Source organism: Vipera berus, assembly GCF_964194415.1.
Source record: "Vipera berus genome assembly, chromosome: 1".
NCBI lineage: Eukaryota > Metazoa > Chordata > Lepidosauria > Squamata > Viperidae > Vipera > Vipera berus.
In genome coordinates, this window is record NC_138202.1 from 161,465,097 (window position 1) to 161,597,596 (window position 132,500).

Below are 132,500 nucleotides of genomic sequence, written 5' to 3' on the forward strand. Positions count from 1 at the left end.
CAAAAGAATCCAAATTTAGACACTGACATTTGGAAAAACTGACTTCAGCTGAAATGCCAAGTGTCAAGGAATAACAAACATTTCTCTTTCTCTTTGAATTTCAATTTTCATAAACCATCAAGCTGGCAAACTACAGCTACTTACTGCTGTGACAGATTAGCGCTCTCTCTCTCTCTCTCTCTCTCTCTCTCTCTCTCTCTCTCTCTCTCTCTCTCTCTCTCTCTCTCTCTCTCTCTCTCTCTCTCTCTCTCTCTCTCTCATCAAAACCCAAAGTTCTGAACTACCAATATGGAAAAAGGAAATAGACCCCAAAGAGGGCACATTTTCAGATTTAAATGTGGTGTTTTTGCATTTAGGCCAACCCTTGAAAATTCTTCACCACATGATGTGTTCACTTAATGCTTGGGGACCAAGCTGGGCAGGAAGGGGAATAGATTTTCAAAGCAAAATGGCACTTAACTATTTCTCATTGTAAAATCAATGGATGAGTGGCACTTAAGTACCATTATTTTCTTTGAAGGTCTGCCCTAGAGTACACACATTGCTTGATACTTTTCAAACTAGAGTGGTCAAAGCATTGAAAGTATACCATGGGGAGCAGTCTTAGGGTTGGATAAATCTTTCAATCTCCATTTGTGGACTTTTTGAGACAGAAACCCCATCATGACCTTTCTTCCCAATCTGACGTACCTCCCCACACACACTTTTTTTTCTTTGGGGCGGAAGGGGGAGGCAGTCTGTTGAGTTAAGGGAGAAAGCATTCACCCACCATGACATAAAAGCAAATCATTTAGGGCTAGCAATTAAATGGTGGGGAATTTGGGGACTTCTCCATGCTTTTGGTTGGCCCCTGTGAGAATGAGAATGCTGGCCTAGATGGATCTTTGACATATTCTAATCAAGTTCTTCTTAAAGATGTGCTATAATATGTTAACAGGATCACTATAGTACAATAGATGTACAGATAGTCCTCAATTTACAAACATTTGTTTAGCAACTGTTCGATGCTACAACAGCACTCAAAAAAGTGACTGGCAACTGTTCTTTGCGCTTACGATCATGATAGCATTCCCCACAATCATGTGATCAAAATTTGGGTCTTTGGCAATCAATGTGTATTTATAACAGTTGTGGCATCCTGGAGTCATATAATGGATATTTGTAACCTTCTCAGGTGACTTCCAAGAAGCAAAGTCAATGGTGGAAGCCAGATTCACTTAACAACAACATGATTCACTTAAGTGCAATGATTCACTTAACAACCACGGCAAAAAAGGCCATAAAATTGGGTGTGACTCATCAACCGCCTTGCTTAGCTGAAATTCTAGTCTCCATTGTGGTCATACGTTGAGGACTACCTGTAAATTGAACATGGGAGATGTCAGTTCACATCCCCGTTTACCCAGTTCTTTCATTTTTACTAGTCTTGTTGGATTGCCTTGAAAATAAGATGGTCAGATTGAATAGATAAATCTCTTCTCTTAAAAAGTCTATGGAGATTCTCAGCCATCCAGGTCATCGTTGTCCCAAAGGTGCTTTTTTCAGGAGGCAACTGGACTTTCTTGTTTTTCTTCTTTGAAGATGTTTCGCTTCTCATCCAAGAAGCTTCTTCAGCTCTGACTAGATGGTGCGGAGTGGAAGGATTTATATTGCTTGCAGGCAGCTGGTCATTTGCATTCTTTTAGAGAGTCGTTGGGGCCATTTGGAGGTTTACCTGTGTCCTCAGGGTCACCAGAGTAGTGCAAATGCGTGTGGAGCCTTCTTAGCTGTGCAGGATGATTCTGCCTGGTGTCCCTTCACTGTTGAAGACAGGCTCTCAAACTGAAGCCCAAATGGTTCCTGTAGTCTGCAATGTTTTCTGGAAATCTGTTCTTACTCTCATATCATTCGAAGGGTATTCATCCCAAAGCACATATCTCTTAAAAAGTAAAGGGCGGAACTTTCAAATATCTCTCTAACATTTCCAGCACTGTCTTGTGCCTGATTAATCTGTGAGCTAGATGTCAATGTCTGGAATAACGTTTTTTTGGGTAGCGTTGATGGTGGTAGATAATGCAAGCTCCTTCCTGCAAAAGGCAGGACTAGGCTAGAATGTACGGAAACCATAGGCAGATGCAGATTCAACTGCTTCAAGAGAGATGAGACATGATAAAGAAAGGTGCAGCTTTTGCACTTTTCCTCAAACTGCACACAGCCCTGACTCACACATTACACAATAGACTCACAGGACACAGACAAACATCCAAGTGGCCTCAATGACTCTCTGAAAGAATGCAAATGACCAGCTGTCTGCTAGGAATATAAATCCTTCCTTTCCTTGCCATCCAGTGTAGAACTGAAGAAGCTTCTTGGATGAGAAGATAAAGGTCTTCAAATAAAAAGGAAAACAAGAAAGTCCGGTTGCTGGACTTTCCTGAGAAAAAAAGGACATTTTGGACTCACAGAATATTGTTTCTCTTTTTCCTTTCCCCACTTTTGTTCACCTAAAATGACTAGGCAGGCAGAAGAGTGGATGGGACCATGACAGCAGCCTGCCAATCACATTTGCCAGAGAAGATTGATTGAGGTTGCCTTTCCAGGTACCAACACCTTGATTATTCTCAAATAGTTAAGCAGTTCTGATTAGTGCTTGGAAGGGAGAGAGCATAGCAATCCTCAGGGCTGTATGCTAAACCAGAAAATCTAAAAACAACCCAGAACCACTTCAATATTGACAATCTACTTCCATATTGTTGTCCACAAATTGCATGGGCATGTCATTAAGATTGTGCTTATTGTATGATAACACCATGATTTTAAACTGCACGTGTTAATTGTGCATGCAGTACGCCAAGTATAGAATATGGTCATAGAGTTCAGGTGGAGAAATGTCCATTGTGGCATTCCATTTACCTAGCAAGCTTGGGCCATTTCAGATGGTATTTGGAAGATTAGCCCATCATTTTCACTCTGCAAAAAGGCAATCTTTTATTTTTATGGAAAGGAGCAAAACACTCTTAGGTATACAACTGTGGTAAGGCTAATCAGGTACCTCGAACCTTGAATAACTTATTCCTTACTTCTAGGGATCCTTCGGGATGTGCATCCACTTCTATTTTGTCCATTTTTCATCCTATTCTATATAGGGCCAGAATGGTCATTTTGGACACTAGCAAAATATTTGTATTTGGGTAACATTTAAAAATATTGAAAGTCAGTAATCAACGGAACAATTTCAGCTTGCTTCAATTGCCTTAATGTTGCTATATATCTCTGTCCCATTTGTACATCTGGGTGGGGATGGGGGTATTGAATTTACAAAATATAAGTACTATCTTGGCAACACTGAGATTTGAACCAGAGGCTTTGCAGATCCCTGGTCAGTTATTTTAACTGGTACCCAAAGTGTCTTGGCTGCCATTCTCAAAATGGCTGCCATGCAGAAGCCTTCTCATTAATATGGAGGTGTAGCCAAAGGAACTCTCCAGAAAAATTCTCCAGAAGGCTGAGAACTGCTGAGAATGCTTTCGATACCTCCCATTAGTTTTCCAAGATGCTCTTTTCCAACTCCACCTACATTTTGCCCTACCAGATGGATATACTTTATAACCAAGGAGGAATCATCTGACTTGATTGGATCTGTCATTCCAAACCTGTCATTCTTCATTGCACCGTGGCTTCCAAGCATTGCTTTTCATTCCATTGTATTCAAGGACAAAACAGTAGTAACAAAGATGTATTGTTAAAAATTCATCCAAAATTTCTGGATAAGTGTCCAGAATGTAACCCCCCACTCTATTTATTAAGCCAGGATATCAGGTAACGAGGACCAGAATTCTACTGTGAAGAACCTGGCTGGAGAAAGTTTCCAGAAAAACAAGTGAGATGTTCTAGTACAAAAAAACAGAAAAGTAAGAGAGATTGAGGTTCAATGATCCTACTAGATAATGGAAATTACCGAGATTAGATGAGACCACTATTAAAACCTCATGTATTGTTTGTCCCAGTAATCTATTCAGCTTCTTCCTGGTTTAATGCTAATTTTACTTACCTAGCCTTTTTTAAAATTCCAGCAAATATAATTAGTATTATAAAATGCATCAGCAATTCCATGCCTCTCTTAAGTCTTTGTTCCTGCTGTTCTTCCTTCCCATTGACTTACCATTTAGGCACATTGTGTAAATCAGCTTTAAAAATGCAAGAAGTTGAATCAGCCAGCCCTCCTGGAATCAATTCTCTTATTACTTTCCCAGATTCTTTGCACTTTTCACTCTTTTCACAGCTGGAGGATTACTCTTGATCTGAATCTTAGAACCTTTAGCTATAGATTCCATTTAACCTACATACACTGTGATAAGAGACAGAGAGCTTTGGAAAACATAAAATGAGAGAGGGAACAATTAGTCATGGAATTATGCATGACCTTAGTTAACAAGAAATGTCAAGCCTCTTGATGATTTCATGAATACTTCCATACTCAATTTGCAACAATTGAGAAGCGTGTTGCCCTTGCCTTCTTCTAGCATGTTCTTTTTACTTCACGCCTTCACCTAATACCACTGCAAAAGTTTGCTATTATTGTTGAAGTCAGAGCGGTTCAGTGATTGTTAAGGATCAGAAAGAAAATCTCCTTTTTTAAGCCCTAAAATCATTCTTATACTTGAAAGCGCAGAAGTTGAAACACCGTTTCTTGCTCATTTATGGTAAGAAATCTAGCAAAACCAGAGCAAAAAGTAGTTTTAATCCACTTTTATAGAAATGGATTTCCTTTTTTTAAAAGTGCACAAAGTAAAACAACACTCTAATCAAAATGCCTGCTCTGCTCATCTTGCCCTGCTCTCTTTGAATCAACATTTTATCCACTACTGCTCCACTACTCTCCAGAAATGTTTAGTGCACGCTCCAGCCTTTAAGAAGATGCTCGTTCATATTTAAATTCCTATTGAATGAGCTTGATACTTTAACCTATTCTATTTTAAAGGAGACTTTGTCCTTATTTATCCAGGACTCTTGCGGGAAGGAGAGAACAGCCAAGAAATCATATAAACATTTATTACAAAGTAAATTCTATTTTGTTCAATGGATCTTGTTTTATGTGAACTAGCCTAGGACTGAGACAGAATTTTGCTTCAAATTATTATTTTTATGGAAGATGGTTTAAAAGTGTGCATTTTTAAAGCAAAATGGTTTCATAGCAGCTGCAAGGAATACAAATTAGTTCATATATAACTAAGATTAAGTTTCTCAACTTCCCCAGTAGCCTGATGTTTCTGATTTTGTAAAGCAATGTTGTTGGTTCTGAATCTGAAATATCAACATGTATCTATCTTCAGTCCAACTCACAGCAATAAATAATGTGCTTCAATGAACATCAAACCGTTCTCTACAGAGAATCACCATTTTTCCCTCTTGATTTCTCACTCTTGACCTTTACAGAGACTTCTATTATTTCCATTCAATAGTCTTATAAGAATCAGAGAGACATTTATTATAACGTTGATAGATACACCAACAGATCATTCCACTCAACACTGCCTCTTATAAATACAATGGGCTGATTTTATTACTGAAAATGTATCAGGCCTATAGTCAATGAATAAAGAAAACAGGAAAAAGAACCTTTTACACAATTGTGCTAACTACCAGTACCCAAAACTAAGAATTGATACCATCATCCTGTCAGGCAGTTTCCAACAGTCTGGGGTCAGGAGAAGCTCACTATTGATTTAAAGCCAAAGGAGTCCATGGGGGGGTGGGGTGTCAGAAAAGGAAAGATGGCAGACACAGCTGGACCAATGAAGTCATGCTCCATTTTGCATATGACAAATATAAAAAGGGGTGTGCTTAAGATTGCACAATTTTGGCCACCATCTTTACTCTTTTGACATCCTTCTTGTGCCTATCTAACAGCAAATTTGACAATTTGTTCTGGCTAACTCTAGATTTTCTTTTGTCCAGAAAAACCCACAGTAATTCTGGAGCCGGTAGGTAGCAACACTTTGTATTGCTTGTATATTATATGTAATAAGTGTGATGGAGGAATTTTAAAAGCATTCTTATTTTGCAAGACAAAAAAAATCAGAACAAAAATCAAGAACAAAATTAAGTCAGTAACAATACAGATTTTCTTAAAGCAGTAAAACCAAAGAGTATATTTGAGGGGAAATGTTATTTATATGTACTCTTAAGCATCCATGTGCAATACTTCTGAGGAACATGTTTGAACAGACAAGAGACTTTTTAAGGACAAAGCATCTAGGCAGAAGACTGTGAAAAATCACTTCTATGCCATTGCCATGAAAGCACCAGGCATGTATCACCAGATCAAATTGAAGAAGTCTTTCTCTTTACCACGGTCAACAACTGACAGGCAGTGCCAGACCTAAAATGTGGCTCTCCACAGCAGAATGCAAATGGTTGATTCCCACCCCCATCCCCCACCCCGCATCCCAGGGAGAATTTGGAAGGCTTTAGACATCACTTTCCACTGCCATTTGTACCCATTGACATCCCTGCCTCAAACCTCCACCCACCTGGTTAAAAAGCCATAGGCCAGCCCTGCAAATTCAAAGCAAACAATGCAGCCAATTCGTTCAGAGTATTGCCTCAGCCATCTGGGCCCTCTAACCACCCATTTAATTATTATACACCCAGCACTTAGAACTGCCCCCTCCAATCAGTGCACCTTCTCGATCAGTATTCTCTGAACTGGGCCAATCCCAGATGTGTGGACTTCAAATCCCAAAATTCCACAGTCAGGATGGTTATTAATGAGAATGCTGGGAACTGATGTCAACATACCTGGAAGCCACCAAGACTGGGAAGTTATCTGAACTTCCAAACTCAGAATTCTCCAGTCACTATAGCCATCACTAAGAATTCTGGGAATTGATGTCTGCATATCTGAAAAGCATTGTTTTCATCTATATTGGAAGACTACCAATTGAAGGATATTTAAATTGCCCATCATAAATATGTACCTGTCAAGAGCTGGACTAGCTTCAAGGTCAAATGGCTGTGTCCTCCCTTATTAGAGGAAGATATATTTCTATTAAAATTATAGTAACATTTGTGTATTACATATGAATTAGCATATGCAGTTTTTTATGCCAATTTCTCTTTTTTGGCAATGGCTAAGTAGCAATTCAACCAATACATCCCACACTGGGATGGGGAGAACAATGGACAGTGTATTCCAGTGAGGGGTGCCTCATCTGCCCACTAAGAACTCTTGCATGAAGTCATTATAGAATATACTTTGAAAACCTACTGAATTAGATCATGATAACAACAATAACTTTATTTCTCTGGCACTTATAATTAAGAGTGTTACGTGAACTGAATCATCCATTTCTGTTCGATCTACTTATCGTTTAAAAATTCTGCAAGTTTAATAAGGCAGTTTGCCGAGCTTCTTTCTCTAAAAAGCAACAAAACTACAACCTGAATCTAATTTGACAAAAAGAGAAAAAATACCCTCAGCTGAGTTAGTTTGCAGATGTTATTTGCAGCATTTATTTATGAAAAATAACTAGAACATCTTTTTAAAACTTCATTCTGGCTGGGACCAATAGAAATGTGACATGCTTGGCAAAGCTGTCTATTTTACTTACAGTGCCTCACTGTTTCATATTCTGAGCAAGCGGAGAGGCTATTTTCCCACCAGAGTTCAGAAGGGCATATTGTTTCATTTCTTCAGAAAATTGTTTCTCAGGATTTCAATCTTTTAGCCAGATATGGCAAAATATAATATCAAGAACACTTATGCTTCTTATCAGTTCTGTTTTCAAACATAAATCATCAATCAGTATATATTTAAGTCAGGTGGCCAAGAGGCCTCAATGAAAGCAAATAAATTGTTTCCAGGTATTTTAACAAAACTGCACCACTTCCCATTCTATCCCAAGTGAAAGGATTCAACAACAATAACTTACAAAAGTTGCAGACATCACGCTGGTCTTGATGGCTTCATTTGGAAGGTCCTGAATTGTATACGTACATTTCTCAGTTTATAGGTTGATCTAGGGCACATAGCCTGTGGACCCACTTAGTGTGCAATAGCAACGATCATACTTCGCAAAATTAATTGCATGTGAGCAGTTTGCAAATCCTGCGTAGAAAAATGCTAGGAAAACCAGGTATAATTTCACAGATATGAATACCTTTCACTATAGTATAGTAGTAGTAGAGTGTTGGTCACGCAAAGCCCGGCCACATCGCATACATTCAATATGCATTATTTAGATGACTAGCAATCATTTCAGGAATCAGCAAAATGTATAGGTGGGCATACCGAGAGTAAGATCCATAGTAGTCTGATAATTAATGCAGGTGCCGTTGACAGAGCTGTATCTGTTAAATAGCGGGTTCTTTGGCGCAGGAATGAAGACGTGGAACGAAGTACAGGGTAACTCATCGTTTATTTCGTTCAGGAACTGTACTGGGGAAATGGCTGCAACTAGCCACAATATATAGTCTAGCCCCTAGGCGGCAGCCAATAGGTTTGAATCAACCATTGCCGCCTGGAGATAGCCAATTGCAGCACAGGAGACTTGTAGTCTGGGTTGCTGGAGAGCCGTTAGCTGCTCCAGCAACCCACATGGTATTCCTCAAGAGCCCAGAACATAACAGTATCTATGACTCATTTGCAACTTGAGGAAATGAAGTGCTAAGACATGTTACCTTGCGTCTCCTTTTTTATGCGAAAAGTGACCATCCACAGTTGTCCATTTCTCCAAGTTCTTCATAAGAAAGGGTCTCTTATCTGTCTTCTACGAAAGTTCAACAAATGGTACATAGAGCAAACACCAGAATAAATAAAAGTTCACCAACTTTTGCACAATCATCACAAAATATGAAACGTTGCAAGAGTTCATATTGGGACACATATCCCCTCCTTATTTAGAGCAACGGTGGTATTCTATTACCAGCCTATGCCTCCAATTTGTTTGTTTTTCTTTTTTCCATCTCCAAGGAACAGATGGGTAACAGTAATAATGTGCTGACATCACAGAAAGAGCTGAGACAGAAAATGGATCCTGTTTTAAAGATTTACCTCCCAAAGTCACCTTCAAGTGATATAATTATGTGTTATCACACCAAGATAAGAATATCTCTCATAAAATCACAAAGACTGTTTCAGCCATTTTGCTTTTCTGTTTCTGTACAGTACAGCTGAATCTTTATTAATTGGGGACTGGCAATTTGTTTGAGTTCCTTTAAATTCTTGAAGAAGCATGGAGGAGTTAGGCTGTGTTTTCCTGGCACTTCCTGATCTCTGTCATCAGAATCACAGAGGCTGGCTATGCTATTGCCTGCTTTCTGATTATTGTGAAAACTTGACCTTGGGGGGGATACCAACTTAGGAAAGATGAGACTAATGGCTTTGGAAGCAGTTTCTGCCTTGTGGAGGTCAGTCTTCAGCTGGCATCAATAATTTACTATATCTTGACATTTGACGTCTGACTCTGGAACAGCTGGTCAGATGGAAAGATGGCTATTTATCCAGCAAAATAGACGCCTACTTTCCACCTGATGGCTTGGGAAAGCTGTGGAGGTGCCAATAAGTAACTTTGTGGAAGTCATCAACAAGAAGCTCAATGGTGACCTTAGCACAAAACTTGGTAAAAAACTGTAGTGTATGCTGCTAAGCATACACAGGAAATACCAGCGCAGCAGGGGGCTGGACAGCTCCAGGCAATAACTGCTTAGGCGGGAAAGCCTGAACAGAGTGAGTCATTGACAGCCCAGGCAATGGTCAGCTCTGGCGGGAAGCCAGGGTTCAAACCTATTGGCCACCTGCACTGGCGGGAAGCCCAGGTTCAAATCTATTGGTCACCATTCACCTGGACAGGTATAAAACGCCAGGTAAACCCCTTTGTCTCCAGCTTCATTCCTGAACCAAAATAAAGAAGTAATACCCAGCTCAAGTGTCCGTCTCTCTGTGTGACCACACGACTTTGCAAAAACAAAAAAAATGATGGCTTTGACATGAAATTAATCTATTTTTTTAAGTCACTGATCTCACGGGCAGACATAAAATTACCCTTCTCGAGATGATTTAGACAGAGTCCCCCAACCTTTTGGGCACCAGGAACTGATGCCGTGGAGAAATGGTTTTCCACAGACCAGAGGGGCCGTGGTTTTGCATACTGTCTCCTCCCATAGATGGGGCTTCTCTTGTTTGTGCGGCCTGATTGCTTGCATGCTGCAGACCGGTGCCGGTCCACGGATGGGGGGTTGGGGACCCCTGGATTAAGGGACAACCTCACTGAGCTGAAGAAATATTTACTGACAGTAAGACTAGCCTGTGCTATCTACCTATTGGCTTGAGAGAACAATGATGATATAGCTAAGAAGCTTCAGAGAGTCTTCAAAGAGATCTCAGTCCAACTTTCTTCCTTAGCTTTATGCAGTCTTCAGTGGACAAACAGATAAATGGCAATGGCACAAAGCTAGTGATAGAACCTTTGCAATTATAACTCTTTTATTTCCCCACATCCCTTTGTTTTTGTTATCACATCCCAAGACCAACGCTTTGAGGGGAGCTACGGGAGAAACGTAATGGTCAAGAATGATTCCTAACTTCCTCCCTGGGTAAGTTCCTCAGCCAGAAGTCAACTGGATTTGTCTTCGCCTGAACCAACTATAGTTAACTGTCAGTGGTGGGACTATAGCTTGGTATGCTGAAAAGAAAATCCTTCATTCAATCCTGGCAGCTAGAAAAAATAGTGTTTGGAAAAATCTTTACACAAGATCCTGAAAAGATAAGGTAAAGGTAAAGGTTCCCCCGCACATGCGTGCTAGTCGTTTCCGACTCTAGGGGCTGGTGCTCATCTCCATTTCAAAGCCAAAGAGCTAGCGCTTGTCTGAGGACGTCTCCGTGGTCATGTGGCCGGCATGACTAGATGCCAAAGGTGCACAGAACGCTGTTACCTTCCCACCGTAGTGGTCCCTATTTTTCTACTTGCATTTTTACGTGCTTTCGAACTGCTAGGTTGGCAGAAGCTGGGACGAGTAACAGGCGCTCACTCTGCTACGTGGCACTTGGGATTCAACCTGCCAAACTGCCGACCTTCCGATCGACAAACTCAGCATCCTAACCCACTGAGCCACCGCGTCCCTTAACCTGAAAAGATAGTTCCAGTCAAACTATTTGACCTAGTGGGTAACATCAGAACAAGACTTTGGAGCTCAGTTTCACATGTAAACCAGTGTTTTTTCAAACTTGGCAACTTTAAAATGTACAGCCTTCAACTCCCACATTAGCTGGGGAATTTTGTGACTTGAAGCACAGACATCTCAAAATTGCCAAGTTTGAAAAACACTGGTCTAAACCGATTAGAATTGGCTTACTTTATGTTCAAGGAAGAGAATGAATATATTTATGGTCCAAAGAGGGGAAAGAAATTAGTAAGAGAAACTTGATGATAGAACCAGTAACACAGGAATTCACTGGTTGGGCTTATACAGAGGGCAGACAGTCATCTGGCAAAGATGCATATGCTTTCGTTTGGAAACCTGCACTAACCATGAGATAGGATTCAGTCAACCAATATAGACATGAACTCTCAAGATTAATCAGTCTAAAGCAGACATGTCAAACACAAGGCCCGGGGGCCAGATCCGGCCCGCGAAGTGGTTTCATGTGGCCCGCGAAGCCATCCTGGAAACAGTGAGGGAACTTGGCCCTGGCCCAGAGACCCTCCTTCTGCCAGAGACCCTCAGATCTGTCCCACTCCTGCCCAGGCCCCCATAGGCACCCTTGATGCGAACGATGCAGAGTTGGCCATGCCCCCCCAGTACGCCATACGCACTCTAGCCACGCCCTCCCAGTAGGCCACACCCACCCAGGCCGTACCCACCCGGCCCCCTGAGGGCAACCGCAATGCTGATGCGGCCCTCAATGAAATTGAGTTTGACACCCCTGGTCTAAAGCATGGGTGTCAAACTCACCACATCACGTGACGTGTCACGATGTATCGTGATTTTTTTTTTGCATTGCCGGAGGTAGGGTGAGCGTGGCCTTCATATGATGCAACCGGCCCATGGGCCAGCAGTTTGACACCCCTGATCTAAAGCCCGGGTGTCAAACTCAATCGCGTCACATGACATATCGTAATGTATCGCAATATTTTTTGCCTTTGCGGAGCTGGGATGGGTGTGGTCTGTGCATGACGCATCCGGCCCATGGGCCACCAGTTTGACACCCCTCATAAAGGATCTTCAATGTCTGCAAATGCTAGAAGATTTTCCTGAAGCCAGATTGAAGTCTCACTCTCCAGGCAGGCACTGTCTAAAGCAGTTGCCAAGCACAGGTTATTCCCTTATCCCATCACAGTTAATGCCAGGGTAAAGTCCGGTGTCAGCTGTTTACCAGCAGAAATTAAAACTATACCAAGTCACTGAAGAATTTATGTTCTTGTTGAGCTGGAAATTTCACAGAACAGAATTTCACAGAGGGGTTTTATGACAACAGTTGTTTGAACTAGATAGAATTTTTGCTGTTTTAAGTATTTGCAGGAATGGAGGATGATTTATTTCAAGTATCAAGGTACATTTTGTAGCCATGAAGATGTGCCCGAATTTTGCATTTTCATTACTTGTGAAACTGATAGATCCTTTTCTCTTGAGAGGATTCCACTGTGCCCACACATGCCCACACTCCTCTTTTTGGAAATAATTGCTTGCAAGATGAGAGCTAACACCCAATCTCAACATGTAGCAAAGGTAATTGCAGCACTTACAGCTCTTGTCATCTTGATGTATTACTGAGTATCAAAGGTCACTGTTTTGTAGTCATACGTTATCAAATTTGAAAGAGCAATATTTGATTCTGATCAGCTTTTAAACTGCCCACAACATACTGTACATGAAACAAATAGAGGGCTTTCTAATTTTAAGTCATGGGCCAGGATGGGGGAAGAGATAAACCAATGTGTCGGAAGTGGAGGGGTCAACCAGTCAACTCAGAGGGCTTAGATGTCAGTACTGGCCTCTAATTCAATGCACTGCAGTGATCACAAGCTAAAGTGGCTATACTAATGAAAATAAAAACACCTGAAAAATGACATGGGACTGTGCCTGGTGGACAATAATGCAGAAATAAGGACATAAATCACTATTTAGAGACAATAAGGCTATAATAGCTCACCTGAAATGTTTATATCTTCTACTGATATGCTATCTCAGGACAAAGGTCTACAGTTTTCCAATTTTGTAGTCTTCCCCAAAGATGTAATTTTGCACATAAAATGAAATAATCCTGACTATCAACCCACCCTCCCATTTACAACTTAATGGTCCTTTTCCATCTTGATCCAGAGAATAGCTCATTGCCCATGCCAGGATACAACAGGCTTGCCTGTAGATAACTCAGGCTTATCAGAATTTATTGAAGATCAAAAAACTGTTTTCTATCTGAGGTTGCCCAACTGCAGAACACAATGGTGATCACAAAGATGCTTGGCGTTCTTCTTTCATTTGTCCATAATTTAAAGTGCTTATCTTCCAAATAAATAGTAAAGGTAAAGGTTCCCCTGCACATGCGTGCTAGTCGTTTCCGACTCTAGGGGAGGGTGCTCATCTCCGTTTCAAAGCTGAAGAGCCAACGTTTGTCTGAGGACATCTCCATGGTCATGTGGCCAGCATGACTAGACGCCAAAGGCCAAAGGAATGCTGTTACCTTCCCACCGTAGTGGTCCCTATTTTTCTACTTGCATTTTTATGTGCTTTTGAACTGCTAGGTTGGCAGAAGCTGGGACGAGTAACAGGCGCTCACTCTGCTACGTGGCACTTGGGATTTGACCCGCCAAACTGCCGATCTTCTGATCGACAAGCTCAGCGTTCTAACCCACTGAGCCACCGCGTCCCTTTCCAAATAAATACAATAGTCCTATTTTCAAGTTGGTATGTATATCAGTAATAACAGTAACAGTCTTCCAGATATTATACCAAATCCCATAATTCTCAGACACCATAATTATGTAAAGGAAAACAGGGGCATTACTGTTTAATGAATTTGCAGCAGATAGTGAATCCTAACTATATTAGAATGAGAATAAAAATCTAGTTCAAGTCAGAAGAACTTAACTTCTGTTGAATATAGGGCTGTACTCAGTGGTGGGATTCAAATATGTGAACAACCAATTCTCTGTGTGGATGCTGCTTCCAGAAGTCCATTCTGAGCCTGGGCAACAAAAAATCAGCTACCAGTACTGCCGAAGTGGTGCAAACCAGCTGAATCCCACCACTGGCTGTACTGGTTGAAAGGGACAAGAGGTAGTCATGTAGAAAAACAGAATTAGGGAGGCCAACTTTCGTTTTTATAACTGTGTGATTATAAACCTGTGGCCATATAGAACAGTTCATTCTACACCAATGAATTACAAGTACAAGACTATGTGTGTGATTTGGCTTTGCCTCAAATCATTCTCTTCCATGTTTTTTACTTTATTCTGTAGGCAAAACCCACATGAAATGTGTGGGCTTCAATTACACTATTGTCAGTCAGCTCTGTGAACCTTCCTCAATTTAAACAGCAGTTAGCAGTTAGATGTAACAACTCCTGGAAACAGAATGATTGGAAGCTAAGGTGAATCAGCTGGTCATTACTTGGTTGAGAGACCATCAGGAGATCCCGAAGATGTAGGATATATAAAGTAGTTAAAACAGTTTCTTAGAAAAAGACAATGGCAAGCTACTTATTGTTAGGCCCTCCTCAAAAACCCCCCCCAAAACCCCACATCCCTAGATTGCTGTTCCATGAAACGTCCTGGTATTGATTCAAGGGAATTTTTTTATCTTTTACCCTTCTTAAACTAAGAATCATTTGGTTGAAAGTGAAGTGCAAATGAATATTAAAAAGAAGCAAACATTGATACCAAAGTCTTTCTTTGACGGTCCCTCTGCAGTGTCAATTGAGAATAAAATTTCAAGCATTTAATGCAATGGACTGTTTCACAAAATCTTACACTGTAATAAAACTTAATTTTTAATGGGCAACAATAGTCATCACTAAATGTGTTACAGCAGGCTAAATGACTAGTCATTGCCGTCATTCAGCATTTATTCATGTGAACTGTAACAGTGCACACTTGCAACACAATTGAGTTAATATGACTTTTGTATTACTCTTTGGATATACTCCAACTTCTAATAAACCTACAAAAATCAAAGATGATTATTTTTGAGCCAAAATAACAGTGAAATACAGAAGTTTCTTTCTTTTTTTTTAATTGACAAAGTATGCATGACCTTTGGACATTCATCTTGGGGCAGAAACTGGAGATAGATGGGGTCATTATGAGCACACATTAATTGTGGGTATCCAGTTTCATTGCTATCATGCTTTTAATTAACTCTGCAGTTGGAAACTAAATGTGCTAATGGGCTAATGGTCATTATAACCCCTGAGCTGATTATATGGCAACTTTATATTTTAAGAGTGGGAATGATAAAACAAAACATTACTATAGATTAGTTTTTTAAATGGCTTAAGCTGCAGGGACCACACTACTATAGGTCAACATTCTCCAATCTGCTGCTTTTAGATTGTATGAGGACTGCAATTTCCAGACTTCCATCTTAGAATTTACTCCACACCAAACATGTTCAAAACTTCAGCATTAAAACCACAAGATCCTTTATTGTTATAAACAAAATTGTAATGGTTCTCCAGTACGAAAGGGAGGGTTGCACTGCCAAACTACCTAAGCATATATTCATCATTGTCATCCCAGACATAGTAGAAAATAAGAGCTGATAATAGAATTCAAAAATGTGGTAGAAAAGGAAATTTTCAAGACTTAGACAGAAATTATTATTGTTGGCCCGACAGCCAGCAAGATGCTTAAACTGGATCTGGCATTTTAATACAGCTATTGACTCCTCCCAAAGGGCCTGGGATAGGCAGATGTTGTTGTTTGATGGTGTTAAAAGTATCCTTGCAGATGTTCCTTTAAGGCTGCCTTTTGCAACTGCCTGATGGATATTTTATTTTGTCAGTGCTGATTCTGTTTAGGTTTGGATTCACACGTTGTCGTCATGTGGGTAATTGCCATTCTCATTGTCTGAAACTGATGGAAATGTAATAATTCAAGTCCTAACCATGAACCATGAATAATAATCTTATTATTAAGGCATTGCTTAAGAATATAGGCAGTTCCAAGCAGGGTGTGGGGTGTTGTGTTTTTTTTATATAAAACATTAGGTTTTTCAAGTCTGATAAATTCAATATTTCTAAATATCGAAGAATTCCTTTAGGTATTGCTCCACAGGCTCCAATCTGGAAGTCCCAGTATTCTCTAATTTTTCCCAATGGTTTTTCCTCAAACCTAGCATCACCCAGAATAGCGACAACAATGAAGCAGACTTTCTTCAACAACTGTTATATCAGGCATGTTATGAACAAGATGCCTGTCTGCTTGAATCTTACAGTTCTAGAAGATTTTAACCCACTCATTTTCCCCAGATCTTCTCAAGTTGAAGGTCCCAAAGTATTTAGTACACGGGTGTCAAACTCGCCGCATCACGTGACGCGACGCATCGTGACTTTTTTGGCATTGCTGGAGCTGGGGTGGGCGCAGCCTCCGTATGATGCAACTGCCCCCCCCCCCGATTTAGTACATTCAAATCCAAACATCAGGCAAAGTATCCAATGAATCATTTGGCAACTCAGTCATGATGCTGTTTGTAGTCAGGGTGTTGTTATTTCATTCCACTTTATATATATATATATATATAAATAATAATTTATATTTAAATAGTGTGATAACCCATATTCAGTTTTGGCTTGCCCATGTAATTGTAGGTGTGGCAGTCACCTAATGAGAAGGAAGGACTTACTGGAGAAGAGCCTAATGCTGGGAAAGATTGAGGGCAATAGAAGAAGGGGACGACAGAGAATGAGGTGGCTGGATGGAGTCACTGAAGCAGTAGGCGTGAGCTTAAATGGACTCCAGAAGATGGTAGAGGACAGGAAGGCCTGGAGGAACATTGTCCATAGGGTCGCGATGGGTCGGACACGACTTCGCAACTAACAACAACAACAACAGTCACAAAGATTTCTCGGTATGATAGGCTGTGTGAGTGGGGGAATCCATTATCGTGGAGTCTAATGTTCCAATGAGTTAAAAGAGTAAAGAAAGAAAGAGTAGAGTAGAAAGAGTAGAGCTGATTTGTGAGTGAGCATATACCAATCTGATGGATTTGAATAGAACTGACCTGTCCCTTCATTAGAAGGTGCTATATTGCACCTGCTAGCATTCCAAATGCAATAAGCGCCAACATATTTCAAGTGATAGCATGTGGGAATTAAAAGCAGGGAATCCTGCCAATTTACTAGCTCATCTATTGATGCTTACAAACCATCGCACAAAACCATGGAAGCACATTTGTTTATTCTGGCCCATGTGGTGTCTTTCAGGGACATTTACACTACAGCTACCCAAATTCCCAGCCAGCATGGAAATCTGAGAATTGTAACTGTAACATAGCCTAAAGCCAGCACATTGAAGTGGGGGGGGGAACAGGGGGGGAATTTATAGATAGTCACAAGGTAGGGAGAATAAAAAAAGAATCCTGTCTGGTTCAGACAACAGACTTAACTAGGTCAGTTACAGATCTGTATGTATGCTATGCTAAGCATGGTTTGTCCATATGCTCTGTGGCTGTGCTTGCTTCTGCATTGACTGGAGAAATTCCATCTTTCTGTACACCCAAAATACCCAGAAGCCATGGAAGCATTATTAAAGTGGTAGTGAGCATGACAGCAAGAAAGGCTCTGCGGGATCAAGTAGCATTAGATCTTTAACGTGAAATATCATCTCAGTGTTCTTCTACAGCTTGTCCAAAAATAAACCAGCATGGAACAGATAGAAACTTTGGCTTAGTATAAAGCTTTTATAATAGCCCCACATTGCACTGTAACAATAAAGGAAGTCTGCTTTCAAATATAATGATGTTCCACCTTAAAAATAAGCCATTTTAATGGGAATTAAATTTTAAGTAAAATTGATTTTAATGGGAGAAGCAGGAATATGACATTTTTTTAAAAAAAATGTAATTCATTTTTGTAAACTTTGGCTGGATGTTGTCCGTCTTCTTGAGGACAATCATGAGACAGACATGCAAATAAAGCTGTACATTATTAAAATGTTATTTATGTTGCAATATGACATGACTTAAAATACCTATTGACATTTATTTAAAAAGGAATCAATATGATTTATACTATTGAAGTAAGCAACTTGTTTCTTTCCCACATGTTCAGCTATCCAATATGATGCCTTTCTTGGGGTATTGCAAATATCATTCTGATTTTGCATGGCTGCATCTAGATTGGGAATGATGTTATTCCTTGTCAATGTAAAGTGTTGTACCGGAGTGGCTTGCTCAGAGCAATCATAAAAAGTGCTTTCAACGCAAATATAGGGAGTAGCTGCTCCTATCCTCTCTTTTACTCTCTCTTTTAATGCAAATTTGGGGAAGGCTATTCATAATACTGAAGGTAATATATGCTCCACTAGTTATAGAACAGGTATTGTGTTCATGTCAAATCTTAGAATACGCCGAGAAAAATGGGAATCCCAGAGTCACACACATTCTGGTGGGAGAAAAGTTCCCTGAGCATGGACTTGAGCATGAGTCCAAAGCTCAGCAGACTAAACCTCTGATCCCAGTTACCGACCCAAATTGGATCCTCCAATCCCAGAATATCCCATTGTCCTCATGCAAATTCTATACACAGGTCAGGAAGCCACAGTATGGACAGAACATGGTAATACCAACTGCCTTCAGATTGGCAAAGGAGTGAGACAAGGCTGTAGAATATATTTGCTAAACATAAACATATATTTATTTATCCAACCTATAAATAGGGAAGCTGGATTGGATGGGGATGATTATATTTTAAAAATCAGAAATTCCAATGACCTCTGCTGTGCTGGTGGTATTATTCTTGACAGCTGAAAGTGCGTATGACTTGCAAATTTTAGTAATGAAAGTTAAGGCACATAATGAAAAAAAATGGAACTAAGATTAAATGTACTACATTAATTACCACAGAGACAGAAACCAGCCTTAGAATTGACAATGAAGACATTAAAGGGTGGGTAACGTCTACCTTTAGGAACAACTACCAACAATAAAGGAACTAGCAGTCAAAAATGTTACAGAATAGCAGAGAAAGAGTTTTGACAATTTTAATTTTTGATATTGAAGGCGACTTCTAAGAAGACTGTGGATAAGCCAAGAAAACAAGTAAGGGGATTATCAAAGAAATCAACCCAGGGTTCTCACTCAAGACTCAATGATCATACCTTGGACATTATGCAAAAACCCAGCTCTTTTGAGAAATCTATAATTAGAGTGGTGGAAAGAAGGGAAAGAACAGGACAATCAGCAGCAAGGTGGATGGACAGCAGTGATGGTGCATTATTGCAGGGCTTTTCAACTGATGGTATGCGTACCACTGGTGGTACTTTAGCACCTGGCAGGTGATATGCGACCCCGAGCCAAATGTAGCGGGGGAGGGAATGAGCTAAAGGAGCGCCACACAGCCCTGGAGGAGATCAACTGGAGCTGCAAGGCTCGGCAGAAGCCCCAGGATCTGCGTGCGCAGCTACATGCTGATTAGAGCTTCCGGTGCACCCGGAAGAGAAAAGGATGAGGAGGAGGAGGGTGGAGAGGAGAAGTTATAAAAGGAGCAGGTTTTGGTGGGAGAGGGAGAGAGAGAGAGAGAGAGAGAAACAAAGGGAGAAAGAAGAGAAGAGGCTTTTGTTAGTGAAGCGGTGAGGAGAGACTGAACGGGGGTCTTTTGCGAGCAAATGTGAGTGAGTGAAAGAGCGAGCGGGGGGGGACTTTTGCGAGCAAAAAGCAAAAGGTGGGGGGGCTTTTGCAAGCGAAGGGTGAGAGAAAAAGGGAAAAGTGAGGGGGAGAAGGGAAAAGGAAAAGGCATTGACTTCTGACTTCCTCTGTTGCAGTAGAAGGAAGAATTAACACTGAACCTCAACTTTTTACTCTTCCATAATATTATAAACTAGCCATTTCTATAACAACAGATGAATCTAACCAGTAAAGCCCCCCCCCTTTTTTTTTTAGTCATCAAGTTTTTGACACCTTGCTAAGCACTGGTGGTACTCAAATATTATCATGTTCTAAAAGTGGTACAATTTCTGAAAAGGTTGAAAAGCCCTGCGTTATTGGAAGACCTGAAGGACCAGATTAGGGCCAGATCATCATGGGGAAAGTCTTATTTATGTAGCCTTTCAAGAGTTGATTTTGACTTGATTGGCACATAATTAATCAATTACAGTTTATATTTCTTGCATGGATCACTCTGGACTAGACTTTATGAATGGTTGGAATTATCTGTACCACTACATCAAAGATCCTTTGGTTTGCTTCTTCTCTTTTATCTTCCTTTGAGGGAGGAGGCATCAACTGATTTAAATTTTCAGCATTATTGTAGTTTGTTGCGCAGTCAGCCAAATGTTTAGACTGGATTTGGCATTTTTATCAACCTATCGAGTTTTTCCCAAGGAAGTACGTTGTTATTATTGTTATATTACATTATTTAACAGACAAAAACAAAATACAGCAAGGTGTCCTATGGATTAAAGGATTTAATTAACATTAATTAAATTGAATTTCAGTTGACAAAAGAAAATATAGGGGGGGAAATCCCATGGATTAAAATTTCTGACTCTTTGCTGCAAACAGAACAGGAAAGAATGGAAATGCAGACCTCATGCCACGTAGAGAGATTCTTTTGCTGCTTACAGAACTACTCCTTCTCTTGTTACTGGTACATATTTAGCTTGAACAGATGTACAGAATATTTAAGTGACCCAATCCCTCTTTAGAGATTATACAAGCTGAGAAAATCACTTTCTCTGCTTCATTTTATGGGGATATTTTTAAAAATCGTTTTTACTAAGCCAATTACACTGTGCTCTTTTTTCCATGCTGTGTACCGACCCAATGGGTTTGGGTGTGTGTGAATACATGAAACTTTTAAAACATCTGATGTGCCTTCTGGTGTTTTATGCTAAGCAGAGTTATCAAGCACGAAGTTTGATGCAGCTTGTTCTGAGCAGAAACATTCTAAATGATGTTCCAAACGGCACTAATATGGAACAAGGTTTAGTTTTACCCTAGTCATTTTTGAAGAGCAAAACACAGCAGTGAATTGGCCAAAAGTGACGGAATAAATGGCTGATAGAACGGGCAAGATGGAATAAACAAGCTCCAAAGGTATACCGTATAAGGCCACCTAGAATTTAATGAGCAGGCAAATAAATATTAGTTTCCCTAAAGTGGGCTTTAGAGGATTATGAAGTATTTGCCATTTCACCTTTTCTGAATGTTTGTGTAACTTTATCATGGAATTTTATCAGCACTTCATCTCAATTTTATTGATACAGAGTACAGGCAATCTTCCGATTTACAACCGTTTTTGTTTAGTGACCGCTTGAAGTTTCAACGCCACTGGAAAAAATTTACTTACAACCAGACTTCACACTTACGACCTCTGCAGCATCCCCGTCATGTGATCAAAATTCCAGTGCCTGGCAACTGACATGTACTTAAGATGGTTGCAGCGTTCTGGGGTCAAGTGATCACCTTCGCAGCCGTCTTCCGACAAGCAAAGTCAATGCAGGAAGGAGAAGCCGGATTCGCTTAACGGCCACCTGATTTACTTAAAAACTGCAGTGAGTTGTTTAACAACCGTGGCAGAAAAGATTGCAAAATCGGGTATGACCTACTTAACAACTGTCTTGCTTAGCAACAGAAATTCTGGTTTTAATTGAAATTGTTAAGTCGAGGACTACCTGTTCTATCACTAAATGCTTGTGAATTAGGAACCTGCGCTGATCCAGGGCAACGCACCCTGGAATCTGCCAGCAGATCCCAAACTATTTTCTGTCTAACTCTGGCCTAAATAGAGCAACATGCTAAAGAAAAACCTGACTTTTGTAATAAGAGCATTTGCTAATGGAGAAGCTACTAATTCAGAAGTATTCAAATTTATTGGGGGAGCGGGGAGGGAGAGTCAAATCTCCTGAATAAAGACATTGCAAGATACGACAGGCCTCTGTCCTGGACCAAGCTTGCTAAACTTTGAGAAGCCCTGGTCACCCAGCCCTCCTTGTAAACACTACCTTGTTATTGCACAATAAGCCATGTCTATCCATGACATGGTGATGAATGGGTGTGTGCACTTGGCATGTATTACTGAAACCTGGCAATAGGACATATGACTCTGTTGGAAAGATGCCTGCCTTGGTTTCAGATTCTACAACAGTGCAACATCAAGGTCAGGGAAAAGAAATCCCTGTGATTGTGTAGGAGACTCAGGAACACTGTTCTAACTACTTGCCTAGCAGTGCCCCCCCCCCAAAAAAAAACTCCTGGATTGGGGTTTGGAGTTCCTGAGGGTTTTAATCTTAGTTGACTTCAACTTTAATAACCTGGAGGAAGGAAGTCATTATCATCAGTCCTTTGCTAAATCAATCACAAGCTTATCAAACTAGGGTACACAGATGTTATAAACCTTTGCAGTAGCAAAGTACCAATTAGAATCATCTGCCCCAGAAATCTAATGGATTCAAATTTCCAGAGGGTGCTTGGGCATTTCCTTGACAATTTGGCAAGGAGTTCTAGCCTCTGCCTAGTTAATCTTTGGAAACATGGGAGGCGAACTAAGATTGTACCAGCAAGGCCTCCTCCCAGACACCAACCCCAAAGGTTTATTGAAGACCTAAGGGAGATTAAGTGACTGAAAATAGCCCCAGTGGACAGTAGGGAAAAACCAAAAATAGATGGGACTAAATACTGGCAAGAGCCTATACAGCGGTGAAACAAAGCCTTCACAGAGGTAGCGATGCAGCGGTTCTTCTCAGCACTTACATTGTTCACAGATTATTTCCTGCTGACCCTGATTTGAATAATTATCCAGTCCTTTTTAAAAATGTGGGTGGGGCAAACCGTGTGCAAAAATGGCAAATTAAATTGCGGGCATCTTCACAGATAATTGTTCATATTCATTCTGGTTTAGATGGTAACTGAGCATAACCTATGGGTGGCAAACAAGGGGGTATTGTGAGGTAATATGGAATTCTTTTGACCTTGAAGAAATTAAGTAAATAACATTTTCATATAGTAGTTTTACATTTAAGAATAAACGTGTGATAACATGATTGCATTAAGAGACCCAGTTTAAGTCAATTAGAAGAATACGCTTCCAAGGAGCCCTTGATGCTATATAGTCTTTATTTGCTCTTAACAAAATACACAAAATACACTTATCATCATTATTGTACAAGTATAAATAATGCTCGGTATTCAAGTACAATCAAGTGCTGAAATTCCTACACTTCATGTAAACACAAACTAGGCTTTCTATTTCACATGCTATCTTCAGCTCATCTGCTGTGCCCAGAGCCTCCCAACAGGGCACGCCATGTTCTAGTCTGCCCTCTTTAACTGCTTTCTTTCAAGGAAAAATTATGAAGAGCGGCAGCAAGGTTTTAAGTTTCAATGACACAAATGTACTGCTTTTGGTACAGTAATTATCCAAGCACCTTTTCTCCTGTAAACATCTGGATATTTAAATGGATCTAGTTCATTTTAAAAGATAAAATATTTTCAGGAAAAATATTCCTAATTTATTAAAGCAAAACTTACACATCCTTTTAGTCATTTACAGCACTCTTTGCTCAAAGGCCAAATAATACTATAGTTCAGATCACTTTATGGAAAATACCCATTTAAGCATGTTTACATTTCTTTGTAAGTGCCCAAAAAGAAAAGAAAAAAACAACAACTCATCAGTGTTTGAGTTAGACTTCAACTAACTAGCCCAGACCTAAATGCTTTAATTCACCCAGTCAACTCTCAAAACATATTATTGCAATATAATCTGCACAGCTTTTAACATTCATGGAGTGGCAGTCTAAGCTCACAATCAGTCCTTGAAAAAAGTAACATCTAAAAAAAAAATACACATAGTAGCTAAAACAATGAGGCACTTATTCTCCCTCGGAAGTTTCTTCTCTTTGGTCACTTGGAGGAGGGAGGGCAGTTGCAGGCGGTGTTTCCGTTTCCTTTGCCGGTTGCTCTCCCTCCGCAGATTCAACCATGTCATCATCACCTTGTTTGACTGTTAAAGCCTCCTTATTTTCCTGGTCTGTCTCTGTCAATGGGGGAGATTCTTCTGAAGGTCCTATGAGACACACATTTCAATTATACAAACTGTTTTTAGTGATATATTAATTGCAAGTGCCTCTCTATGCCACTTTTAATTATACAACTCCAAGCAGCTTACAGCATAATGGGCAATACCTATAATACACTACAGGAAGTCCTCAGGTTACAGCCATTCATTCAGCAATCATTTGAAGTTACAGCAGTGCTGAAAAAAATGGTACTTATCTTGGTCTCCAAAGTTGCAGCCATTGCAGAGCCCCCGCCCCCGTGGTCAAAATTTGGGCACTTGTCAGTCCTACCACACTTATGACCAGAACACAAGGGCACTTCAACTCCCCACCCACGCACCTATCTCCCCCATCCCTACCCTTTCAGCATTTCTGGTACTCCTTGATGGTGGTGCTGGGGCTGAGGTAAAATCCCAAGGCCTTCAGCAGTTTCAGCCAGTCATCATTGGCTAACAAGGCACGACCGGACAGGTGCTATGCAAAGCAGCTGCTGGCTGACCAGGCCTTCTTCTCAAGGCTGTTTGGGCTATCCTCCCAACGCTTTGGAAGACTTCTTAGGCCTTCAAAATCTTAAGAGAAGGCTATATCCATTGTTCTCCAAAGCACATAGGCCAGTTTCATGGTGCTTCAAAAGGGCTGAGAAGCTTTCAAAGGCACCACAAGAATGGCACATACTGTTTGGACAATGACAGGTATGAGCAGCCTTGGGAAGAAGACCAGCGCCGCATAGGGCCAGGCCAGGAGCTCATCAGTGAAGGCCAACAGTGAAGGCCAGCTGGGGCAGCAAGGCCAACAAAGGCAGCAGAATGCAAGAGGGCCAAAAGGGTAGAAATGAGAAGGGGTTGGTGGGAGAAAGAGGGAGGGGGAGTTGAAGAGAAAAAAATCCCTTCCCTTACAGAGACTTGGGCTTTGGAAGGGTGAAGCTGGGTGTGGCTTGGATCAAAGTGAGTCCTAACCTAACAATCACTTAGTGATGGACATTCTGGTCCTAATTACTGTCACAATTCAAGGACTACCTATACACAGTACTAAATGAAAAACATCAATAACAATCACACTATCAACCTAGACTGGACATCATCAGAACATAAAAACTGAATGTTAAAACCAAGCAGCCTGAATTACGTGACTATCAAGGGTCTTCTCCCCCCACACTGGGGAAGCAAACTTGGAAAAGTCTTTTTCAAAGCGGAGGGAAGTTTTAAGTGTCATTTCCGGCCCACAATATCATTGTGTTCGTGATACTGTAACAGGCTTAAGGGGGGGGACTGCAGGGGTGTTAAAAAAAGCTAAAATCAAAGGACAGAAATCTTTTTAGTGTCCTTAAATGTAATGACAACAGTCATTAAAAGAAAAGCAGCTGCCAAGCCGGCTGGCATACACTATTGCTGCTTTTAGCTGCCTATGGAGTATTTGTCTTCTCTTTAAGAGTCCTTCAGACTCCTCGTCTTCCTGAGCAGAGCTGGATAAATTATGCTGATTAGACAACAAAGGACAGTTTCAGCAAACTGAGGTTCCACTGTATTGAAATTCTCCCGGAATCATTAATACTCTGTAGGTGCTGTTCCCTGCACTGAACATACACAGGCCACATTCCTTCACGGGTTAGTAATTATAGTCACTGAAGAATTAGCAAGAGGAACTCAGAAAACGGGAAGGTTTATTAGTTTGGTGGGCAAAATAATGTCTGCACTAGTTCAGGAGGGCAGAGACCCATCCTAGCCCAACCGATGTGTTGGAGAAGCTTATCGGTAACGGAGGGTGGTGGTGGGGCAATAACCCCTTTCCCTGTTGCTTTCCATGAATCAGCATTATCAAGGCATGTTGCCTCTGATTCAACAGCCATCAATAGCAGTAGCCGGTCACAGCCTGCCTACAAATCCATCTAGCTCCTTTTCAAAACATCCAGACTGCAGTCTCTACAACTGGCAGGGAATTCCTGTTTAATAATATGTTGCATGGAAAAGTTTTGCCTTTGATTATTTAATGCCCGTCATTACTATAGGTAAACTTGAATTCCAATATTGTAAAGAGGGAGAAGCACATCCTATCCATGCCATGCAGGATTTTACATACAGAGTACAGAACCTCTGGCAGGCCTTCTCTTACCCTATTTCATTCCAAGCTGAAGACTCTAAACCAGGGATCCCCAACCCTCGGTCCATGGACCGGCACCCATCTGCAGCATGCCAGAAACTGGTCCACACAGACAAGCAAAGCCCCACCCACCGGATGCAGGCAGTATGTGAAACCAACCCTTCTCCGGTCCACTGAAAAACCTCTCTCCACAGAACCGGTCCCTGGTGCCCAAAAAGTTGGCGCTTCTGCTCTAAACTAGAGTATCTTATGAGGAATCATTCTGTTCAGTCTTTCTTGCACTTCTTCTAATTCTAAAATACCATTTTTAAAAAAGATGCTATCGCCAGAACTGTACCCAATACTCTAATTGTGGTCTCACCACAGATTTGGGCAAGGGCTTTAAGCCAGTACAATTCCCTCTCTAATGACACCCGGTGTGTAATTTGCCTTCTTTATAACATCTGCAATTTACAGCAGTTTAAAGCATTTTCATTGAGCTGCCCTCCAAAATACCACCCCTTCTTGGTTAGTGACTACCAGCTCCCACCCTAATAACATAGATCCGGACTCTAAATATCTTGTATCAATATGTGGTGTTTTACATGCACTTAAGTTAAACCACATTTGCCACTTTGGAAAAAAAATATGGAAAATTTCTTTTGGAGTTCTTCACAAACCCTTATTGATTTCACCATCCACCCTGAACAGCTTCAGATCATCACGAAACACAACCTCTTTTCAGGCTCAGACCAAACTCCAGATCATTTATGTACAAATACATTTCCTGGAGAACCCCACTTTGTTCAACTTGCCAGTGTGAGAAATGTCTATTTCTTTCTGCACTGTTTCCTATTTTCAATCCAACTGACAATCCACGAGAGCACAGTCCACGCATGCTTGATTTGCTGAAAAGTCTTTAGTGAGGGATTTGTTAAAAGCATTTTGAAAATTGAAATACAGAGTAACTTCGAGGGAAATCTTCTTTGCCTACTTTCTGACTCCCTTGAAAAAATATAGAATGTTCCCAAGATCTATGTTTGCAGAAGCCATGCTAGTTGCTTTTCGGCAAGGCTCATCTCATTCATGTATGTTTGCTCTCTAATAATGCTGTGATACTTTCAACTGTTTCGTCTACGACAATTGTTAAAGTAATTGCCCTCTGATTTCTCTTAACAATTCTTTTTTAAAAAATGGGATCACACTGGCATATTTCAGTATACTCTTTTCTACAGAAGATTTTAGGTACAAAAGAACAGTAAGAATGTTCTAGATGAGTGACTTAACATAAAAACATTTTTGTGTTTGCAGTGAACATGAGCAGAAGAACCCAAACAACTTGGAAAAGCCACCAAACAAAACTATGTATACGGTTATTGACCATTAGAGTTAAATATGAACTTTATTTTCAAAAGCAGTCTATGGCTGCTTTCATAGCTATCAAGCTAACCCAGGATTTGTTTTAATGATGGTTCCCCCAAGAAGTCAAAGACAAACTTGAAGAATAATCACTGGACTCTTTTGCCAATTCCTGGTTTCTTTTTCCTTCATCTCTTCTACTGACCCCCTACTCTGAGAAGAGCACAAAAACAAATGAGGATTACTTCTGAGCAGAAATATTGCAAGTCGGGATTCATAAACAAGAATTTGTAAATCACGTTTTCAAAGTATGCTTTCTTGCCCTGAAAGAAATCATTATGTTCTTTAGATTAGTTTCCTTATCAGACTAGGCTTTTTTTTAAAAAAAAAACCCAAATATGCCTCTTATAGCTTAGTATTATGGCCAAATTAAACCTGCTGCTGAACATTACTCACTGAAAAATTAACAGCAAGAAAGGAGTGTTTCCTTTATTCCATGCTTGTGTGTCATGTGCTCTTCAATTTCATCTAAAAGGGCTCTTCCTACTTGTTGTAAGTTATCTTACAAATTCGAAAAATTGCTTGTTTGTGCTATGTACAAAAATATCAACCAGCATTGTAAAAGGTTACAGAAGTATTTTTGGCCATCATCACTATTTCTTCCAATCACCACCAATTATGTTTTCCAGCATATTCTGAAGAGACCCTTCTGCCTAAAGCCTCACAACAGTGTTCTGCATATTACTTCCCTTCATCTCAGGTTGTGCTTTTCAAAGAAAAAATCAACAGTTAACACCCTAAGTTATGTTTTTATAATGCTTCCTTTTCCTGTTAGCTGAACACAAGAGCCCTACTACATTTCAAACTTATAAAAACTCTTTAAAGGAACTTTGGTAAATTAAGTTTGACAACCTCTCTCTGAATTCCCTATTTTTAAGCAAGTCTGTTTTACTAGATTTTCTATCCCCGGGGGAAATATCAAAACTAATATTTCAACCTTTCCATTTAGAATAAAAGCTCGACCTTCACCTCAACCTGATGATGTACCCAAAACTATGAGATTTAACCACATGATGACCCAAATCTCTTTAATTAGTGAATACAATTCTTAACATTGGTAACTAATTAACAGGAGAACCTAAGATTTATATTAAAAAACAAATTTCAGGATAAAATATCAGTTAGCAAAGAGAAACTATTCTGAAAATTTCGAAAAAGGCTTGGGATGTTCCTGTGGCTGCTCTTTGCTTTGTAACATCACCCACCCACCCCCAACCATGAACTCTAATTCTAAATTGTAAGGAATAAACAAGACTACATATATTATCCAATGATCCAAGATAGCATTCTTAAAAGAAATCAATATATAAACAGATTTCTCTGCAGTATCCACTTGGCCTGTCTATAGCTATATATATGTGTGTGTGTGTGTGTGTGTGTTATCATATATATTGGCAATCTTCCACTGTTATCTTTGCAAGAAAAACGCAAATCCCTCAAATCATTTGACCAAACTACACTGGTTTTATTTTCACTGAATAACTGAGATTTTCTATCCACGTACCTTCTTCCGTTTCAGTCTCTTGTAACTTTTCCTCCTCCAACTGCAGAGCTTCAGTCCTGCTCTCCATCGCAGCAGCTGGCTTCTTTTCAATGTTGAAATCCGGAAGCCGTGGAGCTTGTGGTCTGGTTTTTCTTGCAGGATTCAGGAAAAAACAGTAGGCACACCGAAAGGCTGCACAAAAGATAAATAAAGGCATCTCCAATGAACTCAGCGAACATCAGGGCTCTTGTTTACACTTGTTGTCATTTATTTTTATTCTTTGATGTTACTCTTGGGAACACGAGTTTTGGTTAGTGTACCGGTTAAAAGCCCTTCCTGGAGCATCATGACCCGTTATCAGTCATCTCTGGCCCCATTTACCTTTCCAACTGACTACTACAATGCATTTGGCTGTTTTTGAAGACTACCCAGAAAGTGCAGAATGGAGCACCTACTGGCAATGTCTACTGGCAATGAGCATCACCAATACCGATAGGAATGATTTTGCAGGCACTGGGTTAGTTGTCATTCAGCTTCCAAGTCCAATTCAGAGGGCCGGCTTTAGCATGTAAAACCTTTTCAGCTTGAGAATAGGGTATCTGCAGCTCCTCCCATTTCAGGCATATCAGCTTGTCTGTCTTGTTCAACCTAAATAGGGATGCCGAAAATGCTTTGAGATGTTCATACAGATTCCAACCTCTGGTACTACAAAGGTGAGTTCAGTATCTTTACTTTCTGTAAGTACTTCATGGTTGATTTAGAGCAGGGGTCTTCAAAATTGGCCCTTTTATGGCTTGTGGACTTCAACTCCCAGAATTCCTCAGCCAGTCATAAAAGGGCCAAGTCTGAAGACCCCTGATTTAGAGGTATGTTTTAGATTGCTATCTTGCTGAAACTTGTTTTCAGTTTAAATGTATCCACTAACTGTTAGCCAACTGTATGCCTAACAACTCAAGTATCTTTTTATTGTGCGGTATAATTCATTAATTAAAACTTAATCCATTTACAATTAATATAGTTACTATTTTCTTATTTTGACTCCGCAAACAACTGCAGGTAAATAGTTACTGTATGTATTCAAATTTATAAAAAGTTGTTGTATTTCACATCATACCATAGTTAGCTTCTATTCATATCAGGATTTGTTGTAACGAAGAGTTTGTGGAAGGACGCCTCTACTTTTGCCCGCAATTGCCTGGAACAGCTGACATCCCACAATCTAAATGGCACCTCACTAACATGTTTCTAGAGGACAGCTAAAACAGAACATTCCTGCAGAGTTTTTAATGTTTAATATCCAGAAAAAGAAGCTACTGGGCACTGGGTTTTGCTGAAGGTGAAAGTTTTTATAGTTCTGTATGCTAGGTCGGCAGTTTGGCAGGTTGAATCCCAAGTGCCGCGTAGCAGAGTGAGCGCCTGTTACTCGTCCCAGCTTCTGCCAACCTAGCAGTTCGAAAGCACGTAAAAATGCAAGTAGAAAAATAGGGACCACTACGGTGGGAAAGTAACAGCGTTCCGTGTGCCTTTGGCGTCTAGTCATGCCGGCCATATGACCACGGAGACGTCCTCGGACAAGCGCTGGCTCTTTGGCTTTGAAACGGAGATGAGCACCGGCCCCTAGAGTTGGAAACGACTAGCACGCATGTGCGGGGGAACCTTTACCTTTTACTAGAAATAGTTATAGGAGATGACCAGGCTGAGCCCGAGTGAAGGGTCAAACACCAGCAGTCATGAGCTGTCCCTTTGTGCTCAGAAGAGATTTAAGTCCAGCCCACCTTGAATTCCTTCTGCTCTTATCTCCTGCTAATTTCCCTTGGCTGTTAATAGTTTGGATTCTTTTAGAGAGCTTAAGCTTGCAATAAATCTCTATATCCATTTGAACTGTCTGGATCTCCTGATTTTCCTGGCTCTTGACAAGTGTAGAAATTGAACAAGCAGGCAAATAAATAAAGGCCTTTAAGTATAAAAAAGCTTTTCCTAGTCTTAGAAATCAGTGATTTCCTATTATCACTTGTTTCATGTCTATTTTCAAATCCTCAAACCCTAATAAGAAAAACCAAACAAAATCTCTCTGCAGCCGAAACGGCTTCTTCCAGACATAAAATTGGCTGTAGCATATTCTTAAAAAATCTTTTACTTTTGATACTCGTTTTACGTGTGGATTTTTTTCCCCCGCATTATATTCCCCTTCTCGATCAAGCACTCTTTACTAAAAACTAAACTAAACTAAAAGCAGTAGGCTTTAGTTGCTAAATAGTTCCTCAGTGGATAATTCTGGAATTCAAAAAACTGGAGTTTTCACTCCAGTCTGGGAAGGATTATAGGGCACTACACTACACATAACCCACTGGATCTCCTTTCAAAGATATCTCCTTACCTAAGCAGAGAAACAAAATGATCGTGGGTGTTGCAAAAGCAATGGGAATGGAGAGGGATCAACTTCCAACTTTCTGCTGGCTTCCTCACTGATGAGGAAGAGAGCTCACCCGGTAAATGCCGATGGTCTCCAAATAGCCCTACTTGCAAGTAGGCATACAGGTCACTCCCTCATCCTTCCCTTGCCACCCACCACCATAAACGTTTTCAAATTTCAGTCTCAATTTCAAAGCAGTCAATCACCGCTCACCCTATCGGGCCTTGCCAACAACCAATTGGGAATACCAGTAGGGGCAACAGAAACTTTTGACTCACTCCTGGCTTTCCCATTGACTCTGCTTGTGGGAAGCTGGCAAGGAACATCAGAAATCACTTTCCCTCCTCCTCAGCTGAACTGAAGAACTGCCTGCCACTTTACTGGGTGGAGGAGAAACAAAGGGAGCCGGGGACTATGAGGAAAACTGCACGCGCGCTCCCGCCCCCCCAAGTCCCCATCTCGACCTGTCCCTAAAGCCCCCACCCTCCATGGAGGAAGAGGGTTCAACTGTCAACTGCTGGCCTTCTCCAGCTAGTCCTACTTCACCATCAGGCATTTGAGCCACTCCCTCATCCTTCCCTCACTGCCCACCACTATTAAGAGATTTCAAATTTCCTCCTCAGTTCCAAAGTAGCCAATTTGCCTGTCAGACTGTGCCACCCTCCATTTGCCTGCAGGGACCAGAGGGAGGTGGGAACCGAGGGGAAGCGTACTGCCCTCTCCTCTTACCTTGCACCATACTGTACAACCTACAGGTTTCTGGGAAGAGGAGCCAGAAGCTGAGACGGCACTGATGCAGCCACAACTTTCCCAAGTTTCTTTTCCATCGGAGTCATGGGTTCCAGCATTCTGTAAGTTATCCCATTTGAGTTATCTTGGTTCAAAAACGCTTGCCCAACACTTTCCAATTGGGCCCAACTGAAGGGTATCATTCCATGAATGAATAGAAGGACAAAGGAAACTTAAAGCAGCTTTTTATCTCCATTCTGAAGTTGGGGCCACATTTACCTAGTTTTAAACATGCCTCTGCTAAACCATTTGTAGAGAAAATGAGCACAGCTGTACGTCTGGAGGCCCCTGCTTTAATAAGCCATCTATCTATGGAAATATTGACTTAGTAAAGATTCTTTTATCAGTATTCTCTGCTAGTCATTGGCTGCAGTCCCAACAGAGGGAAGAAATAGGTAAGCAGTTAGAATTTAACTGATCTATCTTTAAAATTAAAAGTTATGCTTCTCTTCCCTTTAAAGCTCTGCAAATAGAGGAAAAGAGTACAATAGGAATGGTAATAAGCAGAAGAAGCCATCTTGATGACAGAGGGGTAATGATGAAGAGGACAAAATGGCTTGATTAGAGGCCTGGTGCTTTTAGTCCCAAGAAATAGCTGCTGCTTCATTCAGAAAACCCTATTCTGCTTCTTGCTTACCTCCCAGATGTATACCGATTACGGTTGCCTGTATTTTAAGCTTGGCAGGGGGGAGGGGGGAGAGATACAGGGAGTGCAGAATTATTAGGCAAGTTGTATTTGTGAGGATTAATTTTATTATTGAACAACAACCATGTTCTCAATGAACCCAAAAAACTCATTAATATCAAAGCTGAATATTTTTGGAAGTAGTTTTTAGTTTGTTTTTAGTTATAGCTATTTTAGGGGGATATCTGTGTGTGCAGGTGACTATTACTGTGCATAATTATTAGGCAACTTAACAAAAAACAAATATATACCCATTGCAAGTATTTATTTTTACCAGTGAAACCAATATAACATCTCAACATTCACAAATATACATTTCTGACATTCAAAAACATAACAAAAACAAATCAGTGACCAATATAGCCACCTTTCTTTGCAAGGACACTCAAAAGCCTGCCATCCATGGATTCTGTCAGTGTTTTGATCTGTTCACCATCAACATTGCGTGCAGCAGCAACCACAGCCTCCCAGACACTGTTCAGAGAGGTGTACTGTTTTCCCTCCTTGTAAATCTCACATTTGATGATGGACCACAGGTTCTCAATGGGGTTCAGATCAGGTGAACAAGGAGGCCATGTCATTAGATTGTCTTCTTTTATACCCTTTCTTGCCAGCCACGCTGTGGAGTACTTGGACGCGTGTGATGGAGCATTGTCCTGCATGAAAATCATGTTTTTCTTGAAGGATGCAGACTTCTTCCTGTACCACTGCTTGAAGAAGGTGTCTTCCAGAAACTGGCAGTAGGACTGGGAGTTGAGCTTGACTCCATCCTCAACCCGAAAAGGCCCCACAAGCTCATCTTTGATGATACCAGCCCAAACCAGTACTCCACCTCCACCTTGCTGGCGTCTGAGTCGGACTGGAGCTCTCTGCCCTTTACCAATCCAGCCACGGGCCCATCCATCTGGCCCATCAAGACTCACTCTCATTTCATCAGTCCATAAAACCTTAGAAAAATCAGTCTTGAGATATTTCTTGGCCCAGTCTTGACGTTTCAGCTTGTGTGTCTTGTTCAGTGGTGGTCGTCTTTCAGCCTTTCTTACCTTGGCCATGTCTCTGAGTATTGCACACCTTGTGCTTTTGGGCACTCCAGTGATGTTGCAGCTCTGAAATATGGCCAAACTGGTGGCAAGTGGCATCTTGGCAGCTGCACGCTTGACTTTTCTCAGTTCATGGGCAGTTATTTTGCGCCTTGGTTTCTCCACACGCTTCTTGCGACCCTGTTGACTATTTTGAATGAAACGCTTGATTGTTCGATGATCACGCTTCAGAAGCTTTGCAATTTTAAGAGTGCTGCATCCCTCTGCAAGATATCTCACTATTTTTGACTTTTCTGAGCCTGTCAAGTCCTTCTTTTGACCCATTTTGCCAAAGGAAAGGAAGTTGCCTAATAATTATGCACACCTGATACAGGGTGTTGATGTCATTGGACCACACCCCTTCTCATTACAGAGATGCACATCACCTAATATGCTTAATTGGTAGTAGGCTTTCGAGCCTATACAGCTTGGAGTAAGACAACATGCATAAAGAGGATGATGTGGTCAAAATACTCATTTGCCTAATAATTCTGCACTCCCTGTAGCAATCTATTTAATAGGAGTTTTCCCCCACAGCATGAAAATTTTAAGACTTAAAGAATAAAAGCTACTTTGTAGGGCAAGTGAACTGATCAATCTTTATATTTTAACTTTGGACTGGATGTGGTAGAAAGGGAATTATGGGATCTACTGTATTGAGGGAGCTATAGCTATCAGACAGTAAAGACTCGTAACTAAAAGATCCAGATATGAACTTATTTTAAGCTGACTTATTAAGTCAACATTCTTCATCAACTGAGGTCTACTGCTGTATTTATATTGTTCACATAAAAGCTTCAGTCAACAAAGGATATGGTATTTCTAATGGCTTGAAATGTTGTCTTCTGAAGAACAAAGTAATCTGTTTTATCTTCTGGACTAAAGAAGAGCAAATTCAGATCTTGCAAACAACAGGTAATGTGTTCACATTCTGTAGTTTTGTAGTGAGTTGAGATTCAAATCTGAGTGTCCGTGGGGGGTATTTATACTAGGCATGTGGGAATCATCTGAAACAGACTTCTCTTCAAGTAGTCTGTTCTGCAGGAATTCAGGACGTAAATGGAATCTGCAAGTATCCATCTAAGAATATTTCCATGCTAAAAATTATCCTCAAAAATTACATATTTGGGGAAACCAAAATATATGTAATATTTATATGACATGAAAGTATCCATTTTAGTGGATAAGAACATAACAAAATGTATCGCCCAGATGAAAATGGTTATTGAAAGGTAGATGAGAATGTGTCTCTGTGTGTATAATATATACATAGTTAATATGAAAATAATATCAAAACTTAACATGGCACGGTAATGATTTAGAAGATGACCAGCTTGTATAATGTGAGGTGAATGGTGCAATGCTAGGAATGACTCAGCAGAAGTTAGTATCCCTTTAAGAGCTTTTTGAGTATAAAAGGGAAGGCCTTGCTGGAGTCTTTCTCTCTTGTCCGTTTCCTGCTGTACTTGCTGTGTATTGGGAGTTTGCTGTTTCACCACGTGTATGTATCTTGTTTTTCTCTCTCTCTTCTATTTTCCTGCTATAATCAAGGTTTGTTGGATTCTGCTCTTAGCACGTGTATTGTTGCTTTTGTATAACTGTATTATATTGTAGATAAATCACCTTTTATTACAAACCACTGTCTCCTGGGTTGTCTCGCACAACAGAACTGTGCATGCTCTGACATAACATCTTTATGTGAACAATATCTATCTTGTTTCCATTTGATATTTTAAACAGATTAATAAGATATGGGTTATTTTTAATGGAAGATTCAATACCAAGGATCTCTTTGTTCAGATTCTATTTTATAATAATGAAGATATACCATGTTACACAATAACACTAGGATTATTTAGTAATTTCTATTTTGTATAGTTTTTTTAGAGTACAGCACCTTTTGATAGTTGTATATAGTTTATATATAATGCTACAAATTATAATCAGTGCCTTTCAGGAAATACAGTATTAACTATAATCTTTTTGAAACTTAGTAACTTTTAAAAGTTAAAAAGATACATTATTTTCTCAGAAATGCAGATTATCAACATGCTTTTAGGACAAATTATCAATTCAATCATACAAGTAGCTGTTGTTGTTGTTAGTTGTGAAGTTGTGTCCGACCCATCGCGATCTCATGGACAATGTTCCTCCAGGCCTTCCTGTCCTCTACCATCTTCTGGAGTCCATTTAAGCTCACACCTACTGCTTCAGTGACTCCATCCAGCCACCTCATTCTCTGTCGTCCCCTTCTTCTCTTGCCCTCAACCTTTCCCAGCATTAGGCTCTTCTCCAGTGAGTCCTTCCTTCTCATTAGGTGGCCAAAGTATTTGAGTTTCAACTTCAGGATCTGGCCTTCTAAAGAGCAGTCAGGGTTGATCTCCTCTAGGACTGACCGGTTTGATCGCCTTGCAGTCCAAGGGACTCGCAGGAGTCTTCTCTAGCACCATAGTTCAAAGGCCTCAATTCTTTGGCGCTTAGCCTTTCTTATGGTCCAACTTTCACTGCCATACATTGCAACTGGGAAGACCATAGCCTTGACTATACGCACTTTTGTCGGCAGGGTGATCTCTCTGCTTTTTAGTGTGCTGTCTAGATTTGCCATGGCTTTCCTCCCCAGGAGCAAGCGTCTTTTAATTTCTTGGCTGCAGTCCCCGTCTGCGGTGATCTTGGAGCCCAGGAAAATAAAATCTGTCACTACCTCCATTTCTTCCCCATCTATTTGCCAGGAATTGAGAGGGCCGGATGCCATGATCTTGGTTGTCTTAATGTTAAGTTTCAAGCCAACTTTTGCACTCTCCTTCTTCACTCGCAACAAGAGGCTCTTTAGTTCCTCTTCACTTTCTGCCATTAGAGTGGTATCATCTGCTTATCTTAGGTTGTTGATATTTCTCGCGGCAATCTTAATTCCAACTTTTGATTCATCTAGCCCTGCTTTTCTCATGATGTGCTCTGCATATAAGTTAAATAGGCAGGGCGACAGTATACAGCCTTGCCGGACTCCGTTCCCAATTTTGAACCAATCAGTGGTTCCGTGTCCAGTTCTCACTATTGCTTCTTGACCCGCATATAGGTTTCTCAAGAGACAAATTAGATGGTCTGGTACTCCCATCTCTTTAAGAACTTACCACAGTTTGTTGTGATCCACACAATCAAAGGCTTTAGCATTGTCAATGAAGCAGAAGTAGATGTTTTTCTGGAACTCCCTAGCTTTCTCCATGATCCAGCGTATGTTGGCAATTTGAAACTTCATTTTTTAAAAAGTGAGGAAAATTGACATGGACACAAAATAAGTTGATTCACACATCTTTTAGTATGCATACGGATTCTGAATATTTATAAAATGTTACAAAATGTTACATTTTGGTTTCCAAGCATTGCTGTTAATATTTCATGAATTAAAGAGGGGTTTTAAATAAAGTTGGGAAAATACTATACTATATATTTCTGGAAAAATACAGCTTATCCCAAACCAAAGAGTTACGGCAAGCAGGCAAATGTCAGTCTATAAAATTTAATATGTTATTTATATGCAGAGTATAACTGATACAAACTAATAGGCCTACATCAATGTAGCTGAAAAAGAAATGTTGGAAAAGTCTGTGCATACACAGTCAATATTTGGGCTATACAGGCACAGAGAATGAAAATGTATTTCAACAAAATATTCTGTTATCTTGATACTCAGGAACATCATAAATGCATTGATTATTGTCTGGAGCATATTCACAAAGCTAAGAGCACATGGGTGGGTATATCCACATAAAAAAGAGCCTTAATCTGCATTACTTGCATGCTGATTTGTGTTTGCTGATAAGAAGCAAAATTAACACCTCTGTTCACCAAAGGCTGTGCCTACTTTAAGTTACTAACATAAAATTAAAGCATACCCCTGGAGTCTGCTCCTGCTTCATTTCTAGTGTTTTCCAGCAATTTTGTTGTTTAAATTCTCGCAAAATAAGGGCCTAAAACTTTAAACATTTCAGTGAATTATTTATACCAAAATAGTCTTAAAGAATACGAACAAATAACTACATTTCTATAGCCAGTTTGTATACCTGTTGTGCAGATCCCAGAAAATTGCCTTCTCCAATCTGGTGCTTTCCAGATAGATTTGACTCCTACTCCCCCAAACAGTGTGGTAAATATTTATGTGCATGGTAAATAACTAATTTTGTTTAAGCTTTTTGAAAAAAAATAACAATTTCAAGAATTTTTAGATCACAGAATGAAGTTTTTAATCTAAAGGAAAAACCAATATGATATGTAAATATAAGCCTAAATGCACCTTGGTTAGAACTGAAATAGCAGACTAAATAGATTTGTTCTTACCAATATATTCAAACTCTTCCTTCAAAGCCATCCCATTATGTGAGAAACACTGCTGGCATATCAGGGCGTATCTAAAGAAAGGATCAGAGCCAAAATTATCTTGAAGTAGTCTCACATCAGACAGCATTAAAATTCAGAAATACAGGGAGTGCAGAATTATTAGGCAAATGAGTATTTTGACCACATCATCCTCTTTATGCATGTTGTCTTACTCCAAGCTGTATAGGCTCGAAAGCCTACTACCAATTAAGCATATTAGGTGATGTGCATCTCTGTAATGAGAAGGGGTGTGGTCTAATGACATCAACACCCTGTATCAGGTGTGCATAATTATTAGGCAACTTCCTTTCCTTTGGCAAAATGGGTCAAAAGAAGGACTTGACAGGCTCAGAAAAGTCAAAAATAGTGAGATATCTTGCAGAGGGATGCAGCACTCTTAAAATTGCAAAGCTTCTGAAGCGTGATCATCGAACAATCAAGCGTTTCATTCAAAATAGTCAACAGGGTCGCAAGAAGCGTGTGGAGAAACCAAGGCGCAAAATAACTGCCCATGAACTGAGAAAAGTCAAGCGTGCAGCTGCCAAGATGCCACTTGCCACCAGTTTGGCCATATTTCAGAGCTGCAACATCACTGGAGTGCCCAAAAGCACAAGGTGTGCAATACTCAGAGACATGGCCAAGGTAAGAAAGGCTGAAAGACGACCACCACTGAACAAGACACACAAGCTGAAACGTCAAGACTGGGCCAAGAAATATCTCAAGACTGATTTTTCTAAGGTTTTATGGACTGATGAAATGAGAGTGAGTCTTGATGGGCCAGATGGATGGGCCCGTGGCTGGATTGGTAAAGAGCAGAGAGCTCCAGTCCGACTCAGACGCCAGCAAGGTGGAGGTGGAGTACTGGTTTGGGCTGGTATCATCAAAGATGAGCTTGTGGGGCCTTTTCGGGTTGAGGATGGAGTCAAGCTTAACTCCCAGTCCTACTGCCAGTTTCTGGAAGACACCTTCTTCAAGCAGTGGTACAGGAAGAAGTCTGCATCCTTCAAGAAAAACATGATTTTCATGCAGGACAATGCTCCATCACACGCGTCCAAGTACTCCACAGCGTGGCTGGCAAGAAAGGGTATAAAAGAAGGAAATCTAATGACATGGCCTCCTTGTTCACCTGATCTGAACCCCATTGAGAACCTGTGGTCCATCATCAAATGTGAGATTTACAAGGAGGGAAAACAGTACACCTCTCTGAACAGTGTCTGGTTGCTGCTGCACGCAATGTTGATGGTGAACAGATCAAAACACTGACAGAATCCATGGATGGCAGGCTTTTGAGTGTCCTTGCAAAGAAAGGTGGCTATATTGGTCACTGATTTGTTTTTGTTATGTTTTTGAATGTCAGAAATGTATATTTGTGAATGTTGAGATGTTATATTGGTTTCACTGGTAAAAATAAATAATTGAAATGGGTATATATTTGTTTTTTGTTAAGTTGCCTAATAATTATGCACAGTAATAGTCACCTGCACACACAGATATCCCCCTAAAATAGCTATAACTAAAAACAAACTAAAAACTACTTCCAAAAATATTCAGCTTTGATATTAATGAGTTTTTTGGGTTCATTGAGAACATGGTTGTTGTTCAATAATAAAATTAATCCTCAAAAATACAACTTGCCTAATAATTCTGCACTCCCTGTACGATTATCCCCACGTGTCCTCTAACTTGCACCTGATCTCTGTACTCCATTCTATAATGTCCACATATTTAGTACAATAACTGAAGGAACCTTAAGTGCCCATTCCCTCCTCCACCATTCTCTGCCTTTAATTCGTGTGTGCAGATATCAAAATAGGGCGCTGTGTAGATTTTTTTATATAAATAAATATACAATAATTGAACATTACAGGAATCATCTAAATATTTTTAGTCTAGGATTTGCAATTTGGTTTTGAACTCTCACACTCATGCTGCAATAAATAGTTTTTGTAAAGGTTACAAATAGCTGCTTATATTAAGCAATACTTGACATATCTGGCCTCATCAGTTACAGATTATTACAATTTGTGGCTATTTTTCTCAGATAAAATAACTGTTTTGAAATTATTTAGCTATGTTATTAGAAAGATACACAATGGCTGCAATCAAATTAAAGTTAGTTGAACTCAGTACCATTGACTTCTGGCTAGCTATACAGGTAGTCGTCCCTTAACCATGATAACTGGAAATGGAAGTTCCATCACTAAGCAATGCAAGTCATAAAGCACAACATTATGTGACTGCACTGCTTAGCAATATTAATTCTGGCACTTCCAGTTGTCATCATTATGCAAATCACTGAGAGACATTAAGCAAGAACGTCACATGGTTGCCATTTGTGACCTCCTGCCAGTTTCACCATTGCTGGAAATCAGCCAGAAAGGTTGCAAACGACGATCATAGGACCCCTGAAATGTTGTGACATTATAATTACAAGCCAGGTGCCTGGATTACAAATACATAGCGGCGGGGGGAGAATGGAAGTGACCGAAGTACCAGGACCAGCTATAACTGCCACTCATTCAGCACCACTGTAAGTTCAAACGATCACTAAACCACTGTTTGTTAAGCGAGAACCATCTGTACAGTATCTGGATTGACACTGTAAGAGCCCGATTCCACATGACTTTCTTTACATTCCCTAATTTATGCAAGAGACAAGAAAAGCGAGGAGAAAAGCCATAGCAAGAATATCTGTTATTTAGCAGAGCGCAGTCAATCCCAGCACCAATCTAGATGCTCTCTGTAAATCTAGATCTCAATCCCCAGAATTCTCAATAATGGCGAGGGAATTCAAGGAATTTTACTGAAGAGTTGAAGATGACTCAGGGACATCTCAGCTGGAGCAGGCAGACCTAGATTTCTGATGTTATCTAAAAAGTAAGGTAAGAAATTGCTAGCATTTCATGCCATAGCTATAAAATTCACTTATTGCAACGAGCAACATTTTACCTGTTCTGTGGACCATCTCCAACTAAATATTCAACAATTCTATCTAATGCTCCCCTCTCTCGAGGAAGAATAGGTCTTGCCAATGGGGGTCCTGGAGGGTGAAGGCCTGAAAGACAAAAGTAGCTTTCAATCTAAACTTCACTAGAAATAAAAATGTTTCAGCCCATATGAGAGACACGTGGTAGGAAAACGTATTCTAGAAATTACATTATATCCCACTATACTGGCCTTTCCAGGAAGAACTGATAAGGCTCCAATTTAAGATCTTAAAAGAGCAGCAGACAATTCGTGCCAACAATATTGGGCTAGATGGACCTATAGTCACTTCCTTATTGTTAATTATGGGAAACAGGCCCTGGAACAGAAAGAAGCTAGAGAGAAAGGAGTCAACTTTAGCTCTGTCAGCAAAACAGAATAGAGTGTATGTGGGGGGGGGGGGGAAGCACCTCGCTCCAGGCACTGAATTACGCATGAGAACTTCAACCCACTTTGACCATGCCACAGGTGAATGCTTTTACTTTGGCATCCATTCCTATCTAGATACAATACATTAGCATCACTGCCAGGTAACAATTGCTCCCCAATTTTATCACAGGAGATAGTCCAGCAATCATTGACAAGATCTCCAGAAGGCTGCAAAGAGCACTCTCCCTCTCCTATCCAGAAGGATGCTGTGTTTGAATACCCCATTCCCTTTTATCCCAAGGAAAATCTTAATGACAGACTAAAACGTTTTCTTCTCCTAAGGATTTAATAAATAACTTTGAATTTAACTGCCCACATTAAGACTAGTAGCTTTTATACATTCTTATTTCCCTCCCTAGAGTATTTATAGTTTTCTACTGTTTTAGTGATTTTAATATGCAGCTCATCTAGCCAGCCTGAAGAACTTGGGTTGATTGAGTCAAATAAAATATAATTATTTTTAATATTAAGAAACAACAACTTCAGCACGTTTATAAATCCCTGCTTTCAAATTCCATTTCAGTGTCACGCTCCAACCAGTGATGATTATTATCTGGGGGATTTTTTAAATCAGAAAGGCTAGTTCACTGATGAATGTTTCATTAACAAATACCTTAATACTTAAAGTACAGCTGATCTCTTTATTTTTATTTTTTTTAAAAAAGCAAGAATGTGCTTACGTACATTGGATCAGATCAAGATCTGCCTAGTCTAGTTTTTTTTTAAAGAAAGAATTCAAGCAACAATTAACCATTAAAAATGTGTAATAAGGTAATTCAGAAAGGAAGAGGCTTAATTTCCAATTGTTACCATTATGCTCCACAGAATGGCTCAGCTGTTGAGGACTGACCAAACATGTTGTGCTCTGATAAGCAAATTGTAATGTCATCAAGTTTTCTCAAGCATCTTATTAGAGAGTTGAACGATGGCTATTGTCCATGCCTTGTAGGAGGAGGTGCTATTCTCTAAAGGACTGTTGTTATGGGTACAATCTGCCTTACTACTTGTCCCAAAGGACTACCAGCCCTGGCCTAACACATACAACACACACATTTTTTTTAATGGAAGCTTAATGGTTTTCAAACTAGAGACTGGGCCAGGATGATGCAAAAGCCTGTGGCAATTATGAGTTAGCTGACTGGTCCTCAATGCAGTATCTTTTAGGGGTTTTTAATGTCCTATTATTTTTACAATTTTCCTTTGTAGCTATTTTTAACCTTAGTTGGCCCCTCCATCATTTGACAAATGGGCAGCTACAATATAAATTGGATAGATGGATGGACGGATGGATGGACCAGAGACTGCCCAACCGGCCAACCAGAAAATCAAACTTTAGAGTGACTGTATATGAATGTTTATCAATGAATTCTGAATGAAAAATGCATGGAAATTTGTCGTGCATAAACGTCTTGAGAAGAAACAAGGTTTTGGATAAAAGACCATGAAAATCAATGTTAAAAAATATTGTTTAAATTACATGGTTGTTTCTTCTTATCAGACAAGCCGAGCAATACTGGTAGACTTTCTTCAATCAGGTTCCTCATGATGTTTTTCCATTCAAATCTACGAAGACACATTCCTTTGCAAGTTGGTTCTAGCTGTGTCAGTTCTTGGACGCTGCTAGACTACAATATGTTTTGGAACTACTTCTTGAGAATTGTGGAAGTTATAACATAACATATTTGAAGACCCTTAGATTATGAAGTAGCTTGAAGTATTTGCTCCCTGAAGACAAGAATCCTTTAGGCCCAAACTCTGCCAGACTTTAATATCACAAACAGAAAAATCAAATGGCATGAGTCCGGATTACCTTAGGGAGCACCTGCTAACAGCATCAGCTTCCCATCGTCCTGTGCGCGCCCACAGGGATGGCCTCTTTAGGGTTCCGCCGGTTAGAGATTGCCGGCGGGTGATTCCCAGGGGGAGGGCGTTCTCTGTGAGTGCGCCCGCCCTTTGGAACGAACTGCCGATGGAGCTTCGGACTGCCCCCGACCTTTGCTCGTTTCGCCGGGACTTAAAAACCTGGTTGTTTGAATTGTCTGGCCTGGACTGAGGGATTTTAAATTTTAAAGTATTTTAATTAAATCATATTAAATTATATTAAATTAATTTTAAATTTTAAATTTTTATTGTTATTATTAATTGTGGGCTTGTACTAATTTAATTCCATTTTATTCTCTTTTTTGTACTGTTTTAATTGCCCTGTGAACTGCCCTGAGTCCTTCGGGAATAGGGCGGTATATAAATTCAACTAATAAATAATAAATAAATAAATGTTGGTATATAAACTGGAAATGTTAATTTCTATTATAATTATTAGACAAATTGAATAAGACTCCATTTTATTTTACACAGATTAATAAGAGTCCACAATGTCCAATTGCCAACAAAAGGGAATCTTTTTCCAAATAAACAGTTTTAGGACCAGAAAATAAAAACGAAACAAAACAAAAAACAAATTAACGGTCAAGACTATTATGCACATTTGGACCTGGAAGTGCCCATTGCAAAGTAAAGTCTAACTATAATTAGGAAGCCTAAAACAAGAGCTCATGTGCCTCAAGAATCCCTCTGGTTACTTGGCACAGTAACAAACCATCTAAGTACACTTCTTATTCTTCATGCTGATATGGACAAGGGTAATTAATATGAACATCAAAAGCAATAATTGTGGGCAGGCTGGCTATTTCTCCAAAGCTTGGCAAACTCTCAACTACCTGCTGGTTATTAATTTTTAGACATATGGAAGCTCTGTAATAATACATGTTAAATTGATTCTCTTCCACAAAGTATAATGTAATGAAAAAATGAATGATCTTTTCTAGTTTAGAGCTAATTAAATGCAGTCATATGGACTTTGACTGCTATTTCTCACAAGATGGGAAATTGTAGCTCAAGAAATTTGATTATTTTTATGCTGCTAAGGATGCCTTACAAGTTAAATGTTACATACAGTGTTTGATCAATGAAATTCCTGTACCAACACAAGGACTGTCATGCAATATGCTACAAAACTAAGTTAACTGAGGGTGTTCATTTCCTAATTGCCAAAAGATATACCGGTAGTTAAAACTGATCACATTTAACAATCATTAACGATGATTACCATTAATGAATATGGGTCATTTTTTAAAAAAACAGAAGTATTAATTTTTCTTCCCTCCATTATTTTAAGTCTTAAATCTGTCCTCCAGTGGCCCCTGAGGGTACCCATACAAAGTATTCAGAAATTTAGTAGGACATAGTCCCGCCCTATTAGAGTAAAGCCAAAAAGATTCCACACAGAAACATTATCAGCAATTCCCTTCCATTTAAGGTTTTGCTTGCCTGACTCAAATGTACCTTTGTCATATACCCCCAAATCCATAGAAAATAAAGCTACCCATTATTTTATTTTATTTATTTTATTTTAATTCCATTTATATCCCGCCCTTCTCCGAAGACTCAGGGCGGCTTACAAGCTTAGCAGTAGCCTTCATTCTATGTATATGCCTGCTTATTAGGGCTTTCATACACCCCCCAAGCGGCATTATTACAAAGTCAGCTTAATTGCCCCCAACAATCTGGGTCCTCATTTTACCTACCTCGGAAGGATGGAAGGCTGAGTCAACCTTGAGCCTGGTGGGACTCGAACCTGCACTAATTGCAGGCAGCTGGTGTTACATTAGAACTGCCAACAGGGAATCCTGGAAAGAACCAATTACGGGATGCTTCTAAAGTGAAACATAGGTTGGTCTCTGTCTGACACAGACAAATATTCGATCCAAAGCAGAGAAATGGGGAAATCTACTGTCCTCTGCTTATGGCAGAGCTTGATTCTTTAATTTCTATTCAAAAATGATTTTATAGTAGGGCAGCAATTGTATTACCCCCACTAGTAGCAAAATTAGTACTGAATGCTGAAGGGGGGAAAAAAGTATCGCTGGGAAATAAGAAGCAAAGACTTACAATGTGCTGAAAGACACTGCATGGCTTGGGAAATAAAAATAAAAATAATCTTTTTAAAACATGCAACTTAGAAGATAAATTTATTCATATCCAGAAACTTGAGCAATCCCAATAAGCATCAGTGTGCCAATGAATCCTTCTCTTGGCAACCTCTCAATTTCACAACCCACTTGAATTTTTAGCTTGTGATGAGTCCTGTCACTACAATAGTCATTTTGCAAATGGGCTTTCAGGGCAATTGCAACACACTCTCAAATTTTCAATGTGCCCAAAGGCCAAAAAGAGGTGAGAAAACCAGGATACAAACTGTTTACTGAAAAAGGAAAACAGGGCTCTGCAACAGGTATGACCTGTTCATCAATAGAATCCGGCTAGCTGATTGGAACTCAAAAACAAAATAATGCTTTGCTATGTTTTGCTTATATTTATAACCACCATTATTATGTGACATCAGTTGCACGCATAGCTGTGGCTGTCTCCAAAGAATTCACAGTCTACATTTAGGATGGATAATATTACCTATTTATGTTGTTATATTACATTATTGCTGTATTATTAATAATCACTTTCTCTAAATGTATGGTTCAGCTTTTACTAATACAGTTCAGTTAGAAAAGTTAAAATATTGTTATATTACTATGAAGGGCAAAGCTGTGAGATCACTGGGGTTGTAAAGAACTGAAGCTCCACCAAATACAAAAAATATTTTTAAAAGAAATATAAGTCACCACTCTAAATCAACAACAGCCCAAAACAGTGCAGAATAAGCAAAAATAAAGCTTTCTCGTATATGGCGTCATAATCATTCACCCATCCTGCAAGAGTTCTGCACAGACTCAATTCATTCCATTTCCCATTGCTGCACCAATGCATTCCTGTGGGTACACAGATTTGCATCTGCTAATGGGCTCCAATAAAATGATTCCTATTTATAGTAAAATCAAAGAAAGAATTAACACAATCTAAATATAGCTATAGTGTGAGTTCTTGATCACAAGAACTTGGTATTCAAATCTTCTCATTTCTCAAGGAGAAATGTTCCTGCATGAAGTGCTTTCAGTCTATTTCTTCCACAGTGGTATCACATTCTGGCATTCTATATAAAGAACTAAGAACTCCTGTTTAACGAACTTAGCTTCTTTGGATATAGTCAGCTACAACTTAGCTTGACAATATAACATGTCTAGATGTGGAACTCCCGTTTGTGCAGTGTAGGGGAAGACAGGCTTAGACAATGTCACCCACTATATAGTAAAAGTTAACAACTTTGTCTCCAAGATAATCAAGTGGAAAATACATCTGGCATACTGCATACTGGAGGTAACTATGTTACATAAACACAGCTTGAAATTAAACAGAGGACCCAAAGTAGGTCGCAATTTTAAAGCAAGACAGACGAAAAAAGTATAATGTACAGCAGGGGTCCCCAATCCGTGGACCGATACCGGGCCGCGGCATGCAGCAACTGGTCCACACAAACAAGCAAAGCCCCATCCGTGGGATGCAGGCAGCACACAAAACCACGCACTCACTGGTCCGTGGAAAAACCTTTCTCCATGGAAGCAGTCCCTGGTGCCAAAAAGGTCGGGGACCTCTGATGTACAGTACGATGAGAGCCAGGCTCCCATCTTGGAAAACCGCCTCATCCTTTAATACCTGGACTTTACTCAGAAGTAGGAAAAGATGGACAAAGGCATACTGAGAATTAAGTAATATTAATGCAGGGAGCATATGACCAGGTGGCAAGACTTCTCAGCAGCAGCCCAAGTCCATGGAATACTTGAATTATGGGAAACTACAAACTTCCTTGCTTTCCAGGCACAAGTGAAATTGGTGCTACATTTCTGGTATTTAGTATGATTTGGGTAATCTTCGTGGATTTATTTAAAATTACTATAATATTTCTGATTGTTTTAATTTTATCATACACTGAATTGTTTTTTGCCACCTTCTTCTACATAGCTTGAGGTAGCCTACAAACGTTGAATAAATGAGAGGTACTCGTTGCAAAGTTTTATGTGCGCAATTGAAAAAAGACGCATCTATAAAACAGGAACTCTGAGTTCAGTTAAAACAAATTGAGAGGTCAAATGTTTCAAATAAGATGCTAAGTGATGTTAACTCCTGGTTATCAGCTTGTTATTTTAGAAAGTTCTGCTAACGGGGAAAATCCTCTTCACTTCCTGAGTATTTTATGCTTTAATCTTTACAGCACTGTATTTTTGGCTTAGAGGAAAAAATTTAAATAAATGTCAAAACATGCGTTAAAAATATGTCCAGAGCTTTGTATGAAACTGAATGTATTCTGGAAGTGTTTTCTCATGTACCTGATTTATATAAGACTGGAGCTTGCCTAAAGCAAGAACATAAAAAGGTATGCTATATTGTTGACTACAGAATCCTGCAAAGTTTTATTGCCATTTAAACAAAGAAGCCATAACAGTTAAATGAGCTCAGGCAATAGGCTTCACTATCATAAGGTGCCAGCTGTAAAGAGTTATGGCTAATTGAATATGGAACTCCTGCTTAATCAGATAACTGCTCTTCTATTTCCCAACAAAATGCTATTTCCATACTGTCTGAAAATGGCCTGTTTTATTGGTAACTAGAGGAAACAATATAAACTGTAAACAACATTAAGTGCTCTGTTTACCCATTCCAGGCATTGAGGAAGTACGGGACCCAAGATGTCGTGGTAACATATTTGGCGGTGAGGCTGATGATAGCATTCTCTCCGGAGGTCCCCCGGGTGCTGAAATGTCTCTTGGCAAGCCAGAAGATGGTGGTGGTGGTGGTGGTGGTGGTGGTGGTGAGACTAGACCCACAGCTTTTGGTGATCCCTGTTTTAGTGTAACGGGGACAGGTGGAGGCATATTTTCTCGCACTGGGGTCCGATGGCGAAGTTCTGACAGAACATCCACATACTTAATTTAGTGAACAACATTCCAAGTGATTCAACAACTGGCAACATATTACATCAGCTAAAGATGGAAAAAGAAAGTTGCGCTCCAAATGTAGCAGAAGAGTGCACTAAAGTTAGCCAATCAATCTATTCTTGCACTTCATTCCCCCACTGTACGAGAGGGTCTCGCCTGAACAACAATGAAGCAATGATGCATCCTTTTGCATTTTTGAATCAGTATATAGATGACATAATCTCCATTTAAATGCTAATCACTTATATTCAAGTATAAGTCAAATGCTCTTTGGGCCACTAGATAATTTTTCAAACATTATCACTCCCTATTCAAAATCTATCAAACACAATGAAATTCTTCTGTGGTTATCGGACCTGATCAGCGCAGAAATAAACAACTGCTCCAATTTTTGACTTCAGAATATATTTGGTTATCTTTCTGAGAAGAAGATGGAACAGTGAGATGGTGTGGTTAGCTTTCTGTTGGGGAGGGCTGAACAGCAAGTTCAAGTCCATGCAAACAAAGATCAGATACCTAGTTAGTAATCATTTGTGCGTTATCATAATGCCTCTAGTTCAAAGGGAATGAGAGACTTGTTAAATCATCCTTAATACATAAAACTGCCTTTGGCTCTGCAGGAATTTGCCATAGATAATGAGTTCGGAAGTAGGTGCTAAAAAGTGCTAGCAACTTTTTAGCACCAGCTGATGGTGCTGGTCTGCTCTGAACTTGTCATTTTATAGGTGTGATTGAGGATCAGATAGGAGTCAGCCAATTGAATCAAAACCAGACCAAAATGATAGTTCAGCAGACTCCAACTTGAAGACTGTGTGCACATTTGTTACTGATAAAAGTATTAAGTCATACAGAATCACAACCAGGGGAATATACAACTTGAGCTAGAATTGTCCTTCCAGCAAAGCTGCAATGAGTAGCTCTGAATTCAGTATCATTATTTATATGGCAGGGACCATCTCTGAACAAAATATTCCTAGTGTAGATAAGAACAGCAACTTCTGTATCATTTTGAGACCCAGTTCAAATTCTGCCTTGAACTACTCCACTTCAGGCCAACTTATTTTCAAAATTCTGCATCCTACTTAGAGCTCTTTAAGAAAATTGTCCATGTATATTTTCAAATAACTACAGGAGGCGGCTTGATTTTTAAAAAAAATCTTTTCTTTATGGCTTCAAAATACAACATCAGCTTTGTTTTAGTTCTTTGCCAGATGTATACAAATATTTTTTAATACTGTTTCGCTGCTGAAAAGAGAGGACGGGGGCCTTTGTATTTATTTATAATAATTTCTCCTTTAGATTTTGCCAAGCCTGTGGACTCGTGGAAGGAAAAAAATGGCCAGTAGAAAAAGCTTTTAGTTCATCCTATTTGCAGCCAAGAGGTTTGCTGCTGCTGGAGTCTGTGTCCTTCTGGGATCTAGGGTCAAGCAAGAGGGAAAAACCTACATCCATCCTTGGGTATTTCTGTCCACAACTTCACAGATTCACCATGTCTATTGGAGAGAGGGAGGAATTTTCTGCTTCTTCTAGAATCTAGCCCATGCTCCTTTCACTCATTCACAAAGAAGCTCTCCTACTCTAATTCTTGTTTAGAAACAGATCCTATTCATAATGGAGCAATGTTTCAAATTATTCAAAACTTCTTGGAATAAGCATTAAATGGTGTAAATACAATTTTCCTTATGAGAAGCAGCAGTTTTGCAGAGCTATTACCTTGGCCAGGTCTTGGAACTGCAGATGCTCCAGCAGATGGCGGTTCAACATCCTGTCAATTATAATAATATCATAAAGTGTTTTTCTCTGTGGTGCATTTTCTAGAAAATTAGTACAGAGATTAGACCCTACCTTTGGCTTCTTGGCTTCTGGATCAAATCGTTCAAGGATTAATTTAGCAGCCTTATATGTTTCTTTTTCCATCACTTCTTCAAGCTAAAAATAAAATTCAGTTCTATTAGCCAAGATAGGCCTCTTCAGATTTCACATTTCATTGTACTTCTTTTAGTGCATAAATTTAAGAGTCTATAACAAAATAACATTTCCTAGCGAAATAGACTCTCCTGCTTCTTCCTCCTCCAAAATCTCCTCCACAAAACTTAGCGAATTCCCCCCTGCCCCCCCGAATAGGTGGGGGAGAATATTAAGATGAATGCCAGAGAGAGCAGGGAAGTGAGAAGTCCCACTGTTCCAGTGGATTTGACCCAGAGAAGCCCTGGAATAACTTATACATGCAATTACAGACATGCATATACGCACATGTCTGCACTCAGCAGAAACAAAATCTAGCTTCAAAAAGAATTTCTAACCTCTAGTTGCATTCAACAGCTTTATTGCAAGGAAACTCCAAATATTGCTAATTGTTTACATATAATGAGGAGAATAATTACATGCACCAACTTCAATAATAGAATGTGCAAAAATCTATCAGCTATCATTATTGGAAGTTATTAGACATGACAAGCAAATGACAGGCAATTCCTCAGATTTATTTCCTCATAGCACTTAATGCTATTAATTTAAAGGAGGTCGTTAGCCAAGTGCTTTACAGAATAAAGTCTCTCTGCCAATTAACTGCTGTCAGCATTGATTTTAGATTATTTATTAGCAGAAGCAATTAGCTTGCTGCAAATGCCATGAAAACTCAGTAACTGGGAGAACAGCCATGGAATTTGCTCAAATGACTTTAAAGGCTAAAGCTTCAGCCTTTACGGCTAGATTCAAACTGCCATTTGAGGGGGGAAAATAGAACATGTTAAGAATTTAAATAAAAAATTTACAGAGTGCTATGCATACTTTAGGGAATGTAATTAAAGCACTTCATTATTACAGCATTTTATTTACAATGCACTCAAGCAGCTTTATGGCTAATACATGGGCTTAATTAAAAAAGTAATCACTAGTAAAATATCATTTTAGCAGCTAATAGCCAGCATCAGAAGAAGTTTAACTACGGATATTTGTGTTCTAAAATTATGACAGATGACTAATATACACAAGGAATATGAAGCATTTTACAGTGTGTTTTGATAGCTCTCCTCTCCTTAGGTTCTTCTTACTGTTAAAATTCACTTTCCCTTTATATATCCAGTAGTTTTTCCTCTCCCACTCATGTAAGCTATTATTTCATGTTCATTGCTGCACCAAAATTACTTTATGCAAACACTGATCAATCCATTTCTTTAGGGCGTGTAGAAGGATGACTGAAAAAGATGATACTGCACTGGATACCCTTTGGCAAATTTCCCTGTGTAAGCAAGCACTCTCCAGATGTGTTGGCCTAGGATTCCCAAACAGTATGCTCTGAAGCACTTCTAGCAACTTTAATACTACTGGAAGATGCCACACCAGGAAAGGCTGCCCTACATTACCTTATTATACTATTTAAATGTAAACCGTATGTACGGATAGTATTCCAAGAGGAGGAATCAAGGATTTATTTAACAAATAATATATGCTGCTAACTTTGAAAGAAGGAGAAAAAAATAGCTACATTATTAAGATCAACCAATTTACAGAAGAAGGCTATAGATGCCAGAATTCTCCAAATGTAATTTAAAATCAAAAGTTCGCTTTCTTTCCAATGTATAAGATTCTGTTAACAAGGGCAATTACTACATCTAGTCATTTCAGGCAACAGAACTGATTATCTGATTATTCTTTTACTAGTTCTTGCTTCAACACATGATAGCCAGTGAATTGACATAATTAGAAATTAAAAAACAAAGTGCAATATATTAGCATGCAATATTTCATTTTAAGCTTGTAATTTTGCAAAAAAAAAAAGGGGGGGGTGGGAGTTTTGAGCATTATATAATATTTGCAGCATTCCTGACAGCACATTTTGCATTCAAATTTAGGGCATTTCATGAAATATTAGGCTCGAAACATTTTGAAATGAAAGTTTAGAAAACCTCCGTTTGCTAGAACCACAAATTTGTTATATAATAAAGAAAGCTTCAGAGTAGGAACTCCAGATTTTTAGGTATTGAAAATGTTTTAAATTAACATACCCAATTACCTAAACACCCAAGAAGCCAACTCAGCTAACATGGCTCCCAAATGTAACTGTGAATAATGGGAATTACTGTACAAACCATCTGGAGTTTGGGAAGTTTATTTTGGAATACCTTGTCAATTTAATGGATACGGATGAGTTGCAGTTAAGTTTTTAGACAAAGATTCTACTTCTTTCTCACACTTCAGCTATTTTATCTTTTTTCCCCTGATTAAACCATTCCCCAAGCATCTCTTTTTCAGTTATTACTACTAAATGTACTTTTATACTATTTCAAACTTTCCAAATCTCAAAGCGATTCTCAGTGAATAATTAAAATACAGAAAGCAAACAGTAGACTGGAACTTCATAAAAATAACATTAATTTAAAAATACAAAGACAAATGCAAACAAAAACCATTCATATAGTATTCCTTGATTAAAGGCCTGGTGAAGAATTAGATATAACTATATTTCTCACCTCACTAAGCATCTCAAAATCAGAACAAACACTAGGTTATAATCAACTAACGGTAGTTGTTCTTCTGTTGCTATTTCTATTCTATTCTATTCATCAGAATAGAATGAGGCTCTTCACTAGATAAATTCTGTCAATTTCTCTTTTTCCTGCAAACCCCTGGAGCGTATTTTTAACTTTCTCCTTTTCTTACAGTGCAACTGGAATTACACTGGGTGCATGTATGGATTTTGTCTTCAGAAAAAATACAACTTCCTATATGGACACATTTTTAAAGATCTGGTGCTATGTTGAACATGTATTGCCAAAGATATAGCTGGCCTTATTAGCTTTGATGGCATCAAACATACGTGGGGTCGGAGAAAGCAGAAAAGGATTCTATGCATACCTTGAAGTAAGCACTGGACAGCTATTGCATGTAATCTGGTGGTGGTTTGGAAGTCTTGGCCAATGCCAGAGTGTAACATTTATTTACAGAAAAGAAAACGTTGCTCAAGTTAGCTAGTATGTGCAAGTGTTTCTTGGAAGTCAAACTAGAGTACATAAGAAAGGTCATACAAAATTCATTGGCTCATATACTGTTATTTTCCTTGACCTTTTAACATAGGTTTTATTCTTATAAGTTACCGAGAATGTTTCCACAAAACATTTTTGCCCTTTCAAAACCCCTTATCAAAGGCTATACTAACTGTTTCTGTAATCCTCTTAAAAGGCCATACAATCAGAAGTCACAAATAGAAAGTGACACCTATATTTATCTAACCATCGAATTCCTTAAGGCTTCTCAAAACATTTGACAGCTACTATGGAAACAGATAATCAGAGCAGAAGCTTATTTATCCGCTTTTTGTTTCTTTTATTATTTTTCTGCATACTTCCCCCAAATGTAGTTTTACTGTCTTTTGAGTCTATGCAGCTTGTTGCAATCACTTTGTTGTTCCAAATTTAAAAATGCATGTGAAAAGATTTGCACATCCTGGCCTAAGGCCTTGGATATTCTTATTTAACAACTGTGACAGAAAAGGTCATAAAGTGGGACAAAACTCACTTAACTGTCTTGCTTAGCAACAGAAATTTTGGATTCAATTGTGGTCATAACTTGAGGACTACCTGTACTAGCAGATACATTTGTAGTAATTTCTTGAAACCAACCCTCTTACAATGATACAGATTCTACAACTGCAGATGTTTTAAGATTTTAATCTTGCAAATCTAAGCGTACAAAGCTCATTTTTATTAAAAAAAAAAAAGCTAATAGCTGTATTTTTTTAAAGATGCTGCTCATAATTTTTCAAAAATAAAGAAGGAAAATTTATTATTTTAAACATAAGACTGGGCCAATAAGACAAAAGATAAATATTTTGTAGGCTATTGAAGGAGAAGCTATACCGCGTAATCCACTATTGTCTAAAATTCTCTCAGGTAAACTGCTGGGAGAGATGAAAGACCTCTATGCCAAAACTACCAAAGTCAAACAGTAGCATTAAGGAGTGAGCAAGCAGAAAGAAAGAAAAAGAGGGGGGGGGGGACTGAATAAAATCGGCTGATTTAAGAAATTGGGAATGAGGAATTTCGACCAATAAAGCTACATATCAATTAAGTGATGATATGCGCTCTCCTAAGAGCCCTTTGTTAGTTTTACAAGTCCTCTTCTGAATAAGGAGAGCTAACAAGGGGATTTTGTGTCATGCTTCTGGGTTTTGGCATCTACAGATGCAGCATGACAGACCTACTGTTTTCTCCTGCTCCTACAGAGAAAACAGAAGGCCTACATGTTTTATTTATAAAATTTAGAGGCGATCAACTCCTAGTGACTCTCGATGCTTTACAATTGAAAAGAAAAGGTGCAAAAATCAAAAAGAGATCAGGAATGCCCCAAACACAAACATGTAAACAATCATTCCCATCAAAATTAAATAGGGGCCTAATCTTGCCCCCTGCCCCAAGACTTGGGAGAAAAGCCAGGCCTTTAACAGCTTCCTGGAGATCTGGAGGGGAGCCATTCAGATCTCTAGGGGATATAATTCCAGAGGGAAAGCACTCTTCCTGGATTCAATTAGATAACATTGCTTAATTGATGGGACCTGAAGCTGTGGACAGCAATAAATAACTGGAAAAGCAATGGATGACAGCCAGACTTGACTTCCAGTGGAGACATGGCAAGTTACACACCTCTCCACGGAGAGCAGAGACAATGTCAAAGACTGAAGAACTGGTGAGTAGACCAGTTCTTTGGAACAGACAAGGAGAAGATGTTTTAATCGCCTTGTGAACCGCCCTGGGTCCTACGGGAGAAGGGCGGTATATAAGTTTAATAAATAAATAAAATAAATAAAGATGGGAGATCACTCACATGCGCTCTGGACAGCTGTTCCTTGTATAGAGACTGCAAGACAGCAGTATCACCAGGGTTTGAGTGCCAGGAGACAAAGGGGTCAATCATTAAGCTTACAATTGCAGCAAAGCCTTTTAAAGGGCACTAAATTTACTAATCTCATTTCGGATAATAATCAACGGCTTTTTTTAAAAAAATCCAAAAAGTCAAGGTTTTATTTAAATTGGATTTTTTTAATTTATTTTTATCTAATTTATTTTAATAAAATGCTTTTGGAGTAAAAAAAATCTATCTATATACAGTTTTCTATTTAAGATACATTAATAATTTAGTTTATTGTATGAAATGGAGCTGATAACCCTTTACAGACTTTTTCCTGACACTAGGACTGAAAAGTTGATGTCTTATATATTTGCTTAAAGGGATGCATTATGGGAAGGAGAAATTATCTGTAACCTTATAGGTGAAGAGTTACCAGATTTAAACTTCTTGTGATAAAGACTGGAAGTCACCTCCTTATATATTTCTTTTCATTTCACTCTTTTTTCTTTTCTTTCTCTTTTAGATTTTTTTTTTTGCACTTCTTACTCTTTTTTTTTTTACATTCTTCTGATGATGGAAAGGGAGGGGGGGCAGAAACATGCCTCTAGATGACTGAACCTGGAGAACGGTCCCCTTGTCGAGTCAAGAGGAATGCTGATTTACACCAGCTTACCAGGTACTTAGGAACTGAGGGCAGGGCAGCACAAGGAAATAGTCAACAACTTAATAACTGGCCATCAGCACCCCAATTAACAACTAAAAGCCACACACAACCAGGTTCCACATAAATACTATGCATAGAACAGCCCAGTGCACCCATTTTTGACTGAGAGAAGTTCCCTGAGGATGGGCTCCAGCACGAGCCAAAAGCTTGGAAGACTAAACCTCTAGTCCCAGTGTCCGACTCAGATTAGATCCTGCAACATTATCCTGGGACACGTAGATTTGCCTTCATTTGCGACATTCTTCTCTCTTAATTTACTTTGTATTAGACTGTATTACTGTAATTAAATTTTTTAATAAAGATATATATTTTTTAAAAAAACAATGGATGGCAAATTTATCAGTCAAAACTCAGGACACAGCAGAAGGTAGGGGAAAATGTGAAATCAGAGTTGACACACGGTACTTATTTGAGGGCATGAAGAAAGAGGACGTAAAAACAGAAAATACACAACCAATTATAAATGAAGAAAATCATTCTGGTTACTATTAAAGATACTAATTATTAACTCATTAGTGACTTGAGTTTTATATCTGCTAATTAAAAGATATGCATCTGGCTATGTCAAGTGAGGAGTTGCACAATATTATTGGGTACTATATTCACTCTTTGAGCTGACACCAATGTCACACATTTATTTAAAAGTACTCAGGGGTTTTCCATAAATCACCTGCATGCATCTCTGGCAGGGTGGGGGACAGGAAAGGACCAGGGCTCACAACCACCAAGTAATAGCGAAAAGAAAGCAGGCATCTAAATTCAGCCCTTTTTTCTGTCAAAATATAGCAGCTAATTACTTGCAAGCTGCTAAAGATAATACAGCAAAATACGATTTTAATCATTGTTCCTCTTCTATAATATCTTTTCAACACATTCTATCTATAGAGGCAGATACTTTTGAGCCCATTGTTCAAAAATATCCTTTGCTGTGTTCACTGTTAAAATATTTTGCTTCATTCAGTATTACTAAGTCAAATTTAAGTTTTCTCCTTTAATTATAATTGTTAGTTCCTTCTGGTCTCCTCTAGCGTCCAACCTTCAAAGTCTCATCCTATCATGTTTTGTTTTAAAGAATGCAAAATAAAAACATTTTCCCATGGGAAGGATTTTTATAATTAATTCCAAAACCTTATTTCAAAATTCATCTGGATCCTTAATCCATTGTAACACCCCAAACTCAAAGTTCTTAGCACCCTTTTGCTGTTTATTAAAAAATATTTTTAAAAGTCTTTTAACTTCTATTTAAAACTTCTTTTGCTAAGGATTGGTGAAAACTCACCTGGTGCTATAAAACATGTCGATCCCAAGGTTCCTAATAGCCAAAAAGCAACAAACAAGCAATTTCTGAAAGTGATTAGAAAAGGAAGTATGCCAACCCAATGTCATTTTGAAGGCAAGCCCTATAAATATAGTGGTCTCCTTGCAAGGAGCAACTGTTTGGAGCCCTTGTGGGGTAATCTCAAATCTTCTCCTTGTTCACAAAGGAATTACAGTGAGATGGCCTACTCTTTCATTCCACCACGTTTTTCACCTCCAAGTTCACTATTTCTTCCCCGGAAGTCGTAAGATAATAACATTCCATGGACAACCTTCAGGAAAATGCTGCACCACCATGCAGTCTCCTAGCTTCTCTTCTTAAAAACTGTTAGCAGCATAAAGGGAAAGTAACATATCTTAACATATCATATCTGGAATGGATTCCCAACATGGCTGCTTCAATCTATCCATACAAGCATTTAAAAGCAGAAGTGTATGTAATTTCTATTTCCAAGACTGTATCTGCTCCCCAAATCTCCGCCCTTTCTGCCCACCAGAAAGACCAACGCACCCCATCTGCTGATCCAGAAAGATGGTAATGTATGATATTGAAAGATGCTAAACGATCCTTAAAAAAACTGATCTAGTTGCACTTCCATCATCTGCTTCTCATCAAAGATAATTTGCTAAGATAATCAAAGCCATCCAAGCCCTACACCCTGGCAAAAAGCCACAGCTAAGTAAGCCCAGTTAATCAGTCCGTCCAGATGTACCATGATTTGCAGGGCTATCGCATATATTTGGGGCTTGCTAATGGTACCTAAGGTGGTGCAATGGCTCAGCAGTTAAGACCTCGGCTTGTCATCTGGAAAGGCGACAGCCCAGGTCCAAGACCTGAGCAATGCACCGCAGGGTGAGCTCTTGTCCTCACCCTAGCTTCTGCCAATCTAAAAGTTCGAAAACATGCAAATGCAAGTAAATAAATAGGGACCACTTCAGTGGGAAGGTAACAGCACTCCATGACGTCATGCTGGCTACATGACAGCAGAAACATCTTCAGACAGTGCTGATTCAATGGCCCTTCAAACGGAGATGAGCACCGCCCCCATAGTTGGCAACAAGTAGCGAAGTAGAATCTGCAGGGACTCCTAATCCTAACCCTTACTTAACAGTACTTAATGTCCAGGTCAATGGAATATAATATATTAAGTGGCAGTTTTATTACTGTCTTCTTAAGGTAGGAAGGGGTAAACCCCCTCTCTCCAGGAAGCAGTGGAGTTGGGAAGCCCCATGGGAGGCCTGGCTGCAATGTTAAAGAGATGTGGGGCATGTGGGGCAGATCCACACCCCCGCCCTAGCCTCGCCCCAAAACTAGGGCTTATTTTTGGGGTAGGGCTTATATTAGCCCCACCCAAAAATCAAGCTAGGGCTTATTTTCAGAGTAAGACTTTCAGGGAAACACGGTATATCCACAAAGAATGCTACAGATTGCTCATATCAAATCATTAACTGCTTTGTCATCTTGTTTCTCACAACCTCATAGAATAGATGCCTCGGTATGAAAAAGCAGTGCAAACTTACTTCACATATATAAACAGTAAAATCTATGAAGTAAGCATTCTTAGCTGTATCCACACAATGGGATGTTGCTCCAAATGTGTTTTATTTCATGTTCAGTGCAATTCACTCTGAATTTACCGCTATTTACACTCAAGCTGTTGCCCCTTCTGTGCTCAAATTCTCCATTAAATGGAACAGCAGAACAACTGGCTAAACAGTTGCCACTCTCCACCCTATCTACCAAAACTCTATTGCACATTGAAGACCGAGCTGGAAGAGATAAGATCCCTATTCTTTCCCTCTGCCAGACCCATGACTCAACAGGCTGGCATTTTTATCTTGGACTAAATTCTGGATGATAATGTTCTAATTGGCAATGATAAGTTTAATTTAATCTTTATCTCACGGATATATAGCAACTTACAAAACATAAAAGCTTATTATTCTATTTTTTGTTTGAAATAAACATTAAAAAATAAAGAACAAACAGCTCCAGATCAAGACTTTATGCTCGCAGAAACATGTCACAATTGATGTAGGAGTAGACCAGGCTGAGCCCGAGGGAGGGGTCAAATGCATCATCAGTCATGAGTCCCTTTGTACCCACAAGAGATTTAAGTCCAGCCCACCTTAAATTCCTTTCTATTTTTAACTCCTGCTAATTTCCTTTAACTGTTAGTAGTTCAGATTAATGTAGAGAGTTTATGCTTGCAATAAATCTTTACACGCATTTGAACTGCCTGGATCGCCTGATTTCCTTGGTGCTTGACAACTGGCTTCTCACTGACACAACTTTCAGTGGAGATGTGCCAAAAATGTACAAATAATCAGATAAAGAAATCTTATTAAATAATATTGACTGTAATAAACATTGAACAATCACAAGTACATAAATGGGACAGTCTCTACCCAACTACTCCAATCCTGCTGATGAATGCCCATCAAAATTGTGGATAAGAAGTGATTTTTCTCCCTTCATATACAGTTGACAATAACAGCTCAATCAGTTGAACATATTAACTGCATTTTACATATCCTTCAAGAAGATCTGCAACCAAGTGAATGTTATAAGAGATAAGATTTCAAGAAACATATTTATACAGAAACTTACTATTTTTTTCTTCTGGGATTTTAAATCTTCTAAGGCTTCATCTAGAAAATAAAATTCACAATAATATTTTAATACTAATGTGACAAGCATATCCGCATGCACAATAAAGAAAATATTGGATACAAAAGTTATTTTCTTCATACCCTGATCAGGTTAAAGGTTTAATGGAGTATATTACCCATTCTCTTCTGGCTAACTAATAGGATATTTTATAAGACACATCATTATTCATAATGAACAGCTTATCGATTTTACTGCAAGTGAATATGGTAACTTTGAGTTTTTATGCAATGCTGTATCAAGTAAATATCATTAAAAGTAGTATTGTTTTCACATGTCATAATATCTTTATAACCAAGGCAAGGAATTAAAGTTGATATGAAGCTACTATCACAGAAACATTATATACTGGGAAAAGAACATGAGCTTAAATTTAAATAAAATAAGTTTTAAATAAAATATTAAAAATTAATCCCAGGATTAAACAGATATTCAATGCTATATGAAGTTAGTAAGCCCATTTCGTTTAAGAAATAAACACTAGTCAAGAATTCTATTGCAAGAGAAGCTGTAGTATAACAAATTGCATAATAATGTTGTAATATTTTAACCCTACTGGGGGGAAAATTACTTTAAATGTCTTTAGTATTTTCCTGAAATCCCTGCAACTCAAATGTTTAACTCAAAGCAACTGAAAAAATATTGATGTATAATAACAGAATTCTAATACAGATGGCCCAAGAACTTGACTAGGCCACCTCAAAGCTAATGTTAAGATAAATACAACTGAACTGAGAGGCTTAATGCATGCAAGGTTTATGCCAAGGGCACCCACATAACTTAAATTCTGGAATAAACAGCTGTTACAATCTATTCAAATGCAGTGGACTGATTATAAACAGAGAATGCTAGTATAACTTAATTATTATACACCTGCAATTAGTGCAGGTTCGCATCCCACCAGGCTCAAGGTTGACTCAGCCTTCCATCCTTCTGAGGTAGGTAAAATGAGGACCCAGATTGTTGGGGGCAATTAAGCTGACTTTGTAATAATGCCGCTTGGGTGGTGTGTGAAAGCCCTAATAAGCAGGCATATACATAGAATGAAGGCTACTGCTAAGTTTGTAAGCCGCCCTGAGTCTTCGGAGAAGGGCGGGATATAAATGGAATTAAAATAAAAATAAAAATAAAATAAATAAAGTTGGAAAGGTAGTTTCACATCACCAGTTAGACAAGAAATTCCAGAAATGGGATCGAGTAAACCATGAGGTCACAAAAGCACTGCAAAGATGTATATATTCCTCTGCATACTATTTTGAGCTCCTTTGAAAAGGGTTGTTCTATACCAGGGGTCAGCAACCCATATGGGATTTTTTTTAAAAAAAGTTCAATCAATTCCAACTTCTCGCGGGGAAAAAAAAAAGATCTCGCGAAGTTGGAGTTGATTGAACCTTTTTTTTAGTCCCACAAACTTCTTTTGTTTATGGGACTGCCCACAAACCTCTTTTGTTTGTGGGACTGCACAGGGTGGTGGAGGAAGTGACGGAGGACCACAGTGGAGCTGGAAAGAAGGTGCTGCGTGGGTCTGATCAAGGCCGCAGGGAGGGGGTTCTGCCAAGCACCTTGTATGGGGACTGGTAAACGGGCCGGGTGGGGGGGAGCTGTCAATGCCGCTGCCATGAGGCTTGGCAGACCCTCCCTGAGCAGCCATGATTCCCCCTCCCCAGCCAGCCAGCCACCATCGCCCGACCTACTCTTCACCTGGCCAGCCGGCTGGCACAAAGCCTCACTGCTCTTCTCTTCCTCCTCGTCCTCCCCACTCAATCGGCTGCCAGTGGCTTGAGTGCCTCTGCTCCGTCCGAGTTGAAGAAAGCGGAGGTGCAGCAGCGGGATCGCTCTCAAACAATAAGAGCCAGGTAAGCTCTCGCTCATGTTCGCCCGTCTTATTGAGAGCAAACCCGCTGCTGCGCCTCCGCTTTCTTCAACTCGGACGGAGCAGAGGCACCCAAGCCGCTGGTGGCGACTTGAGCTTTGCTGCTGCTGCTGCTGCTGCTGCTGCTGGACCATGCTTGGGCTACGTCCTGGTCCTGCCTCCCATACTCCACCTTTGTCATCGCGTGAAGCAGCGGCAGAGCGCTCCGTCCTGGGAGGGAAGCAGCAGTGGCAGTGGAGCACTCCATCAGGGGTGGGGGGAGCAGTGGCGGAGGGGTGCTCCATGTGGGCAGGAAAGCAGCAGCGGCGGTGGAGCACTCCATTGGGGGTGTTTTGAAGTATATTTTTTATATTCCTTCTCCTCACCCAGTTTGGCTAAAGAGATTATTGCATAAATTGTTTAATAAGTACATCAACTGGAAGTTTTTAGGCATCACCTGTATTAGATCTAAATATCTCAAAAATGTAAACAAGTAAACAAAGGATTCAAAAGGTCTTCTATGGAAAAATGAATCATGTTCAAGAGTAACATTTGCAACACTTTTGCCTTCAAATCATGGCGACTGCTTGGACAAGCCCCTGCAGTTTTCTTGGCCGGATTTCAGAATTTTCAGATTTTGCCATTTCCTCCTTATTAAGGCTAAGAGAAAATGACTATTCACAGCCACACAGCTGGATTTGTGTGTAAGGCTGCCCTAGAACTCACAGTCACCCACTTTCTAGCCAGACATGTTAAGAACATATCACACTGGCTCTCTAACATATATAAATGCCACACTAAAAAGAATGCTGTCTTCAAAAGAAAACCCAAAACAATCATGGGTTTGTGATTATGTAACCTAGGAGTCATTACCAATAAAGCCAGACTGTTCTATAAACTTGTTTTAATAACAAGTTTTAAAGCATCCTTTAAATATATTGTACTTTATTTCAACTTTAGTACTTTATTTCAACTTACTGTAAATTTTTAATGTACTTTAAGGTTATCTAAGAGCAAATAACCTGTTGGCAACAGCCTATTGGGTACATGCAACTCTCCAACCTTGTGTAGCCGTAAGAGGAATTATGTACATGCATTCAGTGCTTATTATATGTTAAACTGCCTGGGGATACCAAACCACCCCAATTAAAAACAACACCAAAAACAAAAATCACTCTGGCCATCTTTACAATGTCATGACATCCATGTCCTGCTCCCTGTGCCAGCCTGTACCAACAACAGTAAATAACAGTAAAAATAATGTAATAGTAAAAATAGCTGTGTAGCACATAAAATTGAATCTTCAAAAGTTGTTTCACACAGAAAACTGCTTTTCCTATGGATCCTGGGAAAAGGCATAGTTACTTTAAGATGCTACAGATATGTGCTACATATCTGTTTCTGCTTTCTCCAAAGCTTTTTTGGCAATCAGATCTGAAGGACTAGTAAAATAAAGTGCAGCCACTCCTGTGTTTGAAGTTTACATTATGGCTTGTCAAGAGGTTAGTCCCCTCACATTATGTTAACTCTGATCAATCCCCTTTCTTCTCCACAGTCTGCTAATTGCAGTCAAAAAAATTATAATAATAAGTGCTGTTAACTTCAAGGAGACCGATATTTTTTTTGACTGTCTGATAATATGCTGCTTAGTTATGGAGCTTATTTGGTCTCACATTGAAAGCAAAATGAAATATTGCAAATCACTTTCAACCTTTACTTAAAATCTCCAGTTTTGACTCATATACAAGGAGACAACTATACGAGAATATATACAAATCAGCATCAGAATGAAAATGGTTGTCCTGTTTATGAACAACTGTGCTCTCCTGATGACTGAACTGCATGGTTTTAATTGTTTTAATATTTTGTATCATTTGTATGATTGTTTTATGCTGTGGTTTTTGATATCATTTATGTTTTAACTGTAAACCTCCCATAATCACAAATATGAAGAATAGTCTTCAAGGTTAGCCCCATGTAGAGAACATTGCGGTAATCCAAACAAGAAATGGCAAGTGTAGGTGACTGAACACTGATCTCATGATCCAGAAAAGATCACGCATTATGAAAATCAAAACAATTTGCATATAGAAGAAACAGATATTAGAAACTGTTGTGCAGGCAAATAAAAACAATGTGCATTTGATTACCTATATTTCATGTTCCTCAACAAATGGGCAATGGAGGATCATATGTACTAGTAAATAACAAGGCTGAGTACACTGTAAACAGCTTAGTAAATCCGTTCCCTTATTCCAATAGATAAGCAAGTGTTCCATGCTAGGATATTCCATGAAAAACATAAGGATTGCAGGCTGGTGTGCACCAATGCACCATATACTGTATAAGGAAAACTTACAAGTTTTCCTTTGGATGTGCAGGATCTTACAAATAAAAGAGAATACTTCTACTTTTACTAACACTAATTTTTGTTATTAATATAAGAATAAAACCCAAACTACCTTGAAAAAAATAATTATAGGATTAAATTTTGTTCTTAATTTTTGAAACAATACTAATATAATTCAGTTTTATGACTGAATGTTTAACAAGCAGGTAATTTTATTACATTCAGTGTCTCATACTCTACATTGATAGTTCATTAATCCCAATTTAAGTTTGTGAATAAAGAAAAGTTTGGTATTTAAGATGCTTAGTGCTTAAGCTCCCAGTTGTCTTCCGGGTGAGATTCAAGGTGTTAGTGATGACCTACAAAGCCCTACATGGCATGGGTCCGGAGTACCTTAGGGATCACCTGCTGCCGGCGTCAACTTCCCTCCGCCCTGTGCGTTCCCACAGAGAGGGCCTCCTCAGGGTGCCACCGGTCAGAGAATGTTGTCTGGTGGCCCCCAGGGGGAGGTCTTTCTCTGTGGGCGCCCCGGATTTATGGAATCGGTTGCCGGTTGAGCTCCGGATGGCGCCCGACCTTCGCTCCTTCCGACGCGATCTGAAGACTTATTTGTTCGAACAAGCCGGCCTGGCCTGATGGGGGATGGGTTTGGATTTTATTGTTGTTTTAAATGTATTTAACCTATTGTTGTAGCTTGGGCATCTCGTTTAATTCTTTCTTAATTTTTGTATTTTTGTACTTTTATATGTTTGCCCTGTTCACCGCCCTGAGTCCTTCGGGAGAAGGGCGGTATACAAATAAAATTATTAATAATAATAATAATAATAATAATAATACCTGTATACATTTTACAGAACAAAATAATAGCACGGACCTTGCAAGAATATGAAAATAGCATATTCTACAACTCTTTGTATCTTTTCCCCAGGATCACTAGGCTGTCTTACGCCATATTTAAATGCACACACACACAAACACACATACACATGCACGCATACTATACACAGAAATTTGGACTACATGGCCTAAAAAACCAAAATGAAGCAGGAAAATGACTTAACCATTTCTGCCAGTCTAACCATTTTGTATTGCTAACAGAGTCTTCAAACAACCAAAACAATGCCAAAACATGGACATCACCATATATATGGATATGGTAGGGGGAGGCGGAAGGAGTTATAACAGCAAAGACATGGCCAGGAACTGATGCAATTTCCAAGTTCAGCTAAAGCAGCAGAAGAAAGCCAACCATTTCCCATGATAGAATCTTCAGCATATACCCAACATTTTCAAGGAGAACATCAACAATCACTTTGAAGTTCGAACCTCATTCAAAAGGAACCAGAGAAACTCTGGAATGAATTTAAACAAGTCATTAAAAATGAATGTGAAAAGAGATTGCCAAAGATAAAACAAAAAACAAAAGAAAGCACACTGGATATCAGAACAAACAGTGGAATTTGCCAAGAAGAAAAGCCAAAGATTTCAGGAAGGAACTTAACAAAGAATTTCAAAAAAAAACTGTTAGAAGAGACAAGAAACAGCATTATAATAATATCTATAAAGGCCCTAAGGATGGAAAGAAACATGGAAAAACAAGAAAAGTCTTCCAAAGGTTCTCTAAATTTCAAAGATAGACAGGGAATGCTGAAATTGTCTACAACAGAAATCTCAAAATCAAAGACATCTGTTCACGAAACCAAATCAGCCCTCCATTCGTTACCAAATTGGAAGGTGACAAGAATTCAGGTAGTATCTATAGAAATATGGCAAACAATAGCAGAATAAATAACTCATAAACTATGACAACAAATCTGGAAAACAATACAGTGGCCAGCCAATTGAAAGAGGTCAATCTATATTCCAATAGCAAAGAAAAGAACAGAATATGCAAACTATCATATAATACTTTTAATTTCAGATATTAGCAAAATAATGAATAGGAATATTCAAAGCATACATTTGCAAGAAAAAAGTATGTGAACCCTTTGGGATTACGTGGAGTTTTGCATGAATTGGCCATAAAATGCGCTCTAAACGTCATGTAAGTCACAACAATAGAAAAACACAGTCTGCTTAAAATAATACTACACAAACATTAGCTGTTGTCATGTTTTAATTGAACATAAGATGGAAACATTCACAGTGCAGGGTGGAAAAAGTATGTGAACCTTTGGACTTAATCGGTCTCCCGATACTCCCATGTTACACCTCTGCTCCGTGAGCTGCATTGGCTTCCAGTTGCCTTCCGGGTGAGATTCAAGGTGCTGGTAATGACCTACAAAGCCCTACATGGCATGGGTCCGGAGTACCTTAGGGAGCACCTGCGGCCGGCATCAACTTCCCTCCGCCCAGTGCGCTCCCACAGAGAGGGCCTCCTCAGGGTGCCACCGGTCAGAGAATGCCGACTGATGGCCCCCAGGGGGAGGGCGTTCTCTGTGGGTGTGCCTGACCTTTGGAACCGTTTACCGGTTGAGCTCCGGATGGCCCCCGACCTCCGCTCCTTCCGGCGTGATCTAAAAACTTATCTATTCGAACAAGCCGGCCTGGTCTGATGGGTTTGGGGTTTAAATTATTGTTTTTAAGTAATTTATTTATTGTATTTGGGCACTATGGTTTAATCTGTTTTTAATTTTTGTATTTTGGTATTTTTGGTATTTATTGCCCTCTTCACCACCCTGAGTCCTTCGGGAGAAGGGCGGTATACAAATTAAATTAAATAAATAAATAAATAAATAACTGGTTGACCCTCCTTTGGCAGCAATAACCTCAACCAAACGTTTCCTGTAGTTGCAGATCAGACAACGATCTGGAGTAATTTTGGACCACTCCTCTGCACAAAACTGTTTCAGTGTAGCAATATTCTTGGGATGTCTGGTGTGAATCGCTCTCTTAAGGTCATGCCACAGCATTTCAATTGGGTTGAGGTCAGGACTCTGACTGGGCCACTCCAGAAGGTGTATTCTGTTCTGTTGAAGCCATTGTTTTGTTGAATTACTTGTATGCTTTGGGTCATTGTCCTGTTGCATCACCCATCCTCTGCGGAGCTTCAGTTGGCAGACAGATGGCCGTATGTTTTCCTGCAAAATGTCCTGATAAACTCTGGAATTCATTTTTCCATCAATGACAACAATCCGTCCAGGCCCTGAGGTAGCAAAGCAGCCCCAAACCATGATGCTCCCTCCGCCATGTTTTACAGTGGGGATGAGGTTTTGATGTTGGTGTGCTGTGCCTTTTTTTCTCCACACATAGTGTTGTGTGTTTTTCCCAAACAACTCGATTTTGGTTTCATCTGTCCACAGTATATTTTGCCAGTAGTGCTGTGGAACATCCAGGTGCTCTTTTGCAAACTTCAAACGTGCTGCAATATTTTTTTTGGACAGCAATGGCTTCCTCTGTGGTGTCCTCCCATGTACTCCATTCTTGTTTAATGTTTTCCTTATTGTAGATGTGTCAACAAAAATGTTAGCATGTGCCAGAGATTTCTGTAGGTCTTTAGCTGACACTCTAGGATTCTTCTTTACCTCATTAAGCATTATGCGCTGTGCTCTTGCAGTCATTTTTACAGGACGACCACGCCTAGGGAGAGTAGCAACAGTGCTAAACTTTCTCCATTTGTAGACAGTCTGTCTTACCGTGGACACATGAACATCAAGGCTTTTGGAGATACTTTTGTAACCCTTTCCAGCTTCATGCAAGTCAACAATTTTTGATCATAGGTCTTCTGTGAGCTCTTTTCTGCAAGGCATGGTTCACATCAGACAGTGCTTCTTGAGACCAGTAAACCCAAAACAGGTGTTTTTAAAGGGCAGGACAGCTGTCAGCAACACATCCAATATCATCACACTGGTTGGAGTCAAGGTTGGCTCACTCCTGGCTCCAATTAGCTCTTGGAGAAGTCATTAGGCTAGGGGTTCACATACTTTTTCCACCCTGCACTGTGAATGTTTCCATCTTATGTTCAATTAAAACATGACAACAGCTAATGTTTGTGTAGTATTATTTTAAGCAGACTGTGTTTTTCTATTGTTGTGACTTACGTGACGTTTAGAGCGCATTTTATAGCCAATTCATGCAAAACTCCACGTAATCCCAAAGGGTTCACATACTTTTTCTTGCAACTGTATTAGAGCTCTACAAGGGAAGAGAGATGCCAGATATTCAAAATGATTGTTGAAAAGACTGAGGAGCATGAGACATTATTGCTGATGCATGCTGGATAACTGACAAAGCCAATTGACTCAAAAGAGGTCAACATATGTTTCATTGATTATAGAAAGGCCTTTGATTGTGTCAATTGCGCCAAGTTTTGGAATTTGCTTACAAAAATGGAAATCCTAGACTATCTCATTTCTTCGTGCAAAATCTATACATGGGTCAGGAAGCCCTAGTCCAGAATACGGCAAAACAGAGTAGCTTTAGGTTGGCAAAGGAATCAAACAAGGCCGTATATGAGAAGGAGAAACGTCAATAACCTCCATTCTGCTGATGACACTACTCTTATAGCCAAGAATCTACAAGCAAGTCAAGTAGCCCAATGAAAAATTGAACTAAAATGAAATACAAAGACCAAACTCATAGAAAGAGGTACAATACCTAGTTTTAGATTTGACATTGAAAACACTGAAATGGTAGATAGCTTCTGCCTTTGAGGATCAACTCTCAACAGTAAAGGAAGCATCCATCGAGAAATATGCCTGACTAGTACTTGGTAGAGTAGCCAGAAAAGCTTTGGAAAAGATATTCTAATTTCTTTTGCATTGGGCATCTAACAAATGGATCATCAAACAAACAAAGAAATGGATTACTGAACAAATGAACCCAGAATTTTTATCTGTGGGATAAATAACCAGGTTCAAATTATCATACTGGATGTATTATGCAAAGACTAACCTATGCAGAAACTCTTTGAACTATGGTGCTGGAGAAGACTCCTGTGAGTCCCTTGGACTGCAAGGCGATCAAACCGGTCAGTCCTAGAGGAGATCAACCCTGACTGCTCTTTAGAAGGCCAGATCCTGAAGCTAAAACTCAAATACTTTGGCCACCTAATGAGAAGGAAGGACTCACTGGAGAAGAGCCTAATGCTGGGAAAGGTTGAGGGCAAGAGAAGGGATGACAGAGAATGAGGTGGCTGGATGGAGTCACTGAAGCAGTAGGCATGAGCCTAAATGGACTCCAGAAGATGGTAGAGAACAGGAAGGCCTGGAGGAACGTTGTCCATGGGGTCGTGATGGGTCGGACACGACTTCACAACTAACAACAACATGCAGAAACTATAATGCTGGAAAAGGTGAAAGATAAGAGAATGATCAACAGCAAGGTAGATGGACTCAATTACAGTGGCAATTGGTGCACCATTAGAAAACCTAAGGGATCAGGTTGAGGACAGATTCTTCTAGGGCAGGAGTGGGCAATTGATTTTCCCAAGGGGCCACATGAGAAACTGGAACTGTTGTGAAGGGCCAAACCAACAGGCTAGATCTAATTCTGCCACTGGGCACCCATGTGTTGTAGGAGGAGGGAGCACAGAACTTCGCCTTAGCCCAGCCACTGCTCTTCTACCATAGGCGCAGAAAATCTCTTTCTCTCGCCAGCCAACTAAAGGAACGCACTCAGCTGCTCCCTCCCAACACAAACTCCATTTCCAACTGTGGTCGTAAGTCAAGGAAGTCTTATAGTAGTCACTGCATCAGTTACCAGAGGTTTCCATACCCAATACAAAATGCTGGTGTTGTCTTAAAAGGCCTTAATAGCATAGCACTAAGCATCAGATTCTGCATTGCCAAAATTGAAACTAACTTTCCAGGAAGATTATCGTAAAAAAACATATTTAGGTTAGATGAGGACCACATTGACCAAGTAGCTGGATTCCCCTTTTGTGGTTACTATAATCTAGCATTTAATAAAGTTGTTAATGCTAACTATTCCACCATAACCAGGAGTGAATGTTTTGGATGACCACATGGTGCATTACTATTAATTGTATAGAAAGCTTTCTATTTTTTTATTAAAAAAGCTGTATTTTTACTTTGTTGTAACCAACTAGAGCGTTCAGATGGGTGTGTTTAAAAAAAACCTGTGCAAAAACAAATAATTAGCAATGTACAGTATAATAGAGAGAGCAATACAGGATAGCAAAAGAGAATATTGAATCCTGACTCCTAAGATACATTACCAGCACGGAGTGACCAATTTTGTCACTTAAAAAGTATAACTTTTTTTTTGCTCTGAGAGCTGAAATATATTTAGTATAATAAATCTAAAGAACTATAATTTATAGAAAGGCACATGCTGTACAATAGAAAATATTCTTTACTGTACAATCATTCTACTATAATCATCTCCACAATATTTTATATTCATTTTCCATTTTATAGCCAAATGAAAGACTGTGTAACATATCTGGAAAGCTTTAAAAATGTTACTAAAGGTACCATTGTATTTACAAGGTTATCCACAAATTTTTTGCTACAAAACTACTCTATAGATAATGTTCACTTACTGATCACATTCAAAGTTACAATAGTGTTGAAAAAATAAATTTAGACCAACTTTACAGTGGAATGGAGACACTGGAGAGAAAGGGATTTCAAAGAAGTAATTTGCTCTTCCGCACATCGAAAGCAATGAGTTCACAATAGCAGTGGGAAAGGGTCAGGCAAAGGAGATATTTTCTACAGAAATCATTTGCTTTTTTTTTCCTTCCCCAACCCTGCCAGAGCAGAGAGATTGGGGAGAAAGGGATTTCAAGAGAATAAGCTGTTGGCATAGCATGCCCATTGCTTCCAGCCCAAGGCAGCTGGCACAACTGCATTGCTTTTGTTGTGAACAAGACAGTAAGCAGGCACTTTAGCATTCCAAAGGGTGGGGTAGTGGTTAGGGGGCAAACAAAGACTCAAGGTGTGAAACTGAGTAGCCTTGTCTCTTTCCAGCCACAAAGCACAATCATAGTCACACGTTTTCCCACTTAGCAACCACTTAGGGGCAGATTTACTGATCCCAATTAGGGTCATTAAGTGTGGACCACCTGTAAACAACGTCACTCTATTAATAACATGTTTATTCTTACAAGATCTAGAAAAAGAAAAAGATGTATAAAATACTCACTATTTCTTTCTGTTCTTTTTGAAAAAAAGAAGATGAGGAGTGTTCTTATAGACCAAACACTGAAGAGAAGAGAAAAGTTAGAGGGTGAAAGAGAGAAAGAACATCCAGCATTAAAATCTAGACGAGCAAACTAAACGTCATTGTTTGTAAGAATTCAATTATTATCTGTAACATATCATAGCTAATCCCAATTTTAATAAAAGAAGCTAATGCCAAAAAAAGTCCTGTGCATAGGTAACCACCTTATTTCATGTTATAAGTTCACTGAATGAACTTGTTTCAAGCAAGGACATTAAGACAGCAACATTTGTTATTAGAGGCAAAGACTGCAGACTGTGAATTGGAAGGCAAAAACCAACTGCTTATCCATTCCCTATCTTAATATAATTGCACCCAGTTAAGATACTCTATGGAAGCAAGATATCCTGACTCAGATTTTGGGATCTGTTGCACTTATACTTGGCTTTATTGAAGCTCCATTACTATAAGGTAAAGGTAAAGGTTCCCCCGCACATGCGTGCTAGTCGTTTCCGACTCTAGGGGCCAGTGCTCATCTCCGTTTCAAAGCCAAAGAGCCAGCGCTTGTCCGAGGACGTCTCCGTGGTCATGTGGCCGGCATGACTAGACGCCAAAGGCGCACGGAACGCTGTTACCTTCCCACCGGAGTGGTCCCTATTTTTCTACTTGCATTTTTACGTGCTTTCGAACTGCTAGGTTGGCAGAAGCTGGGACGAGTAACAGGCGCTCACTCTGTTACGTGGCACTCGGGATTCGACCCGCCAAACTGCCGACCTTCTGATCGACAAGCTCAGCGTCCTAACCGACTGAGCTACCACGTCCCCTTCCATTACTATACAGTATGTCAAATAAAACCAAAATTTAAGACAAGTGGAGGGTAATACTGTTTCTATATTTCTCCCTTTCTTTTACTGAAACACTACACATTTATACAAACAAGATAAAGGGCTTCAGAAATTTCTACAAACATGCAGTTACCAACTTTTTGTTTACGGCAAAACAAATAGCAAGCACTTTAGTGTAAGTAAAACTGATTCGCCCTTGTGCTGTATTTGAAACTACAAACAAGGGGGCAACGTTGAACAGCTTTCAACTTTCAACTGTCACCAAATGTCATCCTTCATTTTAGCCATCTCAAAATACAGACTAATTAACAGGAAACCATAGTAAGCTTTCAGAATCAATATTTTTCCAAATCATTTTAATTGTTCACCCCTGGATGGCAGAAATCTAGACACCCACTAGATTTGCTGCAATCTTGCAGCCACCTGAACTGATACTGTCTCTCCAGAAGCATGCAATTTCCAGAAAATGTAGCATCCAAAAATGTTCTGGAATTTTTTTTTTCTATGTAAATAAGTATACTTCTACTGAGCCTATCGGTACCCACAGTCTGCACTAGTACTTGGGCTACATTAACTGAAGTCAAAAGAATTAAATCCAGCCTATATTATGGGACTTAAACAGTACAATCAAAGTAAGGTTCTGCAGAGGGGGAAAAATGTTTTTACTGGAATGTAGGAAATGGTATTCAACAATAAAGGAGAAAACATAATATGATCATAGTACCCTTTTCTAAAATGTTTTTTTAAAAAATTTAAAACATTTTTGCCATCCTAAATAAATAAATCTAAAATATTTTATTTAAAAAAAACTTCAAAAAATAACATAATTTTGAAACTGACAAAGTTTTCTGAAGCGGGAAATTTTCAGCCCCTGATCTCTGAGTAGCCCTAATTTTACTCTATAAATTGCAAAGCCCTTTTTTGCCGGTTCGCAATACATAAAGAGCTTTACGTATTAAAAGTTTGTTTGGAGTATAAATATGTCTGATAGTTCCATATTTTTTCTTTTCATTTACATTTGGCAATTCTATAGATGTTTAGGGACCCGGTGGCTCAGTGGGTTAGGACGCTGTGCTTGTCGATCAGAAGGTCGGCAGTTTGGCGGGTAGAATCCCGAGTGCCGCGTAGCAGAGTGAGCGCCTGTTACTCGTCCCAGCTTCTGCCAACCTAGCAGTTCGAAAGCACGTAAAAATGCAAGTGGAAGAATAGGGACCACTACGGTGGGAAGGTAACAGCGTTCCGTGTGCCTTTGGCGTCTATTTATGCCAGCCACATGACCACGGAGACGTCCTCAGACAAACGCTGGCTCTTCGGCTTTGAAACGGAGATGAGCACCGGCCCCTAGAGTTGGAAACGACTAGCAAGCATGTGCGGGGGAACCTTTACCATTACCTTATAGATGTTTAGAATTTAAAAGAAGCTAAGCTGAACATTTTAGATATAAATAAGCAAAATTACTGAAAACCTCTTCACTATCTTAGTTTCAAAACTAATTTAAATGCATGCCTTAAGCTAGGCAGCAAACATAATCCTGAAAGCCAGCAAACTTTGCAAGCACTGGTAATACTATCGGACCCCTGGAGAGTAGCCCAAGGCAGCATTTTTCTAGGAACTGCAAGCCAAGAAAGGCAGGCACCATTTACTTTGTTTAAGACGCCAGAATTAGCACCAGATCAAACTACATATTCCACACAGATTCGCATTTTGACGGAAAGAAAAAACAAGTTGTCAACAGTTAGCCATTCCTAGCAGGGAAAAAGCAACTGAGACTAATTCTTTCTGATCATGCAAAGTAGATAACCTACTACCACAGAAACGACGAGAAGAAACGAAGGAGTAATATTTGGGGGTGTTCCTTTTCCTTTCCAGAGGCTTTCTTTGAAAAATAGTAATAATAATGCATCCTTCTCATAAACCAGTGAGAGAAAACTGATTTGTATTCTATCCAATTACTCTTACTGCTATAAGAAATGGTTAAGAGCAGGCGGGCGAGCAAGTAGATTAGAAAATAAGGAGAAAATGGAGTTCTAGGAAGTCCCTGTCCATGCTGACCAGGACTGTTGAGAGTCAGGGTGCCTGGGTCTTGGTCTAATTATTCCAAAGGTTCCTATAACCCATAAGTCCTCTGTGATTTCACTGACCTCATGCATTCCTGACAGTTTCTCGTGTAGTAATGCAGAGTTGTGATTGCCATAAATACAGTGTATTTCTGTGTAAGAGACTCCAGAGTGTTTCGGGAGTCACCAAACATTACTCTAGGACAGAGGTCTTCAAACTTGGCCCTTTTATGACTTGTGGACTTCAACTCCCAGAATTCCTCAGCCAGGTATGCTGGCTAAGAAATTCTGGGAGTTGAAGTCCATAAGTCATAAAAGGGCCAAGTTTGAAGACCCTTGCTCTAGGACATAGGTTACCAAACTTTTGGCTTGCCTGGACCGCACTGAATGAACAGAAATTATTTTGGGCTGCATATAAAATACGTAACATAGTTAATGTATATAAATCACATAATAATGTAAAACTTTTATGTTATTGTGGAGCTGTATTACTAGCTTTCCAGGGTTGCATGCAGCCCATGAATTGGACCCGCCTTGTCTAGGATCATATGCACGCTCTGGCCAAATAGTTGGCCCATTCTGTGTTGGAAATTATTTTCTTAGTCTCAGAAAACTTTATTTTCTTTTTTTTTAAGCTCAGACGAAATATTTCCTTCCCAGCAGAAATTTTCAAATGATGTGAATATCTTGTAAAAACTATGTAGAGCGTGGATTTTGTACCTCAGAATGGCTACTGTAAATCAAAGAGAGTTCTAAGAGTCCTGAACAACACCATGTGGAAAAAGCTGCAACTTTAGAATTATTTAATTTAGGTGGGAAAATTATCATTGGGGGACAAAATACAATTAGACGATGCAAAAATATTATTTATTTCTTACAGCATTAGAAATTGGGATCATTGAATGAGTTGCAGAATGGGCAATTCAGGACAGACAAAAGAAAAGTACTTTTCCCATCGGACACACACTGTGTCAATCATTCTTCTAACATATGGATAGCACTTCGGATGGTGAATACACAAATTAATGGAATATAAAATTATCATTATTTGTTAAAATATTTGCTGCCTATTTTGCAGTAAAAATTATATATTAGAGCATGTCTTGTTCAAAAATAACAACAGAAGGCTACTGGGTTTCCATATTCATTATGAACTTCTCGGAGGTCCCGCTTAGCCTATGGAAAAAACTGTTTCCTGACTCCTTGTCTACAAAATATGCAGAGACCTCAGGATAACACACTATTTCAAGGAGAACCCATAGCATTCTTTTCAACTCTTTCTACATAATGTCTGTAAATATAACAGGAATATTTTACTTACATCAGAGGAAACGCAAAAAGTGGAAGAGTCATAATAAATCGATCAGTCCATTCATCAGGAAGGTACCACAAATAAATAACTAAGCAAATAAGAAGATAGAGAACAGAGGAATAGAGGAGAAATCTTCCAACCCATAGCTTCTGCTGCCTCTGATTTTTCTCTCTGAACTCTTCCAGTGCCTGGATATCCTATAAATATAAAAAAAAATATTTATATTTAAATATCTTGGTAGCATTTTAACTTTCTAAAACTTTCATCTGAAAAATTAAGAATGAGATAATGTATTGAATAACATTCTAAACCTGTTTATGGTTTGTGTTCAGTAACATATGCATAACCCTCACTGCAGTACACATACGAAGGAGTGGGGCAGCATAAAGATCTATGTAAGAAGATAGAGAAAAAAACGAGGTACTGAATATTTTACATTCTCCTATATTAAAAAAGGAATAAATTATGAAGAAGAATTATCTTAACTTCAAGAATATCCAACATGCCTGTGGAAACTGCAGAAACCAGAGAGCTAAAAAGCTTGTAGTTTTATTTTTAAATATAGTATTATGTAAAAATGAATAAATATACTTGACTGTGGTAGTCCTTGTTTAGCAGCTGCCTCAGAAAGCAACTGTTCGTAAATATGATGGTAAGAAATGGCAGTAGAAAAAATTTCTGACAAATGCCCAGATTTATGTCTAAATTTCTGCACCTGACAAAAACACACATTGGAGTGAGAATAATTTTATCTAAATGAAATGCTTCACAGCATCTTTCTCTCTCAGTCATGTGGTTCGCTTAGCGACCATGTCATCGGAACCAACTGTGGTTGCTAAACAAGGACTAGCTGTAATTCTGAATAAGCACTAGAATACATTAATCTAATATCTTAACTATTATTTTTTATTACATTGTGGCACCAGGTCAGTGTTGACACCTGGTCACCCCTTGGGCTAGTCCATGAAGTTTTCTTAGCAAGATTTCAGAAATAGTTTGCCATCACCTCCTTCATAGGGCGCAGAGAGAGTATGACTGACTCAAACTGGATTTCGGTCCAAGATGGAATCAGAACTCATGGTCTCCCATTGTCTAGCCCAGGGGTAGGCAACCTTGGCTCTTTTATGACTCGTGGACTTCAACTCCCAGAATTCCTGAGCCAGCTATGGAATTCTGGAAGTCCACGAGTCATAAAAGAGCCAAGGTTGCCTACTCCTGGTCTAGCCTGACACCTTAGCCACTACACCAAACTGACTCTCATATTACTTGCATAGAAGCATTTTTAACTAAATTTAATAGGTGAATTAATTTGTTTATCATCTGTCCCACTCTAGGACAAGAGAGTCTTTGGCAACAGTGAAGAAGGTTGCTGCTCAGTATTACCTTCTCATTTACTTCATTTCTTCATCTTTTCATTTCTTCTATTTGCTATGCATAGTCTCTTTTATTTCCCCTTCCAAAAGCACTTTCCTCCTAAAATTCAGCATTTTATCGATTTCCATTTTTACTTATTCTCAAATAGCCTGCTCCTATCTAGAATGTTTATGCTTGTGACATATCTATGACACTCTAACTAATCACACATATTTTTATATATATTTTCCAAGTTAAACTACATATAATATGATACCTGAAAAGATAATTAAAGCCTCACAACTCATAAAAACAGTATTAAAAGAAAATCCTACCTTATCAAGTCTTTCCAACACTTCTACAGTGGAAGCTTTTGCCTGCTTACAAATGAAAGAAAAAAGCTGTGAAAAATTACGCTGAAGGACTAGATCAGGGATAGGCAACCTGGGTTCTTTTATGACTCGTGGACTTCAACTCCCAGAATTCCTGAGTCAGCAGCTGACTCGGGAACTCTGGGAGTTGAAGTCCACGAGTCATAAAAGAGCCCAGGTTGCCTACCCCTGGACTAGATAATAAATACTACCAGACAAACAAAAAATAGAAATTTGAGAGATGGGGAGAGTTGTAATAATCTGAGTAATAGCAGACTCCCTTGCAAACTTCTACCTGCTTATATAACTTACTTCCCCAGTCACCTCATGGTAAGGTGGTATATTACCAAAGGTGCACACATGAAGAAGCATTGGTAGCACATGCACTGTAACTTTTACCATAACTTTAACTGCCTCCACAGATCACATGAGAAAGAAAGGCAATACAGTAAAGAAGCAGAACGCTGCAATTTGCAGAAAGGGGGGAACAATTTCTAAGAGAACAAATTGTATAACACGTTGCTCGGCACGGCTTTTTTTTTTTTTTAACAGCACATATCCTCAAAATCAGTATTATGATGTAAAAGAACAGGTCAGGGAAGTTAACAAATTTCACTTGACTGATCTGAGACCATCCCAAATGAAGCAGTTTCCCAGTCCTCTTGAATCTGGAACAGGCTTGTCTAGTTAGGCGGAATTAAATAAATTTATTCAAAGGTAAAATCTGTCCTCTTTTATCCGTGTCTCTGGGAAGACATAGAAGCAAGATGATTTTGCACGCCTGAAACCTATAAATATAGGACATGGCTAAAGTCTCAAGAAAACTGTCACTGCTCCACTTGTTATCAGTGCTCCAATGAAGCTGAAAGAAAAAGGGTCATGCCAGGACAGGTTTGAAGGAGGCCCTGCAGCCACAGGATCCAACTATCAAAACCAGCTTTCCGATAGTAAGAAAATAGAAAAGAAGAAAAAAAAGAGGTTGCTCTAACAGTCTATGAAAAGCAAATATTGTATGCCATCACATAAATAATATCTCGGCTGAAAGATCTCCCCCTCCCTTTCTCTCACATTCTCACGGACAAACTTACAATGGAAAGGAAATGTTTCAGAATGATGGGAACACAAATGAACACTTATATCCATCTTATCTCTTCACAGAAACTCTCACACAAACTTGTATCCTAGGCTCCTACGCATAAATGTGAACCCGACTCTTTTTCTTCAACATTCTAATTGTTAAAAGAAAGAGGAAATTAGACTTGAGGAATATCCAAAGATTAGATAGCTAAATACACAAATTTCTAATCACTAAATATCTAGATAATTAATAGACATTCTTACACCCTCTTAGGGGCCAAAAAATGTTTAGATCTGTGCCTCAGTTTTTTCCAGTCCTGCTAATCTTAACTTGTGATCTTGCAGGCCAATGAAAAGAAGTTTATAAAAACTTTGTCTGAAAGGGGGTGGGAAGGAGGGAGGGAAAGTGAGGGAAAGAGAGAGAGAGAAACGGGGGGGGGGATTACAGAAAGCTGTTTACAATACTAGTGTTTAGGGATACTTATTTAGTGATAGATTTCTGTGCATTTCTATCAGCTTGAGGAGAAATTTCGGTTACAGAAATTTCCAGACTCTACACTTACAATGCAGTAATCAAACTGCAGTAAATGTAACTTCTTCCTTCAGCAGTGCAATCAGTGCAATAAACTGGCAGTGTAGTATGCCAGAGAGACTTGAATTCAAAATCTCAATTCTGCCATGAAATTTGCAGGTGGCCTTCGGTGACTCAGTATCTGTCAACCCAAAACCTACTTCCCAGGATTAATGTGCAAATACATTACATTAATACTATAAATGCTGCACTGAGAGCTTTTAAAAAGAAGGGTGGGATATAAATGTGATGTATACATAGCAAAAAATATATGCATGTACATCCTATTGTATTATCTTCCACGCTTCACAGCCATATACATTTGCACATAAATAGAAAAAATCCTTTTTCTATCTGTACAAAGAAGCTGTATTTAAATAGAATGGTCTTTCTTAGATTATACAGGTCTGAAAAATAAAATTTGCTTGCATTTAAAACTAAACATATTCCCCATACATAAATACAACCCAGTAACCTCCATTTTTTTAAAGCAGGATTAATAAGAATATTAAATTATGTTTTAAGTATAAACATGATTCCCTACATGTGGTTTATACGTTTTAAAGGCAGAGTTCACTATAAATCACATATATCTTCAAACTCAAGCTACTATGCTTATTCTTCACTACCATCTCCAACTTGGAAATTCATTGATATGATTTGTGTATTCTTATCAAAGTCTTCCATGAGATGTACTCCAAATTTAAGGAAGCAGGATATAAATGCTATTCTTGTTAATGATTCCAAAATGGGGGTAACTCCATAAACCAAGCTGCTTGTTATATGTGTTCTCTCATTAAGCAGCTACATTCTCGTATTGCAAAATGCTAAAACATAACAGATTTAACTTCACCCTTTCTCTAGACCAGGGGTCAGCAACCTGAAACAGTGAAAGAGCCACTCGGAACCGGTTCCCTCACAAAAGGAAAAACTGGGAGCCGCAAAAAATGTGTGCGCATGTGTGTACATGTGCGCATGTGCAGAACAGGGCTTGACTGAAGAGTGGAGCCAAGGCGAGATATGCACCTAACCTGCATATTTGAATTGGTTGGTTGAACTTTTTTAGTCCCACCCTTTTTTTTTTTGACTGCACATGGCAGAAGACTGGGAGCCGCAGGAGACAGCTGAAAGAGCCGCATGCGGCTCCGGAGCCGCGGGTTGCACCTGTGCTCCAGACAGCTCCTTAGTTATTAGCAACATATTTTTTTTTCTACATTACCTAGCCAGGGGTCCAATTCCCCCCCCACTGCCTGTGGCCTGGTACCAGTGTATGGCCTGTTAGGAACTGGGCTGCGCAAACTGCGGCAAGTGAGCAAAACCTCCTCTGAGGATGCTTTATTAGGATCTAGGTTGCACATGAAACCATCCTCTATCGCACCCCCCCAGTCATGGAAGACAATATTTCTTCCAAAACTGGTCCCTGCTGCCAGAAAGATTGGGGGCCACCGACCAAGGGCATTTCATTCCATAATAAATAAACACAATTTAATACTGCATAAAAGATATGCACAGCCTTCTGATTTTAAGAGATGGATTACATTCTGCAGTCCGAACATTCCACCTGCATATCTTCATTGGAAGACTCATCATACAAATAGAAATAAGAGCAACCAATACCTATGATTTTGATAAATACGATTCTGCCATAGCTCAACTCACCAAGTTGTTCTACATTACAGAACAACTTAAAAATTCATCTGAGACACTGTCCTTCCTGCCGTACAAAAATATATACTTCCAATTGAGAAGATTTACTTACCCGCCATCTGGAAATGATTCCACCCATTGCTTTATTTGTGGAGATGGGTTGCTTTGGTAACTTATAACCAATCTTGTAATGGAATTCACAGCTAGAAGTAAAGCATTTGTGTTTTTAATTAAAAATTCGCCCACAGTGTAACTCTAAAAGTATTTAGATATTTCAAACTATAATGACTCATCACTAACACACATAGGATAGTTTTCAAATACACTTCCAGATTTTCACTTTACATATATATTGTTTTGTGCTAGAGTATACATTTTTCTGTGAATTTTAAATTATTAGGTAAAGTTTCCCAAATGAAATCCACTGTAAAACATCAAGTAGCCATGGAAACAAGATAAAAGTTCCATCCTTTAATTAATACTAGATAAATAAAAATAAAACATTTACTACCAATTAGATGACTATCATTAGCAACTGCAGTTTTGAATGGAGAGTCTAAAAGCTGATTAATATTTCACTAGAATTTCAATGTGAATATTATGAACTTCATTCAAATCCCAGAAAGGCATTATTGAAATTAAAGACCTCCATCCGTGCAAATATGGCATAAGATGCAATAACAATTCAAATTAACTTGGTTACCCACCCACCCCCAAAAAAATATTTTAATGGCATTACAGTTTCTTGGCATAATAATCAAGAATATCTGGGGCAGAAACAAAAGCAAGTTTGCTTCTGCTGTCAAGAGGAAAGTACACAGTTTTCAGCAATTTCTCTCTTGCTCACTGCAACTCCCTACATTCTCATCTGTTCCAAAGATTCAGATCCTTGTAGAGATGTGCGAGAGGAGCCTTGGGAGAATCTGCAGGGAAATCACTGAAAATTCCAGCTGACAGATGACTTCAGCAACAGAAAAAAAAACAAGTGAGAGTACATCTTTAGAATACCCATAATGCAAGTTGTGGAATAGATCTTATGAACTGAGCAATGTTACTGCAAGCTGAACAGCAAACAGTGTGTGTCTGTCTGTCTGTGTCTGTGTGTGTGTGTGTGTGTAAGATCTGAGCAATTTACAGCCCCCAAGGCCCCTCCAAGCCCTTTGGCTGTCCCTGTTCAGCCTGTGTGAGGTCAATCAAAAATTGGAAATCAAATGTAAATAAGAATGCCACAGGATTGGGTCCAGCTTTATACAATCACCGTGCGCTCTTTCCGTCAACTGGTGGCCGCAGGAAGTGAGGAGTGAAAGGGCTTCTCTGCACCTTCACAGCGCTCACCCCTCACCTAGAGCAGCCTGAGGAGGCAGTGTTGGTGGGCATCACATGAGGGGACCTGGGCTTGGCCACCCACCACACTTCATTCAAATCGTGCTCTTGCAGGCAAGCAGGCTGAGCACACCCATGAGCTAGCAAGCGAACAGGAGCATGGCAGCCGTAGTAGAAGAGGGGTGGCTGGGCCTGGCTGGTCTGAGGTGAGGCTCACCTCACCCCTCCTCCCTGAACATGCCAGTGCTAGCAGTCAGTCACCAAGAAGAAGCTCAACTCCAAACATGACAGGGACAAGATCTCCGACAAAGAGTAACAGGAAGCCTATTGGTTTCACAACAGTCCCAGTTCTCATGTGACCCCTTGGGAGAATTAATTGCCCACCCCAACATATATAATCACCTAGACACTTTAGTCCAGGGATAGGCAACCTTGGCTCTTTTATGACTCATGGACTTCAACTCCCAGAATTCCTGAGTCAGCATAGCTGACTCAGGAATTCTGGGAGTTGAAGTCCATGAGTCATAAAAGAGCCGAAGTTGCCTACCCCTGCTTTAGTCAGTGAACTCAATGGTACTTGAGTAAACGTGAAAGCATCTCAAGTCCCTCATTCACACCTCAGAAGTATAAAACATTTTAAACCTCCATTTCTTTTTTTCACCTCAAAGGAACGAAAAATACAGATAGGCTCAAAAAGGAAACCAATATTTCTATTAATTCTACTATACGTTTGGGCCTCCTCCAGTATTACCGGTAATCCTGTATCTTCTGAATATTATAGATTAATAAATTTTATTAAACAGCTGTTGAAAAATCCAAAAAAATGAAACTATAACCAATCAATTTATTAAATAAAACTTGGGATTACTGGATATCAAAGAAACATCATCAGTTCATCAGTTACAATTCAGTTATACAGAAATTTTACTGAACCATCTAAGAAAAATGTAATACACTCAGTGAAATGATAAAAAAAAAAATCAAAGAGCGAGGTCAAGGAAGAACTGGAGGATTTTAAGAAATGATTCACTTTAATGGAGTTAGGTATAGAAGAAAAAAGTGGAAAATTAAAATAAGTTGCAGCATTAAAGCTTCTTGTCACAACAAAGAATAAGTTTAAAAATGTAGCATTCATACATACACGTTAAAAGTGCAGAATCGTGACAAGCTTGACTTAAGAAGAGAGAATAAAAAACTAATGTAGAAGTTGCTTTCTTGAGAAAATAAAAACTGAGAAAGATAAAAAAAGTGATCTTTCTATGCAGTACTGGGTTGCTATTTGCTGGCTTGATGTGATGGAAGTAATTTAGTTTCTTTTGGTTAAAGGGACAGAAAAAAGAGATGAATTTCTCAACAGAGCAGAAGGCTGTATTTTGCTCTTCTGATTTATTGACTCTGGTCGTGAAAAGGTCGCAAACAGTGATCACATGACCTTGGGACACAGCAGCGGTCATAAGTATGAACCAGTCGCCAAGCATCTGAATTTTTATCATGTGACCAGAGGGATGCTGCAAAGGTTGTAACTGTGAAAAACAGTCGTAAGTCACATTTTTCAATACCATTGCAAGTTTGAACAGTCACTAAACAAACTGTTGTAAGTCGAGGACTACCTGTATTCCAATGTCTCAAGATTTAGTCTGCCATATTGACATTCAAAATAAAAAAGAGCTGTATGTATGTATGATATGCGTACGTGTGTGCAATAGCCAAGTCCCAATCTGGTTAGGGTTCAGGAGATTTATAGATAAATAACCAGCTGCTGTTTCCCTGTGAGCAGAGACATCAGTAATAATTTACTACGGTATATTTCTGGGCTGCCCAACTCCCAATGATTCTTCCCACTAGATCAGGGGTGTCAACCTGCCAGCGCAGGGACGGGTTGCATCATGCGGAGGCCGCGCCCACCCGAGCAGTGTGAAAAAAGTTGTCGATACGTTGCGACCTGTCACGTGACGTGGCGAGTTTGACACCCGTGCACTAGATCATAGGAGAGCTGTTATAAAGAAATGAAAAAGTCTTCAGCCCAATGTACTTGGGAACATATTGGTTATAAATGAGAAAGAATTTGAGTTGCTGGAATTTTGGGAACTTCTTCCCATTTACCTCAACAAATCTTACTAAAGAGAACTCTATGAGAATCACGCATGGATGCATGCTTGCTTGCTCGCACACATAAAATACACAAGACACACTTATCATCTTCCTTTTCGGCTTAAATAGGAAAGCTTAAATTAGCATAATACTCGGTGATTACTTTTTTCCCTGCAGCAACGTCTGCAATCTTACAAGTTAATCAGATGATGGGAAGTATTAAGAAGCTAACCAGAAGAAAGAAAATGTTTGCAGAAGCTTTTGGGAGTGTCTTGCTTGAATCCTAATCATTAAAACCTTCTCCATGCTTCTGCTAACCTGGAATGGGACCTTCAATATTTACCAACAACCACGAGCAGTTCCTGATCATTTCATTTGCTGCTGAAACATAGCCAACCTGTAGTAATATACAGCAGGCCAAGAATTGCAATTTACATGGCCACAATTTTACCACAATAAGGTACAACACAACAGCAAAAACCAGGCTGTAACTAGAAGTTCTTTCCACAAAAAGGATTACAAGCTTTTTTGTACTGAGCTACAAATGATTGATTCTAAGACTGCCTCACTTCCTAATTCTTGAAGTTTAAGTAGCTCTTGCTGTATCATGAGAAAAAGATTTTAAGAAAAGAATTTAAGGGCAAGAAGAATGAGCTATTTCATAATATCCTAATACATGAAAACATGTACGGTATTAGTAAAGAAAAGTAAATGGTAAAAGGGTATATTATTTTAAAAAATGAAAGAATATACGTTCAGCGTTTTATTTAATTAATAGCTTTTTCTCCAAGCAAGAAGAAAAGATTTAGTTTTCTTCCATTCAATTGTGTCCAATTCTCAGGGACTACCTGGACAAGTCCCTGCAGTTTTCTTGGCAAGTTTTAATTTTTCAGAAGTTGTTTGCCACTGCCTATTTCCTAAGACTGAGACAGAGTAACTGGCCCAAGGACACCCAGCTGTTTTTGTGCCTAAGGCAGGACTATGCCTTAACCACTGTGTATACCAAACTGACTCTGAGCAGATCTGTCTATTTACAACTGCTTTGAAAGAGGTAATTTATATTTTTCTTTTTATCTTTTTTTTCTTTTTTTCTATTTTTAGTTTTATCCCTTTTTTGCACTTTTAGCTTTCTCTTTGATTTCTTTCTCTTTCTTTCCTTTATTTATATCCTGCCTTCATTATTTTTATAAATAATTCAAAGAGATAAACATTCCTAATATTCCTCCCTATTCCTATTTTCCTTACAACAACATCCTGTGAAGTGGGTGGGGCTAAAAGAGAATGACTGACCCAAAATCAACCAGATGGCTTTCTTGAGTGTAAGACAGGAGTAGAATTAATTGTAAGCTGCCCAGTTACACAGTGGTAAGAAGGGCAGCCAATACATTTTATAAATAAATAAATAAACTCATAGTTTTCTGATTTCTAGCCTGGTGCCTTAACCCAGCAGTCCTCAAGCTTTGCAGCTTGGTGGCCCGGTTGGGGGGAGATAGGGAAACTGGGCCATGTGGCCTATTTGGAATTGGGCTGGGAACAAACTTTTTAGCCCTATGCTGTCTTTGCATCATGCTAATCACATATTCAGTCTCCCTCTAAAGGCCTATGCATCTGAAGTCATTTAGGCCCAGTAGTCTACACCAGAGATCCCCAACCTTTTGGTCACCAGGGACCGGTTCTGTGGGGAGAGGATTTTCCACGAACCAGAGAGTATGTGGTTTTGTGTGCTGCCTGCGTCTTATGGATGGGGCTTCGCTTGTTTGTGCGGCCCAGTTGCTGGCATGCCGCGGGCCGGTACTGGTCCACGGACCAGGGGTTGGGGACCCCGGTCTATACCTTTAAACACTAAAGTAACATTTCCCCACCTGAGATGTGTGGAGTTCAATTCCCACAGCATCATTAACTACGACCACACTGGCTGGGGAATTCTAGAAATCTGCATATGTTGAAGTTGTTATTAGAGAAAATAGCTAATATCTACTGAACTTTAAACATTAAAACATGGTTTACACACACAAAAAATAAAAGATCAGCCCTCGGTGATGTTTCTATTAAATATCAATTTCTTGATGTATTTTATCATGCAAAGAAAACAAAATTTCTACTTTGGAACTAAAAGCTATTGGAAGAGAATGGAGATAATTGTTTTAACATCTCAGAACATGCATTACTGTGTTCAAGTTACACCGCTTTCAGTTTTTATCTACTCAAGAAACAACTCAGTTTCAGCAACAACTCAAGAAACAATTGTATTTACCTAATCAAGAAACAACTACTGAGATACTAGAAAAATATGTTAACAGTTAAATCATTGTCAAACCACAACTCCTCCAAATATTTTGGCTAGATAATAAACGGTGAACTAGATAAATGACTAATGCAAAGAAGCAATGACTGATGAATATGCCTTTAACTAAGCAATCCAAAAAGGACAGGGGAAATAAATTACTAACTTCACTAGAAAGCTGAATGGTAGGATGGATCTTTTTATTTAGTTTCTTCTCTTCCCATTGCCTCATTTCCCAAGTGGATCAGAAGATAAAGTATATAACTTTCTGAGCTCAAGACCTTTATTCCCTACATTGGGATGGAAGTGATGGGAGAATAGAAGAACTTTATTTGAAACTTCCCTGTCATAGGCCCCACACATTCCTTTTTACTGTCTTCAGAGAGAAGCAACAGCTGCAGACATTTACATTGAAGAGCCTAACTTCTCTGTATGGCAGAGAGTGCCTTGCCATCTCAGGAGCTGCAGGATTATAGTCAGAATAGTTTAATTCTGAACTGTTAAACTCCAGAGGAGAAACATAAGTGTCTGGATTGGATTGCTAAATATTTGCAAATACTGAAAAGCAATGAGACGTGTTTATGTCGTAAGTGGAACCTTAATTATGTAGTGTGACCAAAAATGAAATTTTGAGAACAGATTCTGTAGTACATAATGTTAAAAGAAAAAAAAGAGGATAATATTTACACCTTCCAAGGCAGAAATCAATACTTCCCTTTCTCCACTGCAGTTGGTACCTCCACCCCCACCCCACCTTAAGGGAAAAAAAAACCTAAATTATACACGGCTGCAATAATCTGCATTTTTACACTCTTGCAGAAGGTTGACAGTAATGAAATTCTTTAAAAAAAAAACCACAGAGATACTTTGCTCCTATTTTAATTTCGACAAAACTAGACGAAATTTCACAAAAGAGGCAAGAAAAAAGAGGCCCCTCAACCATGCATACTTTCCCACAAGGAACTTATTTGACTTCTCCCCTTGGCTTTTCCTAACAACTTTTACCTAAGATGTATCTGTGGTACAACTCAGAAATCCTTTTACATTTTTTAACTCTTACACTAAGGCTTTATACGCCCATATCTGAGTTACACAGCCACATACAGGACCATTGATTGACAGGAGGGGGATTAATTTAATATAATATCTACGGGTGGGGGGGGAATAAGATGGAAAAGTGCTAGTTTCAGCTTAAAAAACGCAACCCGCGCATCTAAGTCACACTCTCAGGCCTATTATTCCAGAAGGCTAGATAGACTAGGTCAGGGGTAGGCAACCTCGGCTCTTTTATGACTCATGGACTTCAACTCCCAGAATTCCTGAGCCAGCTATGCTGGCTCAGGAATTCTGGGAGTTGAAGTCCATGAGTCATAAAAGAGCCGAGGTTGCCTACCCCTGGACTAGGTGTATCAAGCGTGCCCCAGATGAGCACCTAAAACAGGGGTCTTCAAACTTGGCCCTTTTATGACTGGTGGACTTCAACTCCCAGAATTCCTCAGCCAGCATTCCTGGCTGAGGAATTCTGGGAGTTGAAGTCCACCAATCATAAAAGGGCCAAGTTTGAAGACCCCTGGCCTAAAAAAAAGGAGCACATGCTTGTCTCCTCTCCCTCCGCCCATCCCTTCGATGGTTACTGCGGCAGCCTCCGCAGGGAAAGCAAGCTTCGGGCCACTCGTACCCACCCCTGGCATCCCAGGCAGCGGGGCATCGACAGCCTCTGCCCGGCGCTCCCAACCGGACCCCCCAACAGCCTCTCACAAAAGGAAATGCAGGAGGCGGTGGACCTCGGGGAACGGCCAAGACCAGCGGGCTACAAATAAGGGCCAGGGCGGGCAAAGCAAGCAAGCTGCTCCGACTCCGCACCAGCCACTCACCTCCCTCGCTTCTCCCTCGCCTTACACTTAAAAGAGCCCCGGGCTGGTGTCCCTCTCTGGGCGATACTAAACTGCAATCGTCTCCCTTTCCCGTCGTTCCTTCTCTAAAAAGTTTTTTTTCCCCTCCCCTTTTCAATCGCCAGTCGCCCGCCGGCCAGCAAGAAGCGCACACGCCCCCCCCGCCTCTCCTGCTTTCCCCCCCCCGGTGGAAACGCACCTTCCCCGCCCCAGCGCGGCTTCCTTCCGACGCGCTCGGGCCGCGGTGCTCGACGTGGGACGAGGGGAAAAAAGGGTGACTTCCCACCCACCCCTCCTGCCGTCGAACTTCCTTCGTGCCTCTTCTCTAATCCGAGGAACGACGTGAGTTAGGCTGGCGACGCTCGCGGGGCGGCCATTCTGGAAAAGGGCAAGGCCGGCGGAGAGGCGGTTGTGACGCAAGACTGGCGCCGGGCGCTTGCGCGGCCATCTTGGGAGAGGACGAGTCGGTCGGCGTTTGTTACGTTGTTGGCGTTCGGGATTCATCCGCTCTTCCGCTACGGCGGGCTTTCAAGTACAATTGTACTTCAAAGAGAGGGTTTCTTGATTGCCTCTCTGAGAATCGGCATACTGTAGTGGAGTTTAAAAGGTATAGCGCCTTCCCCAGAAGCCAGAGTGGTACAGTACCGAATTTGAGAGGGAAGTTCTACTTCTAAGATTCGATTCAGAACGGACGGGCGTAGAAACCCAGATAATAATTAACTCTTCAAGCACCCGGGCTTAAAAAGAATCCTGGGCGGGGCTTTTTTTTTTAACCTTCAGAATGAAATGAAGCGCGGAGAGTGACAGGCAGAGATCTGGCGGTGGCTCTTACGGACGGGGCGGGAAGAAGACGCCCAACGGGAGTAGAATCTGGTTTTACAGCTCCTGTATTTGATGCTGCAGCATTAAAGCTGCAAGGGAGTATTTAAAGAACATATCCAATTGTTGAACATCGATGTATAAAGCCTTTGCACAGATAGAGAGGCGTAGATGTGCTTTTTGCACGGGCGGAGGTGATGGAAAGTCTTTTTCCCATTATTACGAGGACAGAGCTATTAACGGCAATTTACAAGGAACGGGCGCTGGGGGCACACAGCTTGCAATCCAAAATCAAAACAAATATAATGGGGGGGAAAAGGGAATAAGGTCAAATGGGAGAAGGCATGCTAGTCTTCAGATATGATGTTGTATCTCTCGTCCTTTTCCACCAAAGGCATTCAACAATCTGCTGTTGTCTTAGCACATTTTGCCACAGCAGCAATGCTATGGTATTATTCTTCATGGGAACCAGAAAGAAAATCACACTTAGGACCCCCCCTAAGCAAATGTGATACAGAACAACTTGCAGTGAGAGCCAGAGGAGGGCAGAGGCCGGGTGCTCTGAACCCTCCACTTTTCTTGCCGAGGGTGGAAAGAATGAGAGAAGAGGGGAAGTGTGTCAATACAATACAATGATAATATAAAAATCTAGATACATAATCATATATCATCATCATCTTAGCCATTGTCTACCCACTGCAGGATGAAGGCCTCTTTCACATGTTTCCAACCAATATGGTCCTGAGCCTTTCTTTTGCCAATTGGGCCCACAATGCTTGCTGATGACATCTATCCATCTTGTTTTAAGTCTCTTATCATCAGGGCTTTTTTTCTCATAGAACGCTCAGAACGGAGTTCCGGCACCTTTTTTGGATGGAACCTTGTAGGGTAGGCAAAGCGGGTTGTATGACATGTGTGAGTTCCGGCACCTTTTTCTTTTACAAAAAAAGCACTGCTTATCATGGATGCTTTTTATCATTCCCAATGCCTGAAGAGAAAAAAATTTGATCAGTGTGTGCTACCTGCTCTAACATACCAGTGAAACATGGACACTAACCTCACTATCGATACAAAAGCTAAGAGTGGTGCAGAGAGCCATGGAAAGATACACGCTCGGCATTACAAGACAAGATAGAAAGACCTGCACGTGGATTAGAGAACAAACGAAATTGTACGATATCAAGAAAGTAAAAGCATTGAAATGGAAATGGGCTGCTCACACAGCAAGAAGAACTGATGGCAGGTGGACCAAGGCAGTTATAGAATAGATCCCACTTGATAAAAAGCATCCACAATCATATATTTTAATGATTTTTTTAAAAAGTGGGCTGTTAATAGACACCTAACATATTGTTAAATCTAAACCCTACAGCAACATAATTCCCTACAATGTAAAGCCTTTTCAAAAATCAACAAAGAACACATCTCTTGAATCCACTCTTTATCATTCTACCTTCATAGAATGATTCTCTTAAATGATCCCCAAGCTAGATAGAGTCAAAGTTCTTTATAAAAAGCTAAGTTCTGTATTTTTGGAATAGGGTTCCACACTTCGGTTACATTTCTATAAGTTTTCCTCCAAAACTGGAGTAACATGGAATTTGAGATTAGAAAAGCACTGTAGAGAACTTGAGCTTGAGTCAAAAAGACCTGCAAAATCAACATAAAAAATCTTCATATCCATTCTTTCTTAAACCTCTTTTGGGAAACCCAAGAAACAGTTTCTGATGAATTAACTTCATATCTAACTCACAAGAACTGCATTTAACATTTCTTAAAACGTGCTAATCCAGATTTAAAGATGGAGGGAAATATTTTATCAGAACTCTTAGCTGAACAAGATCAATAGCTCAGATTAGGTGATTGGCAACCAGTATTTTAAGAATTTGAAAAGATACATATTGATTGTAGCTTACCTAAATCATCTGTTCAGCAATATACTTGGTTAAAACATTTACTGTTACTGTATACCAATATAGCCCCAGATGCTTGGATGTTTGTTTTTGAAATAAAACCAACAATTCAACTTTATTTGCGTGCTAGTCGTTTCCGACTCTAGGGGCCGGTGCTCATCTCCGTTTCAAAGCCGAAGAGCCAGCGCTTGTCCGAGGACGTCTCCGTGGTCATGTGGCCGGCATGACTAGGCGCCAAAGGCGCACGGAACGCTGTTACCTTCCCACCGGAGTGGTCCCTATTTTTCTACTTACATTTTTTTTTTTTTTTTATTGAAAAGTTTTAAAAATACAGTTTTCCTTTAAAAAACCCCCTTCCCCCTCCCTACCTCCCCTCCCTACCTCCCCCCTTCCCCCCCCTCCCCCCCTCCCTCCTCCCCCCCCACCTCCCCCTAACCCCCCTCCCCCCCCCCGGACTTCCCAGAGCTAAATACAAGGTATATATATATAAAAAGGCAATCATAAACAACCATATACTAACAACTATAAATTCTAAAATCCATCACTCTCTAACTTATATAGGATCAAACAAAACTTAGCATTATTAAATATATATAGAAGACAAAATAAAAAACGAGTAACAGGCGCTCAGTCTGTTATGCGGCACTTGGGATTCGACCCGCCAAACTGCCGACCATCTGATCAACAAGCTCAGCGTCCTATACCACTGAGCCACCGCATCCCTTTCGGTGACTATATATATAGATATATAGATGTGTGTGTGTGTGTATTTGGATTGCTAACAAAGAATTAAAGGGAAACTGATATGATCATTTCAAACTTATCAGTTTCCCTTTAATTCTTTGTTAACAATCCCCCCCAAAAATTACACAAATATGAGCTGTCACTGCTGTGACTACTGCCTGTGGATGGTCTTGGGTTAGGCTGAAACAGGAAAAAAGATTTGTCCAGTGCTTGGGGCCTAAGCAAGGTATTCTAAATACTTAACAGACACTTTACATACATACATACATACATACATACATACATTAAATTTTGTTAAGCATTCAGAATACACTTGCTTAGTCCCAGACACGGGACAAATCTTATTTCCTGTTTCAGCCTAGCCCAAGGCCATCTACAGGCAGTAGCCACAGCAGTGGCAGCTCATATTTGTGTAGGTTTTTTTTTGGGCTTGCTAACAAAGAATACAGGGAGACCGATATGATCATTTCAAACTTATTTGTTCTCATCAGTCAGCCATACCCTTCTGAGATTCAAACCTCAGAAGGATATGGCTGACTGATGAGAACAAATAAGTTTGAAATGATTATATCGGTCTCCCTTTATTCTTTGTTAGCAAGCCAAAAAAAAATTACACACACACACACACACACACATTATATATATATATATATATATATATATATATATATATATATATATATATATATATATATATATATATATATATATATATATATATATATATATATATATATATATATATATATATATATATATATATATATATATATATATATATATATATAAAGGGACGCGGTGGCTCAGTGGGTTAGGGCGCTGAGCTTGTCGATCAGAAGGTCGGCAGTTTGGCGGGTCGATTCCCGAGTGCCGCGTAACAGAGTGAGCGCCTGTTACTCGTCCCAGCTTCTGCCAACCTAGCAGTTCGAAAGCACGTAAAAATGCAAGTAGAAAAATAGGGACCGCTCCGGTGGGAAGGTAACAGCGTTCCGTGCGCCTTTGGTGTCTAGTCATGCCGGCCACATGACCACGGAGATGTCCTCGGACAAGCGCTGGCTCTTCGGCTTTGAAACGGAGATGAGCACCGGCCCCTAGAGTCGGAAACGACTAGCACGCATGTGCGGGGGAACCTTTACCTTTACCTTATATATATATATATATTCTGAAACAAGGAATTAAGATATGAATCGTGGCAAAAGATCATGACTTCTCACTCTTTCCCACAAGTGTAGTCAGAGCCATGTCTCCGGTTTGAAAAAGCCTCCATGTTTTTGGTGCTAAGGTATTGAAGACACAAAGGGGGTGCTTTAAAGCACACTTTCAGCTGTTAGATATAGATCTATAAAGCTGCAGTGGTAAGTGGTAGGGAGCACAAAACCTTCCCAATATTTGTGGCTCTGCAGCACAGAAGTTGTCTTGGAGGTGCCTGAAGCGCATGTCTAGCTTTGTACTGATTCTGCAGTGCCTGAAAAGGTCTGAAGGTCTTTCCTGGTTATTGAAATAAAGTGCGATCTAAACATCTTTGGGTTGGCAGAAATGTATACTGGCATTAACTGTTGCTATTTCTGTGCTACCTCCTCTCTCTTCTAAGTCATCACCAAATTTATATGTTTATTATTTTATATGCCACCCATTTTTCTAATGTCCCTGGCTGGCTTACAAAGAGTAAAAAGATAAATATCAACATAATTAAAATGTTAAAGGCTATATATAAACTAGAATCAAGGAAACAGAGGACACAGGGATGACATCTTACCCCATCAACCACCTCCAGTGGTGAATGGCTCCCCCTCTCAGGGTCCCAGGCCAACTGGCAAAACCAAGATTTATTACCCTTCCAGAAAGCTAGAAGGGTGGGAGCAGTTCTCACCTCCAGTGGTAGAGTGTTCCACACGCACAGGGCCACAGTGGAAAAGGCTCTTCCCTTTGACTCTGCTTACCACAAATTCCTTAATAGATGGTCCACAAAGATGGAATGGAATGAAACGGCTCCTTAGATGCCCTGGACCCATACCATATAGGGATTTACAGGTAATAATAACGGATTGGACTCTACAGCAAACTGGTAACCAATGCAGCTCGCACAACAGTGATGTTATATATGCCACCCTAGGGGTCCTCAGAACTGTATATCACTGCATTCTGTACCAGCTGTATCTTCCAAATACTCTTCCAAGGGTAGTGCCGTACAGAGTGCATTGCAATTATTCAGTCGACAGATGGCCAGGACATGAGTGACTACACGAAGCCTTGTAATCTGGATAAGGGTGCAACTGGTATATAACACAAAAGTTGCACAAAGGCCCTTGTAGCCACAATTGCCAGCTGTTCTTCAGGCAGGAGTTATAAGTCTAAGAGAACGCCCCCCCCCAATTTGCATACCAGGTCTGTCTGGGGTAGTACAACCTCATACAGAACTACAAATAATAAAAACAACTAGATCCTGAGGTCCGTCAATCCACAGCAAGTTCATCTTCCTAGGGTTCAGCTGCAGTCTGTTGTCTCCCATCCTGACCCCTGTAACCTCCAGGCACTGCAAAAGGGCAGCCTCAGTATTTCTTGGATCAGCAGGAAAGGAGTTTTGAAGCTGAGTATCATCTTCATATTGATAAAATCTCATCCTATGGTGTTGGATGATCGCAAATTGCATTGTCCTGATTTTGTCTGCAATGACGGATAAAACAATTGGTTGATCCCTCTGGCTTTGCTAATCTTCCTTCTTCTGCTTGTCACAGCTGGTGAGAAAAGTATGTCCCGTAGCAGAAAAGGAGCAAATAGTGAGTCGGTTTAATAATTGAGGCAACAAGCCAGAAACCAGGAGAGTGTGAGTTCTAGTCCAGCCTTAAACATGAAAAACATATTGGTGAATTTGGGCCAGTAACTCTCTCTTTCTCTCTCTCTCTCTCTCTCTCAGCCAACCATCTCACAGAACTATTGTGGTAGGGAAAACAGGAGGAGGAAAGTGTATTAAATGTGTTCGCTGCCTTGGGTTATTTATAAAATAATAAAAGACATGACAAAAAAAACCTTAAATTTTTTTTAAAAAACAAAATCTAAAAAAAAATATCTGGCTGTATGTCTCTGTCCATCATTGTTAGATTCATCTTCTCTTCTTGAGTCGTATAGAGAGCATGTACTTTTGTTGACAATGTCTTCCTTTATACAAGCAACAAATGCCAACTTCCAGCTTCCAATATGCTGCATAGTTTCCAATATGCTATATCTGTGAGGCAGTAATGACCAGTGGTTACAACAATAAACTTACTTACTGATTGACTGTCTGTCTGTCTAGCTAAGCACCTTTAATATAGCTCATGGATTATTGATTATCCTGATCCATCATGGCAGATCTTGTAGTAGCTGATAGATCTCATTTATGGCAGGAACATACCTTTCTCTCTCTCTCTCTCTCTCTCTCTCACACACACACACACACACACACACAAAACACACAAACACACATATTTTAAGGCTATCTATTCACCTAGTACAAAACTGAACTTTTAATTCACCTGCTCATGTCCATGCAATGAACTCCATTCTATCTATTCAATTGTGTTCTGTGCTTTAAAAAAATTCCATATAAACCAGGTAAAATTCATTCATATTTTAGAGGAATTACATCTTTTCTCTTGCAGCAAAATTTTAGAATTGCTCAAATATACACACTGGTAAAAATGAGAAATTGGAAAATATACGCTATATAATATCAAAATTTAACACAATTCATCACTAGGATTAAAGTTTTCAGAATTGCATTATCACGTGATATGAAAGAAAAGTATTAATTTCCATTGTATTATATTTTACACCAAATACATTGTGCATTATATCTTTAAAATTTACATTTCACCAATATAAGTCCATAAGAAGTCCAAGACAATAAAATTGGTGTCATAATATATGTGCCTTTTAGTTGTTGTTGTAAATTATTAACTTCTTACAAACTGGGAAAAGCTTTTCAGAAGTCAAACTTGGTAATTATTAGAGAAAAAATTATAGACCCTCCACTGAACTCTTTCAATCTATAATGGTATTTGTCATACTTTTTATTACTATGTCAGTTAGTAAATTGGCCCAAAACACAAAACCTAATTTTCATATATCCAAAATATATGCATTAAACTATCCACAAACTGCCCAAGAATATGCTTCCATTTAAATATCTTGATAAAGTAAGCATGCATCATGTAAAGGACTAAGGCATGCAGATGGGCATTTAACTTGCTTCATCTTTCAGTTACACAAATTGCAAATATATCTGGGGAGGGGACAATGCTAATATCAAACAGAACTGTATATACTTTGCATATGAAATTCAATTTTAGCTTTAGTAAGTCCATAAAATTGAAAACTCTGCTTTCAGGCGAATAACCTTTAATCAAATTGCATGGAGAAATCTGTGGATTTTGGTTTTGTGTATTTCCCCCTACTACTTATACCAGAGCATAAGTCCCCAAATACTTTCATTATTATCTTTGTGTTTTTATGAATTTTTACAGAATGCTTAATCAGTAACACATACTTTTCCTTATTTAAAAAAGTATATTAATTCAGAAAGTGTCTCATTGTTTGTAGTCAACATAAAACTTTAAGAAAAAATGAAGACTGCCTCTCAGTGCCCATTACAATAAAGAAAAGAAAAATATAGATGAGATTCTACTTTCTACCATATCTGTGAGTTTATCAATCTTACTCTGTATGCGAGAATGTGTGCATAGATGCATAGATGCACAGAAAGATGCATATATTTATAGGATAAACAACATACAGAACACAGAGAGAGACAGTATTCCATTTTGATTGGTCTTTTAACATTCTGAATCCTAAATATATTGGCCTGGATTTACAAAACTGCATAAAATGTTTTACAATCCTAAAAGGACTTATTTTTCTTGACAAGATGCTCCCTCCCCATTTCAAGTTCAACAAGCAGGTATCTTCATTTTAATGTGTTTTGAAGAAAACCTGTGCCATTTGTTTAGATATTGCTTTATTGAAAGATTGGGGGGTGGAGGGCACAATGGCTCAGTGGTTAAAGATGCTGAGCTTGTCAACTGGAAAGCCAGCAGCCCAGGTTTCAAGACCAAAGCGCCACATGGTGGGGTGAGCTCCTGTTACCTGCCCCAATCCCTATCCACCTAGCAGTCGAAAGCATGCAAATTTGAGTAGATAAATAGGTACCACTTCAGTGGGAAGGTAACTGCATTCTGTGCACCTTGGCATATAGTCATGCTGGCCAAGTGATCTATTCATATTCACAGTATGTTAGTCATCATCTGCACTATTCTGAGTCCATATTTCAAATATCAAATCATATGAAATGAATCTGACTACCAATTACCAATGCAAATGTTACAATAGCCAGGTTATGTGTGTCTAAGAAAATGTAGTGAAAAGCTGACTTCTCTGTTTTTAATGAACTGCATCCTTTTTGTTTCTTTCTGTCCCCAAAGTTCTATGCTTAATGTTGAACAGGGATCTTCAAGGTTGAAGCCATCAGGAAAAGTTAGAGCACCATAAAATTAGTCAGCAACAAACGAACCAGATTTTTTAGTATCGGGACACAAACAAGAATCCTTTGCCATCCTGGGCTATTAATAACCACCCTCCTGACAAAGATAACCCCTAATAGTATATTGATTTAGTTTTGATTTTGTATTGTGCTGATATATTCTTAAAAAACACAAATATTGGTATAATTGTTTAATGCCTCTCATTAAAAGATATGCAGGTATATTTTGAATGACAGTGCATGAACACTACAAAGTAGTTGTTAACTGCCCTTCATTTTGATTTTGACAGTCATCAAAAAAAACTAAGGTCCAATTCTTTGAATTCAATTTGTTCCTTTTCCTTTTCCTTTTAAGCAACAATCACATTTTGTTTCCTCTTATTTCTTGTAAGGACCAATATAGAGTCCAGTCCTATAAGGGATGTATGGAATAAAAGGGCAAGACAGCTGCCGTAATATTTTAGTACTGTGCAGACACTGATGGTTAAAGTAACTGTTCTGAAATACAAAACCAGGACAACCATAAAGGAACAAAATAGCTTATAAAAGCATAGATAATAGCATGCACAAGCTCTCCTCTTCCAGGAAAAGGTTACCGTGTTAGAAAACCACTGGTATTATCAACACAGAATATAAAAATTTTCATTGTTATCCACTGTATATTGCCAAGGCATTACAGACAGTTATTCCTGTGCTAGATAAACTATAAGCAGGGAACTTCCAAATTAGTTTGAAAATCATCACATATGGAATAATTTATGTATTGGCCAATGCAATTGTACTGTCTTTAACTCTTTGTGTGAAAATGATTATAAAACCTTGCTTATATGTGTGCTTGTGGTCTTGCCTGTTAAGTAGTGGGCTCTTTGGTGCAGGAAGGAAGACACGAGGCTGAGTACAGGATAACACATACTTTATTCTTGCTAGAACTGTACTGGAACGTGGGCTGCAACCAGCCACAATATATAGTCTAGCCCCTAGGCGGCAGCCAATAGGTTTGAACCCACTCTTGCCGCCTGGGGCTAGCCAGTTGCAGGACAGGAGACAGTTAGTCTGAGTTGCTGTAGAGCCGTTAGCTGCTCCAGCAACGCACGTGGTGTAACACCACAAGCCCAATACATAACATTGCCCAAGAAGCCACTGTCAAACACATTCTTTGTCCACTTGACCAGACTCTGCAGTCTTGATAAAGGTACTGTGTCCTGACTGATTTGAACCTCATCAATTGGGTAACTGAGAAGGAAGTAGAATGCTAAAAAACTCTGATTTTTTTTCTCTAATAGTCCTCATCCTTTATTCTCTAAAAACAGATTCTCTATAATTAAATATTCTATGCCATTTTATTATAATGCATATGTTTTGGTACTGTTTGCCTCAGGTTGCACAGTTTTAGCAAATTAGCTTCAATTTTCCATCAACATTATTTCATGGTCCTTTGTAACAGTGCAAAATCTATTTTTAAACATTATTTTACAACCATGTTACATAGATTACACAGATGTACTTCATTTGCATCCAGGTACATAATATGCTTCTTAGAGCATTTCTGCTTTCATTATATTTTATCAGGCATTTCAGTTTAATACTGCCTTTTCCACATACATCTATAAACATTCCATTTCTCAATTAACTTTTCCATAGTAAAATTCATCAATGCTCATAAAAATATATTTGTTACAGAGAAATTGATAATGTACCACTATCTAACAAAAATCTGTCTAACTTTTTAAATTCAGAATCATAGCCAATTTCAAGTAGGCGAACATAAATACTGTGCTTGTCTACATCTCATTGTTTTTGCAATCCTTGGTCAGGCTTGACTTTTGTTTTAGGATATTTGATCTCATTATATGTCTTTCTTATATGAGTCTTAGTTCTGTAAAGTCTTCATTTTCCTTTAATAGGTCATCTTTTATTAGAATAATGACATGTTCCATTTCTTTCCTTTACGTTGTTAAAGAATTCTTTACAGTTGCAAACTATTCCAACTGTGCTACTATGCCTCCAGTTTTGCAATTACTTTCTCAAGAGAAATTTCATCATGAAGTTTGATTAGCTCTAATACATACCGTATATATAATATTCTGGTCATGATTTTAATATCACTTTCTTGATTAAATCACTAGAAAGGTTCACACTATTTTTAGTGTCTCCGGAATAGAGAGATACTTTGGTGCATGTTCCATTAAATTCCCCAGTAATTTAAGATTTATGAGTTTCTGCATGAAGGTATGATTGTTTATTTCTGAACATGCCTGTCTGCTTAACCAACCATCTCCTTTTCTTTTAAAAAATTATCTGTATTGGTTTTATCAAACAATATCAGGTACTACATTTACATAAATTCAAAATAATTTAGAGGAAAAAATAAAAAAGAAACAAAATATAAACAATGCCAGAGATCCACTGTAATGTGAATAAAGGGAAAGTACTATACATATAAAAATTTGTTCCATCTGTGCTTGTGTGTTGTGTGTGTTTGCATGTGTGTATAATACCAGATTATAATCTATGGCTATTAAGTTAAACCATAAAATCCATCCAAGTTTGATAAAGTTGTAGTTCCTGCCTCTGATGTCTTATTAACTTCGTTTTTTTTTTCTAAAATAGCAATTGAAAAGACCTTAGTAATCTACAACTCAGCTGTCATGTTATCTAGAGTTTTCCAATGCTGTACAATTGTTAATTTGATTGCTAAAATTGAATAAAATATGAGTTCTTTATTTTTAAGCCTATGATTTGTTTCTGTAAATAAATGTGGTAAGCCTAGCTCTGGGAAGCATGCAGTTCTTTGATTAGTGGTGGTGCTTATCTTCTCAAAATTTTTATACCAATAGGCTATAACTTTATTGCATGATCACTACAAATGAAAAAAAATGATCTTTTTTTGCAACCTCTCCAACATTGGGAAGAGTATTTTGATAAATATATGTCAGCCTAACAGGAATCGTATACCAATGATGTATAATCCTCTGCTACATTTTTTGCATCAAAGTTGAAGTGAATCTGTCCAGTTTCTGCAACTTCTGCCATGGAATTACCCAGATTAGTTTCCCAAGCTTCCTTTAAAAGCTCCCCTTTTTCTGATTGCAATAATAACCCATAAATTTTTGAAAGTGTTCCTTTTGGTTGTTCTAAATAATGAAATATTAAATTCTCAAAATTGGCGTAGATCTATGTTGCTGAATCTCTGATATTTCTATTGCCCAGAAGAGATTTAAGTTGATACCAGAAGAGCCGTGGTAATTTATCATTTATTTCTTATTCAATCTGATCTTTAACAAAAGGTTCCCTATTACTATAAAAATCTTTTAATTCATAAAGATTATATTCTCTCAAAGATTTCATTTTAGCCAAATCATAATAATCATTCTGATTGATATATATGTTATTAAAGGAGTTAAAGAGGATGTATCCTATATCATAACTGTGCATCTACTCTTTGAAATGTTCTTTTAGTAAAAACATTTTCAATCTGTTTGATTCTCCTTCCTGAAGTACAGTTTAACAATCGGCTTACAGTTTGTTAAGCTCAACCTCAGAATTATTTCAAATTTCAGCAATCCATCCTGTTTCATCAAAGCTGCCTGACATCTTCAAAGAGGTCCAGCTTTTCAAACTCCATTTGATGTTCCAGATGCCATATTCTTTCCTATTTTCAAGGATGAGATTTTCTGGTCATTATTTCACAGCCATTTTAAAAAGTCTATGTTATATTTGTAAGAATGAAAACTGTTCCTCAGTTAGGATATTTTAAGTCCTAATAAAAATCAACAACCCATGATCTCTAAGCATTGATCAGCTGTATGCTAGATCAAGTGCCTGGAAATAAATTGGGATGTTTTTATTACTGGGGTGATCAGAGTTCAGTTTTGCTCCATATTGGGTCCATAACCGTTTTGTTCAATAATTACTGTGAGTAATTTTCAGTTTAGTTTATAACAAAATCAGACAACTCAATTCAGCTAGCAAAAATATAGCCTGATATTTATATACTAAACATCAGCAACTACCAAAATAGTTAGTGGGATAAAAGACCAAGAGATGGAAAGATAGAAAATGAGAGAAAGATGACCAATAGAAATTGACAAACTGTAATCTTTATCTCCATTTCTGTCAAGAAACACAGAACTTTCCAAAGCTATTGCAAATAACAGAGGATACCGTAATTAGTATAGACAAATCCAAAGGGACTGGCCTTTGATTGTTCCAGGTTTAATCCTTTTTATGTATATATAACAACAGTTGAATAGAAATGGAAAGTAGGACACCAGGTGATATCTTCTCTATTCTGCACCATAAAAGGAACAATTTGATAGACAGAGATAATGTATCCAACAATTTCTAATGCCTTGGTTCTCCTTTCCAGGATGTCAAGATACCTGCTAATCTAGAAATCCTGTTCTATCTTCTGAAAAAATCAAGATAGCATGGATGTGGACAAGAATTTTCTCAACAGTTTGTTCAGCACTACATTTGTTGTACTTACTCCCAGCTAACTCTAGTTATTTGATTGGTTCACCCATCACACCGACTCGAAACATGGCTTCTTTGTTTATAACTTAATGTCATACTACATCATTGTGATTTTTTCCCCCCAACAAGGCAGAGTTTTGCATAGGCTGAACTTCCATAATTTGTTAGAAGATAAAACTAGACAAGCAGTTCAGTATAACTTGGTTGGACTTTAGTTAGCATTTTTGTTATTTGAGTCCTGCTAGCATGAGTTTTACTATATTTTAGCTGCTCCTTGAAACTCTTAGGTCCTCTATGTTTCTTTTAAGAAACATGGGGCTTTCGCCGAAATAAATGATGCCCATTTGCCTGCCTGTAGAAATGAATAGGCCAGTTGAACAGTTTATGAAGAAAGAAAAGGCATTGTTTTCTAAAGAGTCAAACCATTTTAAAGCCGTCCTCTGTGTTTACAGCCATCCATTCACATGTGCACACCCATATACATACCCTTGGTGAAATAATGAAATCGGACTCTCTTTTTCTAGATCAGGAGATGAGAACCATGTCAGCACCTTTGAGCCTCTTATCAGATTAAGCAAGGCCACTCCATCCACCAGGCCTTCTCCTTTCTGCAAATTCCCGGTGAAAAGTCAGCCACCCAAGAGGTTCACTTGGCAGGACACCGATTCTATTTCCCAGCTGGTCCACTTTGATTGCACTCAGACTGCTGGACCCCAGAACGCCAGGACCTGATTTTTCTATTTGTGAATATAGATTACAGGACAGGAACCTTTCTCCCTTTGCAGACATAATCACATGCTTTTTTTATTGAAGATAATGTCCATTAAGGGGAGTTTGTAATAAGCTGGCTTACATGTTGGAGCGCTTTGCCTTTGAAATGAAGATAAAATGATCCACCCAGCTGCAGACTGTTAAGACCCTCAGCCCCAGTATGAAAGGGTGGGGAATATTTAATAGGTGTTTATGGCTTGGGAGAAACAGTTCCTCCTTTAAATGAAAGAAATAACCGATGAAAAAGTCCATGATAAAAGACAGCCGTGGACTCTGAGAAAGGCCTCACACGCAGAGTATCTGTTATCATGATAACACAGGATACCTCACTCTGTCTGAGCAATTTGAGACAGGAGGAGGAAAACTGTTTTTAATAAAAACCTATTGAAAAGCATTTTATATTTTTGTATTTGTACATGCCAACTAAGGGTCAGCAGAATAGTAGAAGAGTGGAAACCAAATTGTTGCTCCTTTTTTTAAAAAAAAGGAAGTATTATCATAGAAATAAAATGTTAAGAAAGTTCAAGGAGGGAAATTCATGGAATAATTCATTCACCTCCAAAAAAAAGAGAGCAAGGGGGGAAAAACAGGAAATATTGTTTAGTCCTTTTATAAGGACAGTTCTGCAATATAATTTGCCATCAGGTATGTGGGCAACCATCCTAAATTCTCTAATTGAGTACTTTATTTTTCTTATAACCTCAGGCCATTAGATGTTATAGGCTTAACAAAGAAATAGCCTCATCAGAATTTTATGTTTGATTGTAGTTTGAGGTTAGGGTAACTGCTTCCCAATGAAACCTTAATAAAAAGACCGTTTTTTTTTGTTTGGGAGTGCCTTGTTTAATATACCTACATACAGATAAAGTCAAAAGACTTTTCTTACTTTTCAAACCCACACCCCCACACCACCCAACCTACTTTCTATCTAGGAAAAATAAAAATCATGTTGGTAAAATTTGATAAAGGTTAAGAATGGATAAAAAGTGTGTGTATGTCTTAAAAACAATGCAGGCATGTTTTGTTTATAATGGCTAGATATAAATATTATAACATGCTCACATTTTTCAAAGAATAGAGATAGCTTCACCTCTTCATTGTTTTTACTCTTCCCATTGCTACAATTTTCCCATGTGTTATGTAGCTTATTTTTAAATAGCTGATCAATCTGTCCACTCCATTAAGGTTTCTTTTAATTGAATTTTAGTTTATTTTCTCTGCATGACTTTCTTTTGCAAGTTTGATTTATAGTTCACAAGAGAAGAATATACATTTGCCACAAAAGTCCAAGTTTTTCGGTTCCATGTGATTGGAATAAGAGAGGATTGGTCCAAGCAGAAAATGGATACATCAGAGAAAAACTATTTCGTCTTATTTTTTAAAGTGACCTTCCACCATTATGTCCAAGAGCTCTCCATCTTGCCCTCCCTCATAGTGGACATCTATGATTATTTAAAGATGCAGGGGTGTGATAACCTTAATATGCTTGCTGATTTTTCTCCAGTGTGTTCATGAAAGATAAGTACAGACCTTAATAATGTATTCTGAAGCCCAAAGACAACATGAGATTACTCTTTGTAAAAAGTGAAAACAGAACATTTTTATATTCTATGGCAATGATGATTGTAGGATATCTTTTGTGATTTTCTAATAAAGAAACAGAAATCAGAAATGATCCTTTTGGTGAAAATGGGGAGGGAGTATTTCAACTTTTGGAAAGATTTTGGAATTTTTGTGAGGCTCATTATATCTATTTTGTCTCATATATTCAGTTTGAAAAGCATCACGGGTGATTGAACATTTCTCCCAGCCCATTTTACAAATAGTTCTTGACTTACAACTATTCATTTAAAAACAGTTAAAAATTATGACAGCCTCAGAAAAAGTTACTTATGACCTGTCCTCAAAATTATGATTGTTACACCACCCCTTGGTCATATGTTTACCATTTCAGCTCACATTTATGATGGTGGCAGCTTCTTGTGGTTACATGATCATGATTTGCAACCTTCCAGCCAGTTTCCGGCAAGGGGAAGCCAGATTCGCTTAATCACTGTGTGATTCACTTAACAATCAGTAATTTGCTTAATGCCCGCATAAAATAGTTGTAAAATCAGATCAGGAGTGATGTCTCTCTTAACAACCGCATCACTTAGAAACTGAAATTTCTGTCCCAATTGTGGTTATAAATTGAGGACTACCAGTAGTGACAGAAACAGGTTGTCTGCCATGATTGCTGCAACCAGTGGAAACCAAAGACACTTTTTTAAAAAGGAAAAATGCAATCTCTGGCCCCAAATGATTGTCAGCCTCTATCTTAATGGAACAGTATCCACAATGAATTATATGAGATCTATGGCGTGGGAAGGAATTGACTCCAAACTAGCAGAGCTAATCCAAGCATGCCAAGCAGTCATGTATTTAAATCCTCTGCTGTAGTTGTGTTCTTTCAAAATACAGTAAATATAATAAACTTAGCTGATGCACTCATGTATCAATATACAGTATCTATCTGTCTGGATACCTTGGAGAAGTACTATATGTTTTCACTTTCCCAGTAATAAATATTATCAATGGAGATTATAAAAACTAAACAAAAAAATCTATCGACAATAACTTTAGGGGGAAAAACAGTACTCAGCAAAGGGGGGGAAATCAATATAAAATGTAAAAATCTTTATTACCCTAGCATACTATACATATTTTAAAATCCTCAAACTATAAAATTTAAGGAGTCTGTTACTACTGAGGCATTTTACTTTCTCTACATGTATAAGCATTCCATTTATTGGAACGTTTCATCATAGAGGACTGTTACAAGTTGAGCACTGACTGCTTTGTTTTATCTGGCACACAAACTTGGGTTCTATTAAATTGATAGAATCTTGATTTGTAACCATTCTAATCATACATCTGAGAATTACCTCATCTTTCGTGAGGCAAACTAATTCATCAGTGAGAGAAGCAACTTGGTTCCTAATACTGTACGTTAATTTGTATTGCTGGGGGAAATTATGCTTCCTTGCTTGCTTCCCACCGTACTTTTTGAATAACAAAATGATAAAATAACATAGCAATCTGAGGAAGTAATATCACTGGAAAGAAAACAGTGGGAAGAGAGTTTGCATATTTCAGTTCTGATGCAGTCAGGAAAGAGGTGTTAAATGTAGCGAAATCAAAATAGTTTATATTCCCATTAAGTGTTAAGTTTTATTGACAAAGTTATTTATGTCCAAAAAATTATTTTTAGGCTTAGGATTCTAAAATGGAGATGGAGATTATCCAGTGGGGGTAATTTCCCACAAAATATATTTAATTGCTTACAAAATATATATTCTTGGAAACTATCTTCATTGGCTCTATACGATTTATTTGCAATAGATAGGCTTAGCATTACTTACAGAGACCAAAACATCCAAAAAATTATCTAAATCATTGGAACTGAAAATAAAATTATTGACCCAGTGAACTGTTTGTTTCTTTTAAAAATTGTTACGGTCCCTTTTTTCTCAAAGGGAAGAAAGGGAATGAATTTACAGGTGGTGTATAGTACTGAAAATGAATTTGTATATATGAAAATTAATTGCAATTTGAGATCTAAACATGGTAACCACCTTTATCTGCAATCCCTTCCACTTTTCTCATTTGGCATCGTATGAAACCATAGCTTCCCCTCTCCATTTTACCTTTTGCAGAAAACCTATGAAGGATTTTCTACAGAAACTCCAGGCTGATGAAGAATGTCGGTATTAAGACAATAACATTCTTAGGCAAAAGCTGAACCCGAGAAACGAAGAGGTGAAAAGTGACAGGCGTTCTATACACAGTAAGAAGGATATTTCTTAGCTTGGTTGCTACCTACTGAAGCTTGGCCTATACTTTTTCCTTCTCCATCTAGCCTTGGAAAACAGTAGCGTACCTATCAATACAATGATCAGAGGCTCATTTACAAGCTGCCTAGTTTTCTGCCACAGCCTCTAAATAAGAGATTCTTCCTGGAGCTGCAGTGATTGAATTTTCAATCATTCATTAATCACTTTCAATGTTATCAGCTTAGCTAGTGTCAGGGCTTCAGCAAGATCAGCACCTCCAGCCATTATTGGTCTTGCCAGCAAAGTACAAGCTTTCTATATTCTCAGCAGGGCCATGTTCTGGCATTAAACACTAATCTTAAAACCTCCATGTTGTGAAAGATTTTGTAAAAGAAAAGGGGAAATGCTGTCAAATACATTAAAACAGAGAGTGCTTTGAAAATATACATTTTTAAGAGCTAGTCAGATCCCTACTTTTAAAACCTAAATTATGACAGTATATAGAGAGGAGATTTTTCCATTTTGATTCTGTTCTGAATTCTATTGCATTGTGGAATTTAAATGATTTATTTCAAAAACCATTATGGATACAACTAGAAAGCTGTTGTTTCTTCCTCTTAATATCTTGACAGGGACTCAGTACTTCTTTTGGTTATACATCTAATGATTTCCTTCATTAAAAACTACAGACTCATAAAAATATTTTGAATATTTCAAGAAGATGTGCAACAATAGCTGGGTTTCAATCTCTATGTTGGAACAGACACTAATAAATAGTTTGGGGCAAGTTCTACAAAGACAGCATTGTGGTTTAAAGAGAGGGAGAAAAGAATTAGATTAAAAATGTAACTGTGATATCAAATTACATCTTGAAAATTTAGAACCTATTGAAGAGTAACACATTTAGATTTATTGGTTGTGGGGTGCAGCTAAGGAAGTTGATTTACTTTGGTGTATCTGCTCTAAAAAAACCTGGATAGAAGTTATGTATGCACTTTCTACAATACAATATTTATGTTGGGGAATATCTGATCAATAAGTTTCCATGTGGTCAGTTTTAAGACTTGGACCCCACTGAATTTCTTCTGCTACATATCATTTTTGACTTTCTTTCTAGTTTTTTGCTTGGCTTTTCTTGTGTTCTGGATTGTTTGTTTTTTGTGTTTCATTCAGTTTTATGCTTGGTTACTTATTTTTACTTCGTGTTAATTAAAATCATTTCTTAAAAAAGATTATGACTAGGATTATGGTGGTAGGTACTGTGCCTGATACACTCAATATTATACTTAGATAACTAATTGCTCTAGATCATGGGTGTCCGACCTTTTGACTTGCCTGGGATATATTGAGTGAACAGGAATTGTCTTGGTTCACATATAAAATATATAATACAGTTAATGTATATAAATCACATCCTAATGTTAAAAGTTTACAATCTTGTGAGGCTGCATTATTAGCTGTCCAGGTTCACATGCAGCCCATGAGCTGTGGGTTGGACACACCTGCTCTAGATTTATATTTATAAAGCCTCCCCATTTCTTCTACTTAAAGATGTATATTTATATAAATATTTATTATTGTAATATTATCATTACTCCATCTGTTGTCATACTCCAGATGGCTATGTGTGAGGCTGAAGTGCAGTCTAATCTTACCCACATCACTGTACACGCTAGTGTACTCATAATTGCACATGTACCTAATATAGTGGTCATAATCAATTGTTCGCACATACAAATTTCTAGGAGACTTAAAATACATGTTTCAAATATGCAAATAACTAATGAATTTCTAACCAATTTTTGCATATAGATGAACGCTTAGGATTCTGCAAGGGCACTTTGTGAACCCCTCGTCCAAATCTGCTACTTGAAGCTTCAAGGTCTTCATGGGGACTTTCACAACATCAAGTGAAGATACTTTGACTGAAATTTTGACTGAGTTTCCAGCAAATTCCAGCAAAAATCTCTTCCGTAACTACATGGGCATACTGTAATCACGGGAAGGCTCTCAAGGCAGGTTCATCAAGTTTTGGACTGGGCTTGTTGCTTCAAGGTGCAGATTTGGATAGAAATTGTAAACATTTCATAATGCCCTACGTACTTTTGCTCTCCTTTCCTGCCCGCTTTTCTCTTCACACACACAACCAACAGATTTACTTACAATGAATAAGTAAGTAAAAAGTAATTATTTGTCACCTGCCTTTTTAAAATGGCTGCATAATAGATAAAGAATTGAACATAATTCTTGTTACCAAAATCTCAATATAGCTTTCTGAAATAATGAGGAGTTAAATGACAGTTGAATATACAAGGAGACATTGTGTTTGTGTGTAGCTAGATAGATATATAGAGATTCAAGTACATAGACACAAACATATGTGTGTATGTGTGTAATCTTCTCAAGGAATGAACCACAACAGATCAATGATAATTTTTTTCTCTTTTTTTTAAAGTCCCCAAATTGCCCATCAGCTTTAACTTCAGCAATGAACATTTTTCCACACCGACTAAGATTTGCCCCCGAGTGATTAATTAACTAATGCTATAGTTGATTAATCTACTGATTAAAGCATACAGCCCTAATCATAAAAAAGCACAAACATTTTTGTTAGTAAAGCTGCGCTCTCTGTTTCAGCAGTTCAGTGTTGGAGTCAGTTCAGATAATGCAGGAAGGGGTCTTGATTTAAAAGGCAGGACACTCAGTAACTTTTGTTCAGCTACAGTGGAAGGGGGAAAGAACTAATCCAATTATCCAGTTGGTTTGAAATGCTTAAGTAAAAATGCTGATGACATAGCATTTCATGCTGAGAAGATTTAGCCTGCATCTGGATCGATATTGTTGTCCCTTTTCATTCTGGTTATAGCTTTTTTTTCTCCCCAAATCTTCCCTACATTGTTCTTGAAAGATCTGTTACCCTTACTAAAAATGCATGGTTATTATTTTCTTTTTCTTTTTTTAAAAAAGAAAGGTGTATATGATCTAAAGAGAAACCAGAGTATATGTAGATATATTCGCTCATGCACTTAATAATTTTTAGCGCATGGTAACAAACCTAAAAAGGCTAGATTAGCCTCAAACCTGTCTACCATTCATAAGACAGTTTTGTCACTGGGCTTGGGATCTGGATGCATGGCAGAGCCTATGCAGTGGTTGTATTCATTTGTCATAGGTGATTTTGTTTTTACCTGTGGGTTGCATGTGTTCTTGTTCTAATTTTTCAATCTCTTTTTTTTATTAAAGAGTTTTACAAAAACAAAATTTTACAATATATCCCCAAATCCCCCCCACCCCAAACCCGCCCACTTCCCCCCCCCCCACTTCCCAGAGCTAAATACAGGATTACAGTTACAATAATCATATTCTAAATAAAAATTATGCATAATATACAATTAACCAAATTCATAATGTGCTTTAACTCCCCTTTAACATAACTACAAAGTACCAATAACAATATCCCACTAAAATCTACTCATAAGCTAAATGGAACTTTTTAGTCCCATATTTGTTCTGAATATAATTTATCCATCTCCTCCAAACTGAAATATATCTTTCCTGTGAATGATCTTTCAAATAAGCAGAAATCTTAGACATTTCTGCAAGATTCGAAACTTTAAACACCCATTCTTCTATAGTGGGCAAACTATCCTTCTTCCAATATTGTCCCAACAGTAACCGTGCTGCTGTTATCATGTTCAACATCAAGTTAGTTTCTTTAACATCACAATCTACAACAATACCCAATAAAAACAATTGCAGAGAAAACTTTATCTTTCTCTTTAAAATCTTTTGAATGTTCCACCAAATTTTGATCCAAAAAGCTTTTATATTTCTACAAGTCCACCACATGTGAAAATAGGTAGCTTCTAAACTACCACATCTCCAACATTTAGACTATAAATTAGGATACATGTTGGACAACTTCTTGGGATCCAGATGCCGTTCTAATTTTTCAATCTCTTTATATGCAGTTTTAACTGCTGTTAGCCAACCAGAGTCATGAATTTGAGATGGACAGCCATACAAATTAAAATGAGAAATAAAGGAATTATGCAATTATAAGTATATATTCAAGTGCTCTGATGTGGGGGACAGACTGGATTGTTTTATTTTATTATTTTATTTTATTTTACCGGTACTTTATTTGATGCCTGAATCATAAACTGTGATTCTGTGTGCCTAACAGAGGAATAAAACCAAAAATAGACCAACAAGGTAGAACAAAGAGGGGAAAAATAATATAAATTAAAACCAATCCACAAACATTCAGTATTCCAATCATTATAGACAGTCTCATCCAGGACCCAGAGAAAAAGCCAGGTCTTAAAGGCCTTTCAGAAAACCAAAAGGATCAGAGTCTTCTGAATCTCCAGAGTGGGTGACCATAAGAAAAAGTAATTTTTAAAAAGTCATGGTCATAATACAGCCAGAATTCATGGAACTTTTTTTTATTTTATTTAATCACATTTTCAGGCCAGCTAAATATAGCAATGGTCCAATGGTGTAAACTTGGAGGTGTCCTTTTTAAAGAACTTTTTAAAAAGAAAAGTGGAACAACGGCCCCCGTTCACCAATCATATGAAAAGACGAACTGTCAAATGAACTTATAGCATCATGTCAAACTCCTGTAGCGACCCAAACTGCAGAATTAATTATATATGCTAATGAAGAAATATCGCTTCGATTAGCCTTCTCCAACCTGGTTCCCTCCAACTACACTGAGACTGTGGTTCCCAAAACTCCCCATCAGCCTAGTCTTTAGCTGGACACATTGGTTGGGACCTCTCAGAGTTACACCCCCAACATATCTGAAAGGTGCCAGATGGATGAAGTCTAGTTTCAATCATCATCATCATAAAAACCCTTACCAAGTACTTCTGAAGGTAGAATATAGGTACAGGCTATTTGCTCAAGGCCAGGGAACAGAAGAACAAGATCAAAGTCAGGTTTTATAGATAAACTTAACTATGTATTTCTGGCAAACCAATAAAATCTATAGTACCTGCCTGCTCAACAGGGACACTATTTTTGTCAGGATCTTTCCCATAAATTCTTCACGAGTGACTCACGGTGTCATTTTACTCGAAGTTCTTGAACAAACATCAGCCATACATGAGAGCACTGAAGTGTTACAAAGGCTAATCAAAAGCAAATGTTAATGTTAAAAAAACATGCATCATTTAAGAGCCATTTTTCCCCATAAGAAAAAAGCTAAAAGATACTGAGCATTAAACCACTTGAGTAGAAGGACTTTGGGCTTCCTCTTAATTAGGTATTAATTAATACCTTTTATTTTAAATACATCTGCTATTTTTGTGATAGAAAACGGGGAGGGAAATATAGCAATAATGCTATGCTCCCTTTTAATGCTTGGCAATTGTTATTTTTTCATGCAAGACTATAGGATGCAGAACCATCTACTTTCTATGGCAAGCAATTTTGTTCAGTTGAGAGTTTTCTCAAGCAGTTTAAAATCCTGCAGAAAGAATGACCGGAGACATCCATGGACTAAGTACGTATACGTATGAACCTTCTCGATGAGTGCAAGGAGAAGATCAAAAGTCCTAGAATTGACTAACAAGGACAGAATATTCCTCCTCCATGAGTACAGAATGCTGGCTATTGGAAGATGATAGGCTGGCTGGAACTTAAAACTCCGTCCTGCACCATTTTATGGCCAGATTCTTTTACCTAATTTCTTTCAGATCAGGAAACATTTTCTTGAAAGAATAATATTTCATATTGAATTGGATTTCCACTTAGTACTGATTTGGAAGTTGACAAGTGTTTATAGAAGATCAGAAAAAAAGGCTCTTTATTCTCCCAGCACCTGTTCACCGTCCATCCCGTACTGTTTGGGAGGGATCCTCACAGTCCTGGGACATATTTTAGGGAACATAGGAAGGGGTAGGAAACAGGAAGCTATTTTTCAATGAAATTCCATAAGTTCAATTATCATAGAATCATAAGTTTTGTCATTTTATAGTTATACTGTTTACAATAGTTAATAAAAACTGTTCATTTGTAGCTCTTGAAATGGCATATTCTTCCTTCTTCTCCTATGTTACATTTATTGCACCCTCAAGATAATCAATAATATTTTCTTTAATTTACACAGGGTATTATTCAAATTTAAAATTGATTCAACTAGTCAGTTGTCCCAACGCACATTTTTATAAGAATAAATCAAGAAGACTTGCTTCTGGGAAAATATTTTTGCTTAACTTGATAAGTTCAAATATTAATCAGTGTATTGTTATGTTTATCCCCTTTTTCATGCATATGAGTCATGTTCATTAAAAAATGTCTTTTAGATTGCAGATTGAATTAAATTCAACTAACATCTTCCATCCCAACAATCATTCATTGTCTTCGACCTACCAAACACACCAAAACATACCTCCCTTCTCCACCCCTGCAGCACAACCCTGGGAAAAAGTGCTTTTGATGTAAGGAATTGAAGATTGGCTATACAATACATGCACCCAGATGTTCTCCAAAGCACTTTCTGGCTTTGAATCTGAAACTTTGTAGATCCTTATTCCCTATGCACTCAACTTTTTCTCTAGAGGAAATACTGCAAGGCAGTTTTGTAATATTTCCTCTGAAGCTGAGGGCTGGGCAGGTGCTGTCATTGAGAATGCCTGCTCTTGGGACTTCCTCTTCCCTGCTAAAGCCAACATGCCATAGCATCTTATCAACCTCTCCCTTTCTCTAGACAAATCATAGGGACATTTTCATTGCTCTTCCCACATGTTCAGTCATGTTTTTCCTTTCTTTGCCATGAAAGTGAAGATATGTGGATAGGTCACTGATTGGAGTCTCTCTCTCTCTCTCCCTCCCTCTCTCTCTCCTTTTTTTTTAACTTCCCTGCTGGTGATCCAGGAGGTGTTTCTATCCTTTCAACTCTTCCCCAAATTTGAGGACCAATGGTGACACAATACAGTGGCAGTTGGCGATGGGCAAGGCTTCCAGCAGCATGGAGGAGTGCCAATCATCACTGAATTGTTTTTGTCCCTCTTCCTGTTGTTTAATGCTTTTCAGGATCTGCAAAAATTCCAAGCCTGCTAATACATGTGTCCTCTGCACATCTTCCAGTGCATTTTGTGACTAATAAGGAATAGCACATAAAGCATTTAGATTGCTATTGGTGTGTATGTTGCTGTTGCCAATTCTTATTACTTTCCAAGTAAATGAAGTGACCACTGTAGGAGGTGAAAACATGTTCAGTAATTCTGATGGGTCTAACAGAAGAACTTGCTTTCTACCTTATTTATTTACATATTTATTTGTTTTACTGTATGTAACCACCTGTCTCCCAATAGGAACTCTAGGCATTGAGAAGCAACTGTTCTCTTCCATGGGTTCAGTATAGTTATATGCTTTAATAATTTTTTTTACTGTTGTTAGCCACCCAGAGTCATGAATTTGAGGTAGGCAGATGTATAAATTGAATAAATAAATGGAATGAATGAAAACAAATGAATACCTAAACACTGTGTAAAACATAAACAACAGCAGAAGTACCAAACCAATCTAAACATATGGTAACCACGTAATTGGGTTCTAGCTAGCATTATGACCCCCATTTATGTTGACATTGGTTGGCATGAATATTTAGTAAACCTTCCATTTTTGAAAGGCCACTCCTCTAGTTCTCTAAAGAATAGCAGCGTAGGCAAATAAGGTGTTCTGAGACTGGTTTCAATGAACTACTACCTACTTTTCATTATCAAATGAGAAAACATATATGACCTTGTAAGGAAAACCATCTTATCTTCTTGGATAGAGACTGCAAGTATTTTCAGTGTCTAGGTAGGGAGCCTCATAGTTGTTGGTCATGTTGACCATGTAGCTCCTGGTGTAGTGTAGTTGGAGCTGCTTGTGAGTTTTGTTAATATATGTTTGTGTGTTCACTGGATTTGCCATCTTGTTCTTTATCTTATTCTTATCCTGTTTGTTTTTGTTGGCTTTGTCTCTTTGAATTGTATTATATTTTTTCCTCTTTGTCGGATTGTGAGCCACCTACAGTCACTCTGAAGCTAACAGCATCTAAATTGATTAATAAAATAAAATTTATTGTGAATTGCTAAGAAATAAAATTCAGCAACATTTGGAAAGCCACCTATTGCCAGTTTAACACATACCAGAGAGTGAAGCACCTTGCTTATGGAATGTTCTATCTATGTGATCAGTATGGCTCAGTAATGCTTTGGCTTCTTTTGTAGAAAATCTATTGTTGGGAAAAAGTTGCATAGCAATGAGAAACTGAAATGAAGTAAAAATGAAAGGATTACCATATGCTCTACTTATACAACAATTATAAAGGTTGTGAGAAAGCAGCTAAACAGACTGATGCCCTCCAAATATGCCAGAAACAGCTCTCATCAGACCCAGATAATATCCCAAACATTTTTCTGGTATGGCTACCTGGCTCTGTTAAAAAGTTGCCCAATTTTTAAGATGTCAAGAAGCTGGAGAACAGAGTCTTAGAAGATCAAAGACCTGGAGAGTAAAACATACCAAGAACAGCTGCAGGACTTGGGTTTGGCTAGTCTAAAGAAAAGAAGAAATAGGGGAAACATGATAGCAGTATTCCAGTATTTGAGGGGCTGCCACAAAGAAGAGGGGGTCACGTTATTCACCGAAGCACCAGAGGGAAGGACGAGAAACAATGGTTGGAAACTGATCAAAGAGAGAAGCAACCTGGAATTAAGGAGAACTTCCTGACAGTGAGGACAATCAACCAGTGGAACAGCTTGCCTCCAGAAATTGTGGGCACTCCATCACTGGAGAGTTTTAAGAAGAGGCTGGACAGTGTTGTCTGAGATGGTATAGGTTTTCCTACTTGAGCAGAGGGCTGGACTAGAAGGCCTCCAAGGTCCCTTCCAGTTCTATTCTATTCTATTCTATTCTATTCTATTCTATTCTATTCTATTCTATTCTATTCTATTCTATTCTATTCTATTCTATTCTATTCTATCCTATCCTATCCTATCCTATCCTATCCTATCCTATCCTATCCTATCCTATCCTATCCTATCCTATTCAGGTTGCCCATTCACACTGAGCATCTGGACTGCAGACCTAACTCAAGCCATCTTGTTATAATCTTCCTCATTACAGATATTGTCTTGATATTTAAATTGTAGTATTTTTATTTATTTGTTTGTTTTTCTTCTTTTCAATTGTATGCAATTCTTGGTGATTACCTGGACAAATGTCTGCAGTTTTCTTGGAAGGTTTTTCAGAAGAGATTTGCTATTGCCACTTTCCTAGAGATGAGAGAGGGCCCAAGGTCACAAGGTGATACTAGAACTCACCATCTCCAGGTTTCTGGCCTGATGCTCTAACCATTAAACCAAAGTGATTCATATTATAATCCATTCTAAATAACATCCAGGTCACTATTGTGCTAATCTTGCTCACTCTCCTCCTTTTTGAAGTGATTCCAATACATACAAGAATTCTCTCATTTCTTATTTAAGATAGTGTTATTCACTGAATTTCTATCTTACTATTACCAAGCAGCTACTTATTTATTTCAATTATTAATATCTTGGCTTTCAGGACCACAATTCTCTAAAAGTAGCTTCAAAAATATAAACTGCTGTAAATAAAAATACAATATATAATAAACACAACATATAATAAATGCAAATACAATATGGAATAAATACAAGTACAATATATAAGATTTGGAAATAAGGAAGAATTATCTAAGAGCCTTCATACCGGGCAATTAGTAATTGTGATCCTATGGAAGGGGGGGAAAGCACTTCCTTGCTAACCAGACCACTGTGGGGTGGATACTTACCTTTGTTATTTATGTATGTAACGTATGCATGTTTACAAACTTCCAACCAAACTTCCACTGATCTCAAGAGGATTTATCTGCAAGCAAGTTTGTCAAGAAAGAAGCCAAAATACAAAGAAAACAAACATGTCTTTTGGACTCATAGCTGGGGATGGCTGCTGTAGTCTAAGAGCAATATATTTTTTTTAAAAGTTTGGCCCTGAAGATTCTGATTTGATCATTATACGGCAACACCAAAGTATTGAGTTTGTGTTGATTACAGCATGTATCATATATGCAAACAAACAAACACAAAAGATTTTGAGTAGCGGTTCTCCCTCAGCGTGTCTAGACATTCCAGACTCTGCACTGAGAGCTAAGTTGATAATGCTGTACGGAGGGAAAAATTGACCATTTGGATAGTTAGTAAAAGAAAGAAAAGGCTTTGGGTGGTTTGGAAAGAGCTGCTGTAATTTTGACACTAATCAATTTTTCAAGATGTTCTCTTTAAAGCTGCCAACAGGGAAATAATTCAAAATATTGATTGCTTGGTATGAGGTTAACAAGTTAAAGAGTTGTACAATAGCTAGAGATTATTTGATGCTCAATAGCTTTCGTTTTGTCTTCTACTTCATTAATTTGCTTTTGATCATTCACGTTAACAATCTGATCCACCAACTAACAAAAGCACCATTAGGAAGGAAGGAAGGAGGGATTGCCAGTATCCTTTAGTTACAACGTGCAAATGGAGGGGTAGGAGGGCTGGTAGCCATGCCTTCTTTCCTCTCTATTCTCTTTGTCAGGGTGGGCTTTTAAGCAGACCTTCCTGCTTAACAGTAATAACAATTTATTATGTAAATTATGTAATCTAACAATTACCGGTACATAAACATTTTTAAAGCAAAATAGCTTCCACTGAAATTACAAATAAAGTCGTATTTAGAAGTACGTAAATCCCTCTGTGCTTAATGGAATTTCCCCTCCCTGTGGCAATATGCATCCAACTGCAGTATCATTCGTAATTGAGTCTCTTGAATTCTCTTTGTGCGCATTCACACAGCTTTTATCAAACTGACCTCAACTGACAACTCCCAAATTTCTAACTTGGCCCTGCTCTCTGAGAATCTTAAGGAGTTTTGATCATTTTTCTTTCTTCATTCCCGTTGTGTCCATCCTGTTTGATTTAGTATTACAAAGACAATTTCAAAACAATGAAGGGTTGTGCTATCCTTTTTTCTCCCCAGTATTTGGAATCTTTTTGCATTTAGATCCTCCAATTCCCACAAGTTTGCATTTATTATCTACCTTGGGTTTAACTTCCAGCAAATATAGGCAATCCCTATGGAAACAAAAATGTGTTCCGAAACTGAAATGGTCAGAGATTAAATGAGACTGTATGCTGGTTTCTAAATTGCAATTAGAGAGTCAACAACTTCACTTGTAAATAACATATTTTTAAAGGATAAAAGGTCACTGCCTGCTTCCTTCCATAAAAATGTCTTCAAAGGCACAACTTTTTTTGCCACTCGTATTTTTACAACAAGAACAATGCTAGAAACTGTTTAATTGGAAGAGTTCCAGAAATCTGCCATTTTCTTACCACTTTCTCACTCTTCTGTTTGTAAGTAAAGGCAGCATTTGATTCCAACACTAGTAGGGACTGGCTGCTGGGTAGCAAACATATTTTCCCTGGCGGAAAAATCCCTCTGCAACCCACTGCACTGTGTCAGGAGATAATTTGTACATATACATTTAGAGTCAATGCAGCTTATTTCAAGCGAACAAATGCAAACTCACTGACAAACTGACTGATAATGCTAATAAATCCCATTGGGCCTCTGCTTCAAACCCCAGCAATTTAATTGGAGTTAAACAGGCTGGTCTGGGAAGTCAAAGAAGCACCCGAAAAAGGCAAGAACATTCTTCCACAGGTGTTGTTGTCAAGAAAATTGCATGAATGTGTTCCACAAAGTTATTGGAGTCAAGGTCAACTTGACTGAGCAGTTACATTATGAAGTGACACCTGTATGATTTCTTTGGAATTGGGATGTAATATCAGACCTTTCCTCCTGGCTGTATCTTAGAAGTGAGTTCTAGACAGAGATTATAAACATCTGGCCTGGAAAACAAAGTTTGTCTTCATTTTCCAAATCGTACATGATGTTTAAACACTATTTTTTCTCCTTTTGAAATTCAACTGCGAGGGACATTTGTAACATAAGGGGCACGTCTGTCAAATATCTGCTATATATGCGTGTACTGTATGTATCAGAGTCATACCTGCCCCTTATCTGCCCTTGCAATAAAAAAAAGCCCTCAGCAGTTTACACACATCCATAAAAATGTGATAAAGTATCCACAGTATAAATATAAAAGAAACAAGCAATAATATAAACACATAAAGCAAACAGTCAGATCGGTATTGGATTTCAAAAGCAGTAATATCCACAAAATACATCTCACTGAAGGCCTAGCTCTTTAGTATTTATACCAGAACTGAAGGACGTTTTTGCTGCTTGTCATTCAAAATCCTTCAAAATCTGTTGTGGACCAAATTCAGAATAGAGAAAGGTTTATCTAATTCTGGATAATGGTCATCATGGGACATTTCCACACTGGTGACTTAGAACATTTTCAGAACATCATCTAGCCATCACTGAAATGATATAAAGCTGGGCTTCTGCTATAATGAAAGACAACAACGACTGTCTAGAAGAAGCTCTGTGTTGCTAGGCAGGAAATAGGAGGTGCGTTCCAGATTTTGGAGGGCAGAGTTTATTTATTTTATTTTATTTTATTTTATTAGTTTTCTATACCGTCCTATTCCTGAAGGACTCAGGGCGCTTTACAGGGCAATATTTAAAAGACAATATAAATTAAGATAAAAATAGAATTAAAAAGAATTAAATTAATAATAGCCCAACAATAAAACAATGTTAAAACCTAAAACTAAAAACCCCCTCAGTCCAGGCCAGATAGATCGAAAAGCCAGGTTTTCAGGTCCCGGCGAAACGAGCGCAGGTCGGGGGCAGTCCGGAGTTCCACAGGTAAATGATTCCAAAGGGCAGGTGCGCCCACAGAGAATGCCCTCCCTCTGGGGATCACCCGCCGGCATTCCCTGACCGGCGGCACCCTGAGAAGACCCTCCCTATGGGAGCGCACAGGACGATGGGAAGTTGATGCCAGCAGCAGGTGTTCCCTTAGATAGTCCGGACCCAAGCCATTTAGGGCTTTATAGGTCATCACCACTGCACACAGTCTACTAATGCAGTTGAAGCCAGTGGCAGGTTAACAAATATAGAATGTTAGTTACCCTGACCGTTGCCTCATCAACATCCTCATTCATATCTCCATAATATTCTGCCAGACATTTTAAATTTAAAAAGGCATGTCCATTACCTGAATCTAAACTAGTGACACGTAAAATGACTTCAGTAGATCTGTTGTGTACCAGTTTAAGATTTTTTTAAAAAAAAAACATGACTCATTAAACTTATTGTACGGTAATCATTGCATTTTTGACATTGCTTTAAATAGAGTAATAATGAATATAATTATTGGCCAATCCTCTGACATAGCCCCTGTATCCAAAATTATACTGAACAATTTTACCTTCCATTACAGGTAGTCCTCAACTTATGACCACAATTGAGCCCATAATTACTGTTGCTAAATACGACAGTTGTTAAGTGAGTTTTGCCCCATTTTATGACCTTCCTTGCCACAACTGTTAAAAGAATCACTGCAGTTGCTAAGTGAGTAACACGGTTGTTAAGTGAATCAGGCTTCCCGATTGACTTTGCTTGTCAAAAGGTCGCAAAAGGTGATTACATGACCCCAGGACAGTGCAACCGTCATATATATGAGTCAGTTGCCAAGCATTTGAATTTTGATCACGGGGCCATGGGAATGCTGCAATGGATGTAAGTGTGAAAAATGGCCATAACTCACCTTTGCAGTGCCGTTATTACTTCCAACAGTCACTAAACGAACTGTTATAAGTTGAGGACTACTAGTACTTCAGTTTCGTTTCACCTATCACCCATTTTTCTTTTGCAGGTCAATTTTTTTTCTCTAATGAATTTCTTTATATGTTTCCTTTTTATGTTTTTCCCTTATTTTTCATTTTATGACGTCCTTCCACTCATTCTAGAAATTCATTTGTATCAATGATTCACTGCTGTAGTCATCTTCCAGTTTAAGCTATGCAGACTTCAACTCCCAGAATTCTGTAGTCAGCATGGCTGGTTTGGGGGATTCTGGGAACTGAGATCCACCCATCTGTGGTTGCTGTGGTTGAGAAATACCAGTCTAGTGAATTTGGCTCTGGCCTGGAAAGGCCTTAAATCTCCAAACTACCATAATTTATTTAATGTGATTTGGTGGCAGAGGCTGCTTAGTTTATAATGCAGCAAACTTTGGTTAATCAACAAAAGGTATTTCTTCTAGAGAACATATGGGTTTCTCTAGCTGCTAATTCATTGTCAATACAGAACAGTTTTTCTTCTCCTCCAACCTTCCAGCCTACCCCCACACAGCACTTCACTCCCTACCCTTCCTCTATATGTTCATTTCATTTTCATTTCATTTTATTAAATTTATATGCCGCCCTTCTCCCTGAAGACTCAGGGCGGCTCACAACAATAAAAATTAAAAAAAAACATAGAGTAAAAAATTTAAGAGAGAATTAAACAATAAATACAAAATTACAAAACAATTTAACCCAGTAAAAGCCTAATTAAAAATCGTAGTCAGTCCAGGCCTGCTTGTTGGAAAAACCACGTCTTCAGGTCTGTTGATGGAACAGATGGTATAGAAACAGAAAGATGCAAATAAATCCACACAAGAAATCTCTCTCTCTCCTTCTGCTTCTTAAATTTCTCATCTTCTTGCCTTTGAATTTCCTTGATGTTAAATAGCAGCTTCTTTGGCGCAGGAAAGAAGACACGTAGCTGAGTACAAGGTAACTCATAGTTTATTTCGTGCTGGAACTGTACTGGGGAAATGGCTGCAACTAGCCGCAATATATAGTCCAGCCCCTAGGCGGCAGCCAATAGGTTTGAATCAACCATTGCCGCCTGGAGATAGCAAATTGCAGCACAGGAGACTTGTAGTCTGGGTTGCTGGAGAGCCGTTAGCTGCTCCAGCAACCCACGTGGTATTCCTCAAGAACCCAGTACATAACACTTGAGGTGCGCGCTCTCTCTCTCTCTCTCTCTCCCTCCCTCCCTCCCTCCTCTCTCTCTCTCTGAATTGATCTAAATTAAAAAGGTAAGTGGAGAGGAAGGTAGGAGCAAAAGTGTGGCTTCATTTGGGTGCCCAGTAGCCTTCTGAAGTAGTGTGCCACCACTGATGTTTGGATGATTGGGAAAAGGCAGGTGTATTTTTGCTGGATTATTTCAGCCTGGCACCATTCATACAAGACCAAGTGTGTGGTTTTTGCCCCAGTTCCCAGATGATTATCAAAGAATGCCCTAATCCAGGGGTGTCAAACTGCCGGCCCATGGGCCGGATGCATCATCAGGAAACCACGCCCGTGCCATTGCCGGCAATGGATAAAAAGCTCCGATACGTCGCACGACGTCACATGATGCCGCAGGTTTGACATGTCTGCCCTAATCCAAATTCCTCGCATCCCATTGAATTCACCTAAGGATGTCACGTATCAGCCTGTTCTTCAACACACTAAGCCAGGTGTCCAATTAATTTTAGTACTGACAGTGGATTGCAACTAAACTGGCTTGAATGCATTTCACAGAGGTTCACTCAGTATGTACAGATCTGAACCACGTTCTGTTAAAAATAATCCACAAGTGAGATTTCCAGTGATAATGCTAAAACAACAAACTGACCTAAGCAGCTCATTTCTATGCCTAGAGACCTGGCACCAGATCTCCTTGTATGAAGTTCTGCTCTCCTCTTCCAGCCTATATTTATTTGAAGATCCATTTGTGACATGGGAGGCTCAAACATGGCTGAGCAGCAAAAAAGCCAACCATATTTTAGTCTAATATGGTTGAATAGGTGGTGTAACTTCAGAAAATGCGTCAATTAACTAACCAGGCCTTAGTTTACTATAAACCAGGGGTTTTCAAACTTGGCCCTTTTATGACTTGTGGACTTCAACTCCCAGAATTCCTCAGCTAGCCTCGTTGGCTGAGGAATTCTGGGAGCTGAAGTCCACAAGTCATAAAAGGGCCAAGTTTGAAGACCCCTGCTATAAACCAACCAAATTATGAAGATAAGTTGCATTTAATTAATTTGGCTACATGGCTAAGTATCACGCCCATTGAATTTCCTTGAAAAGAGGCCTATAATTGTGTGCAAGAGTTAATGGAAATGGCATCCTCAGCACAACAGAAGAGAGTCTCTGAGTACAGTATGTACAAATGGCTTCACTCCTCTCTACTAAGGAGAGCTTAGTCAGACAAACTTCGTAGAGAGATTCTATAATTCTTTTAACAAGGTTCAGGGGGAAGCAGAAAGAGGACACCTAAAACAGTGTGGCTTCTTCCAGATTCTAGGGACTGCAACTTCCAGATTTCTGAAATTTTGTCACATAGCACTTTGTTTGTGAGTTGCAGTCCAAACCAGCTGGGGAGCCTCATTTTGGAAAAGCTTGCAAGCTCATTGGAGAGATAACATATAACCAGGGCTTTTTTTCTCATAGAACGCTCAGAACGGAGTTCCGGCACCTTTTTTGGATGGAACCTTGTAGGGTAGGCAAGGCGGGTTGTATGACAGGTGTGAGTTCCGGCACCTTTTTTTTTTTTACAAAAAAAGCACTGCATATAACCCTTAAGATGGTGGGTTTTAAGAGGAGGTCAGATTCAAGTCCTCCCTCCACCATAAAGCTCACCTGGTGTCTTTGAGCTAGTTAGTCTTTTTCAGCCTAGCCCAGATCACAGGGACATTGTGAGGATCCAGTGGGAGGATCTTTTGTCATACATGAGCTCACAGGGAAAGACAAAAATAAAAAAACAATGAATAATATGACCTCACTTTCCTTATCACTCCTTCTGAAAAAGTGTGAAGATCTGGCTCTGCCAACTCGCCTGGTTATTAAAGAGTGGCATGCAACCATGGGGGGTGGTTGGTGGCCTGAGAGAGTTCCTATTATCCTTGCTTGCATCTGTTTGTCATTCAGTTTTAATTCTGTTTCAACTGTATCTTTTTATGTTTTTATAACTTCTTATCTGTAAACCACCCTTAGTCATAGTGATAGTGAAGATGGGTGGTGCCTAAATTTGATAAATAGTGAGATGGGTGTTGCCTACATTTGATAAATACAAATAAAATAAATAAAATATGCCTAGCTCACTCTTAACTTGAAAACAAAATGCTTTAGCTCCCTTGACCTACAACAGACATGTCAAACTCGCAATGTCACGTGATGTTGTTGCACGACGTATCGGGACTGTTTTGCTTTCGCTGGCAATGGGGTGGGCGCGGTTTCCGCATGACCCATCTGGCCCACGTGCTGGCAGTTTGACACCCCTGACCTAGAAGATTACAGATTCTCCTGAAAGCTGGCTGGGCCTTCCAAGGTTTTAGAAAGAGGCCTAGTGATCCTCAGCAAAGCCAAGGAATCTCTATGTCCTTTCGCCCCGGCTAAGTTGAAGCACTAAGCACTTTTTCCCAAGAAAACAAAAAAAAAATCAATGCCACAGTTGAATTGTTTATCCCCGATACCAAGCCCTATCTGGCTTCTGTTCCAAATCCCTACCAATCATTTGATTTCTCTCCAGAATAATGGGTGACAATACTCAACAAGTGTTCCTACCCCTTGAAGTGATCCTTGGGATTGTGTTGGAAAAGGGGAAAATATTACAATAAGACCAGTACAGAACTTCAGGCTATCTCATGTATGAGCTAGGGATGAGAAGAAAGCAACATCGTGGGGATACAACATATCAGGGGGGAAAAAAAGTTATCAGGCCAATTTTGTCCCATGGTTATGTACAAAGGAGGAAGCCTGGAAGGAGGATATGGTTTTTTTTTCTTGTATTCCAGCTCAGTTACCTTTTAAAAACATCATCACTTGTGGCACAGTTCTTCCTAGAGCAGGGGTCTTCAAACTTGGCCCTTTTATGACTTGTGGACTTCAACTCTCAGAATTCCTTAGCCTGCATGCCTGGCTGAGGAATTCTGGGAGTTGAAGTCCACAAGTCATAAAAGGGCCAAGTTTGAAGACCCCTGTTCTAGAGGCATGAGAAGAAGATGGTGACCTCTGCTCCTTGTTGTAGTAGGTAAGACTTTTTAGTCAAAGTTGAAATACTTTACACAGCAATTTCAGGGAAACAAGTTTGCATGTGTACCCAGGAGGGGGTGTCAAGAGGGGAAATGATGAAAGCAGCGTCACATTACCACAGTGCAAGCGCTGTCACTTTTAAACCTGACCTGTGGTATCATATGGATGTATAAAGGGGTGGAGCTTGCATTATTACAGTATGATGGCTTGGATCCTGCAGTTGGCTCGGAAAGCAGCTGCAACAGAATTGCTACTAGTGTCTTGGATTGTATCTTGCTTCTGATATCACTGAGGCTTTCTTCTCACTTGAGGGAGTTGAGGAAAAAACAACCTGTGTTCTCCTGGATAGAGTGCAAGACTCTCTGGAAATGGCATCACAAGCATGTGCTTGTCTAATTTGGTCATGTGAAGTCCAGAAGAACAACCCGTTGCCCAGACCAAGGGTACCATTTTCCTGGGGTTTCCTCAAATTAGCATCCCCAGATGTCTTGTACTATAGTACTCATTCACCGAGACAATTTAATCTCAGTTGCTGAGACAACGGAAACAAGTCTATTATTATTTATGGGAGGGAGGTAAGAAGTTGAATCTAAAGGACATCACTTGAAAAGAGACAAATATTCTGGTGGGTCCTGCATTGTGCTTTAATTCCCCCCCCCAGCTGTTACTCTCCAGATACGTTGGACTACAACTCTAAGTGTCTCAGTGTCATCCACCCTTGTGCCTGCTGCTGGCTCAGATGATGAGACTGGCAGGCCAGCCCACACACACGCCCAGGAGACATAGGGAAAGAGTGTGTTTGGAGTAGCAGAATCTGCAATCCAGCATTTCCAGAAAGAAAAAAAAGGCTGCCTTATGATATGTAAGAACTTCATAAAAAAACATAGGCTGATCTTTGTTCTTAGCACATTTTTAATAAGATCATTTAAGCTTTCTTAGTGAAATGGAAAGTGGGAAGCAGTCAAACTACTGATAGGAAACTCAGATGCCCAGGGGGATCCTCAAGGACAGGGATGTCAAACTAGCGGCCCACTGGCCAGATGTGTCACATGCAGGCCAGGCCCAGCCCAGCTCCACAAAGGCAAAAAAACATCACGATATGTCACGATAAATCATGTGACGTAATCGAGTTTGGTACCTGTGCATCAGGAGGATCAAAAAAGTCAACGGTACTTATGGTTGCATAGTCAAAACCCTGCCTTATTTTTGCACGCATGGAGTGATGGCCACCATCTTGATATTTTTGACACACAGATCTCAGCAGAATCTTCTGCAGCAAGAAGATGCTTCACTAATCTGGGATCTCAGACACATATACAACCTGTAAACCCCAGGATGTCAAACCTTCAAATGCTCTGAATTCTTTTAGTTTAGTCAAAACAATAACTTTCTTGTGGGAACCAAGATCAAGCAGCCTAAATGTTTGGCAGGCTGGAGCTACCTTTAGGAAGCCCGCCAAAGGTGTGAATTGGGGATTGTGACTTATGACACATCAGTGGGGTGGGGACTTCAACTTTTACTTTGTAACCTGTTTGTGTGTGGGGGGGTAACTTTCGGTCTTGGTTCCACCTATGTTCGTGCTGATATTATGTGGCCATTAAAAGTGTTCTTTGAGGAAAGCAATTGCCTCAGAGTTCTTATTTCTACTGGTCGCATTTATTGGAATCGTGACACAGGCCTTCCTCATCGGATCCCCTTGAGATGGCATAGCCTCCAATTCCTGGAGTTCTTGGTTTTGTTTGGAAGCAGAGCCTGAAGGCCATCCCAAAGTCCATGCTCTGACCACCTTCATTATTCCATTAACAGAGATTTGGAAGGGACCTTTTTTTTAATTAAAAAGTTTTACAAAAAACAAAATTTTACAATATATCCCCAAATCCCTCCCACCCCAAACCCACCCACTTCCCCCCCCCACTTCCCAGAGCTAAATACAGGATTATAGTTACAATAATCATATACTAAATAAAAATTATGCATAATATACAATTAACCAAATTCATAATGTGCTTTAACTCCCCTTTAACATAACTACAAAGTACCAATAACAATATCCCACTAAAATCTACTCATAAGCTAAATGGAACTTTTTAGTCCCATATTTGTTCTGAATATAATTTATCCATCTCCTCCAAACTGAAATATATCTTTCCTGTTAATGATCTTTCAAATAAGCAGAAATCTTAGACATTTCTGCAAGATTCGAAACTTTAAACACCCATTCTTCTATAGTGGGCAAATGGAAGGGACCTTTTGAGATCTTCTAGTCCAACCTCCTGCTCAAGCAGCATACTAGTTGAAGTCATCACTATGCTGTGTAGCGCAGGTGATTGTGCATCATTATCCTGTTACTCCAAAGGAGGCCTACTTTATTAGATGGGATCTGTGCCTAGGGGGATAGCAATTCCCACCCATCAGGCATAATAAATCTTACTAGGCTTACTTCCAGCCAAGGAAAAATTAGGAGGTGCTACCCAGGAAAGTTTTTTGAACACAGGTTTGAGGACAGGGATCCACCAGAAATTAGCCAGATCCAGCTGGGCTGGCTTGACCTCTTTGAAGTGATACACACCCTGAGAGCAAAGGCTAGGCCAGATCTTAAAATAATCTAACGACTTCTCTCTTCAGATTCTGTGCTTCACCCCTACCACTTCTGTGCCTTAATTTAATTTACATTTATTGAATGTAGAGCCCACCTTTATTATTTGTTTATAAACAACTCCAGGAGGTAGACATCCCTAATACATCCTCCTATTTTTCCCCCACAACAGCAACTCTGCCAGGTGAGCTGGGCTGAGACAGCCTGGTGGCCAAGTCACCCAGCCAGTTTTGTTTTTTTTTTCACGCTTAAGGTGAGACTAGAACGCTGCTAGAACGCCGCTAGAACTCCCGGCTCCTACCTGGTACCTTCATCTCTAAACCAAACTGTTCCTCTTGGTGGGGGGGGAGGGAAATCCTAGAGGGGCTTCAGGCACTACATCGTGACCCCCTCGCTCCTCCCACCCGCAGCCTTTCTCCACGCAGGAATGACGTCATCGTCCTGTGGTGTGTGGTTTTCTTTCCCCCCCCCACCCCCCGCCCCCGGCGCGTCCCTGCTTTGGCGGCCAAGTAGCGCTGGCGTCCTTCTCGCCACCCAAGAGCCGTCAGGTCTCTCGTTTGCGGATGGCTTTGCCCCGCTTCCTCTTTCAAAGATTACCCTCGACATCCGCGCGTTCGGAGGCCTGTAAAGAGAGATCGTTGAAATCAAAAGCTCTTATAATCGAGTGCTGCGGTTGGGAAGGTTGGAAAGCGACCAGGGAGGAGGAGGAGGAGGAGGAGGAGGAGGAAACAAAGTTAACACGCGCTTTCTTTCACCCACCCACCCACCCACACCCCCGCCCTCCCCAACAAGCTGCAGCAGGATTGCCTTTGGTTGCTCGGCCAGTGCCATCTAAAGACATTTAGCCTCCCCCTCCCCTCCCCTCCCCCTCCCACACACAACCATTAGAAGGAGGTCCGACAAAATCAATTCAGCCATTAAGCGCTGGAAATAGTTAATTAAGTTGGAAAAAAACATGAGAGATGAACTCACGGTCTGGTTAGTTTCTAGGCTCTTCATGGTAGCCACTCCCCGTGATTTTTTTTAAGAGAAGTATTCACTCCATCAGAGCCACGCGTATATTTGAAATTGGAAGGAAGAGCCTACAGGCGCAGTAGGTTAGATTTCACTCCCGATCCAGTCGCCCCGATTCTACCCTGAATTAAGGGTTTGCAGGGTGGTGGTAAAAAGAGAGTTAACCTCGGGCAGCGTTTCTGGGAATTCCTCCCCGCTGATTTCGGTGGGGTTTTGATGTGAAAGAAGTGGGTGAGAGCGCAGAGTGGCAAGCTTGAAAAAGTACACGTGTCTCAATTTGCTAACGTTTCCTCATTAATTTGCCTTTCCGTTGAATCCCGTATGTGAATCGAGTGTTAGTTACCCTTTAAAAGAAAATGCCTTTAGGCTTGCAAAACCCAAGTCGTTCGCTAAATCCCTTCCTTTAAAGAAAGATAATCAGCTCGTTCGGCTCTTGAAACAAAGGGTCTAGTTAGTACTTTCAATTCAAGTGCTTGTCTTAAGGATGTTTAATGAGAGTCACGGGGTCCCTGGACACAGACGGCAGCCCACATCTCTTCTGCTCTGGGGATCCTTTGCGATCAATGAGAATATTCCAAAGAGGCCTTTATGGATTGCAGCCGCAGATCAAAAACAGGGGACTCTGGAATGCAATCAGGGGCGTCAAAAAGACGCACCGCCATCGTTCATCACAATGACGAGGAAACAGGCCGGCACTCTTTCGAAGAAGATTCCAAGCACCCAACCCCAATTTACACCCGTACGGAATGAATCGATGGACGAATTTCCCCACCCCCACCCCCAAAAAAGAAGTTTATAAATAGTTCTCCCCACCCGCAATCCCAGTTTCATGAGCAATGGCGACGTCGGACCATTCCTAAAATCTATCTATCCAGGCTACCCAAAGCGTTAGTCTGTTCATTGTCTATATATACCACGCTGCAGACAGGGTTAAGAAAAAAGCAGCTTTCTTAAAACACCGGAAGCTCTGCTCACACGGAACCCTGGAAACCCCCCCCCCCCTAAATAGTCAGACGCCGTTTAGCCTAGCTGTTAAAGCAGGGGTCTTCAAACTTGGCCCTTTCATGACTGGTGGACTTCAACTCCCAGAATTCCTCAGCTAGCATGCCTGGCTGAGGAATTCTGGGAGTTGAAGTCCACCAGTCATAAAAGGGCCAAGTTTGAAGACCCCTGTTAAAGAGTCTGGTTCAATGAACTGTAAACACGCAACATTGGACTAAATAACCCTGTAGGCTAACCCTACAAAGTGCGACTTCTGAGCGGCCAATGAGTTTGTGGAGCAGACAAGTCCTTCGCTGCGCTTCTCCTACGAAACTCCACTCTTCCATCCAAAAGGCTGCTGGAAAAATTCTGCTCGTTTGTTTGTTTTCCTGAATTTCGCTTCTGCGTTGTATTCATTTGATAGGAAGCCGAAACTGCACGGCGCTTACTTTTCCCCTCCTGGGTAGACCTGCACGGACTGCCCTGTTCGGCTACGCTGTTTTTACAGGTAGCAATTCAGGAGGTGTTTTTTTTCCTTCCTCTTCCGCCTCTTCCTCCCTCCTCCTCCTCCTCCTCCGCTGAATTCCCCCGGTGAGTCCTGTGGGGCCTGTCAAAATCGCCCTTGTCGAAGCGACGTGAACTGAGGTTATTCTTCTTCCCGAATTGTCCTCCCGCATTTAGTTCGACCTGCAAAATCGCAGCGCGAACCCTGGCGAGCGGCATCGTGGTTTTTTCGGGGGAGGGGGGAGGGAGGGAGAAGAGTTGTCCGTGGCAAGGAGGGCACCTGACTGTAGTCGTAGTAGACTCTCATCCGGAGCTTATTCATCCGTGGAGCGGTTGCTTCTCCGCATCGCCTCCTAAGTTCCGTGAGCCCGGAGTTGAGGCGTCAGGTTAACCACCAGGCCCTCCGCTTGGACCTTTTCCCTGCCCCCGATTTACAGCTTTCCAGCTAATCTGGACTGCAATTCCCACCCGAGGACCCCCCTAGCATGCATGGCCTGATGGGATTGGTAATCCAGCCCATCTTGCTGGGGGAGGCAGCCGTATTTGGGACGGGACAGTTCGGTGGGCGAGGTTTGCATAAGGGAAGGGTCGCCTCCTCCGAGGGTCACCCCTGTTCGGGACCAAGTGGTCCGGGAGCGTGCAGTTGCAGTCGGCTGCAGAGGGAGGAGCCCGAAGTTGCGAGGAAACTCCTGGAGGCGAAGCGCCGAGGAGCCGGGAGCTACGTACGACCGGACGCCAGGGATCCTCGCGAAATTTACTGCGTCTCCAAATGGTGCTTGGCAACAAAATGCCCCTGAATTTTCACCCACTTTGTGAAAACAGCGCTAAAGTTCGAACCGGTCACATTCTATGAGCAGCACTCGGTTCGGTCCGTTCTCTCCGAGGGTCTTCCTCCCCTGCCCCAAAGACTTCAGATTCTGCTGCTATCCGCAGTCCCCCTCTGCCTTCGTTTTAATTTGAAACGAAGAGGGGCTTTTATTATTATTATTATTATTATTATTATTATTATTATTATTATTATTATTATTATTATTATTATTATTATTATTATTATTATTATTATTATTATTCTCATCAACGTCAGGTTTATACGCGTCTTTTTTTCTTTCAGAAAGACCACGGTATTAGTAGTGGTACTATTTATTTTATTCATTCATTCTCAAAGACACTTTAAGGTAACCTGCTGTCACTCTGACATATCTGCAAGACTACTCAACAGTCCCGTTGAGTTCAGTGGAGGGGTTTTTTTTCCCCACTCCCCCCCCCCCCAAAATGTGTAGCTCTACAAGTTTGGTTCCACAAGTCAGAGAACCTAAGGGCAAACAACTGGTGGGAATGATGAGAAATAATTACATTTTTTAAGACTGCCTTCTATGTAACCGCATCTGAAAAGTGTGTACATATTCATCTACTTGGAGAAGGCTACCACATAGGGACACTACACTCTTTCGACTCAAACCACTTACCTAGGAACAAGCCCCAGTGGATAGTGGAAATAGCAAAAAGAAGCGGAAGATAGGGATAAGATTACTGTATACTATAATAATTTTTAAAAATCAGTTTACAGACTTAGAACAAGAATATTACAAACACCATATACATACATTGTTTGCTCTGTGATTCAAGTATGCACATCTATCAGTGAAGAAAGCCTCTTTTCTGGATCTGTATTTTCCTCCATAAACACAATATTTTCCTCCAGTAGCTAAAGAAAACACACACACACACACACACAAACAAAATGACCATCTATTCCAGGGATAGGCAACCTCCGCTCTTTTATGACTCATGGACTTCAACTCCCAGAATTCCTGAGTCAGCTGACTCAGGAATTCTGGGAGTTGAAGTCCATGAGTCATAAAAGAGCCGAGGTTGCCTACCTGTGATCTATTCTAACCAATTGGAGAGATCCTTGAAACTAGACAATGGTTCCTCAGGAGCGACCTGTATTATCCCAGTAAGTCCTTCATTCCTAATGAACTTGTTTTAAAATTTGTTTATTTAATTATTCACTTTTTATGCTGCCTATCTCCCCTACAAGGTGGTTGGCTTAAAAGTCCATCAACAGTCCAGGCCTTTCCCTTCAGCATTTCTCACCTGCCTCACCACACAGATTTTTTTTTTTACATGGAGAAAATATTTCTGTGTTCAAACACAAAGTGATTCTGATCACAGAAACCATGGGCTTACCCATAGTTACTTCATGCACAGTTGATTCTCTAGCCCAAAGTTTGGGGGTTCTTGCGGCACAGTAGCCATGACTTAATCACAAATATTTGTGATTCACAGTATTCTAAGGTCCAATTTAGTGTGCCTCCCACCAACTGAATGAGAGTCAGAGGACTGAAATGTTCAAACAAAAGTTTCAAGAAAACAAGACCACAGTTTCTATGGATATATGGCATGTTGTCTCAGATCCATCAAAAGTTAACAAATATACTGATGTGTCCAACCCAAACCGTAGTTTATGGCTTAGATTGTTAAGTGACTTGTTTATTCAGTGAATCCTTGTTAAGGAAACGGAGGCTTACATTGGGTGAACACAGCCAATGAAGAGTTATACAGCGCCAAGATAACTTCTGAAGGAGGGTAGTGAGGATAAAATCCCCAGCAGTAAACTGGAAAACAGGAAACTGGAATACTGGAAACTGATTTTGCCAAATTCCATTTGTAAACATAACTTAGGCAGCAAATAATTCAACAGAGATTCAGTTCAAATCGTTTAATACAGCTTTCTCCAAACGGGAGCCTTGCAGAGCTGTTAATTCCCAGCATTTCTTGTCTGCA

The 132,500-nt window shown here is 39.3% G+C and overlaps 1 protein-coding gene across 3 annotated transcripts; it reads right to left on the reverse strand.

Annotated features, from left to right (window-relative positions):
* Positions 1 to 23,235: 23,235 nt before the first annotated feature.
* On the reverse strand, positions 23,236 to 89,042 carry LNPK (lunapark, ER junction formation factor). Of its 3 annotated transcripts, none has more exons than XM_081312710.1 (13): positions 88,721 to 89,032; positions 81,044 to 81,134; positions 77,601 to 77,645; positions 75,922 to 76,109; positions 71,681 to 71,739; positions 60,309 to 60,349; positions 50,656 to 50,739; positions 50,524 to 50,575; positions 48,528 to 48,779; positions 41,462 to 41,567; positions 38,474 to 38,544; positions 29,197 to 29,367; positions 23,236 to 24,205 (listed from the first exon to the last, which is right to left on the reverse strand). In XM_081312710.1, the coding sequence occupies exons 1-13, from the start codon at positions 89,023 to 89,025 to the stop codon at positions 24,012 to 24,014; spliced, it is 1,659 nt and encodes a 552-aa protein (XP_081168836.1). In that variant the 5' UTR covers positions 89,026 to 89,032; the 3' UTR covers positions 23,236 to 24,011. The 3 variants fall into 3 exon arrangements, with proteins under 3 accessions (XP_081168836.1, XP_081168837.1, XP_081168838.1); XM_081312711.1 differs by having other exon boundaries at positions 77,601 to 77,642; positions 88,721 to 89,031; XM_081312712.1 differs by lacking the exons at positions 23,236 to 24,205; positions 29,197 to 29,367 and adding an exon at positions 37,181 to 37,388 and having other exon boundaries at positions 88,721 to 89,042.
* Positions 89,043 to 132,500: the final 43,458 nt, after the last annotated feature.

Coding starts and splice junctions, on each gene's coding strand:
- LNPK (XM_081312710.1), bottom strand. CDS start 89,025: ATGAATCCCGAACGCCAACAACGTAACAAACGCCGACCGACTCGTCCT. Junction 77,646..81,043: donor GAATCATTTCCAGATGGCGG/GTAAGTAAATCT, acceptor TTCATTTGTAAG/CAGGCAAAAGCTTCCACTGT. Junction 48,780..50,523: donor AGTTCCAAGACCTGGCCAAG/GTAATAGCTCTG, acceptor ATGTTCTGTCAG/AACTTCGCCATCGGACCCCA.